This window comes from Armigeres subalbatus, chromosome 2, assembly GCF_024139115.2.
Source record: "Armigeres subalbatus isolate Guangzhou_Male chromosome 2, GZ_Asu_2, whole genome shotgun sequence".
In the NCBI taxonomy this organism is placed as follows: Eukaryota; Metazoa; Arthropoda; class Insecta; order Diptera; family Culicidae; genus Armigeres; species Armigeres subalbatus.
The window spans coordinates 238,042,914-238,187,092 of NC_085140.1; the positions used below are offsets into that span (position 1 = coordinate 238,042,914).

At 39.3% G+C, this 144,179-nt stretch overlaps 1 protein-coding gene across 3 annotated transcripts; it reads left to right on the plus strand.

Moving 5' to 3' along the window:
* The first annotated feature begins 887 nt into the window (after window positions 1-887).
* On the plus strand, window positions 888-107,810 carry LOC134211973 (uncharacterized). Of its 3 annotated transcripts, XM_062689404.1 has the most exons (7): window positions 888-1,478; window positions 1,580-1,880; window positions 62,523-62,836; window positions 66,298-66,359; window positions 82,338-82,473; window positions 91,521-91,777; window positions 106,883-107,810. In XM_062689404.1, the coding sequence occupies exons 3-7, from the start codon at window positions 62,817-62,819 to the stop codon at window positions 107,563-107,565; spliced, it is 1,158 nt and encodes a 385-aa protein (XP_062545388.1). In that variant the 5' UTR covers window positions 888-1,478; window positions 1,580-1,880; window positions 62,523-62,816; the 3' UTR covers window positions 107,566-107,810. The 3 variants fall into 3 exon arrangements, with proteins under 3 accessions (XP_062545388.1, XP_062545389.1, XP_062545390.1); XM_062689405.1 differs by lacking the exon at window positions 1,580-1,880 and having other exon boundaries at window positions 62,713-62,836; XM_062689406.1 differs by lacking the exon at window positions 1,580-1,880 and having other exon boundaries at window positions 888-1,207; window positions 62,713-62,836.
* Window positions 107,811-144,179: the final 36,369 nt, after the last annotated feature.

Consider the following 144,179-nt stretch of genomic DNA (forward strand, 5'->3'; position numbering starts at 1 on the left):
GTTCCCTTTGTTCTGCTGTCCGAAACATGTTGGGTACCTAACTGTCAAATCGTATGTATTTTTCCTTCATTGACATTAAGATCCCCTATCCTCGCCAGCAAAAGATGTTCCGGACAGCGACGACAGCGACAATCTTTATCTGGTAACTAAAATATCTTTTGTTTAGATCTGTTGAGTGAGTGTCGTGACGGTTGTGACGTTTCTAAAGCGCTTTTCATTTCAGATCTTCTGCTATGTAGAATTGATTGCCCAGCCTTGCCCTCTCAATTGAACTTTGATATCCCCTTTCGTCCACTTCGGTAAACACCTTTCATTTTCTTGAAAGGTGCTCGTACAAATTATGCGCGAAATCAATCGCTGATCCATCACATTTGATTTTCATCTTTCCCGGGGTGTTCTTCGGAAATGGTTTACTACACTCCTCTCAGCTTCCAATTGTATCACACATAAAATAGGCCATTAGGATATCTACTATAGTATTAAGTTATTTAAGGCAAACAGTGTATCATTTGGAATTATTGTATTTCTGTTCTATTGATATAAAAAGATCAGGAGGTTTTGCGCGCCCCTTTGAGAAAGATTCCATGGTTCTACTCAAATGGGCTTTTCCCTGCTCCGAAATAAAGAAATAAAAAAGCAACATAAACAAATGTACAAATTGTTCCATTTTTATTTTTTTTTTGTTTGTGTTGTCAAATTGACGGCTGGGACCAATGTAGTTCCATTTTTATGTAAATTCATCACTCCTTTTGTACAACCGAACTGCGGAAACATATTCGCCAACGAATCGATGGTAACTCTAACTAAGGGGAATGAGCAGCAAATTACGAGCACGGCCGTGTTGTTTGTACACAATCGTCCCGCTCGCTCAGTTCAGTACTTCAGTATCGTGACTGCGTTGATCGAGTTCGCAACAGAGTCTCACTAACGTCGTCGTTATCGGTGATCGCGGATTTCCTCTCGCTCTCCTAGTTGTACGACCGGCGTGGTTTAATTTATGGTGTGCGGATCATTTACCTTTGTAATCGGATGGCATTTAAACGATGTGTCTGAGTTGTGCGTAGACAGAAATCGTGGGTTTTCAAGAACTGCGTTAAGAAGCAGTAGATCAAAAAGAAGGTCATCCATCACCGTCGACGGTGCATCATCCGGATTTCCTCTCGCGAGTCGCGATCGCGTGGTTCGCAAATAACCCAACCTACAGCAGGTATCTGTCGGGCGGTCGTCCCGCGGCGGTGGTTGTTGTTATTCTTTTTTTTTGGGTATCTCTTGGATCGTTTGGCTTGGGCTCGCGTGACCGGTTTCGATGATAACACAACAAGCGCGTGGTGGATGTGTATGTGAGACGAAGTACCCAAAAATCGCTTCGACCAAGATTGACGGCACTTATTTAGACTAGACACATGTTACTTAGGTGCTGGTTTGGGTGTATCTCGTGGAATAAAATCGACGTCGAGTGCAGCAGTGGTGAACAACGAGTAAGCCAAATAATATTCATCAATATGCGATAGCGTCGTGTGTGAAGAGCTTCGCAATTTTGATATCACTCACTGCCAACCGAGGAGATAACCTTTTGTAGTCGCAGTCTATAGTGGATCTTTGCCGTAGAGGTGTTCATATCTGGGGTGCATGGTGGTGCTGACTTGCAACGATTCTAGAGAAGTGCATCAATGCAACGATAAAAGTGATTCGAGGGAGGTGAATTTTAAGTAGATCACAGCGCGACTTGATGGGCCGTAGTGTGCTGGGCATTATGTGCTGCCTCGGATAGTGAATACGAGAAATTCGTCACTCGAGTGCGATTGTTCCCTACAATAGAGCTTCGGTGTAAATCGAGCCCTGGTGTGGTCGTTCGTTAGCGCGGGGATTTTGTTTATATCGTAAGTATTGCGCTTTGTTCTGACATTGTGTGGATGGCGGAATGGGTATCGAGAAGTGATGGGAGTGTGCGTTTTATTTGAGCGATGTGTGACCACATGACCTGAAGATATAAAAAAGATTAGTACTCTCAAATTCTATGCTTTACCTTGGGTAATTGTTTTGATGATGTATTAAAAGGTGATGGATTGAAATGTTTTTGTTTTTAAGAAAGCTGATAAATAATTTATTTATTTATTTATTTCATTCTTTTTTAGAAAACTAATGTTGATTGCCAAGTTTCTATTTTTGATTATAATAATACATAACTGAAACGCAATCGTTTAGCATACAAACTCATACTGGCTCTTTATATTTTTGCTTACAACGAATGGAAAGTTTTTTTTTCCTAAAATTTGAAATAATATTCATTAGATTCATAGTTTGACTCATAGTTTTAGCGAGATGTCTCGTGGAAACATCGCTGTAGCTGTAGAGCGTTCAGTTCTTACGGATGGATTTGCTTTTTTGAGTTGATATCGATAACACAAATAATCATGCGGTCGGTAGATTTTAAATTATTCGGTATCGCGGTATTTTGCTTTCCTTGTGAAATATAATCCGATTGCTATCTTAATCCCATTTTTGCATTTCCTGTACAAAGTGTACATAAATCCTACAGCATCAGTTTAAACATGAACATTTGATAAAATGTCTGGGAAATTATGGTGTTACATACTGAATGGTCTAGCTGCTCGTGATCACATTTTTGTACCACTTGCATTTTTGTTGAAGAAGCCTGTGCATCATTCAATGAATTTAATTTATTATAATCATTGGCGTAAGTAATGAAAAATTCTAGGGAGCGACAAGCTTTCAAACGGTGATCTGACCACAACAAACTAAACTTACTTTCATGTTAGAATAAATTCTAGAATGATTTTACTAGTCGGTATGTTTCATTTTAGTTAACAAATTTAGCAACTTATTAACATCTCGGGTACTTATTCAAAAGGACGTATGTGATTTTGTAAACAAATATTCAGACGTCGATTTGTCCGATCTGATTGCCCTCCCACGCAAACCATCACCATAGACAGATAGGGGAAGGCTTCGGCTACCTGTTAGTGGTGTTGGTTTGCGTGGGAGTGCCATCAGATCGTACAAATCGACGTTTGAATCTTTGTTTACAAAATCACATACGTCCTTTTGAATAAGTACCCGAGACATATAGGAAAAGTTGACCACATGTTACCGAATTAACTGTCTTAGATAATCCTTGCACAAGTTGTCACCTAACTTCGATATTACAAGCCTACTGAGACCTTTTCACTAGTTCCCGAGCAGGAGCGACTACCTCAATACCATACTCTGTTATGAATTAGCCTTGCATGACAGGTAAAATACCAAAAAAATACCATAATTTAATATGCAGAATACTTTAAGCATAACATACTTAGGTATTTCAATACCAAACGAATAATAATTTGTGATGCGTTTGGTTTTGTAATAACAGACTATGTTATGCCTAAAATATTGTGCATATTAATTTTTTGTATTATTTTTTGGTATTTTACCTCTTATGCAAGGTTGGTTCATAACAGAGTATGGTATTAATGACAGAATGAGGTATTATTGAGGCGATTTCTCTTGCTCGGGTTATATTGCTGCAGCGACAATATGAGCTAACAAAAGCAAAATAAATCTGTGGAGTTTTTGAAACCCTTCCGAAAGAATTCCAAGTTCTGTCTTATTTAACTTTTAGTTACCTCTCCTTGAAATCTGAGAGTTTTACCGACTTTTTCTCCTAGCTCGGAAAGCTTAGCTTGATTATTGAAAATTCAAAAATCTCGGGAAATTGTAGCAAAATCCCTAGAACACCTCACAGTCGGGAGTCGCTGGTTGGGATTTCAATACTTCAGTTGGGTCACTTTTTAATTGGGCCTCCGCTGATTGGGCCATGACTAAACTAAAAAGCAATCATATATCATAAACCAATAGAAATGTAGAAATCGGAATTTGACGTCACTGGATATCAAATCCGGATTTTTTTAGAAATATTAAACATCCTATGCCATTTAAAAAATTGTCCAAAATTTCATGTTTACTCGATATCAAGACGATACTATTAATTCAGTATTTTACTTATTTTTTTTTCGATGAAAACCGTAGACATATAACAATTGCTCTAAGAGCAAAAACTTGATCGAATAGATTCAACTTGCGGTAGTGTTTCGAAGGGAGAGATCATATAGATAATTCATTCTCTTCATTTTTCCCCATATATAACAAGTGGGTTAAATATATGCAATACTTATGCAAAGTAGCAAATTTTATAAAGGGGCTGTTTAGATCCTATTTGGCGCTAAATCCAATGCATATAATACAAAACTTAAAAAAATGAAAGTCATTCTGAAGAACTAATTTGTTCTCTAGATAAATTGTGTACGTAACTTTTGTTCCTTTATTTATTTGATAGGTACTCTGTGTTACTTAACCGCTGTGCCGAGATCCACACAGAATCAATTTTTAGATTTTCCATTACTCATTTATTGTTGTCGTTGGCAGTGACGTTGGAGGAATGCCACCGAGAAGAACAAGTTGTCAGTCGTCATCAGGCAGCCGAGACGGTGAGGCGCGTATCCCAAAACGCCACTGTTTGGGCTGCGGATCCGGCGACTGACGAGGGTTTGGTGGAGGGGCTGGGAATCGAACCCATGACCATCCGCTTGAAAGGCAAACGTGTAACCAAATACGCTACGGGACCCCCCTACGTAACAAATTGTATCAGCATTTTTTTCAATTTTTGGTTAGACATACTTTGCCAGGTCAGCTAGTTTATTTTATAAATCTTCAGTGAAAATAAAACACAAAATAATGACTTTCTATGATAAAATGAAATAAAAGTCAGATTATATAACAATTTCTTTTATTTCTTTGTTGGGGCTTCGTCGCCACGAGGGGCAGTGTTTGCCTCTGGTGCGATGTTCTGCCGGATAACAGTCCAGCCCTTGCTTGGATTTGAAGAGAAAGTAAAATCAAAATTGATTGCCGATATTCCGGGTATTAAGCCACTCGGAGTGGAAATTAATTACTATCTGAAACTTGATTTGTGCAATTGCACAACTTGTGAAAGATTTAGTTCGAAAAATGTATTGGAGGGGAACCCACTTGCTTCGGTGGGGTTTGATCCCACGCAACCAGTACGCTAGGCAGGTGCTTTTCCTACTAAGCTACGAAGGACCTCCATCGTCCTCTGCTCGGGTGGCGATCTATTTCCTCGCTTGTGTGGTCGGGATGGGATCTGACGACCAAACTGGTACGATCACACAACGTTACTTCATCTAGCGCAATTGCTGATGAAGATGTGTGTGGATGCCAGACATAACTAAATACTCATCCTACTCGGTTGGCAGTGTACATAGAGATGTCGTAAAATCCCGATTAATCGATTAGTTACTAATCGATTACTCTTGATTCTTGTCGATTATTGAATCGATTAATCATTGTATAGTAATCGAATCAAAATTAATCGATTATCACAACGATGAATCGATTAATCGAAATAATCAATTAATTTTCGACATCCTTATGATGTCGTAAAATTATGATTAATCGATTAGTAACTAATCGATTACTCACGATTCATCTCGATTATTGAATCGATTAATCGTTGGGTAATAATCGATTCAAAATTAATCGATTATCACAACGATGAATCGATTAATCGAAGTAATCGATTAATTTGCGACATCTCTAAGTGTACAAAACAATACGTGTGAAGCAGAGTGTATGTAATTAAGAGTGGCGACACTGTCAGAATTGGAACAGAATTCATCTGTCACTCCCATACAAAATCGTGTTCCAAACGAGTAGGAGACCTGTCAAATGCGGCACATGTCGCCACTCTTAATTACATACACTCTGGTGTGAAGGAGTTCGTTTCAAAAATAGATTGAGAGAATTCGGCTACATATGTGCCTGATCTTGGAAATTTGATCTCATCAGTAGCCTTCTGAGCTGCGGAGGGCGATGGAGTTTCAGACATAACAATTGAAAAAAAAATTGGATAAGAAAATTATTTTGAGCTTTTTAGTGGAATGTCTTCACTTGTCATAAGACGAGTTTATACAATCCCATTGAATTCCACCACTTAATTGTATCTTGACAGATATTTATTTCGACCTCAACAGTAAGGCCGTCTTCAGTGTCTTGTACTTGACTCGACTTGGTCGAGTCGAGTCAAGTACAAGACACTGAAGACGGCCTTACTGTTGAGGTCGAAATACGTATCTGTCAAGATACAATTAAGTGGTGGAATTCAATGGGATTGTATAAACTCGTCTTATGACAAGTGAAAAAAAAAGTTAGGTGGTATGATTTTAATAGCACGTTTGATGATTTAGATTAGAAAATTTTGTTATGAAGACTAGATTCGTTAATTTAACCTTTTCCCGCACACGACTTAAATTTAGTTTTAATTGATGATCATTTAGTCTCAGGAAAGCTCTGGCAACCCTTGAAAAATTAGTCAAACAAGAACTTCATGATAGCAGGGCTGGTAGCGATGAATGCCGCTCATAATAGTGACTTTAGTGACCAGTGAAAAAAAATGGATGTCGACGCCAAGCGATTATAATTTTCGCTTTGAAGAAAATGCCTTGACCCTGGCTTTGCACGGGTGCACTAACATCGAACGAACGAAAGGCAGTGCCAACGACCCGATACTAACGGTATCGGCCACTGAAAGGGCGAGGCCTTGGTCTCAATTGATATCGGATACTGGCAAGCCGAAGTACGGTTTTGGCGACCGATCGGCAGAACGACCAGAACGAAGTACCGAACAAGGCTAAAAGCGATGTGCATCATGAACATCATGCATCATGATCATGAACAACATATTCGATAGTATCGCGGATGAGGCCTCTCGTCTAGCGCACTACAACGAACGACCCTTTCCAAAGCCCCAGCCGCGCTCACAGAAGAGAGGGGTTTTCATACCACGTACGTAAAAATCTGAATTTTGAAAAAAAAAAACATTCTAATGATTAATTATTTTAGAGCGTCTTAGGGGAAATGCTACAAGGTTAAAAGACTATTATTCTTCCATTTACTTCCACTATTCACTTTTTATGTATCAACAACCAGATACGTATTTCGTTTCCTACTTGGAAACTTCTTCAGTGTTTGTTATCGACTATAACAAACACTGAAGAAGTTCAGAAAAATATATTAAGCTCGTTTAGTGGAATGTATTAAACCGTCTAAGACGAATTAAGTACTGTCCATTTAATTCCACCAGTTGGAATGGTGGAATTAAATGGACAGTACTTAATTCGTCTTAGACGGTTTACTGAAGAAGTTTCCAAGTAGGAAACGAAATACGTATCTGGTTGTTGATACATAAAAAGTGAATAGTGGAAGTAAATGGAAGAATAATAGTCTTTTAACCTTAAAAACATTCTACTTCACTGCTACTGAAGCCAACATCAGCGTCAGCCACTCGATGATTTGAGACGCCATCCCAGCGAATATATTTTTGCTGCATCGCCCTCCGCCGAGCACTTGCGCTGCTACCGACGACGAATTTCTACCGTCGTCAAGTGATTATGATTCGCACTTTGAAGAAAATTCGCTTTGGCCTTTTCTTGTGTAAAACGGAGATTCTGAAAAGAATCGATTTTCAACCCACAATGCGCCTTTCTAATAACTCACTCAACCAAAAGTTAGGTCGAATGCTACCATTGAGAATACATTTTCAGTACCGCCACAGATGCCTCGGAACCGCCACCAACGCCATTGCGTCCTGAAAATAACCGATTTTGTTTCACAATGCTCCTTTCTAATCACAACCAAACGAAGGTCCAAACACTGCGCTGAAATTTCTCTTGTTGTTGCTGTTGGTGACGGTCGATCGATGAATAAATCGCTCTCTCCACTGGGACCGCTGCTACCGGCGTCATCATGCGACAGCTGTTGTGCAACCCTCGTGTTCGCTCTCCTTGATGTCTTAATTAAACTGAGGCCTTCGCAGTACATAAAAGTAGTCTCCATTCAGCTCGGTCTAAGGCTGCATGTCGCCATCTACGCAGTCTACGGAGAGTCTGCAAATTGTTTTCCATCTGATCGATCCACCTTGCTCGCTGCGTATATCGCTTTCTTGTTCGCGTTGGATCGTTGCTCAGAACCTTTTTCACCGGGCTAACGATCGCGCGTTCGGCCGAAATATTGTGTTCTGCTTTGCGAGGCCGGTAATATTTTCAGTGTGTGATTTCTCGTGTTTCAGATTCTTCAGTAATCAGAGCGATCGACCGGTCGTCGAAATTAAGTTTTGCTTTGTGCGGAAAGCAAAACGATCGGCCGGTCACCGACATTTTGTTCTGCTTTGTACGAGTGAATAGCAGAACTATCGCGCGATCGGCCGAAATATTGTGTTCTGCATTGCGCGGCCGGTAATAAGAGTAGCCAACGAACAAGTAAGTGCAGTGCATGTTTTAGTCGTCGGGAAAGAAAAAAATATCTATCTTGTGTTCGGTGGCTCAGGCGCCTATCGCGCGCGGTCGAAAAAAGCGCGTTCTTCAATAGTTTGCTGTAGCCATCGAGCAAGTGAGTACAGAGTGTTGCGCTTCCGTGCAGTCGTCCAAAACGTGAATCTCCTCAGTTTTCATATGCCACCGGGCGTACATGTTGTAACTTTTAACTCGAATTAGTGTTATTTCCCATCCCATAGATCGTATTGCGGCGAATGGGCTAATGGCCAGGCTGTCTTCCGTCCCCTAAAACCGTGGCGGGCCTTGTAGCACGCGGTACAATCCTGTGGCTCAGCTGGTAGCTGAGTGGGAGTAGGCTCAGATGCTCCTTCCTGACTTGCGCTAATCTGGCTCTGAACACGCTTTGCGGGAATGCAGGTTGCCTCATTCCAAGTACCTATGGCTGAGGCCAAGAAGGTGCTGGATAAGGTAAAACTGAAGGTGGGCTGGTCGGTGTGCTCGCTGAGCACAAGCCAACCCTAGGGCATATGCGACCTGTGCTGAACGGTACGTTGAGGAGGCGAATGAACCACGAGTTGCAACAGCTGTTGGGAGAACTATCCATCGTTCACACCGCAATTCGTGTTTTTCGTGTCCGATACAAAACACGTTCAATCGCTAGCTCACGCCCTCGAGTGCAATGTTGAACAATACACTAGAAAGTGCATTCCCCTGCTTCAATCCACAAACGAGGTTGACACTTCGTCTGCAATCCGAATACTTGATTTCGAGACATCTAGCGTTGCCCGTATTAGCCTAATCAGTTTTGCTGGAAAACCTTTCTCAGACATTATCTTTCACAGTTCATTTCTTTCCAATGAATCGTACGCTGATTTGAAAATAATGAACACATTACACATATAGAATTAAATAAAACGAGTATAGATTTTCAAGGTTTACGCTAAAACTTAAGCAAAATCCGATAAAATTATTTATGTTTACCGAAATCATTATAACTTTTTATGTCTATCGAATTTTGCCGTCCTAAAAATTACCGGACAGTGAAATCTATTTTAAGTGTGTACAAACTTATCAAAAGTTAGATTTCTCGTATTTTTTATTACGTTGTTTTCACGAAAGTATTCGTTGGTTTCGATTCTTTGCGCACTCATGAGATTGCTTCCAGTTTTATGTCTAGAGCTGTCGTTATAATTGCCAATAATTCCAGCCAGATATTTTGCTGATTAGAGCTAGCAAACTGCATGTCGCAGAATGCATCAACTTTATCAATTTATATGATTGATTCGGCGATTAAAATTCTACCAAGCAGACGACGCGACGGGATCTGTAAATAAAGGAAAGTAAGCGTGACCATAAACCTGCCCGCGAACAGTGCAGTGCAATTCATAGTTCTGTCCATTTATTTATACCTATGCCGATACCTGGCCCTAACTGGCAGCACAAACGATGTGGCCTGGCCAGCCGACCGTTGCGTTCGTTCGTTGATGTGTAATTACCATCCTAGTTCAATATTCACCACGGTAACCAGAGTGCGCTTCGCCGCAAATCCCGTCGCTAATGTCGGTCGCACATGTGTCACCACCAACAAGTAACCAATTCCCAGGATGTAGGGGAGATAGTGTTACATTAGGATACTTTGCCAAATTGTTCTCTAGACCTTAATTGTATCAAGTCGGGGAACTGATCGGTGTTGAACTTATCGACTCCTGTGTCAGAAACTCGTATATGTATTGTCAATCTTGTTACAGGAAAGTCTTCTATGGATTGTTACAAGGAAGGTGAGTCGCAACAGCATCCCGCAACGGCAATATTTCGCTGCTTTAGCAGTGGTTTCGCCCTCGTTATGTATCAGTTGGGTGAATGGAAACCAAGTTGGAAGAACAGTTCTGCAGTCGTCCTCTTTGACTTTGACAAAATTTCGATCAATTAAATGCACCCTTAAATCATGCTCGTTTGAGCTCAAATTTGGCATAGGGACATATTTTGGGTTAAGGAAACGTGTGTTTGTTTCTTTTTGCTGTGAGCAACAAACAAAAGGAATCCCGAAGAATTTGTAACATTGGATCGATCATCGTCGATCGCTCGATCGTCACTAGAGTTTCAGTAGAGAAGTGAATCCAGATTATGTTTTTTACAAACAGAGTATTCTATCCCAAGACAGTCGTGTAGATGTATACTCGATCTCTAGCAGAGGCGCGGCCACGTTCCGAGACGCGGGTAGGACAAAAACAGGATTATCAAATCTACAGGAAACTTTAATGGAATTTCAGCGACTTTCCGGAGATCCTTTCGGATTTCAAGATATTTTTTAGGACATCCTCAGATAAGTTATAAAACGCCCTATGACTATTAGGACAATAAATACATTTCCAGTGTTTATAGAACATTTCTAAAAAGCATGTCTTCAAACATGTTGACGAATTTCCAGAAGTGATTATGGATTTCTGTAAATTTCATAAAATATTGGATGATTTCAAGCAATTATCACTAACTTCTAGGAATTCGAACCTTTAAAAATCTTCAGAAACCTTACTACGATTTACCAGTAAACCCATATTTTTGTGTTCAATATCCTTTGATTTTACATCCAACTTTCTCTTGTACGCAATATTGAATACAAACCCCATAGTAATGACAACCTGTAATTTTTAAAAGTGATGGAAAAATGAGTCGAATTGAACGGAGCCTTTTTGTTACATCATATATGCTGTAACATTTTTATACTGTGTAGTTACTCAACTTTTGACTACCGACTAGTGAGTACCGCTTCTGCCTTATAGACGGCGGTCTGGTATAGACTACATCACTTTTCTAAGTGTATCCTTGATCTACATTTCTGTTCATCTGCCTCACCGAGTTAACGAAATCTCTTTTCCGTGGTATTAGGGGATGCAGAAGTTTTCTCGGTCTCTAGTAGCAACAATAACTACACACTAACATTCCTCTCTTTTTTCCAACTGACTGGAGCCGTAGGTAGTAAATACCAACCTCACACCAGTTCTAACCAGTCACGAAGAAGCAACCATTGACAAAAACAGTCAGTCTTAGCTAAGTTAAGCTAAGCTATATCCTTGTTTAGATATTCAACTTTTGATTAATTCACAGTCAAGCTGCCATCTCTTTTGAAATTTCAGAAATTCTCTGATCCTCCCTGAACTAGCAGAAATAATTACGTACATCCAGAAAAATTTCAATAATTTTATGGAAGAGCAGATACTATTAGAAACTTCAAGACTTCTTGGAAAATCACATTACATCATTGAGTACTTTTTGGGATGAAAAGAATTCATCAAATTCCTGAGAAGCCTTTCGGAATAGATTTCTTTTTTACAATCCCTGGAAACCTCCACGATTGCCAGTTTGACCTCTGAGAAATTAAACCTCTGATTAACTTTGAAACGTTTTAATGATATTTTTATAGATCTTGAAATTGAAATAGTATTGATAGCATTAGATCTTTTAGTTATCCATATGGTATGTTGTTACCATAATCATGGGTAGGACAATGCTTCGACTGTCCTACCCAGGTATTTTCATGCGTAGGACATGTCCTACTTGTCCTACCCACTCCCGGCGCCACTGATCTCTGTTAGTAATGATAGTCAAACTAACAAACCCTCTCTTCATGTGCTACAGTAAGGATGTGGTCGGCGCCAAAAATGGTGGTGAACCAAACTATAGGGCAGCCTTAATAATAATAAGAGATAAAAGCATAGATGCGTAAAGAAATCCTGAAGATTACATGCTGAAAATATTTCCACAAAAGATATTTTAGTTACTAGCTAAAGATTGTCGCTGTTGTCGCTGTCCGGAACATCTTTTGCTGGCGAGGATAGGGGAGCTAAATGTCAAAGAAGGAAAATCCATACGATTTGACAGGTATGTACCACACATGTTTCGGACAGCAGAACAAAGTGAACCGAAGCGACAATCTTTATCTAGTAACTAAAATATCTTTTATTTCCACATTATTCTTTCGTGACGAATTTTCGACATTGCATCATTCTTAGCTATTGCCTCCTAATGCGTAATGTTCATGTATGCATCCCACGAAGAGCGTCAGTACATACGGCGGGCAAATATTTAAAACGATTAGTATTTGCTCGGCACCGCAGAGCCATACTGCAGAAGAGACAATACGTGTGATACATGAATTATTTCGTTTTAATTGAAGCGCACTGACGCTGATCAATCAACCACCCGCGACTTGGTAACCGTTACACCGTTTGCGTTCGAACCCTGTTTGAGTGTTCTGAGTTGACTTTTTTCTAAGGTTTTATTCTAAGCAGCTAGCGCTGGTGTAAAATTTTGTTTATTGGTTATAAGCCCATTTACAATTGTTCAGGAAGTAAAAAAAAATTGGTAACGCATTACACTTTTCAAATATTACGAGAACTGATAATATTTTGTCCAAGATTGTGTGAGGTAACGACGTCAATCAATATTAATCGGTTGTGGTGTTATTGGTCAATCTCTTTGATGACAAAGATATGGTCCTTTTTGCCTTTCTTGTACATCTAAGTTGTACCGAAAGGCTATCATTTCACTCCGAAAACGAAATTTTTATAGAAGCCTCTGAGACCCATAGTATTATATACCAATCGACTTAGCTCGACGAGCTGAGCACATGTCTGTCTGTCCGTGTTTATGTGTGTGCCCAAAAGCTATAAAAACATTAGACAACTTTTCGTATAGTAATCCTTAACCGATTTTCTCGCAACAAGTTTCATTCGACAGGGGACAAACCCAAGTAACATTTAATAGCGCTCTTGAAGTTTTATAGCGCTCTTGAAGACCATGATTTACTCTTCAAGCGTTTTATAAAACCAGCATAAAACTAAAATGTTACTAGGCCTTGTTGATCACTATTGAATTTTATAACGATCGGTCATTGCGATTAAAAGTTATGAAGAAAATGGTACATTGGACCATATAAACCCCATATAAGGTTGGTGTCTTAACTAAATGCGAGAAAGGCACCAAAAACGCTAGGTGGATTAATCTGGGTTTTAATAGTGTAGGAGAGGACTGAACTTTTTCATTGAAAGCTCAATGACTAATTCGGTCATTTCACTCGCGGATGTTTTCAACTTGCCTCTGTTCGTTATTTGTGCGAAATGGTGACGTGTGCAATTTTTTCGATCCCGCGGCTAAATCAGCTGCCAATGCTCGCAGATTTACTTCAGAGTTAACACCTAGGCCATGCGATCGACGCTTAACTTATTGGTGAGTAAAACGCCAGACAAGTCTAGCTCTAAGTAGTTGATCCCTAACATAGATCGATCTAAGCGATGGAATTCAACACGACCAGAGGCAGCAATGCTAATGTGGGGTTTCAAAAATCCATGATGTAACGCAGTGCTTGAATTACTGCAAGTTCGGTCAAGTCACCAAAAGCTGCCAGAAGTGTCTGATGATTCATTTCCCAAAACAAGCGATGTGATTCGGACATAAAGAGCGGTATGAACTTCTTCTTCGACGAGAACTCGTCGTGTTTCGTAGACTTCAATAGCGTTGCTCGCTTCGGTGCCACCTAAAACTTTCCAAAGCTTCTTCATTTACCTTTTTACTTGCATTTCATTTCCCAATCGGGACGAGACGCCGCCTCGCAATCGCAGCTCAGTGTTAATTAAATACTTCCTCAGTTTCTAAGCGTAGGTATGCATCAAAGCTCATGTGTGCTGTCCACTATGTCTATGGAAGTCCAAATACTTTCCAAAGCAAATATTTTTTCTAGACTGAACCTAAATTCGAACCTAACTTCAGTATGTTTTCCTTTGTTGTTGCGCATACCTCTAGTGAATGCAAATGATACAAGACGCAAAAGTTACTGAATCGTTACCAATTCAATCTGCCATATTGACACGCTTAAAACAAGTTCAACTTTGTACCAAAGTCTTTGGTCAAGTTTTTCCACAAATTATAGTCTCCGGTTGTGTTGTGTGGGGCCGATCACGTGTGCTCGCATTAATTATGGTTCGGAGCAATCAGAAAACGATTTGACACTGTGCGCTGCTGCAGCAATAGATCACTGCACTGATCAGCTCAGATGTGGAGGGCCGGCTGTACATAGACCTAACTCCTAATTTAGAGCCTGCAGTTATTGCACACGATATGGCATGATTGGTGACGCAAATCCGAAGCAAATAAGCCTCTAGTTCTCTAGTTTGTTGTGCTTTAATAGAATAGACTAAGTGACTGTTTTGAAGGGAGAATTAAGTGAGGCACATCGCGTCGTTGCGTCAAGTTACAGGAATCACATCACTAATCGCTATTGGCGATATACATAGGCAAGGCCGTGGCTTATCATTCATCGAAAGCATATTAACCGTTCACTATGTGTAGCATTACCTTATTTATTTATACTTGAAAACCAGTTCTGAGCACTTTGAGAATGTGCGAAAAACACGACGACGTTTTCGAGCACACAGTGGTCATCATCTCGGTCATCATCAACAATGCAGCGCTGTTGTTGAAGATATGATAAAAATCGCTGTTTGATTTATGACGTATGTGCCAAACTGCTGCTACAAATAAATCGGAGAATTAGCAAAGCTCGATCTCCAGAATAGGTTGTTAATTCAGACGGAGCGTCGATTTTTCTCCGATGATAATAATAACCATCTGATCAACAAAAAAGTTCTAATTTATCCATATCAAGAAGCACGATACTGAATGCAGAACGTAGGGTGGTTGCATTAGATGCACAAAATAAGTTTCGATTCGATTTGTGCAATATTTATACTCTTTTTTGCTTAATTTTGCTGTACATGAACACTTTCAAATTGCCCTAATTCTATCAAACTGTTTTCTACTAGCGAAAACCACTATCATACTGCCACTCATAGATAACAGAATTTTGCCATAGATTTTTGATAAGTCTACAAGTATCTGATTGATTCGATAAATTAAATAAAAACAACCAAATTTGCAATTTGGACTTTTTGTGGACAAATATTTATGAAGATTTCTGTGCAATAAAATCTCTAAATCTGGTGTGGAAAAATGAAGCGTTCAAATACACGTTATTCATACATTAACCCTCAACCCCTGAACGTACGATTGTAACAATCAATCCCTCAAAACAATCGCAGGCCTGGTAGCGGGTCACTTTTTAGTGACATGGTCACTTTTTTCGGACAAGTCACTAAAAAGTCTCTTTTTTCGACCTAAAGTCACTAAAGTCACTTTTTCTCACAAAAAGTCACTTTTTTCAACTATTTTGAATCTATTGACTAAATTTTTTTTAAATAGAGCTTTATGTATGCGTCGGAAGATGCTTCGTTCATGGCGGGAGTTAAATTACGGATCTTGGAAAAGTGATCGCTCTGAATCTTCGCCAGCCATTCAACTCGCTGCTCATTTCACATGTAGCTTATTGGAGGTGTTTTACGTCACAAATTATAAATTGGTATACAGTCATGCAAGCAGAAGACCTGCCGATTTCGATTTTCCTTAACTCAAACTTTATACAGTAGGGGAAGGTGGGGACTCTTGATTCCCCTGTTTTACCGAGAACTAATTTATTTATCATCAGACTAAGGCCGGAGTGGCCTGTGCTGCACATAAAAGACTTCTCCATTCAGCTCGGTTCATGGCTGCACTTCGCCAACCACGCAGTCTGCGGAGGGTCCGCAAGTCGTCCTCCACCTGATCGATCCACCTTGCCCGCTGTGCACCTCGCCTTCTTGTTCCCGTCGGATCGTCGTCGAGAACCATTTTCACCGGATTACTGTCCGACATTCTGGCTACGTGCCCGGCCCACCGCAGTCTTCCGATTTTCGCGGTGTGAACGATGGATGGTTCTCCCAACAGCTGATGCAACTCGTGGTTCATTCGCCTCCTCCACGTACCGTCCGCCATCTGCACCCCACCATAGATGGTACGCAACACTTTCCTTTCGAAAACTCCCAGTGCGCGTTGGTCCTCCACGAGCATCGTCCAGGTCTCGTGTCCGTAGAGAACTACCGGTCTTATAAGCGTTTTGTAGATAGTCAGTTTGGTACGGCGGCGAACTCTATTCGATCGAGGCGTCTTGCGGAGTCAAAAGTACGTACAATTTCCAGCCACTATGCGTCTCCGAATTTCTCTGCTGGTATCGTTATCGGCGGTCACCAGTGAGCCCAAGTACACGAATTCTTCAACCACCTCGATTTCGTCACCACCGATAGAAACTCGTGGTGGGTGGCTCACATTGACCTCTCTTGAGCCTCTTCCTATCATGTACTTCGTCTTCGACGTGTTGATGACTAGTCCAATCCGTTTAGCTTCGCTTTTCAGTCTGATGTAGGCTTCCTCCATCCTCTCAAAGTTACGTGCCATGATATCAATGTCGTCGGCGAAACCAAATAACTGGACGGACTTCGTGAAAATCGTACCACTCGTGTCAATCCCTGCCCTTCGTATTACTCCCTCCAAAGCGATGTTGAATAGCAGACACGAAAGACCATCACCTTGCCGTAACCCTCTACGGGTTTCGAAGGGACTCGAGAATGCCCCTGAAACTCGAACTACGCACATCACCCGATCCATCGTCGCCTTGATCAACCGTATCAGTTTATCCGGAAAAGAACCGAGAACTAAAGTAGTATTATTATAGCGCATGTTTTTAATAGATCCTCTAGACAAATGATTCTTTTATTGACAACCTTATTTACTCTATTATTAACTGTGTTTTGTTTCTCCTAAAGATGTACTTAGTGGCCACGCAAAATTTGAACAACTTCTCCTAATAATGACCAAATACTATCATTTTTGCACAGCCCAATAAATGATCTTCACTGATAAAAATGCCAACATTCCACCACAATTTCAGGATATTTTGATTTTGAGTTGTTGTCTCAATATGATAAGACTTGATCCCTCATTAGTCATCCATACAAAAAATTGGCGAAAAAATTTTAAAAAATAAAAATTGTTTTCAAACGGCATTTTTTTTTGTAGATTTGAGAGATGTAATGGGGGGTTTCCCCAAAAAACTATTTATGGAGTAGATATCATAGAAAGTAGATCAAGTCTCTCCAATTTTGAAGATTGCATGTGCTGTCGAATAGTAAAAATCGTTCACGAAGCAAATCGGAAAATATGCGTATTTTGGAAGAAAAATATTTAAATATTCAGAGATCATGGTCCTGCATTAAAAGCAGGAGGTCGGGAGTTGAATCCCAGGCCCGTTGTACCTGAATCTTCATAATTTTTCGTGTTCTACCAAAACGATCCGTACTGTTGTTTCTTTCGCATCAAAAATTCCAAAAACTTCCGTGGCACCTATGACAAATCACGCAGATTTTTGCCGAGAAATAATTTTTCGGAAAAGAAAAACAGGTCTATATTATTCGCTCACTTCCAGTGCTTACACACTTAAAATAAATCGCCGAATTCGGTAAAATTTTACCGAAATCTCAACAGCAGAACTGTTCGGTAAATAATTTAACTGATTTTCGGTGATTTTGACAGTTGAGCAATGGAAAAAATACTAAAAGTCTGTAAAATAAATTACCGAACAGTTCTGCTGTTGAGATTTCGGTAAAACTTACCGAATACGGTGAAATGAGTTAAGTGTGTAAGCTTGGTTTACTGCCCGTATTTGCTACTCTATTATGACCAGATCAGCTGTTCTTGCACAGAGACTAGCACGCTTCTTCAATGTGCAAGTACTGGTGATCCCATTTATTGAGGTCACTCTGCCACGTCAGGATGCAAGTCAAAGTAGGGAAGGGGGAAGAAATGATGATGCAATCACTCGTCTACTGCAAGCCGAATATACCTCTGCACTTTCCACGACTTCATGCAGAATTTGTAGGAATTTTTGGGTTAGTTTCGTGGCTGTCTTAATGGTAAACGAGCTCTTAATGTAACAGGATAAGAGAAAGCAACTAATAGAATTTATTATTGGTTGGATGTAGAAAACGAGCTTTTTCGTTCATTTCCAATTCTAGCAGTTACAACTAGAATAGTCAAGTTGAAGATATAGCATTGAAATGGAAGTCCATTTCCAGTTCAAGCGATTACTAGAACATGAGAAATATAGAGAAAGATACAAAAGTAGGAGAATTTAACGGATTGAACCCACGACCTCCTGCATATAAGGCAGAGGACTACCAAGCCCGTGTTTCGCTCACTTCCAGTGGTGTTTGCTTGTTAGACTACTCATAGTTTTGAATAGTCCTGCTTTTGACTGATATTGAGTAAAATTTCCGTGAGATTAAAAGAGAGAGCAATACAAGTTTACTTAGTCACTTAGTATATAAAAGTAAGCGTGTGCGATTTTCGTTTCTTATATGAGTTCGTTCTAAGAAAAAAGAGTGGTGTGTGAAATATGTTTTTCGCCACAAATCACTAAAAAAAGGTTCTCCTTCGACCCGTTTGATTTCGTCTTATCGAACTTGCAACTGAAACTGAAAGTCACTATTTGGTCACTTTTTCTGCAACTGAAAGTCACTATTTGGTCCCTTTTTTCGTCAGCTTTGGTCACTAAAGTCACTATTTTGAGCGGCATCGGTCGCTACCAGCCCTGCAATCGATCAGATCTCTAGTTTCTGTAAATGCGATAATATTCTGGATTTGCCACTTGGTTTCGGAAATATTCCAGGGAAACGGTTCTCAACCTTTCCTAGAGAGGTACCCCTTCGAACTTATTCATTGAGGTACCTCCTATTTTTTTCGCTGTAATTGAAAATAAGCGTTCCGTCATCGGGGGTGACAATTCGTCTGGGGGCTGAGAATGCACAGATAGAAAAATTCACTGAAATTTACACTAAAAATCATGCACATAAATGGAACATCATTATTAGCGTAGTTCCACGCGTGATATAGCCTAAATGTATACAATAATTAACGTGAATCATCAATGTTGCTTGCAAGTTGTACGCAAACTTGTTAGGAAGAGAACCGTTTAATCGTAGAATAGCGTAGATTTCCGCATCACTAGTTTTACGCGCTGGTTACTTTTCACAATTTTTTTCTGTGTGGGTCATCACTCAGTCTGAAGGTCGGATGACAAAATCGTTCAAAAAGGTCTCTTATAATTTAGTTTTCTTGGCTTCAGATACATTTAATCTATTCTACAAGCATTATAAGTAGTTGAAACAGTGACCCATACTCACCCCCATTTGACCCATTGTCACCCCCGACGGCGGTTTTTCATAAGATAGTATATTAAAAACGGACCTAAAAACTAACAGAATATATGGCTCTCTAAAAAAATGTCTGCAATTTTCGTTATTCCGTGAAACTTTCAGATGGAGGCTTCCGAGCCTTTTGAAAGGAGGCTTCCAAGCATCTTGAAAGGAGGCCTCCGAGGATCTTTAGAAAGGCATCTTGAAAAAAAGGCTTCCGAGCCTCTTGAAAGGAGGCTTCCAAGCCTCTTGAAAGGAGACTTCCGAGCCTCTTGAAAGGAGGCTTCCGAGCCTCTTGAAAGGAGGCATCCGAGCCTCTTGAAAGAAGGCTTCCGAGCCTCTTGAAAGGAGGCTTCCGTGCCTCTTGAAAGGAGGCTTTCGAGCCTCTTGAAAAGAGGCTTCTGAGCCTCTTGAAAGAAGGGTTCCGAGCCTCTTGAAAGGAGGCTTCCGCGCCTCTTAAAAGGAGGCTTCCGAGCCTCTTAAAAGGAGGCTTCTTAGCCTCTTGAAAGGAAGCTTCCAAACCTCTTAAAAGGAGGCTTCCGAGCCACTCGAAATGAGGCTTCCTTGCCTCTTGAAATGAGGCTTCCGAGTATCTTAAGCGGAGGCTTCCCAAGCAGCACAACTTGTTTCATTAGTGAACATTTCACTGTGTTGCAACTATTCGGAAAGAAATAATCTTTGCATTTGTGCCATCAAATATAACTCTCTTGCAATCTAAAAAGCGCAAGGGGTGGAGCCTACGAAAACATCCTTCGATTGCAGTAAAATTCCAATAATGTTGCAAGTTACTACAACGGAAAAAAATAAAATTAAAATATAAAACTGGATTCGATTTATGGATCTTGTGATTGATAGTCCTTCAATCTACCACAGCACCATTTAACACTTCGAAGGGACTGCATGTTTACTCACCATAAAAACAATACTATTATGAAGTTTTGTACTCGGGTTTCCTGTTACTTGATTGCACCATCACCGGAATAAATTGTGAGTTGTCAAAACGTTGAACGTTGCCGAATCAAACATGAAGATACACTCAACTTATTTGTAGCTTAACCTTTATGCGGCCGACGGGGTACCCGTGTTCCTTTTTCAAATTCAAGTGGTGATATTTCAATGAATTTTCATAGCTGAAAGCTGAAACTCGGTGACATCTAAGAACTCCATAAAATGTAGCATCTGTGAGAAAATCACGTTGATACAGTGAGGAGGGACGTGGGGAGGGGCATCTAATTTTTTTTACCACGTGGATGGCCGACAGGGTACCCGTGTTCCCATAAATTGATATTTTCATAATTTTAACAATTTTCAACCGATTTAGATAATTTTGACAGTTTTGGAAACAGAAACTCATATACTTTTTGCCCATTGTCAAGGTTTACAGTTCTTGTCCATGGTTATACAAGAAATCTTTGAAGTAAGGCTTAAGAGTCTACACACGTAACCGAAGGACATTACATGCTCATTGCACTTCTTAGAATAGTCGGTGTTCACATAATATATTCTGGGTCTCCAAAAACCCCTGGAGTAAGGCCTAAGTCATCCAAAAAATCCCTGGAATAAGATCTTATGGTCTGCTAACGTAACCAAAGGTCTATCGTGTAAATTCAAAAACGGTACATGCTCTTTATGGTGCATAGCATATGATGCATTCACAGCATATGTTCCGGGTCATACAATCACCTTTTCTTGAAACATGTTTGCTTTCCAAGTAGTTCTTGTTGCTGTCATTGATTCCAGGTAGTCTACGAACTCCATACAGTCAAGGTCTTTGAATCAATCTCCGTAATGGAGGCAGTTATCGAAGAATAAACAAGTTGTGTGACCCCTTCTTGGTATATGTTTGCATTCCAAGAAGTTCTGGTTGTTGTCGTGGGCTCTAGGTAGTCTACGAACTTCATAGATTCAAGGTCGGTGGATCAACCTCCGTAATGGAGGCAGTTATTGAAGAATAAACAAGTTGTGTGACCCCTTCTTGGTATATGTTTGTATTTCATGTAGTTCTTGTTGTTGTCGTGAGTTCCAGGTAGTCTACGAACTCCATACAGTCAAGATCTTCGGATTTATCTCCGTAATGGAGGCAGTTATCGAAGAATAAACAAGTTGCGTGACCCCTTCTTGGTATATGTGTGTATTCCAAGTAGCTCTTGTTGTTGTCGAAAACTCCAGGTAGTCTACGAACTCCATAGAGTCAAGGTATAGGGTTCGACCTTGGTAACGGAGGCAGTTATTGAAGAATAAACAAGTTTTGTGACGCTTTCATGGCATTTGTTTGTATTCTAAGTAGTTCTTGTTGTCATTGGTTAAAGGTAGTCTACGAACTCCATAGAGTCAAGGTCTGTGGATCAATATTCGTAATGGAGGCAGTTATCGAAGAATAAACAAGTTTTGTGACCCCTTCTTGGTATATGTTTGTATTCCAAGTAGTTCTTGCTATCGTGGGCTCCAGGTAGTCAACGAACTTCAAAGATTCAAGGTCTGTGGATCAACCTCCGTAATGGAGGCAGTTATTGAATAATAAACAAGTTGTGTGACCCCTTCTTGGTATATGTTTGTATTCCATGTAGTTCTTGTTGTTGTCGTGAGTTCCAGGTAGTCTACGAACTCCATACAGTCAAGATCTTCGGATCAATCTCCGTAATGGAGGCAGTTATCGAAGAATAAACAAGTAGCGTGACCCTTTCTTGGTATATGTTTGTATTCCAAGTAGTTCTTGTTGTTGTCGTGGACTCCAGGTAGTCTACGAACTCCATAGAGTCAAGGTCGGTGGAAAAACCTCCGTAACGGATGCAGTTACTGAAGAACAACTGGGAGGGACGGAAGGTAGCGGTTTTCCTCCAATACCTTTTCCGAGCTTAATCTATCACATGTTGTGCATATGCATAATCGAGTTTCAGACATAGTAATTAATTTCCACTCCGGGTGGCTCAATATCCGGAACATAGGCAATTAACTTTGAATGTACTGAGCTCGAAAGGCGATCTCTCTTCGCTTATGTGGTCGGGTTGGGATCTGACGATCAACTGGCACAATCTCACACAACCCTACTTCATCGAGCGCCGTTGGTGATGAAGCAAGTGTGTAGGAGCCAAATAATACTAAATACTCATCCTACTTGGTTGGCAACAAAAACATATATGAGAGAGTTAGTTCTGAGAAGCTTAGTAGGGAAAACACCTGTCTAGCGTACTGGTTTCGTGGGATCAAACCCCACCGAAGTTCCGTAGATCAATCTCCGTAATGGAGGCAGTTATCAAAGAATAAACAAGTTTTGTGACCCCATCTTGGTATATGTTTGTATTCCAAGTAGTTCTTGTTGTTGTCTTGAGCTCCAGGTAGTCTATGAAATAGAGTCAAGGTCAATGGATCAACTTCCTTAATGGAGGCAGTTATTTGAATACAAACAAGTTGTGAGACCCCTTCTTGGTATATGTTTGTATTTTGTAGTTATTTTCATTGTCGTGGGCTCCGTGTTGAAGGCAAGGCAAAATACGTGAATGGAATCCGTATTTTTTTGTCGAAGAGACTTACAAACTTATTACCAGGTACTCATAAATGATTCATAATAAGCTACAGGCAGTGAAAGTTATTCCATGAAAATCTTTATTGTTTGCGGCAAATTGGGTCAAAAACGTGATAAAATCGGGTTAGGCAAAATCAGGGGTAGACAAAATCTGGGAGTGACAAAATCGGGTCAACCTCATCTGAGTGAATGTACGCATTCCTAGTACAGTAGCCGTTCGATAACTGCAAAATGTTTACTTTTCAGTTATCGAATGCCGTTCGATGTCATTTTTGTTGATTTGGCTTTGCTGCGTCGCAGCATGCGTGAAATTATAAAAATGACAGTTGTGCGTTGCTTCCGTAGCGAGTGGTGTTACCCCGAAAACGCGAGCACTTTGAAACTTGGATTCCGTAAGGAGTGACCTTGAAGAACCTCTAGATATTCGTGTAAGCCTAGAAGTCTTACTACATAAATTTCTAGGATCCATTAGCATATGCCATGAACGCATTTTATTCGTGGACTCCAAAGGCATGTACCAAATTTAAAACAGGCTGATATATCTCTGGTGTAGATCCTAATGCCTTGCTTCAGGGTTTTCTTGGATGACAATGAATATTTGAAATTGGTGCATTCAATTTTACGTACCATAAAAGGCATGTATAACTACTCAAATAGGCCGAAAGAACTCTGGTTACGCGCAAAGTTCTTGAGGATTGTTCAAGTGTTCTCTTGGATACCCATGAACATATGCAATGAAAGCGGTATATTCTATGTACCACAAAGGGCATATGCAACTTTTGAAACAATCCCAAAGTTATCTGGTTACGTGTGAAGATCATGAGGCCTATTCTAGCATTTTCTTGGGAGACCATAAACATATGCAATGGACGTATTCCATTCTATGTACCACAAAGGGCATGTTCCACTTTTGAAACAAGCCAAAAGATCTCTGAGTACCCATGCAGTACCCATGCAGTACTGAGTACCCATGGTTACGCGTGTAGATCTTAAGGCCTTTTCCAGGGGTTTCTTGGATGACCATGAACATATGCAATAAAGGCGTTCTATTATATGTACCACAAAGGGCATGTACCAGTTTTGAAACAATCTAAAAGATCTCTGGTTACGCGTGTAGACCTGAAGGCCTTTTCCAGGGTTTTCTTGGATGACCATGAACATATGCAATGAAGGCGCCAGAGGACTTATCCGAGAGATTTCTTCGATAGTGCAGAACATATGTTGTGATCACATTTGATTTCAAGATGCGCAAAGAGCATGTACCACTTTTGAGACAAGTCCATAGACCCATGGTTACGAGTGTAGACCTTAAGGCCTTACTCCAGAGATTTCTTGGATGACTCGGAATATATACTGTGAACGTATTCTATGCTAAGTCAACTGTAACTGTCAAAATTATCCAAATCGGTTGAAAATTGTTGAAGTTATGAGAATATCAATTTAAGGGAACACGGGTACCCTGTAGGCCATCCACGTGTGTTTTTTTTGTTGGCCGCATAAGGGTTAATTTAAACAAACAATTTAATTTTGAAAAACGCAAGTTACATGGTAAAAGATATACAACTTAATGATTTTGTTTTGTGTATGCAACATGCAGTGCAGAATTCTTTGGTTGTTTGTTTCCAAATGTGAAACGCGTACTGTATTGCAATGTTAATGTTAATTGATCACAATTCTTATATAAATGCTGTATGAGGCCTTACAATTTTGCAAGCTTTTCTTACAATATTTGTTTGTGAGCTTACATTATTTGTTCATTTCATTTATTTAGTTTACATCTAAACAGATAACACTGAATCAACAATTTAACACCACAATACACGGTTCGAGGCCGCATCTCTCCATCCTCGAATGCGCCCCACGCTCGCCAAGTCGTTTTGCACCTGGTCTGCCCACCTCGATCGCTGCGCTCCACGCCGTCTCGTACCTGCCGGATCAGAAGCGAATGCAGGGTTGCTGTCCGGCATTCTTGCAACATGCCCTGCCCATCGTACCCTTCCGGCTTTAGCTACCTTTTGGATACTGGGCTGGCCGTGGAGCCATCATCGCCTCCAGAGATGGTCCTAACGTTCTAAGCACCCGTATCTCGAATCTTTCGAGTGCTTGCAAGCCCTCTTCGAGCATGGTCCATGTTTCATGTTCATAGAGGACTACCTGTTTTTTTTTTTTTTTTTTTTTTTACAAGGGAGAATGCATTTACACACTAACCCAGTACACGTGCATTGTAGTTGCCAAACTACCACACGGAAGTGTACTGGAGTGTCGGACTCGACCATACCGGTAATACCGACTAAACTCCCTTGGGCTCCACCATCGTTTCCCCCAGGAACTACCTCGCAGTACTACTTCTGGGGGGACGGCAGTACTAAGCGTACTCGCTCATTATCGCTCACACAGGCACTCGTCCCACGCGAGACTGACTTGGGTGCTCGCTCTATCGCACCCTCAAACACACCCTACATACTCTGTTGCACCTCTGTCATGCCGTGCGGGTCTAACTTGTGTGCCCACCCTTCTCATGCCATGTGGGTCTAACTTGTATGCCCACCCAAACCCTTGATTCATGCTCATACGCTCCATGCTTGCACACATTAACGCTCCTATGGGTCTGACTTGTGTGCCCACCCTTCTCATGCCGTGCGGGACTAACTTTTGTGCCCACCCTTCTCATGCCGTGCGGGACTAATTCTATGCCCACCTTTATCGTACCATGTGAGACTGCTCACCTCTTTCATTCAGTTCGCGCTGACACATACTACTCGAGTCATTCGACCTAACACTCCCTCTGGCATCCCTTGTGGGACTCTTCGCTTAGGTTCCCACTTCTGACATACCATGTGAGTCTGACTCACCTCATTCATGCCATATGAGACTAGCTCAACACGACTCAACTCATTCCTTTCGTACCATGTGAGACTGACTTGGATGCTCCCCACTCCTCTGCCACGCCACGGGGTATCAGTAGTCGTAGGAACCAACATTCCTGCGCTACTCCCAGCGCGGCGTGTGCAGTCCATACATACACCTATTCATTCACCCTTCTGCCATGCTTCGAGGTGACGATCTCGGTTGCCACCCGCTGCGCCATTACCTCTGCATGGGCAGACCATTCACACACTTCTTCGCGTTCGGCCCTTTCGCTCTAACTTACCAATCATAAGTTAGTCATGCTTGTCGATTGTTGCTCGGCGCGCCAGATTCTCTGCAAGCTGCAGGCAATCTGAGTGGTTGCAGTCGAGACTGCGTTCCACTTCTCCACCGCTTGACACATCCTTTGGACAAGATTATCCGGAGTTGTGTCCCGGCCGCAAACGTCTAGCATTGCTCTTCTTTCGACGTCGAAACGAGGACATACGAACAGTATGTGCTCTGCAGTTTCGTCAACACCTGGGCAGTCAGGGCAGACGGGGACCTCCGCGTGTCCAAACCTGTGGTGGTACTGTCGGAAACAGCCATGGCCTGACAGGAATTGTGTCAGATGGAAGTGAACCTCCCATGGGGTCTCCCCACCCAGCTTGATATGTTAGGAATCAGCCGGTGGGTCCACCTACCTTTCGAGGAGTTATCCCACTCGCGCTGCCATCTGGCAACCGAAGTCACCCTGGTACGCTCGCGGGCTCCTCTGGTGCCACGTAGGTCAAAACACTCCTCGTCCTCCCGGATGACCAGCCCGACTGGCATCATACTCGCTATCACGCAGGATGCGTCGCGCGATACCGTGCGGTAGGCCGATATCACCCTGAGACACATCAAGCGGTAGGTGCTCTCCAGTTTCTGCAGGTAACTGGTTACCCCCAGAGCTTTTGCCCAGGACGGGCCGCCGTACCTAAGAATAGATGCGGCAACGCCTGCCAGTAGCCTACGTCTACTGGCGCACACCTTGGAGCTGTTGGACATCATCCTCGATAATGCCGCCACAGCAGTCGAAGCCTTCTTGCACGCATATTCGACATGGCTACCGAAGGTAAGCTTGTCGTCTATGATGACCCCAAGAATCTTCAGACTCCGCTGTGCCGACTTACGGTTGCTGACGATAACCACCTCCGTCTTATGTTGAGCGAGCTCAAGGCCTCTCGCACTCATCCAGTCCGCCACAGTGCTGATCGCGTGTTCTGCGGTTATCTCTACTTCGGGGATTTACTCCCCGTAGACCTCTCGGGTTAAATCGTCAGCAAAGCCACCGGTCTTAACACCCGCAGGGACTTTCAGCTTCAGAACCCCGTCATACATCAGGTTCCATAGTACCGGACCCAGGATTGACCCTTGCGGGACTCCTGCGGTAATAGGAACACTTTTCTGACCGGCATCGGTCTCGTATAGCAGCACACGGTTCTGGAAGTAGCATTCCAAGATCCGGTACAGTCCCACCGGCAGGCTAAGCCGGTGTAACGAGAGCGCGATGGCATCCCAGCTTGCGCTGTTGAATGCGTTCTTCACGTCCAGTGTCACCAACGCACAGTATCGAATTCCTCGCCTTTTCCGTTGGATCGCTACCTCTGCAGTCTTGAGGACTGAATTGATAGCGTCCACCGTGGACTTACCCTTCCGAAAACCAAACTGGTTACTCGACAGGCCATCCGTACCCTCTGCATACGGGGTGAGCCTGTTGAGGATGATCCTCTCGAGCAGTTTACCCGTCGTGTCGATCAGGCAAATTGGTCTGTACGCCGATGGGTCACCCGGAGGCTTCCCGGCCTTCGGCAGCAGTACCAACTTCTGCCTTTTCCATCTCTCAGGGAAACAACACTCATCCAGGCATCTCTGCATAGCTAGCCTGAACATGTTCGGGTTCGCTATGATCGCTGCCTTAAGTGCACTGTTTGGAACTCCATCGGGGCCTGGAGCTTTGTTCATCGCAAGGGTGTTAGCCACTGCGAGTAACTCTTCGTTCGTCACCGGAGCCACCATTTCGGCCACACTCCCAGCGCCTTGCAGCGCAGGAGGAGGCCAGGGACTTGTGGCTCGGGACGGGAAGAGTACTTCGATAATCCTCGCCAACCGGTCCGGTGACCGTTCGGGGGGTGAAGAGCCCCTTTGGTCTTGGCCATCACGATCCTATAGGCGTCACCCCACGGATTCGCATTGGCACCCTCGCACAGGTTGTCGAAGCACGCTCTCTTGCTGCTCTTGATGGCCTTGTTAAGGGCCAGTCTCGCAGCTTGAAACACTTCCCGGCGGACCGCTCTTTCCTCCTCGGTGCGGGCTCGTTGCGTCCTACGTCTAGCCTTGAGGCAGGCTGATCGTAGGGCTGCAATTTCGGCACTCCACCAGTATACCGGGCGTCTGCCATTTCTTGGCAGGGCTTTCCTCGGCATAGTAGCGTCGCACGCGCGTGATAGGACAGCTATCAGCGCATCCCCGCTTAGACTGTCGGTGTTGGCCTCCAGTCCCAGGGCCGCGGTGAAAACTTCGCTGTCGAAGTGAGTGGTCTTCCACCCACGGACCTGACAGGGATCACCCGCCCTCGGACGCTGCACACCATAATTGATCTTGAAGCGAATTGCTAGGTGATCACTATGGGTGTAGCCCTCGTCTACCCTCCAGTCTAGGTCCGAGACCAGACTAGAGCTGACAAACGTTACATCTATCCATGACTCGACCCCATTCCTACGGAATGTGCTACTGGCTCCGTCATTGACAAGCACTGCGTCGAGTTTTGCAAGTGCCTCGAGTAACGCTTGTCCCCTCTGATTGGTGCAGCGGCTGCCCCATTCCACTGCCCAAGCATTAAAGTCTCCCGCTATAACGAACGGGCTCCGACCCACTAGGTCGGCCGATAGCCTGTCGATCATCTGGTTGAACTGTTCCATTGGCCACCTTGGTGGGGCGTAGCAGCTACAATAGAACACCCCGTTGATCTTGGCTATCGCGACACCCTCCGCGGAGGAGTGTACAACCTCTTGAACGGGGAACCTTCCCGTTGTGCAAATTGCCGCCGACCTAGACCCGTCCGCCACCCAGTTGCCGTTGCCGGCAGGGACGTTGTACGGGTCGGACAGGAGGGCGACATCGATCCTCGACTCCGAGACCGCCTGCCACAGCAGCTGCTGGGCAGGTGCACAGTGATTCAGATTCAGCTGTGTTACTTGCACGGCTTTTTCCGATTGGCTTCTCCGAAGGGACACGCAGGCCCGCCCATAGCATGGTTCCGGGCCTGCTTCTTACTGGCGCAGATAAGGCACCAAGGTGCCTTGTCGCATTCCTGTGCTTTGTGTCCCTCCTCGCCGCAGCGACGACACATCTTGCTTCGGTCTGGGCCCTTGCAGTCATAAGACTTGTGCCCGGACTCAAGGCACCGGTAGCACCTGTCCACTGAAGGTGGCTGGAGCACGCTTACTGGGCATACTGACCAGCCGATCTTCAGCTTCTTTTCTCGATGACCTTTTGGCGTCAGCCACCGGTAGTCTGAGATAGGCTACCTGCGTACCAAAGAATCCCCCTCTTAGACGTACAGAGGACCGCTCAACCTCTGTGCCGCACTGCTCTTTGACGGCAGAGACGACGTCTTCCTCGGTCGTGACCTCATCCAGCTGCTTACACTGGAGGGTCACTTCCGCACCCAACGACCTAACCTGAGCGCCGTCACCCAAGACCTCCTGGGCAAGCTTTTTGTAAGCCGCCCCGCTGGATTGCGCGCCACGCTTCAGTACCAAGATCATTTCACCGTTCTTGGTACGTCTAACGCTGCGCACGTCCTGGCCCAGGGCCGATAGGCTATCGGCCGCTCGCATCGATTTAAGGACATCGGCGTATTTGTCCTTGTCGGTTTTCACCAACAAGGCCTCGCCTCTGTCTCTCACTTTCTTCATTGGTCGATGGGTGTTCGACTTCCGCCCCCTACTGACCAGTTGCCAAGGATTCGCATCCCCTTCGGCGGGTACCGATGGCTGGCTGGGGCCAGCTTGTGGCTCAGCAACTTGTGCCTGTCTAGTGCCTTTCGCCTTCTTGGGCGTACGCCCTTCAGGCTCCGGTGCACCATCCAGGCGACGCTTCGCCTTAATGGTAGCGCGTTTGGGTCGCTTCTTACTTGGCGTTTTCTTGCCCTCACTGGCCGTAAGGGCGGTCGCCTCTTTCGCCGCAGTAACACCGCTAGGGGAGGAGAGGGCCTTGGTCTGCGTACCTTTGGCTATCCTCTCTGCTTCCGCTACATCGCCTGATGTAAGCGACCTGTTCTTGTCTTGCGACACGAACAGCTCGCCGGAGCACCAACAGGCTCTGCTTGAGCTCCTTGTTGGTGTTCTGCCTGCCGCTTACGAACTCGATGATCTCATCGAGTTGCTCGGCCACCACCCGTATCCCGGGTAGTGGCTCGTCAGGCGTGCAGGCAGGGCTACTCCCCACCACCGCTGGAGACTCTTCGGTGCTGCCAATAGCAGCAGCCGTCACTCCACTTGCCCCCTCTTTAATAGGGGACCTCGCTAGGCCCCTTTTGGCAAAGGGGTCCGTCACCTCCAACTCCAAAGATAGGTTTCGTTCAGTACTCATTTCTTATGGGTCCCCCCTTGCGGCTGCCGCCGAATCCTACTGGAGTAGTCGCCTTTAGTGATCCCATGGTTATCTATGCCTGCCTTGCGGCAAGCAGGGAGGCCATGCAAGGGTTGACACTTGCGTGTTCAGAGCCAGATCAGCGCAAGTCAGGAAAGGGCATCTGAGCCTACTCCCACCCAGTAGGCAAAACTGGATGGCAGGATTGGGCAGCGTGCTACAAGGCCCGCCACGGTTTTATGGGACGGAAGACAGCCTAGCCATTAGCCCACTCGCCGTTTCGAGTCAGTGTCACCTGACCCTACTAAGAGAGTAGAATGTCAGACTGCCAGCCCTCACTTCACAATATAACAATATCCAAATACGAAACCAGTACACGCAACCAGTATGCCATAATCAGGGTCTTACTGATATCAACCCTGATGTGCCAGTGGCACTCTCTGGGCTTGTGCTTTTGAAGCGGCACACAGTCGCTTTGATAGAGTCTGCTTACGGGCACTTGTGGTTTTTTGGGAGGGATTTTAGCAGAGCCCACTGCTAAATCCCACCACGCCCTAGGCAGTTCTCCCTGACTCACAGACAGCTGGGGAGGGGTCGTCAAGCCCTTGGACATGGTCCCTGCTGCCCCCAGGACTACCTGTCTTATAAGCGTTTTGTACATGACACATTTTGTGCGGGTGTGAATCTTTTTGACCACAGTTTCTTCTGGAGCCCGTAGTAGGCCCGACTTTCACATCTAGCTGTGTGATGCGCCTTCGTATTTCTCGACTAACATTATTATCAGCCGTTAGCAAGGATCCAAGGTAGACGAATTCATCAATATCATCTACCTTCTGGATACTGGGTTCGCCGTAAAGCTGGGCGAGCTCGTGGTTCATTCTTCGCCGCCACACACCGTCTTGTTGCACACCGCCAAAGATGGTACTAAGCACCGAGTGCTTGCAAGTCCTCCTCGAGCATTGTCCATGTTTCATGTCCGTAGAGGACTACCGGTCTTATCAGCGTCTTGTACATGACACATTTGGTGCGGTGACGAATCTTTTTTGACCGCAGTTTCTTCTGGAGCCCGTAGTAGGCCCGACTTCCACAGATGATGCGCCTTCGTATTTCACGACTAACATTGTTATCAGCCGTTAGCAAGGATCCAAGGTAGACGAATTCCTCGACCACCTCGAAGGTATCCCCGTCTATCGTAACACTGCTTCCCAGGCGGGCCCTGTCGCGCTCGGTTCCGCCCACAAGCATGTACTTTGTTGACTGGATCTGTTGAAAATCGTACCCCGGCTGTTACACCCAGCTCTCCGCCTCATAACTTCTAGCGCAATGTTGAACAACAGGCACGAAAGTCATAACCTTGTCTTAGTCCCCGGTTCGATTCGAACGAACACAGTTCTTCACACAGTTTTGTACATCATTCACCGTTGCTTTGATCAGTCTGGTAAGCTTCCCAGGGAAGCTGCTCTCCTCTATAATTTTCCATAGCTCTACGCGGTCGATACTGTCGTATGCCGCCTTGAAATCAACGAGCCGTCAACAAAGCCGGCTTGATAACTTCCCACGAACTCATTCACTAATGGTGACAGACGTTGGAAGATGACCTGGGATATCATATTGTAGGCGACATTAAGGATCGTGGTCGCTCGAAATTTGTCACACTCCAGCTTGTCGCCTTTCTTATAGATGGGGCATATGACGTTCCACTCCTCCGGTAGCTGTTCAGTTTCCCAGATTCTGACTATCAGTTTGTGCAGGCAAGTGGCTAGCTTTTCCGGGCCCATCTTGATGAGCGCAGCTCCGATACCATCCTTGCCAGCTGCTTTATTGGTCTTAAGCTGTTTGCCTTTGCCTTTGCGGGATGCGTTAAGCTTCTGATAGAACTTGCGTTTTTCTTGAGAACGGCACAGCTGTTCCATCTCATGCACATGACTTTTTATCTTTATCTTTATTGGGAGTAGGGAAAAGCCCGTTCGAGTAGTGCTCGTATAGGCACTTTCTCGAATGGGCGCAAAACCTTCTCATCTTTTCGTATCAACAGAATTTACATTGACTCCAAATGATACATTATGGTCTTAAATATACAATTATGTATACACTACTTATAACTAACATATGTACAGAAACAATTTCAAGAAAAACACTATACAATAAAACAAACAAAAAACTTGCTAACGTGTAGAGTTGGTAGTGATAAGAAGGGTGAATTTCTTTTTGAGGGTCAATCGTGAAAGGTGAAAATCGAATTCCGATGAACAACAGTTGAACGTCCTACACACACCAGTGAGAGGCTCATTATGTCCGTAATTTGTGCGAGCACCGTGAAGAAAACAGAAAATTGTTTGACCGAAGCTGTCTATAGGGAATATTTAAATTCAGACTAGATAAAAGACCAGGGCAATCAACTTTGGAGTTCAGAAGATCAGAAACATAAAGCGCCTTGGAGACGTCGCGGCGCACTCTTAAAGGTTCTAATTCTATAAGCTTACAAGAAGATTGAAGGGATCGTTCCATGGTAGGTGACGCAGAGCAAAATGTAAGAATTTGCGTTGAATGGTTTCAATACGTTGAATACTGTTGAGATAGTATGGTGCCCAAACAATGCACGAGTATTCTAAAATCGATCTCACTAGTGAACAATACAGGGATTTGAGACATTGAATGTTTTTGAAATTTTTAGCTATGCGGAAGATGAAACCGAGTGTTTTAGAGGCTTTTGAGGTGATGTATCCGATGTGGTCCTTAAAAGTCAGCTTCGAATCTAACAGAACACCTAGATCTTTGATCACTGATTCTCTTTTTAGACTGACAGCGCCAACTTTGTAGTCAAAATCGAGCGAAGAGCGTCGGCGGGAGAATGAAATTATCGAGCATTTACTAGCGTTCAAATCCATGCGGTTAAATCCCAAATCCCATATACCGGACGTTGTTCTCCGCTGCGTCGTTAATGGCTGCTTTGACTGAATTCCAGCAGTCCTCAAAAGGGGCCCCGTCGAGCAACGATTCCGGCGACGATACCTCGAGATGCTGCGCGTATGCAGTGGCGACATCAGGTTGCTTCAGTCGCTTTAGGTCGTATCGCGGCGGTCGTCGGTACCGAACATTGTTGATGACGGATAGTTTTGGGCGCAGTTTAACCATCACCAGATAGTGGTCAGAGTCGATATTTGCGCCACGATATGTCCTGACGTCGATAATGTTGGAGAAGTGCCGTCCATCAATCAGAACGTGGTCGATTTATGATTCTATCTATCACTAAGAAAGCTGTTCCCAGCTCGTGTGTGTTACCACAGATCTGGTAGATGGTATGATTACCTCTAAACGTTCGCACCATTGACCCCTTCCAACAAACCTCCTGCAGCGCTACGATGCCGAATCCACGGTCCTTGAGCACATCGGCGAGTATGCGTGTGCTCCCGATGAAGTTGAGAGATTTGCAGTTCCACGAATCGAGTTTCCAATCGCTAGTCCCTTTTCGTCGCAGTGGTCTTGTTGATTGTTCGTTACGTATATTTTTTAAAGGCTGGCTTGCAGGGCCTGACACCAAACTCCCTAAATTTCCGGAAGACCATTCCTCCTTATTCCCGGTGGACCATAATGTACAGTTTCACTTAGAGTCCCTTGGACGCTGGCACTCGGACGACGATCAGCCGCCCCTAACATGGATAACAGACGCTGTTGTGAGCCAATCCTGACATGAAGAACATACGCTTAGTAAGATTTGCACCTCCGGAGACCATAGTTCCCACCGGGGTTGGTTACCCGATCTTCCCTAAGGTTGCTCGTATCCCGGCTAGCACCACGGGGAGGTAGGGATAGGAATTGCTGGGTAAGAGGCTAAGGACCGCGAGATGGGGTCTATTTTATTCCTACAGGTACGCGAAATACCAATGGTACGCTTTATCCAGCATTTGCCGTGCCTTACACATTACATATTTGTATAAGATTTAATAATAATTACGCATATGCCCAGTTATTATACAAATGACGAGCTCGGTGGTCTAGTGGCTATACCGCTTCTGCCTTATAAGCAGGAGGTCGTGGGTTCAATTCCAGGCTCGTCCGTTTCCTACTTTGTATTTCTATCTTAGTTCTTTTTGTGTTTCACGTTCTACCAAAACGAATCCTACTGTTTATAACCTTCCACACAATCCCAAAACCTCACGTGGCACCTATGAGAAGTCGTAGAATTCTCTGCTTCTTTTTTAAGTAGGTGTCCAACTAACCATCCTTCTCTTCCTCAGCATTCGCAAGGACGGGGCCAGGACAGATCTCGACTATTGAAGAGTGCATTGCTTCCATCTAAGAGATAGTGATTAGTTCCATATCAATATATTATGTAACGGATGAAAGTAGTGCTACTCTCATACAATAGTCTTGGCTTGTACCACCTACTACAAATTTGTGCGAATTACTCAAAGCTAATGCTAATGCTAATATGCCCAGTTCTTATACAAGTTTTATAAGAACTGGGCATATTAGAAAATCTAACAGCCGCTAGCTGGGTCTATCAAGTATAAGGAGACTTGCACGCACTGCTCCTATGTCCTACTCTCCGCCAATTACTTACTTTGGTTTCTCGGTCAGGAACGGACATCATGCGGCTGGCATTGTACTTAAAAATCTGATGACTTTCTTTACCGAACGACTGATGTTCCAGGTTCTAATGTTCCAGCATATTCAATTGTTGCTAGAAGCCGGATGTTGCTGTCGGATACCCGTTCGAATAGAGATCGGCACAAGGAAGCAAGAGCAGCCAAAAAACGAACCCACTGCAGGAAGAAATAGGAGTATGAAGAACAAGTGATTAGTGGGGCACAGGAAAGAATGGTGCAGAATGATATGCGCCAACTCCCGCCATGTGCAAGGACCACGAACAAATAAACAAATAAAACCAAAGTGTCTGCCAGGTGGAAGCAACACTTCGAGACTTTGTTGAATAGTGGAAGTGACGGTGCATCGGTGAACAGAATAAATATTAGCGACGATGAACAAGCCGTGGAGTCGCATACACTAGATGAGGTTAGAAAAGCTATTAAAGAGTTGAAAAACGATAAGCCTGTGGGGAAGGATCAGCTCCCGGCTGAACTTCTCAAACATGACAGTGAGCAACTTTATGAAGTTCTGCACCATATTATGTCGAAAATATGGGAAGACGAAGAATTGTATTCCGGCTGGTTTGTCCTCTTTTTAAGAATGAGCAGATACTTGAAGAGGCCTTCGTCGGCGAATACCAGGCAGGTTTTCGCGAGTGCCGATCAACGACGGATCAAATGTTTATCCCGAGACAAATCCTTGATAAATTCCGGGAGTACAACTTGCAGACACATCATCTGTTTATTGATTTCAAGGCGGCGTACGATTCATTGAAACGCAATTAATTATGACAAATCATAAACATGGTTTTCCGGCGAAACTGATTCGGCTAATTCGTGTAACGTTGGACAGTTCGAAATATCGAAAGCATTTGTTACCTTGTATGGATTGAAGCAGGATTATGCTCTCTCGAATCTACCGTTCAATAGAGTGCTCGAGCGATTAAAAAAGCTGGTGTACAAAGAAGCGGTACCATTATCACAAGATCGCATATGCTCCTGGGCTTTGCTGACGATATTGATATTGTCGGGATTGATAGCCGTGCCGTGAAAGAGGTTTTGTACCTTTTAAGGAGGAGACAGCGAGGATTAGACTCACGATCAATAACAGCAAAACGAAGTACATGGTCGCTTGCAATTAACGTGGGTTTATTAGCGATGGTGGTAGTGAAATGGTGCTGGATGGTGAAAAAATTGAAGTAGTAGAAGAATTTGTGTATCTTGGAACATTAGTGACATGCGATAATGATGTTACCCTCAAGGTGAAAAGGCGTATTGCAGCTGCAAATAGGGCGTATTACGGACTTCGTAACCAGCTTAAGTTCTGTAGTCTGCAAACGAAGACAAAATTCGCGCTGTAGACTACTCCGATTCTTCTGGTGGCGTTATACGCCCATGGAACATGGACGTTGAAGGAGGCTGATCGGAGAACTTTCAGATTGTTTGAGCGTAAGGTGCTGCGGACAATTCTCGGCGGTAAACAGGAGTACGGTATATGGCGGCGTCGCATGAATCACGAGTTGCCCCAGGTGTATAAAGGGCTGGATATTGTTAAGCTAATACAACACGACAGACTACGGTGGGCTGAATACGTTGTTCGAATGCCGGAAGAACGTCAAGCGAAGATAATATTTAGTAGATAACCCGGAAGAGGCCGTAGGGCAACTGGAAGCAATTGGCCCAAGATCGAGTCCAGTGGAGAAGGATACTCCATTCGGCGTAGGTTCATCGAAGAGCTGTAGCCCACCAAGTATCAAGTAAGTAGCATACTCAATACATGAGTATCTACAATGAGTCGCTTGTCTTCGAATACGTTTCTTCAGTACTTTCCAGGCGCGGACGTAGCTGTTGGCTTGCATGGTGGAGTCGTTGATTCTGATGGCGTTGGTATCGATGGAACTCTTCATCACATTCAGAAATATGGTCTTAAAAAGTGGCCAGTTCTCTGCTTTCCCATCGAATGGGAATTTCGATGGATTGAGTTAGCGTTCCAACTAACAGGCAAGCGTTATTGTGCTAAACTTTCGAATATGACAAAAGCTCCATCTTGCTCAGCTAGCTTCTTGACGGGCTTTGGCGTGACAATTTGCCAGCGGATGTCACCGTACTCCGGATGCTAGTGGATTTGCGAATTACGTTGGTGCAGCTTTTTAATTGCACCAAACTCAGCTTTCCTGCTGCAGCTCCTGATGCTGTTGAAGGTTGAATTTTCATTTCGGCCGATAATAATTCGAACATGAACTTGTCCACACTGAATAGGGAATCTAGGCGAACGTATTAGCCTCCGGTAAATGTTTCGCTCGTGAGCTAAAACGAAGGTGCTCATAACCTTAATAAGTATTTTTGGGATATTCCAAACCTGATGTCCAATTATCAATTAATACATTTTCCAAAAATAATCATCAGAGTTTACTCCGCACCCCCAGTTTCGGTTGTGTTTACTCTCTGTAGTGCATACGAAATTCGGACGAAAGCATTAAAATCTCACCTGCATATTTAACAATGGTGCATTAACATATTCATACCCCCGCTGCACTTGATGGTAGTTGTTATTGCGACTCCGAGAGCCCGGCTCGCAAGTTATGTTTGTTTGATCATTTTGCGGCGGTGGCCCTGGAAGTTCGGTCGCACACTCGTTTATGGATAGTGTACACAAACATACTCATTTGGATACCAACCAACCGCCCCATCCGTGGTTAGGCCTCCGCTACCGGCAAACATCACCACGCGAAAGTAGTCCACCGATGTGTGTGCCCGGACGGAACGGTTCGCAATCAGGGCCTGTTGTAGAGGTTATGGCAGGTACATCGGATCCAGACCGGCCTGCATCGGCCCATGAACCGAAAGTAATGTGCCATGCATAAATTGAGCGATAAATAAACAAAATCAGTGCAGATACAGAACTTTGTTGAACTGCTTCGACGATGGGGGCTGCAGAAGTGTTACCGAGGTGTTATTGTAATGGTCATTTAATTATGGGCAACGACGCGTTGAAATTTCCCGAGCATATGCATTTGATTTAGCTCTAATAAAGAACCCGCATGAATGCCGGAACACGGTCAAACTGAAATAATACATCAGAAATTGTTATTCAACGATTTTCAATGCATGAATTAATTAATCATAGAAGTTTCAAATCAAACACACGTTTTTTTTTATAAATTGATGTTTTTATGTGAATTGGTCGGTATTGCGAAAGAAAGTGTAAAGAACCGGTCAAAAAAGCCATGATTCTCATACAGTCTATATATTTGTTTCGTGGAAGGCACAGATATTGTCAACAGAATAGTTGAAACCTGAAACATTTGGTTATTAGGACGTTACTTCACGCTGTTCAGGAATTATACTGGCTCATAAATTCATAAAAGTCCTATGTTTGCTTGATTTCCTATATACATGGGACTGTTATGAAATCATGGGCAGTATATAGGAATAATAAAATCAAATATCATATCAAGATAGCGGTAGCGTGGCTTTAACTTGGATTGAGATAAGCTTCCAGTCTGGGTTTCAAATAGGTAAGCCTTGCTGACCACCACAGTGGTAACAAAAAGATTGAAAAGCTATCTTTCTTAAGTGTTTTTTATACCGCTATTCAGATTAATCAATTTTTGCTTTACAGTACATGTTGAGGCAAAACTTGAATACAATCACACAGTAGTGTGGTGGATTTCTGATATTACTAGCGCAAAGTCTGAGAAGCACCATTATCACTAAATGGATTAATCTGGTTTTCTTTTCACAGAATGATCTGATAAATGGAAACAAACGATTATTGATTCGAGATTTATTTGCAAAAATAGAAATTCAAATTTATCCCCTATCCTTTGGCACGTATTCGTGTGCATTTCTTCAGGCAGCATCATCGTCACCATTGCCATCGTCTAGCAATAAAATTTCCAACCCGGTTGTGGAAGGCCCAACAATACTCTCAGCAAGCGACCCTGGGCCCGGATTGTTTATGCCAGTGGGTGGCTGCTTTGCATAAAACTATTTTTCCAATTTATTGAAAATTTCATGCGAAAATGTGGATTCATTGGCACACACACACACCGACGTGCTCCGGCTTTGCCTTGGCTTCCGGGGAAGCACACATCATCCATAATGTCTCTCTCTTTGTTGCATATCGGAACGAACCAGTCTTTGATGTTGATTTTGCTACGCTACCAAAATATGCATCCGAGTTGGTCGACGAGACGACGCGTTTATCTCGGTTATGTGTGGGGCTTTAGCGTGAACGTGCAAAATAAGCATAATCAAAAATTTAGACAAAACAAATGTCGAGCCAGACTGTATTGAAGATGGCCGAGATTTGTGTTGAGCCGGGTCAGTTGATACAACGAGAATAGTTTGACTTAATTTTAAGTGTGGCATTCGTGTCTGCGCCACTAGGGTTGCTTTGATTAAATTGAAATACGATTGGTTCTAGACCAACATTTGAAAAAAGACGTAACAATCAAAAATTATTTTTTACAGTTCTTTCCCAGGTAACCAGTGAGCAATATATAAAGCATTTAGGTGGCATTATATGCGACTTTACTGCAAAACATTAAATGCCAATAAGCCCTATAGTCGCCTTTAATGCTATTTTTATGCAGGTTTTGGCCCAATATATGGCTGCTTAAATGCTCAATCCTACTTTATCGATAAAGTAGAAATTTTGCTGAGCAGCATTTATTCAGCATCCGAAATGCTGAATAAATGCTTAATTTTAAAAACAAGAAAAAAGGTTTTTTTATTGGCTTTTTTTCTAATTGTTTTTTTTACATAGTTTTTTTTTCATATTATATCGTTGTTGTATTTTCATATTTGAAATGGAATATAATTTTTTACTTTCTTCAAGCGGGATTCGAATTCGCGCTCTTGCCACCCGACGCTGTTGTTGTTATCGGCCTTGCCCACTGGGCCATAAGAGAGAGATGGTACCGCCATCGGGGGTGACAATGGGTCTTGGGGGTGAGAATGGGTCATCGCTCTCAGCGGGAGTCTAGTGGTCGGATAGCAAAATCCAAAAAAAATCTTTTAAATTTTAGTATTCATGGCGTCAGATACATTCAATCTATTCTACCAACATTTTGAGTAATTGAAGCAGTGACCCATTCTCACCCCCATTTGACCCATTGTCACCCCCGACCACGGTAGTGGGAATAATTTTGCCCAACATAAACACTACGCCCCTTAAGCATCATTGACTTAATCTAACTCATCTCAGAATGCAACCGTCACAAACGTCATAGCCAGTTACAATGGAACAGCTACAGTAGTGCTGCTTTGATGCATTCATCGAAAATAGTGCAATGGAATAATTAAATGTAGCTAAACTATGTAATTAGTGATAAGGTTAGGTTAACGACATGGAAATGGAAAAAAAAACATTCTGCACGTACCGATTTCTATTCTCAAATGTAGGTTCATTGGACAAATAGTCCCCGCTATATGGTTCCATATTGGAAAACGTTTGACGTATGAACACTACAGATCTTAAAGTGGCACTAATGTAGCTGTTCCATTGCACTTAACGAAAAACAACATTGTGCAGTGCATTCAAAATGCTATTATAAGACTATGCATCTCATGACTGCTTTGAAAATGCTTATTTAGAACAGCCAGGTTTTCGAAATGCTTATTTAGCATATGCAATGCCAGTATAATGCTACTGTAGTGCTTACTTTAATGCTTAGTGGTTACCTGGGTTGTCTATGTATATAGCTATGTTTGTACAAGGAACCGGAAAGAATAAGTTTAAATTGTCACGCCCTTTTCGAATGTTGACAGCCAAAAAAAATCTTTCCGGTTCTTCGTCTATAGTCATAGCTATTATATATTGTCGGCGTAGCACCAACTTAAAATTCGGAAGTCTGGACTTCCAAACCGAACTTTCTTCCGAAGTTTTATCTGTCAAACTAATTGATGCGTTCTTTAGCGCATCTTTAGATGAATCCAGCGCACTACTTCCGAAGTTGGGTAAGTTGCCTGTATCTGGAGAAAAATCCAACTTCGGTATAGGAAGCGTACTAACTTTGTTTCGGATAGACACTTTTTTAGGAACTTTTTTTTTAAAAAAGACGTAACTATATTTGACCTTGAAATTGGAAACGACTTATACTCTCGCTATTCAGCATATTCCGTTCATCTGACGTTGCTACCAGATAGATCGCAATCTATTGTTTCTGTTAGGTACATTAGTTGACCAAAATTGTTTGAATTAAGAGCACAATCGCCATTCCAAAAATCGATAGCCGAATAAATTTGTTCCTAGCATTTTAGATCATTCTAGTTCTAGATCGCGAATTGCTGTTTGGGATTTCCATCGATTGTTTTTTGTTCTTGGTTTTTGTTGTTTTTACTTGCCGAAAAAGAATCAATGAAAATCCCAAACAGCAATTCGTGATCTAGAACTAGAATGATCTAAAATGCTAGGAACAAATTTATTCGGCAATCGATTTTTGGAATGGCGATTGTGCTCTTAATTCAAACAATTTTGGTCAACTAATGCACTTAACAGAAACAATAGATTGCGATCTAGGCCTCTAGATCTAGAGTAGGCCTCAGCAATTCGAGCATTGAAGATTTTTTTAATCAAAAAAGTTTATTATTTACGTTTCCAATGAAGTTACTTATAAGAGGCCTTTTCGTTTTTCTCTTCAAAATCTACTCAGCTCAATCACCATTGTTTCCGGAGACGAGCCAGCCTAGGGCTGAAAGGTAGCAAGCGTATTCTCTGCGGTCAGTTTTGTTTCACACATGGTGTGTGCAACTAGTGTAAAGTGACCAGACCAGTCCCGCATTTTCACTATTTGTCCCACGCTGAAAAGTGTCCCGCATTTCACTCATTTTAAGAAAATGTCCCGCGAAAAACAGAAAAAATAAAATAATAGCGGTCATTCGGCAAAACATTCCTTAAAAACTTATTAAATTTGAACCATTTATTATATCGATTAATGGCATGCGTTTTGTAAGCCTACATTTTGGATTAGAAGCAGGAACGTTGAAATTAAAAGACCTGAGCCAAGCTTAAGAGTATAACGATAACTAATTTTGTTGTTGTTAAATCACCTAATTATGATAACCCAGGTTGATATCCTTTTGGTCGTTTTAACGATTAAAAGATCAAAATCTTTGGAAGAAAAATCTTACTGTGACTATTCCTGCTGTCGACGAAAGCAAATTTAAAACTTATTTTGATGTTTGTTTTCATTAATAAAATAAGTAAACAGTTTGATATTATATCATTCAATTTATAAATCTACAGCAAAATAAAATCAAAAGATGTGACCAATCACGGAAATTAGAATTTGAAAACAAATCATGATTTCAATTTGATGTGAATAACAACATAAGTTTTCAATTTGCTCTATTTATGATATCAGACTTTGCTCGGAGATACGCCTGTGTCTCACAAGTTTATCCTAGTTAATTCCTTAGCGTTGCGAGGAACGAGAGAAAATGTTTAATTGAATTTGGATACCCACTAAAAGATTTTTCTCAAGTTGAATAAAAGGTTTGAACCTATGGAAATATGCTTTATATGCTCGTTACTTGTTACGTTGAATTGCTTGATACCAAAAAGTTGAAAATCGTGTTTAACCCGAATAGACTCTTCAAAATTCTAAACCAATTTTTTCTATCACAGAATCAACGATAGTTTTTTTGACGTCTGTCCACTTACGATTGCGAAAATCGGGCACCGTCACGAAAATATGAGAGCCTTTTCTCGATGGATTTTCAATTTTTTTGGACCATTCGATCAACGATGAGTCAACGCTTCTTTGTATTTATTTGTAAATACTAATTTTTAACTATTTGTTATCGATAATTGATATAAAGTTTAGAAATAGGTAAACCAACCAATAACGTACATGCACCACTAACACAGACATCAAAAATCAATCACTTGCGGGTTTAGATCGAATACTCAGTTTGAACAAGGTTTCACGCAGAGCAGACGCATCAAAGCGATCGCAGCGGACACAGCGCTGGTAACATTTTCAACAAAAATCCTTCGCATTGTTGGTGGTGCTCGGTGTGTTGCTGCAGATCTTTTAACCTCAACGAACCAGCATTTTATATGAAGAAAGGGTTGACTACGAAAGTAGCACTGTTGCGATCCCGTGCCCCCAGTGGCGATGCTTTAATTACAACACATTTATTATATTACATATATTACAAATTGTGGTGTAAGTTAGTTGTTAGAAAGAAAATTGGTTCTTCTCAGGACAAGCATTTTCTGAACAGAAAGGTTTAATTGCTAAAATAGACTGTTTCGGTGGCATCGGGTTTGGCGTGGAAGCTTGGTTTCTGTTAGTGATTCCATCCATTCAAATTTACGGGCTTAATTTATTGAATACAAGTAAGCTGCTCTGCTACTCTAGGAATGTCAATTTGAGAACGGTTTTTTTACGAACAGATCGTAAGTTTCGAGTGGAAGATGGATTTTCAGCTATAACACAGATAACAGACATGGAGGCTCGAACAAAATTTCTTGCAAAACATGTGTAAAGAAACACACCGAACCTCAACGCCATCGACGTCGACATTGCAACTCACAATCGCATTTTGACAACACGATATGGTATGCTCTTGCACGCATAACGACAGTAGCGCACAGTGGCATTTTTTATGACGCTAGCGCTGATTATGCACAGGATAACGGCGACATTCCAAAGTTATTTCAAAATGAACAGTAATAAGTTATCACAACATGGCGAGTGTAGCTTCAACGTCTGTTCTCTGTGGTTATAATTCGTTGGAAAATGACGACAAAGAGGTATTTTTCCCATTGGTAATAATTATTTTGAATCTCTTGTGTTAGATTATGGCGTGATTAGCGTGAAAAATGCTTTGCCTTTCTTGTATATTTGTTTTTTTGGATTTTTGGTGAAATTGCTTGTGAAAAAAGTTCAAAACAAAATTTTGTTCACTTATAATGCGTTTTCCATCTTACGTATTACAATTTGTTTTACGCAAAACCTAATGTTTTAAAATATTTTGTTTATTTTTGTTGCATTTTCTCCCGTTTGCAAGGCAGTGGCAAATAACATTCTCCGAACAATCCGTTGCACTGGTTGAGAAGCCCTTAAAACGTGCGTTTTTTAGTTTTCGACCTGAAAACTACATTTTAGAGTCATGATGTCTTCAGAAGAGTTGAAGGATATTTCTTGGGCTTTCTTTTGATAAGAAAATATCAATGATCTATCCACCTTGAAGGGCGGTATTAAATAAAAAATTTACGTAGATGTACAAAAGCAGTGGTTGTTCTCTGCAATGTTACAAAGAATGTGAATTGGAACATCTTTTCTGAAGACACAATATTGGACAAACGGTTTTGTAAGGAATTAGAGCACGTTATGTATTAATGACCCCCAAAAATCATATTTTGAGCATAACTTTTTTGGAAATGATTTTAGCACTATGGTTTATTCTAGAAAGTTGTGCATAATGACAAAAAACATGTTTGTCTAGAAGACTACTTTGATCTATCTTGAAACCTGTCAAAGTTATTAAGGAAATTTTAGAAAAAATAGTCAATTTTCACATCAACACACCATGAAAAGCGGCAAGATGCGGCAAGCCAAACAGCCACCATCTGAAAGATTCGCTTTAAAGCTACCGAATGCACAATGTTTTGTTTTGTTCCGTCGTGTTCCACTATTGTTTTGAATCAACTTAAAATAGTCCTTAATGTACGTTTTTCAGTACAACTGTTACGTAAACAATTAAAAAGTGGTTAACATGATTAGTTATTTATTGCATGGTTACAATCTCGACAAATGACATCCATTCGTCTTAAATGTGACTGTTTCGTCTTGATGGAGATTGTTACTATGCAATAAATAACCAATCATGTTAGCCACTTTTTAATTGTTGAGTCAAATTTCTGTTGTTATTCTTCACAACAATACGCATTGTAGGTAAGCAACATCTCATAACCAAATTCAGATTCTTGCGAGAAAATTTTCAGATTCTTTGCGAGAAAAAAAGAGTTTATACTGAGATTTTAGGAAGAGTGAAATATCAATGTTAATAGAGAGACACAAACTATGATGACAAATACCATTCATTTCGTATAGCTACGTAGTCCTACGTCACTTTTGCGTACAACCCGATTGGGCTGCACCTTTGAGTTTTTAAACAACTTTTGAAACCCAATACATATTATTGTTAATATCCGAGCCATAAAATAATGAAAACAAGATTTTATATCTGATATTCAAAATAAAAATGGCTCCAATATTTAATTGGATGGAACAATAACGGCTTTGTTCATTGAAAGCTTTCAAACTGCATTCGCTCCGGAACTGGATTCTGATGTTCTTTCAACCATTTATTGTGTTCTTTTATCGTTAGTATTTCAGTAAAACTGACTTGAACTTGAAGTAGCTCAGGTATTCTTGTCTCAAGCTTATTATTAATAATATAAATTGAATAATACAAAAAATATAATAAATCATCTGTCAGCTTGCGAGGAAATATAAAAATAACTAAATCGCATCATATGAGAAAAGAAACTAGAAATAGCTCAACGTAGTTGATTTTTGTTAAAAAAAATCTGGGGTAAGTTAGAGGAGTTTTAAGTACACGTAAAATAATTTGATGTTATATATTATTAAGATTTCTAATACTTTTTTGCCAAAGCAGGCGCTTAATGATAGGGGAACAGACGGCTTTGGCAGGTTTTGTTGTATTATTGGCAGGGGTTTTTATCGACCGAATTTTATGAAATTTGGCCACAATATTCTTTGATATGCAAAGAATGTTTGGGCCAAATTTGAGCATAATCAGTCATAAAAAAAACTCCTGCCAATAATAGAACCAAACCTGCCAAAGCCGTCATTACCCCTATGTATAAGAAAAAACTTTTACATCGCATCAGTCACATACATTCCGAAACTTATACTTTTCATTAACTTATGAATGTTATTAGCTTTTCAATATGGGATCATACATTAGGTGGCGTAATGAAGAGTATAAGTATTTTCGAATGGTTTTTTGCCATAACATATAAGGTTATTTTTTACGTGTAGATTTGAGCCGTGTGCCCACTTGCATGATACGAAAAATATGATCCAATTGATAGTTATAAAAGTTAATCACACCACAGTTTTGCCTTAAGCACGTTTCTGAATATAAACAAAGATTTAAATGTTTTGTCCCGCGCTGGCACGAAATATGTCTGATCATTTTAAACTAGTGATATTATCATATGCGCTTTGTCTCGCGGTCATTAACATTAGCTGTATTCGGTAATAGTTTTTGTTTTGCCATTAGATGAAAGATTCCATAATAAAAATGTGTCTTGGGCGGAAATCTCGATTTTTCTGAAGCAGCTAGATACGGATGTCCTATTAATGGAGTCGGTTTGTAGAACGGCGATGGATCAATCGTTTTTCTTGAAGTTTTCAACTACGGAAGCACATGGTCCGGAGACGAGCCAGCCTAGGGCTGAAAGTCTCCTTAATAAAGACAAAAAAAAAAACTACGGAAGGTTTTCGCGAGGGCCGATCAACGACTAATCAAATGTTTATCCTGAGACAAATCCTTAATAAATTCCGGGAGTACAACTTGCAGACACATCATCTGTTTATTGATTTCAAGGCGGCGTACGATTTAGAGAAACGGAATGAATTATGGCAAATTATGCTTAAACATGGTTTTCCGGCGAAACTGATAAGGCTGATTCGTATAACGTTGGACGGATCGAAATCAAGTGTAAGGGTTCGGAGAAAATATCGACGTCATTTGTTACCTTAGATGGAATAAAGCAGGGTGATGCACTCTCAAATCTACTGTTCAATATAGCGCTCGAGGGAGTGATTAAGAGAGCTGTTGTGCAAAGAAGCGGTACCATTATCACAAGATCGCATATGCTCCTGGGATTTGCGGACAATATCGATATTATCGGGGTTTGATCGCCGTGCCGTGGAAGAGGCTTTTGTGCCTTTTAAGAGGGAGACAGCGAGGATTGGACTTATGATCAATACCAGCAAAACGAAGTACATGGTCGCTAGCAATTAACATGGGTTCATTAGTGGTGGTGGTAGCGAAATGCAAACGAAGACGAAATTCGTGCTGTATACTACTCTGATTCTTCCGGTGGCTTTATACGGCCATGAAGCATGGACGTTAAAGGAGGCTGATCGGAGAGCTTTCGGAGAGTTTGAGCGTAGGGTGCTGCGGACAATACTCGGCGGTAAACAGGAGAACGGTATCTGGCGGCGTCGCATGAATCACGAGTTGTACCAGGTGTATAAAGGGCTGGATATTGTTAAGCTTATACAACACGGCAGACTACGGTGGGCTGGACACGTTATTCGTATGCCGGAAGAACGTCATGCGTATATTCAGTAGATAACCCGGAAGAGGCCGCAGGCTTCGTGGAAGGCCGCGTACACGATGGCCTTTTGCAGTTGAAGAGGACCTGAGGGCGCTCAATGTTCAGCGTGACTGGAAGCGGCGAAGAATTCGGCGTAAGTTCATCGATGAGCTGTAGCCCATCAAAAAACAAAAACAAAATCGATAAAATAGAGCGTTTATCAATAAAAATAAATGGTGAGAAGTTATTAAAATATATTCATGAATTCACTTACGAACAGTCCAATGTAGAGCAAGGTAACGCATTAGTTAATTTATTTTCGTCCGACCGCACAAAATAGAACTAACATCCGGATCCGCGTCCGATGTGTAAGACGTTCAATTGCGAACTAATTTATTTATTTTCTTTTCCGACCGCTCAAAACAGAACTAAATACCCGTATCCGCGTCCGATATGAAACACACTAGCTATTACTTTTTTTTTATAAATATGTAGTATGTAAATGAAATCACGAATATCGATTAACCAAGTGTTGCCTTATTCTATAATCGAGTAGCAGCAGTGTATTTAGATTCAAAATAAACTAATTACGAACCACACATTTAAAATTTGGTGCAATATCGTGACGACGCTAATTGGCTTGCTAAATTAAATAGAAAAATTCCATTTTCCAACATTGTTGTAAAATTAGTATTTTGCGCATACAGGCAGAATAACATTCAATCGAATTAACTCCTTCATAAAGTTGAAGTTACGATTGTAATAATAGTTAACTTTTATTTCACAGTACATAATGTTCGCACAGAAAATGAGTGATTCGATCCATACATGCATCTATTGTCGCAAGGTGCACTACTGGGATCATCCAAGCACGAAATGAGAATGGATGCCAATAAATTTTTATTTGACTGTGAATTTCATTACAAAACCAACAAAAATGTTTGATTGCTGCGAGCATGCATATGGGGATCGTTTTTCAATTCCTGAATTGGATTCCTGTTAAACAGAAAAAAATGCGAACAAATTGGCTGATTCACGGTTTTCATTCATCCTTCACCGACCGCGTGATTTGCGAAACGCACCGAACCATCGAAAGTGGACCTTTTTTAATGACACATTATTATTTAATCAGCGTTTATATTTATGACCGTTTTTTTCTCGCTTTTCGCGAGAACGTGCGCATTTTTTGTTCGACTTCCGCTGACTGGATGCTGGAGGGCGTCCCACCGTGAGCGATTACGCGCCGCCGGGATTGTTGCTTTATTTTTAATCAATCGATGGTGTTCGTGACTTTCAGTGGCAACAAACGACCTAGGAATAAAAATGTACAATATAGGTAACAACTCACCTCAGGTGGCATCTGGGCTTTCTTATACATTTCGTCAAAGTACCATTATTGTTTTAGCCCTTCTCGGTCACTGAGTGTACTGAAAGCAAATACCGAAAGGCTATATATTCGTTCCAAACTTTCCATAGACGACCCATGTTGTTACATATCTACTGACTCAGTTCGACGAAATGAGGTGATGTCTGTGTGTATGTATGTGTGTATATATGCATGTATAGCATCAAGTACTTGATCACTTCATAAAAAATGTACTCAACAGTGCCAGATGGGATGCCATTTCCAGCTCACTTCACACTCGTAGCGTTACCTGTTCATCATTTTGAACAGCCTCTAGTAGAATCTACTGTTATCTATGGAGGAAACTCGCAAAGTCTCACAGGTATCAATACTTAGTTCTTCATTATGTACTATTAGTATATGTTAGGAACTTGAGTACGGCAATTGTCATTATACTTTTCTTATCTCCGAAAATTATTGCACAGATATGTTGATAAATACGAACTGTAATATGATCCTCGAATCCCCGGAAGCGTGGCTGTTTTGAAAACTCTTCAACGCATAAATAACAATTAACGCTGTGCATGCACCATCGGATCACAATGAAGGGTTGGTGCAAGTCCTATGCAATGGTTGAATGATAATTGAGATGAACGATGCTCGTCCGACCGGCGGGGTGGTGACATGCGTATGCCTGTCTGGGAGTGCAACACCAGAAAGGTTCGATTTCCGGTTGAGCTGGTCTGGAAAGAGAAAAACGCAGGGAAAAAACTGCAACCCGGGAACCATATTGAGGGACGGCAAATTGTTCAAATTATAATCGGATGCGACATATCATTTAATGGACATATTTGTAAATGCAGTAATGTTGTGTAATTCACCGCAAAGGAGCCGTTCAAACTCGGACTCGGATTATATGCGGAATAGGATTATCTGTGATGGTTTTTGATCATCATGATGTGAATCAAGAATGAGAATGATAATGAATTGGACGCGACCGAAAAACTGTGGCTGAAGTATGTGACGTAGGAGTGATAGTTTTTCATGTTTATAAAAAAAGAACTGGATTTATTTCTACACCGAGCTAGCGTATGCAAGATTTTACTGTTTTTACTTTGCTGTGTAGGAAATTTGCAAATTTATTTTGCTCTTTTCGAGTACTAAGGAAAATGTTCAATGTTTTAAATTAGGAAACGACTATAAAAGGTTACCAAAAATGGCATTAATACGAAAATTAGTACTTAACTTCATAATTTTCAAATAACTTTTTAAACATGCTTTCGGATTTTTTCCTATTAACCGGAAGCAAAGAAGTCCGTACTCTCTCGATGATTATTCGTTGCGTAAGTTTTTTTTAAGGCTGGCCTGCAGAGCCTGACACCAAACCTAAACATCAAATGATCAGCCACCCCTAACATGGAGAACTAATAAATGGTCGCAGTGATTAAAATACCCAACAAGGTTTTCGAGACTATGACGAACAGACGAAAATACCTGCCGTGTCCCTACGTAAAATTAAAAATTAGAAATTAAAAATTAAAAATTCTATCTATCTTCTTCTTCTATATATATAAAAACCAATCTATGTATGTATTTTCGCTAACTACTTCTTAACCACTTGGCCGATTTTAACCAAATTTGGTACACACATTCTCTATCCCCAGGAGAAGTTGGGATGGGATGGTCATTTGGAAAAGGAGGAGGGTGGTGGGAGGGTTTTTGTTTAGAAAACTAGCAACATTCCCAGGACCGATTTCAACAAAATTTTGTACACATATTCACTGTGAGGAGACGATCATATAGGTGGGTAATTTGGTAAAGATTGGTAAAGATTTGGTAAAGAGGAGGGGTCTGGAGGGAGGGGTATTGTTTAGAATACGGGTAATTCAGAGTAAATCATGAACCCCTGGACCGATGTGAACCAAATTTGGTACACACATTCTCTATCCTAAGGAAAAGATAACAAAGGGGGTGGGATGGTCATTGGGAAAAAGAGGAGGGTATAGGAGAAGGCGTTGTCTTTGAAACAATTACGTGTAATTCCCAACCTCCAGGACCGATTTCAACCAAATTTTGAACACATATTCACTATGAGGAGCCGATCATATGGGAGGGTAACTTGGGAATGGGGGGAGGGATCTGAAGGGAGAGGTATTGTTCAGAAAACGGGCAATTCAGTGTAACTTCTGAACCCCTGTACCGATTTCAACCAAATTTGGTACACAAATTCTCTATCCTAAGGAGAAGATAACAAAGGGGGTGTAATGGTCACTGGTAGAAGAAGGAGGGTAGGGGGAAGGGTTTTTTTTATAAAAAGAGCAATTCAGTGTAACTCCCAACCCCCTATGGCCCGATTTCAATCAAATTTAGAACACCCATTCTTTTTCTTAAAAAGACGAACATAGGGATTAGGGATGATATTTAGAAAACGGGAAGGTTGTGGAGGGACTGGCATTGTTCAGCTCTCAATCACATCAGTGTAACTTCTGATCTCCCCTTAACCGATTTCAGACAAATTTGGAACACACATTCTTCATATAGGGGAGACGACGATAGTGGATTAAGTATGGAAAAGAAGAGGGTGTGGGTGAGAGGTATTGTTTAGTTATCAATCAACTCAACTATTCGTCGAAATCAAATCAATTAAAAATTAAAAATTAAAAATTAGAAATTAAAAATAAAAATCTAAAAATCTAAAAATCTAAAAATCTAAAAATCTAAAAATCTAAAAATCTAAAAATCTAAAAATCTAAAAATCAAAAAATTTAAAAATCTAAAAATCTAAAAATCTAAAAATCTAAAAATCTAAAAATCTAAAAATCTAAAAATCTAAAAATCTAAAAATCTAAAAATCTAAAAATCTATCTAAAAATCTAATTTATCTAATTTAAAAATCTAAAAATCTAAAAATCTAAAAATCTAAAAATCAAAAAAACTAAAAAGTCCAAATATCTAAAAATTCTAAAATCTGAAAATCTAAAATCTAAAAATCTAAAAATTTTAAAATCTAAAAATCTTAAAATCTAAAAATCAAAAAAATCAAAAAAATCAAAAAAATCAAAAAATCAAAAAACCTTAAAAACAAAAAATCTAAAAATCTAAAAATCTAAAAATCTAAAAATCTAAAAATCTGAAAATCTAAAAATCTAAAAAACTAAAAATCTTAAAATCTAAAAATCTAAAATTCTAAAAATCTAAAAATCTAAAAATTTTAAAAATCTAAAAATCTAAAAATCTAAAAATCTAAAAAATTTCAAAAAAAATTAAAAATTAAAATTAAAAATTTAAAAATTCAAAAATCTAAAAATCTTAATATCTAAAAATCTAAAAATCTAAAAATCTAAAAATCTAAAAATCTAAAAATCTAAAAATCTAAAAATCTAAAAATCTAAAATCTAAAAATCTAAAATTCAAAAAATCTAAAATCTAAAAATCTAAAAAATTCAAAAAATTTAAAAATCCAAAAATTAAAAAATTCTAAAAATTTAAAATTTCAAAAATATGAAAATCTAAAAATCTGAAAATCTAAAATTCAAAATTCAAAAATCTAAAATCTGAAAATTCAAAATTCCAAAAATCAAAAATTCAAAAATCTAAAAATCTAAAAATCTAAAATCTAAAAATCTAAAAATTTAAAAATCTAAAACTCTAAAAATCTAAAAATCTAAAATCTAAAAATCTAAAAATCTAAAAATCTAAAAATCTAAAAATCTAAAAATCTAAAAATTTAAAAATCTAAAAATCTAAAATCTAAAAATTCTAAAAATCTAAAAATTCAAAATCTAAAAATCTAAAAAATTCAAAAATCTAAAAATCTAAAATTCTCTAAATCTAAGAATTCAAAAATTTAAAATCTAAAAATCTAAAATTCTAAAAATCTAAAAAGATCTAAAAATCAAAAATCTAAAATCTAAAAATCTAAAAATCTAAAAATCTAAAAATCTAAAAAGTCTAAAATCTAAAAAGTCTAAAATCTAAAAATCTAAAAATCTAAAATCTAAAAATCTAAAATCTAAAAATCTGAAAATCTAAAAATCTAAAAATTCAAAAATCTAAAAATCCTAAAATCTGAAAATCTGAAATCTAAAAATGTAGAAATCTGAAAATCTAAAAATCAAAAATCTAAAAATCTAAAATCTAAAAATCTAAAAATTCAAAAATCTAAAAATCTAAAAATCTAAAAAATCTAAAAATCTAAACATTTAAAAATCTAATGAAAATCTAAAAATCTAAAATTCAAAAATCTAAAAAATCTAAAAATCTAAAAAATCTAAAAAATCTAAAATTCAAAAATCTAAAAATCTAAAAATCTAAAATTCAAAAAATCTAAAAATCTAAAATTCAAAATCTAAAAATCTAAAATCTAAAAAACAAAAAATCTAAAAATCTGAAAATAAAAAATAAAAAATCTAAAAATCTGAAAATCTAGAAATCAAAAAATTCAAAAATCTAAAAATTTAAAAAATCTAAAAATCTATAAATCCAAAAATCTAAAAATCTAAAAATCAAAAATTCAAAATCTAAAAATCTAAAAATCTAAAAATTCAAAATTCAAAAATTTAAAAATTTAAAATTCAAGAATCTATAAATCTAAAAATCCTAAAATCTTAATATTCAAAAATCTAAAAATCTTAAAATCTATAGATCTAAAAATCAAAGAATCTAAAAAAAATAAAAATTTAAAAATCTAAAAATCTAAAAATCTAAAAATCTAAAAATCTAAAAATCTAAAAATCTAAAAAATCTAAAAATCTAAAATTCTAAAATCTAAAAATCTAAAAATCTAAAAATCTAAAAATCTTAGAATCTAAAAATCTAAAAATCTAAAAGTTTTAAGATCTTAAAATCTTAAAATTTCAAAATCTTAAAATCTTAAAATTTTAAAATCTTAAAATCTAAAAATCTTAAAATCTTAAAATCTTAAAATCTTAAAATCTTAAAATCTTAAAATCTTAAAATCTTAAAATCTTAAAATCTTAAAATCTTAAAATCTTAAAATCTTAAAATCTTAAAATCTTAAAATCTTAAAATCTTAAAATCTTAAAATCTTAAAATCTTAAAATCTTAAAATCTTAAAATCTTAAAATCTTAAAATCTTAAAATCTTAAAATCTTAAAATCTTAAAATCTTAAAATCTTAAAATTCAAAATCTTAAAATCTTAAAATCTTAAAATTAAAATCTTAAAATCTTAAAATCTTAAAATCTTAAAATCTTAAAATCTTAAAATCTTAAAATCTTAAAATCTTAAAATCTTAAAATCTTAAAATCTTAAAATCTTAAAAATCTTAAAATCTTAAAATCTTAAAATCTTAAAATCTTAAAATCTTAAAATCTTAAAATCTTAAAATCTTAAAAATCTTAAAATCTTAAAATCTTAAAAATCTTAAAATCTTAAAATCTTAAAATCTTAAAATCTTAAAATCTTAAAATCTTAAAATCTTAAAATCTTAAAATCTTAAAATCTTAAAATCTTAAAATCTTAAAATCTTAAAATCTTAAAATCTTAAAATCTTAAAATCTTAAAATCTTAAAATCTTAAAATCTTAAAATCTTAAAATCTTAAAATCTTAAAATCTTAAAAATCTTAAAATCTTAAAATCTTAAAATCTTAAAATCTTAAAATCTTAAAATCTTAAAATCTTAAATTCAAAATCTTAAAATCTTAAAATCTTAAAATCTTAAAATCTTAAAATTAAAATCTTAAAATCTTAAAATCTTAAAATCTTAAAATCTTAAAATTCAAAATCTTAAAAATTAAAAATTAAAATCTTAAAATCTTAAAATTCAAAATTAAAATCTTAAAATCTTAAAATCTTAAAATCTTAAAATCTTAAAATCTTTAAAATCTTAAAATCTTAAAATCTTAAAATCTTAAAATCTTAAAATCTTTAAAATCTTAAAATCTTAAAATCTTAAAATCTTAAAATCTTAAAATCTTAAAATCTTAAAATCTTAAAATCTTAAAATCTTAAAATCTTAAAATCTTAAAATCTTAAAATCTTAAAATCTTAAAATCTTAAAAATCTTAAAATCTTAAAATCTTAAAATCTTAAAAATCTTAAAATCTTAAAATCTTAAAATCTTAAAATCTTAAAATCTTAAAATCTTAAAATCTTAAAATCTTAAAATTCAAAATCTTAAAATCTTAAAATCTTAAAATCTTAAAATCTTAAAATCTTAAAATCTTAAAATCTTAAAATCTTAAAATCTTAAAATCTTAAAATCTTAAAATCTTAAAATCTTAAAAATCTTAAAATCTTAAAATCTTAAAATCTTAAAATCTTAAAATCTTAAAATCTTAAAATCTTAAAATCTTAAAATCTTAAAATCTTAAAATCTTAAAATCTTAAAATCTTAAAATCTTAAAATCTTAAAATCTTAAAATCTTAAAATCTTAAAATCTTAAAATCTTAAAATCTTAAAATCTTAAAATCTTAAAATCCAAAATCTTAAAATCTTAAAATCTTAAAATCTTAAAATCTTAAAATCTTAAAATCTTAAAATCTTAAAATCTTAAAATCTTAAAATCTTAAAATCTTAAAATCTTAAAATCTTAAAATCTTAAAATCTTAAAATCTTAAAATCTTAAAATCTTAAAATCTTAAAATCTTAAAATCTTAAAAACTTAAAATCTTAAAATCTTAAAGTCTTAAAATCTTAAAATCCTAAAATCCTAAAATCTTAAAATCTTAAAATCTTAAAATCTTAAAATCTAAAAAAATCTTAAAATCTAAAATCCTAAAATCTTAAAATTCAAAAATCTTAAAATCTTAAAATCTTAAAATCTTAAAATCTTAAAATCTTAAAATCTTAAAATCTTAAAATCTTAAAATCTTAAAATCTTAAAATCTTAAAATCTTAAAATCTTAAAATTCAAAAATCTTAAAATCTTAAAATTCAAAATTCAAAATCTTAAAAATCTAAAAATCTAAAAATCTAAAAATTTCAAAATTTAAAAATTCAAAAATCTTAAAATCTTAAAATCTTAAAATCTTAAAATCTTAAAATCTTAAAATCTTAAAATCTTAAAATCTTAAAATCTTAAAATCTTAAAATCTTAAAATCTTAAAATCTTAAAATCTTAAAATCTTAAAATCTTAAAATCTTAAAATCTTAAAATCTTAAAATCTTAAAATCTTAAAATCTTAAAATCTTAAAATCTTAAAATCTTAAAATCTTAAAATCTTAAAATCTTAAAATCTTAAAATCTTAAAATTCCAAAATTCTAAAATCTTAAAATCTTAAAATCTTAAAATCTTAAAATCTTAAAATCTTAAAATCTTAAAATCTTAAAATCTTAAAATCTTAAAATCTTAAAATCTTAAAATCTTAAAATCTTAAAATCTTAAAATCTTAAAATCTTAAAATCTTAAAATCTTAAAATCTTAAAATCTTAAAATCTTAAAATCTTAAAATCTTAAAATCTTAAAATCTTAAAATCTTAAAATCTAAAATCTTAAAATCTTAAAATCTTAAAATCTTAAAATCTTAAAATCTTAAAATCTTAAAATCTTAAAATCTTAAAATCTCAAAATCTTAAAATCTTAAAATCTTAAAATCTTAAAATCTTAAAATCTTAAAATCTTAAAATCTTAAAATCTTAAAATCTTAAAATCTTAAAATCTTAAAATCTTAAAATCTTAAAATCTTAAAATCTTAAAATCTTAAAATCTTAAAATCTTAAAATCTTAAAATCTTAAAATCTTAAAATCTTAAAATCTTAAAATCTTAAAATCTTAAAATCTTAAAATCTTAAAATCTTAAAATCTTAAAATCTTAAAATCTTAAAATCTTAAAATCTTAAAATCTTAAAATCTTAAAATCTTAAAATCTTAAAATCTTAAAATCTTAAAATCTTAAAATCTTAAAATCTTAAAATCTTAAAATCTTAAAATCTTAAAATCTTAAAATCTTAAAATCTTAAAATCTTAAAATCTTAAAATCTTAAAATCTTAAAATCTTAAAATCTTAAAATCTTAAAATCTTAAAATCTTAAAATCTTAAAATCTTAAAATCTTAAAATCTTAAAATCCTAAAATCATAAAAACCAAGAACTTAAGAAAACAAAAACGTAAAATTCTATAATTTAAGGGCTTTTCCATCCTTCCACATGGATAGTTTATTATGGGGAGGGGGTACGTCAAATAAACATGGTTCACACATTCAATGAAAAATTGGTAAAGCTTCTGATTGTGTAAATGAATAAAATTTGTATCTTGTTATTTAATTTTTTGCAAGGTACAAAATATTTAGTTCTACATCCACTTACAACGCTTTATTTCAAGGTCAAAATGCATATTACGCAACTTTTTATTCAATATAAAATGAAAGTAGTAACACATGCAAGCAACGACAGCGATGTGTGTATAGTATGTGTATATTTTTTTATATAATATGCAGCCTCTGTGTATGCCAAGACTTTATACAGAACTGTAAGAATTGTTTTTTTGTGAGTTCAGTGCGTGTTGGCTCTTGTTTCGGACGGCCCACAGAAGAGTAACTAGAACAAATTCGTGGACAAAACCCAAAAAAAAATGTTCAACATTTTTACATTCTTATATTTTTTTAAGATACTTAAAAACATTCTGCATACTATGGCTATTTCTGAAATGACCCAAAATTTTGTAAAACAAATATAATTAGGGCTCAAAAATGAGGTATTGGATTGGATTTTATCTACTTTATTTGTGGAGTATTTGGGAAATCTGATTTTTACACAACATAAATGTTATCAACCAGCTATTATTAGTACACAATGAGTAGATTATAGTTGTATGTCTCCATTTTGTTCATGTTTATGATCAAATTATAAATTTTATGTTTCAGGTGATGACCACTTGAAAATCACAATTTTTTCTATTTTTTATGTTTTTCTTTAGAGGAAAAGGTAATCTATACGGCAAGATCCGGCAAAGATAAATCACTTGGGTGTAACTTCAAGATATGGACTAAGCATTCCACGTGAAAACTCGTCCGCAAACGTCCGCAAATTAGATTCTGAGCTATTTGAATAAAATGCGATTTTTCATCATTTTAAAACAAAATTTTAACATTTGTTCATAAATTACCACATATAACGAATCCAGGAAAAAAATGTAAAAAGCATGCTATTTCGCATGCATTTTGTCAAGACACAAATAGAATAATGGGTCTCCCATGAGTTGCGTTGATATCTTTTTGCGAACCTTATATTGAAATCGCTTATCAAAAATTCTGCATTGTAGAGAAATCTGTTATTACCTAGATTTAGGATGAACCCGTTTGCATTAGAGTGATCATAATTTATGAACGGTGCCTTATTATGATACTTTCGTCATGGCTAGCTATGATATCTTGTTCGCTTCGATTCGGATATGGTAATCGTTGTTGTTTCAAGTCAAGGTATATAGAATACAGATGATTTATATTTCTAACTACAGGCTTCACCTTTTCAGACCCTAATTTTTAAGGTTAAGATTTAAGTTAAAGAGAAAAGAGTGTTCAAACATAAAACAGTGTTTACTTTTGTGCATGCGAATTTATACAACCATTTTTCTTTTGGGATCTTGGGCATGGGTTAAAATAAATTAGATGTTTTTTTCCTATGTAAATGTTAGAAAATCCATTTAAAAATAAAGCTTCAACTACGGGTTTTTTGCTATTTTATGGATTATAGCCATTTTAGAATCGTTTGCGTAGCGAAAGCAAGAGATTTTACATAAATCGCGAGGTTTTATTTGAAAACATATGTGTTTTGACATTTTTATCTGGTTTTAGTTAGTCTGGTTCTGTTAGGTGGATAGATTTATCCAAAAAATCGCATTTTCCTGCATAATTGGCAATTATTACTTCGTCCTAGAAATATCATGCCCAAATAACCGCAAAAAATAGTTTTGGCCAAGAATTGGCTTATTTACTCCTATGTGCGGCGGGACGATCGCGCGATTTGCCGAAATTTTGTGTTTTGCATTGCGCGGCCGGTAGTAAAGTTAATTAGTTCAGTGCGTGTTGGCTCTTGTTTCGGACGGCCGTACGATCGCGCGATTTGCCGAAATTTTGTGTTTTGCATTGCGCGGCCGGTAGTAAAGTTAATTAGTTCAGTGCGTGTTGGCTCTTGTTTCGGACGGCCGAACGATCGCGCGATTTGCCGAAATTTTGTGTTTTGCATTGCGCGGCCGGTAGTAAAGTTAATTAGTTCAGTGCGTGTTGGCTCTTGTTTCGGACGGCCGAACGATCGCGCGATTTGCCGAAATTTTGTGTTTTGCATTGCGCGGCCGGTAGTAAAGTTAATTAGTTCAGTGCGTGTTGGCTCTTGTTTCGGACGGCCGTACGATCGCGCGATTTGCCGAAATTTTGTGTTTTGCATTGCGCGGCCGGTAGTAAAGTTAATTAGTTCAGTGCGTGTTGGCTCTTGTTTCGGACGGCCGTACGATCGCGCGATTTGCCGAAATTTTGTGTTTTGCATTGCGTGGCCGGTAGTAAAGTTAATTAGTTCAGTGCGTGTTGGCTCTTGTTTCGGACGGCCGAACGATCGCGCGATTTGCCGAAATTTTGTGTTTTGCATTGCGCGGCCGGTAGTAAAGTTAATTAGTTCAGTGCGTGTTGGCTCTTGTTTCGAGTCAGCGGATCGACCGGTCGTCAAAGTTTAGTTTTGCTTTGTGCGGAAGGCAAAACGATCGGCCGGTCGCCGTAATTTTGCTCTGATTTGCGCGGGTGAGTAAATGAATCAGAAAGTAAAAGTTTGTTTCTTGTCCGGTCGTGTTTCTCCAGTCAGCGGATCGACCGGTCGTCAAAGTTTAGTTTGGCTTTGTGCGGGTGAGTAAATAAATCAGAAAGTGAAAAGTTGTTTCTTATCCGGTCGTGTTTCTTCAGTAAGCGGATCGGCCGGTCGTCGAAGTTTAGTTTTGCTTTGTGCGGAAGGCAAAACGATCGGCCGGTCGTCGTAATTTTGTTCTGGTTTGCGCGGGTGAGTGAATAAATCAGAAAGTGAAAGTTTCAGACAACGAGAGTGTTATTTCCCATCCCATAGATCGCATCACTTACCGAAGTGAATCCAGATAAATTATCCTTTGTAACTAAAACGATATCCTATGCCAAGACAATCGTGGAGATGCAGAGGTGTTCTCGGTCTCTAGTAGCAACGAGAGTCGGATTAACAATCCTCCCCTTCCTATATGACCGTAAGGACGTGGCCGGCGCCGTTATTGACTTTAGATATTTGAGCTCCCGAAACGTGTACATTGAGAATGGGTAGCTAGTCCCAAGCCCCATTTATTGTGTTCTCTGTACAATTTCGCAAGTTCTAGTCAATCACGGAGTAGCAACTACGAATTGTGCGGTCATAATGCTCATGCTCATGCTCAACTGTAAGAATTGTTTTTTTGTGTGAAGGTAAGCAACATTAATTTTTATTTTAAAACCTTGATTTGTTCAAAATTGAATAGAATCCGCTCTGGACATAGAGAATTGAATTTATTCTCGTTTTCAGTTACCTACTACAAGTTAGCAATGTACTTATGAGTCACAAATGACATCTCGATCGTGAAGGTTGCTGCTGGAAAAGTGAGTTTTTTTTTCGAAGGTGATGTACATAATATAACAGTGCACGTGCTCGATAATGAAAAATATAAAAATATGCAATATAAAATATGCAAGAATATCCCGAGTACGAAATGAAAATCCTTAAATGCATTTGAGTATAAGACATATACAATTACGAGCTACGGACAACAGGGTCACTTGATGTAATTTATAATTTTCCGGGCTTGGAGTCTCTCCCATCATGTCTATATTTTTGGGTAAGAAAAACTTGTAAAAGAGACCTGACAGACAATGAAAAGAACGAGCAAATGAAAATTTATTATTTGCCTGGAATTCCACAATTCCGTCATCGGAGTGCAAGTCATTTGACTTTGAAGCTAAATGAAATCCGTTCTCACTCGTTGCTAACAATAACAAATGAACATCATAAGCAGTTTTCTAAACGACCGCCTTTACAGCATTGATCGTGTTATGTTCGTTTTTCCCCGCTTGGAGCTACGCGGTGACTTTACCTAGGGGTATGATACAAAACGCATAAACCAGGCGATATTTTCATTTTGATCAATTTACTAAATTAATTTTGGACCACATTTTTTATAAATTTTCAGATCAATGTTAGGAAAAACTTGAATCTATAAAGCTTTTGCATGATTCGGACCTAGTGTCAAACTGTCGACAAAATAAATATGTAATCAAAAATGATTCGACTTGTTCTTGTGCATTATCAAAAATCAGTGTTTTCTTTTGTGATATCCAGTTCTTGATTTGCTAGTTATGAAATTATTTAAAGTAACCAAAGCTGGTGTCCCAAAACGGTGTGAGGTCTTCAGTTTATTCTAATCAACGAGACTAAGACGGTCATATTGGTGCTTATTGTTCAACATTGCACCAGAAGTAGCGAGACAAGCTAATGCCGTTGCGGAGGACCACCATAGCGTTGATTCAAGATCAGTTATACATTGTTTGTCACCTCTTATCCATAGAAAGCGATGTAAAGCTTTCCTCAGATCTTCCAGTAAAGGATATGTTTTGACAGGGACTGATATAATTTTTGCAAACAAACACTCGACCACCGACTTGAACACTTCCAGTTCCACATTATTTTTGTTAACAAGCTGACTTTTGCAATAAGCAGCGACAATATGGAAAAGTACATTAAATACAATTTTTGCTTTAAATTGATTTATTTCCGATAGGGTGATCTATGCGCTTCTCGATCCACCACCCCCTTAATGATTTATTTTCCAATCAAGTGATCGCACTGTTTGTGCTGCTGCGTATTGCATCAATGGGCGGTTCGCTCAGCCACATGCTATGCTGCTTTGCCCTGTTTATAGGCGTGCTACGCTGCTGTTGCTATTTATTACAACCCTTTCGTTGCGTCAAGATCAAGTTCAAATGGGCTGTGAATTTTCTCTACACGTATGTAACCCCCCTTGGCACTGCCTGGCAGGAAGGGGTATGACGAGGAGCAGATAGCCAAGAGTGCGTGCTCAGCGTCGCTGGTCATTTCGTTTGGCGAACCGCTGCTGAGTCGCTATTTTAGTGTTTCGCTCCTGCCACCGACCCGACCGACCGACCGGCTGTTTGATCGCATCGTGAAGTTTTCTCACGTTTAAGCAGCAACGGAACAGTCGGAAGTGAATTGATTGTATCGCTTCCCAGAGAGTTGGAATGCATGTATTGGTATAATTATTGCTGCGAGAATTTATGCTGTTCTTTGTTGAATGACCCGATGATGGATGTGCCGATTATGGGGAGCGCAGAGGGGGTCTGACATTCAATATGGGTGTCAGGTATCAGTTTATTGGAAGAATGTGGATATGAACGTGTTATCTTATCTCGGTCGAAATGCTAAGAATAGGTGCGTAGTCAGTAGCACGTTGAAGCCTTTCTCTTTCCTACAATAGGTTTTTGTTTAACAACACAATTGTCTGAGTGAATCACGATTGTCTCACAAGGCGAGTTGCCAAGTGTTGCTTGAAGTTCGAAGTAAGATGCGCGATTGTCCACTTCTATTTTTACTTACTGACTACAACCCTGACTGCCTGTTCTGTTATCGTTCAACTCGTTCCGAATAGACGTCACACGACGCAATTGGTAGTCACGGACAGTGCACCCGCAGTTAGATCACCAATTGTAAACATTTTCTTTTATTCATTCTCACAGAGCGTCACCGAGGGCCTGTCTGTGATTGATTCTAACGATAGTGTGCTGAATTCGGTTCAAAGAGGTGGAAAATTTGTTTCTAACAATAGTTTTTTTTTCTCTTTTATTGCAGGATGCCTTTCGATAATCAACCGGAATCAATAAACGCTGCAATTCGACGATGAGAGTTATTGGTCTTAAGAAAAAAAGAAGAAAATAATCCGGTTATAGAACAGACAATCTATAATGTGACCTGATTTCATTCAGAGTCCTTGACTTATGGTGTTTACAAATTGTGCTTAAGTTTGATCTTCCTGTGATAGGTTTTACGTATGTTTAGAAAGTTTTAATATATAGTACTCAGAATATTATTTTTATCAAGAATTTACCTCGACGTTTTAGTAGAAAATACGTTCATTCGCGTATAATGTGCCGTTGTTGTCAAAGGTAAGTAACTATTGATATAAAAGTATTCATTATAGTGTCAAATGGTTTTGACAAATCCAACCCGAAAACACCTTAGACCGGATCATGAATCGAGCTCGCCATCTACGGATTGGCAAACCTACGCCTTTGATCGCAAGGTTACTCTTGGGCGTCCTAGGCTATCCGAACTATACTTGAGTTAAGGACTTGAGATCTATAGTAACAAAAGATATTTTTTCGTTACTCAATGTTTCGTTATGTGTTCGACCATATGCAATACGTATCTTGGAAGCTTATAAGACATCGTAAGATAAATTTAGGATATTCTAGGTCATCCAAACTATACTAACTTCTATCGTAACACTGCTTCCCAGGCGGGCCCTGTCGCGCTCGTTTCCGCACACCAGTCCAACTATGGTTGCTTCTCGTTTCAGGCGGGTGTACAGTTCTGCCACCGACAATATACATGTCATCCGCGAAACAAATAAATTGACTGGATCTGTTGAAAATCGTACCCCGGCTGTTACACCCGGCTCCCCGCAGGACACCTTCTAGCGCAATGTTGAGCAACATGCACGAAAGTCCATCACCTTGTCTTAGTCCCCGGCGCGATTAGAACGAACTGGAGTGTTCGCCCGAAATCTTCACACAGTTTTGCACACCATCCACCGTTGCTTTGATCAGTCTGGTAATCTTCCCAGGGCAGCTGTTCACGTCCATAAAGAGCATTGGAAGTCTCGTCCATTTGAAGAGCATATTACCTTGTTTTCATTGTACATCGTGCTTAAACACTTCCACAAGACCAGCGGTTCTTAACCTTTTTCTCGTGAGGCACACCTTCAGACTTTTTCATTGCGTAAGGTACCCCCAAAGCTTTTTACTCTAGGAATTTAAGCAATTCTATGTTCAGAGATATGCAAAAGTGGATGTTTTGAGCCAATCAATTAATGAAATTGTTAAAATATGAGTCATGAATTATTGTTGTAGATTTAGAGGTATTTCGAATGTATTGAACTAGATCTTTTCAAAAGTTTGTCGTATGAACAATTTGTTTTGCTTTCACAAGTAGATGCAGTATAGTTTATGCATTGTATTGTGTCCATTTGTATTTTACTTTTACTTTAGTGGCAATGCTTTTTCATACGGATCCTTTCACCGATTTTTTTTTATAAATTTTGAGTAAAAAAGAGTGTTTCCCAACTTTTAAGTTAACATTTTCTTATTGAAAATGAGTAGAAATCCTACGAGAAAAAATATAGGGCAATTCTAAAAAAAAATGTGAATAAATAACTCTCTTAACTATTCATATGGCTTTTATACTTCTGAGCTGGGTTTGCAGAAATCGCTCTTATTAAATAACGAACGACGATTCTTCCTTCCGGAGGCATTCCCTGAGGAACTTCCGGAGGAACTCGCGGAGGAACTTCCGGAGGAATTCCTGGGGGAACTTCCGGAGGAATTCCCGGAGGAACTTCCGGAGGAATTCCCGGAGGAACTTCCGGAGGAATTCCCGGAGGAACTTCCGGAGCGATTCCCGGAGGAACTTCCGGAGCTATTCCCGGAGGAACTTCCGGAGCGATTCCCGGAGGAACTTCCGGAGGAATTCCCGGAGGAACTTCCGGAGGAATTTGGAGGAACTTCCGGAGGAATTCGGAGGAACTTCGGAGGAATTCCCGGGGGAACTTCCGGAGAAATTGCCGGGGGAACTTCCGGAGGAATTCGGAGGAACTTCCGGAGGAATTCCCGGGGGAACTTCCGGAGGAATTCCCGGAGGAACTTCCGGAGGAATTCGGAGGAACTTCCGGAGGAATTCGGAGGAACTTCCGGAGGAATTCCCGGAGGAACTTCCGGAGGAACTTCCGGAGGAATTCGGAGGAACTTCGGAGGAATTCCCGGAGGAACTTCCGGAGGAATTCGGAGGAACTTCGGAGGAATTCGGAGGAACTTCCGGAGGAATGGAGGAACTTCCGGAGGAATTCCCGGAGGAACTTCCGGAGGAATTCGGAGGAACTTCCGGAGGAATTCGGAGGAACTTCCGGAGGAATTGGAGGAACTTCCGGAGGAATTCAGGAGGAACTTCGGAGGAATTCCCGAGGAACTTCCGGAGGAATTCGGAGGAACTTCCGGAGGAATTCGGAGGAACTTCCGGAGGAATTCCGGAGGAACTTCGGAGGAATTCCCGGAGGAACTTCCGGAGGATTTCGGAGGAACTTCCGGAGGAACTTCTGGAGGAATTCCGGAGGAACTTCCGGAGGAATTCCTGGAGGAACTTCGGAGGAACTTCCGGGGAATTCCCGGAGGAACTTCCGGAGGAATTTGGAGGAACTTCCGGAGGAATTCGGAGGAACTTCCGGAGGAATTCCTGGAGGAACTTCGGAGGAATTCGGAGGAACTTCCGGAGGAATTCGGAGGAACTTCCGGAGGAATTCCTGGAGGAAGTTTTGGAGGAATTTCTGGAAGAACTTTGAGAGGAATTTTAGGAGGAACTTCTGGAGGAATTCCCGGAGGAACTTCCGGAGGAATTCGGAGGAACTTCCGGAGGAACTTCCGGGAATTCGGAGGAATTCCCGGAGGAACTTCCGGAGGAATTCCCGGAGGAACTTCCGGAGGAATTCCCGGAGGAACTTCCGGAGGAATTCCCGGAGGAACTTCCGGAGGAATTCCCGGAGCAACTTCCGGAGCGATTCCCGGAGGAACTTCCGGAGCGATTCCCGGAGGAACTTCCGGAGCTATTCCCGGAGGAACTTCCAGAGCGATTCCCGGAGGAACTTCCGGAGGAATTCCCGGAGGAACTTCCGGAGGAATTCCTGGAGGAATTCCCGAAGGAATTCCCGGAAGAATTCTCCGAGGGATTCCCGGAGGAATTCTCCGAGGGATTCCCGGAGGAACTTCCGGAGGAAGTTCAGGAGGCATTCCCGGAGGAACTTCCGGAGGAATTCCCGGAGGAACTTCCGGAGGAATTCCCGGAGGAATTCCTGAAGGAACTTCCGGGAGAATTCCCGAAGGAACTTTCGGAGGAAAGAAAGGAAAGGAACTAAAATTGCAAAAACAGCCCTTGCTTTCTTGATTCGTGCGCCTGTGCGAATCTTGGTACCGCCGTCTGGCGCCATTTGGCTACCAAGATATTGGAAGCTTTCAACATTCTCCACTGGTCGGCTACTGTGAAACTGGAAGGGGCCACCGTGTTTACATCCAACGATTTGGTTTTGTTGACTTCGATAACTAAGCCTCCCGAAGAGGAGCGCTCGGCTAGGTCGTTGAGCTTACTCTGCATATCAGAGCACAGTTGAGCGTCGTCGTTTGTCATTTTCCAGTCCTTTTATTTATTGTTGTTCTATTTAAAAATATTTCCTTCTTACTCTCCGAATTACAATACCTATCTGAAGAAACTTATTTTGATATTCTAATGCGATCACTTGTCTTGTCCATCCTTTTATCGTGATACTTGATTAATTCAAACAATATTGTCATTTTTATTTCAGCTGTTGGGAGGATTTTTACTGGAACTGCATTGAAGAACGCTTCTGTTATGACGAAACTATAGGTAAGTCGTTAGAAGTATAAAAACGTATAGTAGCTCACTCACAAGGGGTAAAACGTGGATTGAAGTTTCAAATTGCTGGTGAATATTACTTTGGAATGTCCACAAATTACGCACGCTTGAAAGGGGTGGGGGGTTTTCGTAAGGTTCATACGAAATTTTCAGATGCTATAGAAGAAGTGTGCCTTAGGCTTAGAGGGTAGAGTGTTAAAAATGACAAATCTTAGCACGACGTAATTAGCATGTCATTAGTGACAGCAATTTTCCTTGTTTTGTCATTCTTTTGTCAAACGTATGTAAAGCTTAGTCTTAGACTAATTAATATTTACTTAGTTGATTACTTCGTGACTGTTTAGAATCAGCGAGACTGTATAATCAGTCGATTGAAACTTGAGCATTCGCTTCAGTAACTCCACTTACAGTAACACGCATGGACAATAGGGTGGCTCAAAAAACACTTTTTCAAATTTTTTGATGGGCCGCCGTCTTATTCGGTTCTATTTGATGCCCTGATGCTCAAGACAAAATTTCAGCCAAATCGGTCAACGTTTGAGCGATGCTGAACTCGTTTTAAGTTTATATGGAAAAATGTATGCAGAAACTTCCAAAAACAGTGATTTGCAGTAGGACGGCACTATTTACGATCAAGAACCATGAAACTCATCCAGTTCTTGTAGAATTAAATACAGAATGTTATGCTGAAAACCGCGAGAAGATTAGAGTTTATTAGGCAAAGATATTAGCATTTTACTGGAGTGTTGTAGGGGTGAATTTATTTCTTTTCAAAGGTAAAAGAAACGAAATTTGCTCAAACCCCACTTCAGAGAAATACTAATAACTTAGCCGGGCAAACTCTAATCTTCTCGCGGTTTTCTGCATAACATTCTGTATTAAATTCTTCAAGATCTGAATGAGTATCATAGTTCTTCATCGTAAGTTGTGCCGTCCAACTACAATTCACTGTTTTTGGATGTTTCTGCATACATTTTTGCATATAAACTTCCAATGAGTTTAGCACCGCCCAAACGTTGACCGATTTGGCTGAAATTTTGTACTGAGCATCAAGGCATCAAATAGAACCGAATAAGAGGGCGGCCCATCTAAAAAATTGAAAAAAGTTTTTCCCATACTAATTTGAGCCACCCTATTGGACAATCTAACTTCATTCATGAGTTCATTTTAACGTTCAGTACCTAACTCTGAGCTTAGATTCTGTTTTACGATTCACAATATTCGCTTTTGCTTATTATTGATATGGAAAATAACGTGGTTCAAAGTAAAACATTCAAACATCATTCATATCTGAAAAAAAATGGTTATGCGTTGCTGAAAAATGCATGGAGGCAAAACGCCTCCGCTATTATCTTCTCAGCACCTCACTGAACGTGGAGGCGCGCGGTACATCGTAGGTAAGGGTGGCAAGAGCAAATTCAATTTTTCATTCGTTCTTGTCAAATATTTTGACTCTGTTGGCATAAATTTTCTAAATTTTAGGCTTAGAGTTGTTAAGTTATACCAACCATGACAAGTATGATGGAATGAAATAACTTTAATCCTAGGTTTTCGTATGTCCGAAATTCACCCTGTTCAGATTAAATTCAGAATAAATTCTGGATTTCCCAACGGTATCATGAGATTTTTGAGCACAGTCTTATGATTAAAATAGAAATCATTGAATTCTGAGAGAATATGTTGATTTAGCAGTGAAGTTAAAGATTTCGAATAAAATCTTAAAATCTTTAAGAAACTCCTGTCACTCCAAAGAACTTAAGGGACCCCAGGTTTGATTTGAAAGAAACCTCATAAATTCACGTATCACCCCAATGACGTATTTTTTTTATTGAAGCATTTTTTAAATGTTCCTGTGAGTTACTTAAGCCAATAAAACAATCTCGTTCATCGGCTGTATTGCCATCGTGCCGTGCTTGACTACCTGCTGGAACATATATCAGCACTCCCCAAAAATCAAATAGGAAGCATACTTTATATTCATACTGGTAACGTTGACCCCGTGCTCTTATTTTACCGACTCGAAATATGCTTGCCCAATCGGAGGCTGGGTAGCAGTTGGCTTGATTGAATTTGCTTTGTTATTCAATTATTGATTCAAGAATGCCGATCATGAATCCGTCGGGAAATCGATATCGCTGTACATTCATACTTTAGTGCACTTTCTGATGATAAGCTATCCGAACGGTGAACTGTTGAAGGTGATGTTTTGAATAATTTCATTCTTTTTGTACCGATTGAATAGTGAAAACATTTGCATAATTTAGAATGAATCGTGCCATGTTCACCGAAGCGCAAAATGCCCGAACCAATATTTACCACATTAGCCATCGAACAACACAACGCAAAGGTCCATATGGCTGTGGTTTTGTTTTGACGGCTGGTGCTTCATAACCCGACCGATTGGTTTGGGGTCCACGAAAAACTAATTTAGCGAATCAATTAGATTCACGTTAACTGAGGCGCTAACAATAATCATGGATCCAGGATATTTGCAATTGCGTTTCGGCGAATTCATCCGTATCCGATGCAGTGTGATGATAGGTCGAGTTCTGAGGCTTATGTGAGGCTTCGAATGCGCTATTCGAAATGAGGCAGAGGTTTGCGGCAGTTTGTGGAAATTCGAATGCATTGGTTGGGATTCATCTGTAGGTGTCGGTTACGGTGTATGTGAGGCTGCATCAGCATTTCACAGAATGTAGTTTGATATGACTTTGAGTAAAGTTCTACGAATAATTCCTTTTTTGATTGGTGTTATAAATTGGTTTGAATTTCCATATTTGATGAAACTTCCAATTACAGCTAACTTCCACTTTTATTCATAAGCAATCAATGATGTGGTGCACAGAAATGACATGTCCAGTTTTGATGCAGTACGAGGGGGCGATTATTTGGTGTATAATTTAGTGTAGAACATTGGTGTTGGCATCGAGAATTATTATTAGACAATACTGTAACAATCGACAAAAGTAGACATAGGAGAAATGAAACGATAAAGTTTGTGATATGCATGAGTATGGAAATCTAAATGATTTTCCGAAATTTTTAGAACTACCTTTCTGATTTTACCTAATTAGTTTAAGGACAAGCTTCCCGGAATCCAAAACTAAATGCACTTGCGTTTTCAAGGGCACCTCATTCAAAATTGGAGCCACGCACTACTGTAATTTTTAATATTCCAGCTTTGCTGCGTCGTAGCATGCATGGAATAATAAATATGACGATTGTGCGTGGCTTTCGCTTCGAATTGGGTGCTCTTGAAAACGCGAGTGCATTTAGTTTTGGATTCTGGGAGGCTTGTCCTTAAAAGAACTAACAATTTGGAGGTGATTCATAAGCAAAATCGCATTTTTTTTTTAAATATGCGATCATGGGCAGAAGAGTGGATAAATTGAGAGTTGGTTAAAAATAAAACAATTTTCCTGAAAAAATCAAAAGACCTGTTGCAATTTTCATGTGAAAACTTTTCACGTGAAAACAGTAGGCGAGGTGTCGTGACAACTTCTCAAATTTTGTACTCAAACGATAATAAACACAGAATTTTCGTTTAAACATTAATCTCCACTAATATCAGCTAATTGTCAAATGTCCCTTTATATCTTCTATTTGGCGTTATGGTTTCATGGTAGTAAGGAAAAAGAGTTCAAATTTACCGGTAAATGCTTCAAATCAAGATACGATTTTCAAACGATTCTCTAATCGCTGGCGAGTTTTTATCACTTGATAATTTAAAAGTAAGATCGCGGGTGAGTTTTGTCCATCCTCGATTTTTTGAAAATTTGATATTTCTCATCCCTGTAACTTCATACCTTTCAAACGCAACGGCCGTTCGTTATCAAATTCAACTAGAATTTGTCTCGTCTCCATTCAGCACGGTCCATGGCTGTACGTCACCAGCCACGCAGTCTACGTAAATCGTCATCCACCTGAATCCTGATCGATCCACCTTGCTCACTGCGCACTCCGCCTTCTTGTGCCCGTCGGATCGTTTTCGAGAGCCATTTTCACCGACATTCTGGCTACGTACCCGGCTCACCGCACTTTCTTCAGATTTGATCGATGGCTGGTTCTTCCAACAGCTGATGCAACTTGTGATTCATTCGCCTTCTTCTCGTACCGTTTGCCATCTGCACCTCACCATAGATGGTAAGCAGCACTTTCATTTCGAAAACTCCAAGTGCGCGTTGGTCCACCACAAGCATCGTCCAGGTCTCGTGTCCGTAGAGGACTATCGGTCTAATGAACGGATCGTTTTGCGGAGTTCAAAATATGTACGGTTTCCAGTTACGATGCGCCTCCGAATTTCACTGCTGGTTATCGGAGGCCACCAGTGAGACTAAGTACACGAGTTCTTCAACCACATCGATTTCGTCACCACCGTTACGAACTCGTGGTGAGTCTCTCGTGAACCTCTTTCAATCGTATACTTCGTCTTCGACGTGTCGAAGACTAGTCCGAACCGCTTAGCTTCGTACTTCAGTATGACGTAGGCTTCCTCCATCTTCTCAAAGTAACGTGAACATGACCGTACAATTCGTAATTGCTATTCAGTGATTGACTAGAACTTGTACAGAGAACCAAAATGAATGGGACTTGGGGTAAACTACCCATTCTCAATGTACACGTTTCGGAAGCTCAAATAATTTCAGTCAATAACGGCGCCGGCCACGTCTTCTCGTTCATATAGGAAAGGAAGGATTGTTAGTTCAACTCTCGTTGCTATTCTGCATCTCCACGATTGTTTTGGGATAGGTAATTGTGTTAGTTACACAGGATAATTTATCTGGATTCGCTTCGATAATTATGCGATTTATGGCATGGGATATAATTATGCGAATTTAAAATATTCTATTCACTTCCTTTCTATCGAACCGGCGCACAGTGGTGTTTTTTTTTAATTTTACACATATATTGAATTAAAAATTTTAAGTTTGTTGCTTAAAAAATATTTTTTGGTGATTTGCTAAGGTTGATGCTCATGCTGAAAAGCGCCTTCCTAACAAATATGTATGAAAAAAGGAAATTTGACTCAACTTTTTTCGGTAAAGATTCGGAACGATCTGGTATCATGTATTAAAATTTTTTTTTGTCTACTTCCCGGATTTTTGCGTTTTTCGCGAATTTCGCGGATTTACTAGCTTCGTATTTTTACCAGTCGCGAAAATCGCGGTTCCTTTAAATGTTGTCCTGAAAATCGCGGTTTTGGTTATGCTTACACTCTTTTGAAAATTTTCTGGAAACTGTTGGATAAATTAAAAATGTTAATGTTTTTATATGAGTGTATGGGTATGGGATCCAAAAACGTTATTTTCTAATAATATTTTAACTAAATTGTAATTTTGGATTTCCGGGACGCCAATTTGTGTTTAGTAGCTAGTTTTAAGTTTAGCACTAGCAGACCCGACGAACTTCGTTTCGCCTAAAATTGATTAGTTCTCGAGTTATGCAGAAATTTCGGTTTCATTTGTATGGAAGCCCCCCTTTTCAAAGGAGGGGGGTCTCGAACCATCTTAAGAACCTTCCCCGACCCCAAAAACCTCTGCATATAAATTTTTACGCCGATCGGTTCAGTAGTTTCGGAGTCTATAAGGTTCAGACAGACAGAAATTCATTTTTATGTATATAGATTTCCAATATTATTGACAGTGGTTCACATCAATGTTGTTGCGAAAATCGCGGATTATGATTCAATGTTGGGGAACGACACTTAGTCTATTTTGCTTTTCAAGGGTGTTATTGTCCGGATTAAACGTATTGAAATTTGCACCAAGGACCGCCAGAACTGAGCTAATAAGGGAGGATCCATTAATTACGTAACGCAAAACTTGGCCATTTTCAATCCCCCTCCCCCCTATGTCACACTTTTTGTACGAAGCATCTGAAAATTTAGTATGAATCGTCACACTCCAGGCAACCCCCTCCACTCTCTAAGCGTTACGTTATTTATGGATGTTCCCAAGCATGCTGGTCGTCGTACGTAATCTAACTGGTCTTCCGATCTTCAGCTGTATCCAGTTCTGCTCCATAGAGACTCCTACTACTCTAGGCTCCTTATTCCAACCAATTATAGCTTGGATATATTTTTATTCGGTTTAAATCGTTTCTGACATTGCGTGGTCCAAAATTCATCTTTGTTTTCGTGTCTTCGTTTTCTCGTGCCAGAGGCCCAGAGCACATTACAGAAATTAGGACTCCATGGAAAATCACGGTTGGTTGCAAATTCGAGGATCCACTGCTCGTGATAGATGCAATCCCTCCGACTGAGTACTTCACAGGGAGCAGAATCACGCAAATTCTCTGCTCTAATACCAACGGTGCAGTAATAAAAGCTCCTGCAGTCATTTCAGTCCGCCACTGCATCTTCAAGGCGTTGTTGTGTATTTTAGGACCTCTCTGGACAATCACTTCAGAAAAAGAGTCCATAAGAAATCTAATTCTCTGGGTTTCTAAATAGCCAACAGATTTTAAGTTATTACTGTGCAAGATTATCATTACCTAATTTATGATTTATGTGTGATCAAACGCCACCTGAACAACCAACAAGAATCGTCCTCTATTCTAATCACGCTATTGTAGGCATCGAAACACTTCAATTATCTGTGAAATAGCCATCACGAATTTTGGCTGAATTTAAACATTAGTTTTACAGTAGTAGGCTATTTTGCGAGTTCATTCCTGCTTCATTTGTTGGCATCGCATAATCCTACAAACAATCTCAAATGAAATCGGATTATCTGTCAAACAGAGCTTGTTTTCACAAATTACGTCACAATGAATTACAAAATAAACTCGCTTGAAAATCGTGCACATCGCATATACTAACGTGCAACGTTGGATAAGAAGTACACATCGCCTCCACTTATGTACGTAAAAAGCATTTTTGCGACGAATAAGTCATTTATACAACACGGCAGACTACGGTGGGCTGGTCACGTTGTTCTTATGCCGGAAGAACGTCAAGCGAAGATAATATTTAGTAGAGAACTCGGAAAAGGCCGCAGGCTTCGTGGAAGGCCGCATACACGATGCATTTTTGCAGTTGAAGAGGACCTGAGGGTGCTCAATGTTCAGGGCGACTGGAAGCGATTGGCCCAGGATCGAGTCCAGTGGAGAAGGATACTCCATTCGGCGTAGGTTCATCGAAGAGCTGTAGCCCATCATGTATCAAGTAAGTCATGGAGAGCTTCCACTACTGGACTACGTCGGCATGAACGGATCTGAGCAGTCTAAAGAACCAGCAAATAGTCTTTCGGCTCCGAACCGGACACACGCGGCTCTCACACAACTTTGGGGTGAGCCTCTTCCGGACTATTTACGACGTTAGCGAGGTCCACTACACTGTGAAACATTATGTGTGCCGATGCCCCAAATTCCAGGTTCCTAGGGATACCTGCCAGCATCTGGGACGCGCATCACTGCGCTAAATTAGGACCCCTAATCTGTTTACTTAAAGATGGGGCGTATACAGGAACATCTAATCAAAATGGCTTCATGGGCTCGGTATAAAACCGTTGAATCAAGACGCTCGTGTTTTCCTTGAATTTTCCCAAGGTTGTAAGTCACCACCCTCAGGAAACCCGGGAACCTTAACCCGGCTTTTTAGCCCTTTTTTTCTCAATATGTATATATGTATATAATTTATAAATTATTTAATCTTAAAAAAGTTTATCGTTTAAAAGTAACAGTATTAAAATTTTGTACTGGAATGTGTTTCTAAGTGGTAGCGGGCATTATTTTTGCTGGTCGCGGTTTTGTTTTTGCTGTCGCGGATTCCATTTTGTTAGTCGCGGATTTTGCGGATTGGAATGTGCTCAGTTTGTAACTCAGTTTGTTGGTGTGGTGAATTGCGCCTAATTGCGCCAAAGCTGGAAATTGACTTCTTTAATGTTACAATGAGAGCACTGCACTATGGTCCAGGATACAGATTTACGCGGAAAGATGAATTTTACGCCAAAACTATATTTTTAAGAAAAAACTGTTGGATCAGTTCAGTGCGTGATCTCTCTTGTTTCGGACAGCAGAACGATTGCGCGGTCGGACGAATTATTGTGTTCTGCATTGCGCGGCCGGTAATAAAATTTATCAGTTCTGTTCTCCTACTTTGTATCTTCCTCTATATTTCTCATGTTCTAGCAATCGCTAGAACTGGAAATGGACTTTCATAAGGTTTCCATTTTTATTCCTATACCTTCAACTTGAGTATTCTAACAGTAATCTGCTAGAATTGGAAATGAGCTATAGAGCTCGTTTCCTACATCCAATTAGAAATTCCATTAGTTACCTTCTCCTATCTATCACATTATTGGCAGCTCGTTAACCAAGACGGACCTCTGCCCCTCCAACCTAACCCAGAAATTCCAACAAATTCCGCATGAACTCGTGGCAAGTGCAGAGGTATATTCGGCTTGCAGCGGGCGAGCGATTGCATCATCATTTCCTCCCCTTCCCTACATTGACTTGCATTCTGACGTGGCAGGCGCCAGTATGACCTAACAAATGAGATCACCAGTACTTGTACATTGAAGATGTGTGCTAGTCCCAAGCAAACATCTGTTGGTTCCCTGTGCAAGAACAGCTGATCTGGTCATAATGGAGTAGCAACTACGAGCAGTCAATCAAGCTCAAGCTCAAGCTCAAAACTATATTTTTAAGAAAAAACTGTTGTTCTACAAAATTGTTCGAAATAGTAAGGCCATCATTATGGTTTTACCAAAAAATAGGGTGGCCCATAATATAAAAAAAATTAGAAAATATTTTTTTCATTTCTCTGAATATTGACATGTTATGTTCTACAAAGTTGAATAAGCTGTTATTCCAATCAATTTTGCTAAAAAAACTTTTTCTGTAGCTCTTAAGTTGGCTGATTTAGAGCAATTTTACCTAATTGGATTAGGGTGTACCTCACAAAAACAGTATTTTTTATCTCCTTTTTTTGTTTTACATTTCTCGAAAAAGTCGTCTTCAGGTGACTTTTAGAGCTCAAAAAAAATGCAATTTATTTTTCATTTCTCACGAATGTCAGCTTCTGAAGACTTGAGGCTTTTCAAAACGCGTGTTTTGCTATAAGAATATCGTCTGTATCTTCTTCCGTTGTTGAGTTATAATAATTTATTTGAAAAAGCATGATTTTAGTAAAATTGATAAAACTTGAGATAAAAAAATAACATATCCCCAATTTTTTGACATAATGAAGAATATTAATTTCTCTTTCAAATGCCGTGTAAATATATTTTTTTGGTCTGCCCTAACCGGAGATATCAACTTATGAAAAAAATGTAATTTTGACAGAAAAACGATTATAACTTTTGATCGGAAAAAGATATTGAGCATATTTACCCATAAAAAGTTGCATTTTTTTGAGTTCTAAAAGTCACCTGAAGACGACTTTTTCGAGAAATGTAAAACAAAAAAAGTAGATCAAAAATACAGTTTTTTTGAGGTACACCCTAATCCAATTAGGTAAAATTGCTCTAAATCAGCCAACTTAAGAGCTACAGAAAAAGTTTTTTTGGCAAAATTGATTGAAATAAGCTACGCTACAACTTTGTAGAACATATCATGTCAATATTCTGAGAAATAAAAAAAATATTTTCTAATTTTTTTTATATGATGGGCCACCCTATTTTTTGGTAGAACCATAATGATGGCCTCACTATTTCGAACAATTTTGTAGAACAACAGTTTTTTCTAAAAAATATAGTTTTGGCGTAAAATGCATCTTTCCGCGTAAATCTGTATCCTGGACCATAGTGCACTGTTACTGCTTTTGATCCTAAGGTTTAGACTTTCGGAAATACTTAAGTAGCATAGCATATGTTAGATTACAATTCTAACCTCAAAATGAATGACCACCTCAAAAAAAAAATGAACCTAACCTCAAAGTGATCCAAAATTACTCTTTGGTAAAACATTTTGTTTTGTTTTGTCTCAAATATGACCAATAGAGTGGCCCAGCCTTATATGGGGAGAAAAAAAAGTTGGCGAATTCTACGGCCCCCCCCCAGGATTGTGCCTTTGGGTAAGAAAATAAATCTCTGAAAATTTCAGCTCAATCGCTTGTTGCATAAGCTGGCGCAATTGATTTGAAGTTTGTATGGTGGTTTCAGGTAGAGACGCATAGTGGCTAGAAATCGTACGTACTTTGGACTCCGCAAGACGCTCTGATCGAATTGAGTTCGCCGCCGTAACAAACTGACAATCTACAAAACGCTCATTAGACCGGTAGTCCTCTACGGACACGAAACCTGGACGATGCTCGTGGGGGACCAACGCGCACTTGGAGTTTTCGAAAGGAAAGTGCTGCTTACCATCTATGGTGGGGTGCAGATGGCAGAAGGTACGTGGAGGAGGCGAATGAACCACGAGCTGCATGAGCTGCTGGGAGAACCATCCATCGTTCACACCTCGAAAATCGGACGACTTCGGTGGGCCGGGCACGTAGCCAGAATGTCGGACAGTAACCCGGTGAAAATGGTTCTCGACAACGATCCGACGGGCACAAGAAGGCGAGGTGCGCAGCGGGCAAGGTGGATCGATCAGGTGGAAGATGATTTGCGGACCCTCCGTAGACTGCGTGGTTGGCGACGTGTAGCCATGGACCGAGCTGAATGGAGAAGACTCTTATATACCGCACAGGCCACTTCGGCCTTAGTCTAAATAATAAATCTATATACATAAAACCCAGATTAATCCACCTACAGTGAGATCTTGACCCTTCCTTAGTTAAGAGGAATTTTTTTCCAGACTCCAGTATTTAAAACGAGATAAAACTACTCAGCTTCCCACGGCGATTTACCGTAATTGCCTACCCAAAGGCGGATGTCATGGGTTGAGTGACAACTCAACGAATGATAACGTACTGTACTTCATGCTGCCTATCTATAAGGCGCTCGTCGGATTAAATAACTATTGTGACATGGTTAGTAACAATCGTAACGCTGGTTGCATATGTTGTACTCGTAATTTACAGAGACCTCGATATTAATTAATCCAGAACTAACTAAATCATTCATTGATCTGAGCGAAACTCAATAGCGTTCAATAATAACATATATTTCGCCTTATGGATTCCTAATTTGGTAAAACTAAACTTGTTCAATACCTTAAAAATGAGCGAGATTTTTATGGAAGTATATTTCAGAATTTGCACACATACGCACACATACATGCATACAAGTGGTCTATTAGTGTCTCAAAACATGCTCACATTTGCTATCTAGCTTCCACTGAAAAAAAATTTGAAATCCCTTTAAATTTTTACGTTTTGCCTTTCTCGTACAACAAAGTTGTACCAGAAGGCTATAATTTCACTCCAAAAGCCAATTTTTGATAGAAGGCTCGGAGACCCATAGTGTTATATACCAATCGACTCAGCTCGAAAAACTGAGCACATGTCTGACTGTGTGTGTGTGTGTGTGTGTGTGTGTGTGTGTGTGTGTGTAGCCCCGGGAATTTTTTATTCAGAAAAATATATTAAGCTCTTTTAGTGGAATGTATTAAACCGTCTAAGACGAATTAAGTACTGTCCATTTAATTCCACCAGTTAATTTTCGTTATCTTTGCAGATACGTATTTCGACCACAACTGTGGTCGTCTTCAGTGTCTTGTATCGAGTCAAGTACAAGACACTGAAGACGACCACACAGTTGTGGTCGAAATACGTATCTGCAAAGATAACGAAAATTAACTGGTGGAATTAAATGGACAGTACTTAATTCGTCTTAGACGGTTTAATTTTTTATTGTTAAACACGTTTCATATAGAAAGTCTTGACCGATTCGAGTGCAACTAGTTTCATTCGACGGAGAAACTTTCCTAGTTGGACACTATTGTTTTTGTTTGCTAATATCTCATGCGGTTTGAATAATATTTCTATTTTTCTTTTATCAAATACGCTGTGTACATGCACATATTAAATCATTAATCAATTTAGCCGTGACGCAATCCATTACTCTCATAGTTGAGTTATTTTTAAGCAGCGTGATATAATCGCATCAAAGCTATTAACCACCTAAATGTAGGCAATTTACGTTGCATTTACCATACTAATTCGAATTCAACACATTGAATCGAGAAAGGCATAAACACCACTGGGGGATAAATTTGGGTTTTACTTTTCTGAGAAGATTTTTCTGTACATGCTTCTATATGTTCTTCAATTAAAACCATTTGTTTCTTTGAAACAAATAAGAAAAATAGGCATAATTCCATATCATATCATTTGTTGTAATTATATTTTCAATATCAAAGTGAATTTGTTTCAAATACCATACATTTTATTTAATAATTCACGAGATTTCTTGATAGATTAATTCGTAACACACCTGCGTAACGCATACAAAGTGAAATTATAGACACTTCCGAAGGAAGGGTCAAAAATGAATTTCTGTCTGTCTGAACCTTATAGACTCCAAAACTACTGAACCGATCGGCGTGAAAATCTGTATGCAGAAGTTTTTGGAGCTGGGGAAGGTTCTTAGAATGGTTCGAGACCCCTCCCCTCTTTGGAAAAAGGGGCTTCCATACAAATGAAACATAAATTTCTGCTTAACTCGAGATCTAATCAGAGAATAAATCAATTCGAAACGAAGTTCGTCGGGTCTGCTAGTAAATAAATAAATAATAAGTACATTATACACATTTTATCAAAATTAAAAAAAAAAGTTTTTGCTTACAACTTGGCTTATAGCCTGAAATTAGGCAATAAACTGATGATTTGTCTTGATATTTCACCGTTTCCACCTGGGTGCCGACAACCGAAATTAGTCTCCTTTTAGAAAAGTGAAAATTTAATGCGACCGCTACGGTGATATTCAAAATTGAATCACAAAATAGAGTAAATTTGCTTTGTAAATACGTAATGCACTTACCTATGTATAATGTACTTAAATGCAATAAATTTCATTGCTATTATCAAAATAAATCTCGATATTTTCAGCCATAACACTCTCAATTCATATTTTAAATTTTGAATGAGTTTTTGGGTGCTGGCAACCGACCACCTTTTTCAGAATGGCATAAAAACAACCCTTACCAAAATGGTAATAATTTTTTTTCCAATAGATGGAATAAATCAAAACTCTTCACCAGCTATTAGCTTATGCCTAAAGGCTTAAATTGGTATGAAAAGTCGCCTCTCCACATCTCGATATTGAAGGGACCATCGAGATAGGGAGAGATCGAGGAATGGAAGGAAAATTAAAATGGGTACTAGATTCAAAAAACTCATTGGTATGAAAAACGACAACAAAACAAATGTCGTTTCCTGTTGTTGATGCGTTTGTTGTTGTCCAAAGATGGTCTAGTAGCCTAAAAATTTGAACATATCGACATAAGGAGAGTGAATCCAGAACAAAACATGATCAGAACACATCGAGATAAAGAAATATCGAGATACGGAGGTTATCGAGATATAGAATGCCCAAATGTATGTATATTGAAGGGACCGAGGAAACCATCGACATAGGGAGAAATATCGAGATATAGAACATCGAGATGTGGAGAGTCGACTGTATCACCACATTTAGGAAATGTAGGAAAGTTATGAACTATAAACAAAAAGGTTCCTTCAACCGACCACCTTCCCTTACTGTATAGAGGTCTACCGGTCTAATGAGCATTTGAGAGCTAAGTTGGTACCACTATACTGCCGTTATACGCATAACTGTCCCATGTATATAGGAAATCCCAGCAAACATGGGACAAATATGCGTATAACGGCAGTATACTCGATCTAAGTTTAATGTGGAGTCCAAAGTAAGAACGTTGCGTTTTTTGGAATTCTCTGCTGATATCGTTTCCAGCGGTCACCAGTGATCCCAAATACTTGAACTGATCCTCGAACACTTTGAACACAGTCTTCGAAAATGAAATGTAGCGAGCTGCGGAGGAGGCAAATGTATCACCAATTGCATCAGCTGTTGGGAGAAGCACACCGCGAAAATCGGACAACTCCAGTGGGCCAGATATGTAATTGGAGTGTTAGACAATAACTTAGTGAACACAGTTCTTGATAGTTTTTCGATGGGAATAAGAAAGGAAAGTGCACAGCTTGCGTAGTGGAGCAATCAAGTGGTAGAGTATTTGCTGATCCTTTGTAGACTGCGTAGCTGGTGACGTGTAGATATGGACCGTTTGGAATGGAGAAATCTTTTATTTACGGCACAGTCCACTCTGGCCTTATTTTGTAAATTAATGAATGATTGAGCAATCGATAACGTTGGAAAGAATTATCCCTATCAGCGATAATGTTAAATTATAGATGAACAATACTGGCCTGGACAGTTTTCAGGGTAGTAAACGTAGAATAGGTCCTGTTCGCAAAAGAAAGGCTCTCTTTGTTTTCTAGCTTTTTCAATTATTACAAGAATATACTAAACGTTACATTGGATTTTCTTGACTGTTATGTAATAACAATAGGTTTGTTTAGCGTGCTAAAGTGAAGATTTAACAAAAACCCAGATTAATCCACCTAGCGTTGGTGGTGCCTTTCTCGCATTTAGTTAAGACACCAACTTTATATGGGGTTTAAATGGTCCGATGTACCATTTTCTTCATAACTTTTAAACGCAATGACCGATCGTTATAAAATTTAATAGTGATCAACAAGGCTTTGTCCCCTGTCGAATGAAACTTGTTGCGAGAAAATCGGTTAAGGATTACTATACGAAAAGTTGTCTAATGTTTTTTATAGGTTTTGTGCACACACATACACACACACATACACACACACATACACACATACATACACACGGACAGACAGACATGTGCTCAGCTCGTCGAGCTGAGTCGATTGGTATATAATACTAAGGGTCCCAGAGGCTTCTATAAAAAGTTCGTTTGCGGAGTGAAATGATAGCCTTTCGGTACAACTTAGTTGTACGAGAAAGGCAAAAAGGCCAAACAAGCCTATCTATTTGCGGAAGAGATCCTCTCGTTTGCACATATGGCCTATTCTCAAAGCAATCTTACAAAGTCTTTTATGGTCGAAGTTTTTCAGCAATGGCAATTAAGAAAGTTGTTTATTTATTTATCAAATCCTAGGAAAACTCGGTTTCAATCCTAGAATTATATTAACCTAGTTTAAAGCTAGTTTCGCAAATGCTCAAGTAGTCAATGGCGTTGTCTAACTCCACAAACTGTTGAAGATTCTAAAAAAATAGACCACAGTCCCAATGCTTTTCGAACATAAACTGCTTTCATCATACTCTAAGCCTTCGCATTATATTGTGCTAGTGTTCGAATGAAGCTCCAACTGGGCTAGGACTACTGTTCACAATTTCAATCACCCCGTAATTGGACCGATAATTAATTTTGCCTGCCCTCTCCGTGCTCTGCTGTGCATGCCAGGCGGGTCTCCAAAATAGATGTGGCCAAGATGAATACACCACTAGATGTTCCAATCTGCCAAATTCACGATTCAGCCATCTTGGATTTTAGTATGAGAGAGCCAGCCGGTTTGTTTATGTTTTGCACCGAAAATGAATTTTTCACCCCCGCCTTCTTCTCGTCCATAAATTGAGCACATTGAAACACCTAGCTGTGTATTCATCTTGGATGTGGCCGCAAGGCGTGGCTGGGGTTCCGGAGAAACGTCACGTGGAGGAGCGCTTTTTGTTTTGCTACAGCAGAGACATAAACAAACGCAAACGAGCACGCTCGATGTGCTCCGGCCTCGGGTAATTTCAAACGATTTTTGCTTGATCCTGCCTTGACGGCCCCGGCCAGGCTCGTTGGCAACGATACCTACCTTTGGTGTGCATACGAGATGAGGGTTTGATGAATTTCCGTGGTGTGCGGTGATTTGTGTCCAATTATCGTTTGATACGGGGTCGTCATTCGTTGCATTTCGGTTTTTAGTTCCTATGTAGGTATGCTAATTCAGTGAGTGGGCTTGTAGGAGAATATGGCAGCACGTGGCTCCGCTTGTGAATTCAGATGGATAATGGGATTGAATTTTGATTGTACTTGCAGCTAACTATGATCCTGAGGACGATGAGTATGCCACCGAAAAGAAAACCGGCAATGGGTTCTACAACTCGGAGGAATCGGTACAAAACAACAATCCGATTTGCCGACAGCCTTCCAGCATAGGACATCACAGCTTGAGGTGAGTTTATAAAAAAATATCATCCTACTTTAAATCAAATCAGAACATAAAGATGAACCATAGAACCAAACATCTCAGCTTAGCATTATTGATAATGATCAATGTTATCACCGGATGTATCAATACTTAGCGCAAGTTGGATGAATCTTTTTTTCGAACAGATCCTTACGCACATAGAATCGCTAAAAGACTGGGGATTAATAGTCGGTTATTTTCAACTAATCATTCCAAGCTCAAAGTGAAACAATTGACAATTCAAATGCAAAAAAAAAAACTACTGAGCGAAAATCTGTCCAGAATGGGACTGAAGGCTACACATGGCATCGTTAGTGGAATAGGAAATTTTCCAGGATATTCAACTGACTGTTTCTGTTAGTAGTCGAAAAGAAAAGGCTGTTTTGCTGGTAACTGGGAAACGAAAGGATGGCAAGCTAAAGCATTGCACTGTGAGAAAATGTTATGCAAATTGTAACAATCTGTAACAAAGAAACGATTTATTGCCAGGCTAAAGTCAAAGTAGGGTCGAGAGGTTCCTCTGACCCGCATAAACGCTTGATCAACTTGAATTGTTATACGAAAATATGGACCCTGGTAGGGTGGGGCTCCCATACAAATGAAATACAAACTTCTGCAAAACTCGATAACTATATACGGAGGTTTTAAAAGACGAGAAAAGTTTCTACGGTGGTTTGAGTCACCCCTTTTGGAGAATCGATTTATTAACCCTCTTCTAAAAAATAGCTAAATGCAATACAAATCAGACAATCAATCAATTTTAGGCAAGATGAGGTTCGTTGGGTCTGTTTGTTAGTATATCATATGGTCGGGGTTCTGCGAAACCGCACCAAGTTCTTTTTTGACTGACTTGTGATATTTTGTTCGTTATAGGAAAATAAAAATTAATTAATTCATATTAATTCATGTACACATTTGGTATAGGATATCCTTAGCCATGGGATTGTGGGATATCCGATACGATTTAAGATCAATTGGATCTGCTGCACGAAAACTTGAGCGAAAAAATGGGTAATATTTCATTGACGCTTCGCGCGAATTGGCAGAACCATATTTCTCGCTTAACTTTTCAAAAGGACCTAAGTAACTTTTTTTTCATGAATTAATTTGAGTACTGTAATCAAAAGCTTTCATGTTTTTCTGTTGATTGCACTATTCAAAAGTTAAACGAGATTTAAAACGAACGGATTTTTTTCCTGGTTTCTCTCTAGGAAAGGCTTAAGACATTTCTTTGATAGCAGTGAGAAAGAAGTGTTCTATGCACAGCCAGAGCAGACATATAATGGATGGCCATTGCGGGATGTCAAAATCATCATCGGCGACATGAACTTTTGGGTAGGGAGGGAAGAAATGTACGGCCTTCGGACAGGATCGAATGACAACGGCCAACCACGCATACACTTTGCAGTATTCCGTGGAATGATAGTCTGAAGCACTTTCTTCCCCTCCGCGATTATCTACAACGCCACATGAAGATCACACAGCAAATAGTTTTGAAAATTCAATGACGTGTAAAATAGCAGCTGATCCTAACAAACGAATAAACATTCGATATTCAATCAAATTTGATTGAATTTTAAAAGCAAAATATTATTTTTAATTTAAAATAGCAGTCATATTGATCAAGCTTTCCGTTTACTTCCATGCTCCAAATATGTGCATGAAAATACATTTAAAATCACAACATATTTTTATCTGTGCACCTACTCAAGAAACGGAAAACCAAAACGACCACTTTCTAATCTACGGTACTCCTATGTATACACGGAAGAAAAAAAGTACCCAACGTTGAGTTTTTTTAACTTACTTTTAAGTTATTTTTTCTCTTCTCTTTCATCCACTCTTTCTTTTGTTGTTAAAAACAAAAGAGCGAAACAATTCAACGACGCCAGTTCAATACGGGAAGCCAACGTTGGGTTCATTGCCCGAACTCAAAAATGAGTAAATTAAACCTCCAGTTGGGTAAATAAATTTTCCGTTGGGTACTTTTTTAACATGGGAGTAAAGGCAAACTACTTCGACCCCATTTACTCAATTTTGGCTTCCCGTACGGATGTTCAAGGTTGGGTGAATTGAACTCACTTTTGGGTAGTTTATTTCTTCCGTGTTTTAGACTGGCCCAGGAAACAAAAAGTTGTCGAATTCCACGGGGCACCCCCCACGATTGTGTCTTTGGGTGAGAAAATCAATCTCTCAAAATTTCAGCTCAATCGCTTGTTGCTGACGCATTTGATTTGAAGTTTGTATGGGGATTTCAGTCAAAATATATGAGAAAATACACCTCCGTCACTCATTCGATCTGGAAATTGGTTCTGATTGCTCGATTAAGCTCAGAATTGCAAAAACGGCAGTTGGTATGCTAAAGAACAATTTCACAGAACATTGTATGATGATTAAATGATATATATTATTTTTATATTTATATAGTTTTCGGCTGATATGATTCGATCAATAAATCCAAAAGGAGAGATTGATTTTCGCATCCAAAGACACAATCCTGGGAGGGGTGCCCCTTGGAATTCGACGACATTTTTTTCTCCATATACGAAGCTGGGCCAGTCTAATGTATATGTTCATTTTTTTTTTGTATATTCAACATATTTGAAATCACTGATGATCATATAGAACAGCGGTTCTCAACCTGGGATACATGTACCCCTGGGGGTACCTTCGCCGGGCCCAGAGGGTACCTCGGACAAAAATGCGTAATGGCGTATGAATTACAATTTTAATCTTGTAATAATTGTCTTGTAGGCCTATTAAATCCTGCCCTCCACACCAGTACAATGGATGAAGGGCTGTGGGACAGAAGATCAAAAGGAAAAAAACATTATTTAAAAAATCTTCTATGCAATCTACCTGATTAGAACAGAATGTTGAATAAAATGTTAGGAATATGATTTTCAACTAAAATCTAGAGTCTACAAATTCGGTAGCCTCCATTTGAGAGATTTGAAGATGTTATCTCGAGAAGCTCAGTTGCTTCGATGCAAGAGAATTGGAAGCATCCTTCTACGCTTCTCGAAATCCTAGCAGCTCGGAGGACTCCTTTCAAGAGGTTCGGGAGCCTTCTTTTAAGCTTTTTTCTATAATGTTTCCTATTTTCTGCTTTTTAGAAGCCTCGGAAGGATCTTTTCAAGGGGCTCGGAAGGCGTTTTTCAACAGGCTCGAAAGCTTCATTTTAGAAGGCTCAGAAGCCTACTTTCAAGAGGCTTGGAAGCCTCCTTTCTAGAGGCCCAGAAGTCTACTTTTAGGTTTTTTTTTCTTTTTTCTCCTTTTAAAAGCCTCGGAAAACTCTTTTCAAAAGGCTCAGAAGGCTCCTTTCAAGAAGCTCGGAAGCCCTCCCTAAAAGAGGCCCGGAATTCTTCTTTCAAGAGGCTTGGGACCGTACTCTCGAAAGCCTCAGAAGCGTCCTTTCAAGATACTCAGAAGCCTCATTTTAACTAGCTCGAAAGCCCTCTTCCAAAAGCCTAGGAAGGCTTCTTCTAAGAGGCTCGGAAGCCCTTTTTCAAGACGTTCGAAATCCTCCCTTGAAGGGGTTTGGAAGTCTTTTTTTGAGAGGCTCGAAATTTATTTTTTCAAGAGGCTTGGAAGCATACTTTCAAGCAGCTCAGAGGTGTCCTTTCAGGATACTCAGAAACCTCCTTTTAAGTGGTTTGAAAACCACCTTTAAACAGACTCGGAAGCCTTTTTTCAAGAAGCTCGGAAGGTTCTCTCGGAAGAGGCGCGGAATTGTACTTTCAAGAAGCTTTCAAGCTTTCAATCGTCAAAAAAGTACTGTAGGAAGCTCGATGTATGAACTTAATTTGATTTGGGAAGTTTCAAAGAAAATGATAATTTCAGAAAAGTTTACCTACCTGGATACCTGGTTGGCTACAGCGTCGATACACCTATGCCTGGCGTATTGTAGATCACCATAATCGTTGGTCTTGAGCTGTGTTCCTCCAGTTTCCGCGAACGTTCAGGATCCCCATGTTCGATTCCACTGCGTGCAGCAAGCATGTTCGTGGCCTTCCACGAAGTCGCCGGCTCTTATCTGGTTCTCTGTTGAATATTGTTTGCGCTATTCTTTCTTGCGACATTCGCACTTAGTGACCAGCCTACTGAAGTCTGCCGTACGATTATACGATTCATAATATTTTCTTCTTTGTATACTTGATACCGCTTATGATTCATGCGTCTGCGCCACACACCATTTTCTAGTTTGCCTCCGAGTATTGAGCGCAGCACTTTTCGCTCGAAAACCCCGAAAGCTTACCGGTCCGCCTCTTTTAATGTCCATGCTTCATGTCCATAAAGAGTCAATGGTAGAATTAGAGTTTTATATAGAGCAAATTTCGTTTCTATCTGCATGTTGCGGGACCTAAGCTGGTTACGTAATCCGTAAAAGGCCCTATTCGCAGCAGCAATACGTCTTTTCACTTCACGAGAAACGTCATTGTCACATGTCACAAGCGTTCCAAGGTAAACAAATTCTTCAACAACTTCAGACACATCTCCATCAAGCACTACCTTAGCACCAACACCACTAGGTCTTCCTCTATCTCTACCTGCCACCATGTACATACTTTGTCTTGGTAGAGTTAATGGTTAAGCCTATCCTCGCCGTCTCCATCTTCAGTGGGACAAAAGCCTCCACTACTGCTCTGCGATCAATTCCAATGAGGTCTATGTCGTCCGCAAAGCCCAGGAGCATATGTGACCGTGTGATGATAGTGCCGTTCTTCTGCACCCTGCTTCAATCCGTTTATGGTCACACACGAGGTTGACACTTCGTCTGCAATCCGGATACTTTATTTCGAGCCATCCAGCGTTGCACGTATCAGTCTAATCAGTTTCGCCTGAAAACCATGTTCGGACATTATCTGCCACAGCTCATTTCTTTTCACTGAATCGTACGCTGCTTTGAAATCAATGAACAGATTGTGAGTCTGCAAGTTGTACTCCCGGAATTTATCAAGGATCATCCGTAGGCCAAACATTTGATCCGTCGTTGATCGGCTCTCACGAAAACCTGTCTGGTATTCGCCGACGAAGGACTCCTCGTATAGTTCCCGACGGCGGATCTAACCTACTCTGACGAGAAGTTCTTCGAAAGCGGGAGCTCTCCTGAATCCTGCCGTTTTGCCTCACTTTGCGGCTACGCGATCGCCGCAAGCTGACGTCGTTGGTAGCTGGCACTGACTTTCCCATACATAATCGAGATATATTTTCCGCGGCGGAGTACTCATGGTCTGATATCCGCAATGACGGCCTGCTGCGGCTCCGTGTGCCAACTTCGTTGTAGGATGTCGGATATTTTAGACATCACTCTTGCGACCGCTCTCCACTGTTCTGGGTTCTGGTACATTCTTCTGACGATGTTATCGGTGTCCATTCCGCATGCCTCCAACATCGCACTCCTTTCCGTTTCGAACCGGAGACATGTGAACAGGATATGCTCAGCCGTTTCTGTCACGTCTGGGTATTGCGGACAGGCGGGGGAAGCCACATGCCCGAATCTATGCAGGTACCACCTGAAGCATCCGTGGCTTGTTAAGAACTGGGTCAAGCCAACATTTAGCTCTCCATGAGGTCTGCTAATCACCCGCCAACTGTAGCTTCTTACTACCAGACTGATCGAATAGGTTGCAGTCGACCATCGACCTTCTCGATGGACTCTCCGTACACGATCATGGTAACATCATCGGCGAATCCCACTAACTTGAATCCTGGCGGGAGCTTCAACCTCAGCACGCCATCACATGTTCCACAGTAATGGACCCAAAATTGATCCCTGCGATTCTAACGGGGTGGTACCTCGGTTAAAAAAGCCCTATTAATCCAATACGGGCTCTATCCTTCTTTGCCGCAGTCTGGTCCACTCCACCTGTCCATCTCTTACGGCTTACTGTTCCCTCCTCTTGATCTTTTTTGGGACTCAGGACCACTTTCTAAGATCGGTCTTCATCTAGGCGAAGATCAGTCACCTTTCTAAGCGGAGGCACTGATTTTCACTGTTATCTAGAGTCGGCCACCTGCACAACCTTTTCCCGGTGAATTTCGGTTGCACATGGATCCCTACTATACAACCATGAATCGCAAGTCAGTCTCATCTGTACATAGCTGCCAGAAACACATGCTTGCGGACATATGTTGCTTTTAGTAGGGATTAAGCAGAGCCTACTGCCCAATCCCATCACATCCTAGACGGGCCCTATAACTTGCATTTTCCGAGGGGAGGGATCGCCAAGCCCTAGCTTATGATTGAACAAAACTGGTGTAAATTGCGCTACAACCTAAGTGAATGATGTTCCTAGATGTTCCGATTCGCCTATCCTCGTAGTAAACATTTCAGCAGCTTACATATTTTTCTTCTATGGCTCTACATTCCTACTGGAACTTGGCCGGCTTTTCAATTTAGTATTCTATTAGCATTTCCTCAGTTATTAATTGAAAGCTTTTCTATGCTCGCCATTGCATGAGTATGTATCTTGTGTGGCAATACAATGCATACACTATGCCCAGGGAGTCGAGAATGTTTCCAACCCGAAACATCCTAGACCGGACCGAGAATCTAACTCGCCATATCCGGATTGGTAATCCTACGCCTTTACTCGCAAGGCTACTTGAAAACCCAGCAGCTAACAAGCAGCTTACAAATGTAAATCAATAACGGCGCCTGCCAAGTTCCTACAGTTAGTTGGGAAAGGATGGGAATGTTAGTGTGTAGTAATTGTTGCTAAAAGAGACCGAGTAGTAATTGTAGAACCCACGACTTCCTGTTTACAAGGCAGAAGCGGTTGTCTCTGGACTACTGAGCTCGCGCCTTCGATCTGCGTACTAAAACACGAACAAACAACGCGCTCTGGACGCCAACTACAACGAAATGTTTGTTCCACGAGCTGAACAAAATATGTATTTCGATGAACGCGCGATCGTTCTGCGTGCTGAACAAAACCCGATCGGATGCGAAATCGCTTAGAAAATTCAAAGATCCACAATTTTGGATGAAAAACGCCCATGTGAAAAACAATGGATTGACTGAAATATGTGAAATGATTTTATTTTATGATTTTTGATGAAAAACATACCAATAAGAAACGATTAGGACTGTATTTGCATTCGATACAGAGGAATACAATTCTTCAAATAAATTTACAATATTTTACGGGTGATTGGTACGAAACATGTTTGCCTGATATAGTAAAGGCGTTTTGTTTGTCTTCTGTCTCATGATGAACTGACAGAATTTTGTTCCTTTGTAAAACTTTTCTTTGTCTATTGAATACCCCTGGAACATAACAAGAGCCAGAGTAAAATGTTAAGAAAATATGATTAGAACGAAAAAATCACGAAGCTGATTCATCGTGTGTACAATCTATACTCATTTCACAAAGTAACACTCGATACATTCTCATAAATCTCGTTACAAACCAACTTTGTAATTTTGCATAACTTTTTTTCAGTGTGCATAGCTTTACAATTATGCAGTCTGGCAGTTTAAGGAAAATGCATAGAACCGTGCAAAAGTGAGATAACGACGGCGAAGACGCCGCATTTTTCTCGACTTCACACATCGCAACACATAATTTTTATACAAAAATTTTCCACCGAATCAAGGGTGCAAGGTGGCGTTCTTTTCATCTCATTGCCTCGAGCAGTGCATGGTTTCTCAATCCTTTTTTATTTTATTGAATATGAGAAATTGTATTATAAACACTGCTTGTCGATACTAAAGACCGGTAAAATAAGATACAGAAGATAGAATAGTTCTTGATGTTTTATTCTAATCACATCCCGACTAGAAGATCATATCAAAATTATATCACCATATGTTATTATGTTATACTACATTTTTATAACAAAATATGTTAGAAACATGGTGCAGGATGTTGTTAAAATATCTAAATTTCTATCAAAAACTACACTACTGGAAACGAAAAACTATCAAATTTTGTTACAATTTTATCATAAAAATAACATATTTTGTTAGAAATTTATAGCAGGATCAGATACAAAATATATTGTTGTGCAGTTTGAAATTTTTACAGATCGTGATAGGTCTTCAGATTGTGGTCAACAATCAGAATTTTTGTTTTTGTCTGAGCAAGAATATTTTTAGAGAACATAAAACTAACAACATTTTCAAATTATTTCAGCGTTATTGTGATATCTATGGCTGGGAGACTTATAAGTCTATAAGCTATAGCTACATCTATTTTAATTGCCTACTGTTGGGCAATTCGAAGTTAAGCATTTTTTCAATCATATTGTGATAAAATCCTGTTACAACATTTGAAAGGTAATGGCTACTGAGAACAAAATTGTATCAAAATAAGTTATAAATATCACAATATGTTAAAATTGTGTTCAGTTTCTGTTATGCTCTTCTAGTCGGGATATCAATCATGTATATAGGGGCCTTTCACAAAATACGTAACACTGTAGGGAAAGGGAGCGGCCAGCTGGCTGAGCGTTACGATCCATTCAAGAAAAATGAATCTTCCATACAGAAAGTGTTACGAAGGGGAGGGTGGGGGTCCAAAATCTTCAAATTTAGCGTTACGTAATTGCCGAAAGAACACATAAAGGTTCCCCCAAACACACGCGATGCGACAGTCGCGACGCGATTCTATCGCTTGGCGACAGCGTTTCTGTCGTCGGTAATATGGAAGCGTAAATAACACATTGCCTGCAGCGACCCAACGATAGAATCGCAGTGACTAGTTGTCGCCGTCGCGGCGATGAAATCGCTTAGGTCTGGGGGAGCCTTAAATCGTTTTTGAATACATACTTAAAATGAATGGTGATTTTTTGAAAAAATCTCCTGGTCTTATGAATTGTACGACATATAGTTTGCAACTGCTGCACTCATGCACTCAAAATGGAAAGGGGTTTCCCGACTTTCGATTCAGAATATGTTGCGACAGCCCGAAAAAAGTAGCACTCGTTTTGTCTATTTATTTAACTAAATCTCATTATTTCGTGATTCGCTCAGCTGTTGTGAATTAATTTTCTTCCTGCTTCTTTCTGTTTCGGTTTCTCTGCAGCTCGAAAGTCCACGAGGATGATCTCCGCCGGGACATTCAAACCAACGTGCCCATGCTGGCGCCGGAGGTGATGGCCGTGTTTGCCAACTCGCAAATCTTCCAAGAGCATTCCCCCCCGAAGTCCGTCACCAAGAGTCCCGCCTCGGTCAAGTTTGCCATCTCGCCGGATTCGTCGCCGATAGCAGCATCGACGGTGCAGTCGCAGGAGACGGACAAACGAGAGGATGACTCCGACAAACTGCTGAAGCGGCTCGAAGGTAACGATTGTCACTAGCACTTCTACAATTCACAAACTGCAACTCTCGCCACGCGGTGTTTGGAAGCGCACTCTTCTTTTATCACAAGCAACACACACCTCTTCAACAAACAAAAAAAAAGTTGGTTTGCCGATATCAGTATGCATGAGATACACTCGAAATTTGTTTCATCAAAACTCCCTAAAGGACATTCAGAGTTTTTCGCGCATGAATAGGGCCCTCAGGGTTTAGCATCTGAAGAGTTTAGGGACATCACATTGTATAAACTTTACCATTTGTATGTGTTATGCTAAGAACTTTCCTTTTTATCACATTGATAGAGCGTAGGATAGTGAATAGTTTAGGTCAGTAATTGCATGGAATAAAATTATATTTTCAAAGAACAATTGGATGTTTTAACTAACGTTTTACAAATTACACTAACAAGGTGAGTGCATAAGTTATTATTGTTTGTAGCTTATTATCATACATTGTTTTCATTGTGTCACGTTTAACAGCATACCTCTCATATAAACATACATTACATGTAATTTTTATAATATTGTAACTTCATTGAGTGTTGTGAGATTTTATTCACTAATTTTACTGACTGCTATACAAAAAAGAGTGAAACATTCCAAATTACCAATCAATCTCAATCAATTGATTTGCATCGTGTTTGCTGATATCAAATTCAAAACTAGCAGAAAAATCAGTGATGAACATTTGAAGATCAAGAACACATCAAATGTGTAATAGTTTGACTAATGCCTTATGAACTACTAGACAACAATAAATTCATATCGTCAGAGTAAAAAGCCATTATATGAGCTGGAAAATCTATAAATGTCATGTTGAACATGATATTGTATTGTGAAAATTACCAAATTTGTTCAATTTAACCTATTTGAACAATGATGAATTAGTTCTCACGCTATTCATTACCCAATTCAGATCACGACTGGTGTAGATTGGTTTAAAGATATTGGCGTAACTACTAGGGGCTTTTAGCCCCATATACGACCAAACTACCCCCTAGAATTGTTGCTAATTTGCATAAGTATTGCACATATCAAGCTCTCAAACCATATATGGGCGTAACTGCAACTGAATTCTTTTCATCACATTCGAGACCCTACTGCAAGTTGAATCTATTTTATCAAGTTTTTGAAAATCTAGCAATGAATCTCCCAATTTTAGCGTCTATGCTTGTCCATATTTCTAAAATCAGTATGGCAAAAGGCATCTTAGCTTTAATTTTTAAACACCTAAACTGCCGTTCTACGCATAACTGTCCCATGTATATAGGAAATCCCAGCAAACATGGGACAAATATGCGTATGACGGCAGTAAACACCTTAGTCAAAAAAGTATTTGGTAAATGTAGTAACGGACTTCTTCCTGCATAACTGGTATCAAATATTTTTCACGATGAATTTCCTCCTTTTGAGAAAACCAAAACCATACCAATTTCTGGCGGTTAACTCATGCTGGATATTTGCGCGTATACATTAGCGCCTGGGTGCTGGCAGCGGCCGGTGGAAAACCAGCTACTGCTAATATTTAATATTTGTATCTGGCTTAGAAACCTCGCAGTTAATAACTGTGGAAGTGTTTAATGAACACTAAGCTGCGAGGCGGCTCTGTCCCAGTGTGGGGATGTAATGCCAATAAGAAGAAGAAGAAGAAAAAGAAGATCTTGCGATAGGAATGCTATTCACGAAGGGTATTACGCTCTTTTGTTTCTCAGCAACAAACAATATTGCTTATGGAAGTTATAGTAGGAAAAGTTGCCTAACATGTACGGCCTCTTAAACCGCTGAACGTCTATGCTTGTCCATCATTCAGAAAAACCACAGTTTTCCGTTTCCAGCAAGGCGCTTGTGCCGCGATCAACCGCCCAGGAGTTGAAATCACCTGCTAAAACAACTTGGTTTAAAGTGATTATACAACAAAGCCACAAATCGGCCATCTTGGAAAGCAAGTGATTGAGAACCATAGAGCGCTTACGAATGAAATAATAACAGGTCGGATAGCTCACTTATGCTGAACAATCGACATTAATTTAAGCACTGTATAAAAATCGTGATTTAGGCTTTTGGAAATGGAAGTATAGCCCTCTCCATCCCCATCAGTGTTGGTGCTGTGTTTACAAAATTTTCCTTTGTTTGCTGTTTGAACTGTCATATTTTTTTTTTTTTTTTCCTGTTCGGGTGTGCCACTGCGACCAATTATTAGATCTATTGTAGCGTTACCCGTATCCTTAGTGTTTAAGTGCATGTCGAATTACTCCAGTGCTATTAAGAAGCAATGCAGTATCGGTTTCGATACAGTTGTTGTTTTGTTTTCTCACGACCACCATGACAAGGTCCCGCTATTTAGACCCTTCATAGAGAGCAATCCCATTGAAGGCGCGCCCCTTATCAATAGGAAATCAATCCTTTCTTGAGAAAACAGAACAGTAATACTGTTTTTGGCCATGCATACCTCTCATATAAACATACATTACATGTAATTTTTATAATATTGTAACTTCATTGAGTGTTGTGAGATTTTATTCACTAATTTTACTGACTGCTATACAAAAAAGAGTGAAACATTCCAAATTAGCAATTGATCTCTAATTGATGTGCATCGTGTTTGCTGATATCAAATGTCAAAACTAGCAGAAAAATCAGTGATGAACATTTGAAGATCAAGAACACATCAAATGTGTAATAGTTTGACTAATGCCTTATGAACTACTAGACAACAATAAATTCATATCGTCAGAGTAAAAAGCCATTATATTAGCTGGAAAATCTATAAATGTCATGTTGAACATGATATTGTATTGTGAAAATTACCAAATTTGTTCAATTTAACCTATTTGAACAATGATGAATTAGTTCTCACGCTATTCATTACCCAATTCAGATCACGACTGGTGTAGATTGGTTTAAAGAGATCCTTGTCTTGCTTCTAGAATATCACCAGTGAAACTCTTAAAACCCGGGATTTAGCTCTGTCTACAAGACCATTTAAAGTAAGAGAATTTGTTCAGTAATAAGAACTTCCGTGTGTTCCTCTCACTACCATTGTTCACCAGTTCAAGAAGAGTTAGTACGTATTTAAACCCCTAACTCGATTTTTCCAGCAGTCAGTTCAGCCTAGGACCGGGTACCGAACAAAACGAACAAAACGAATCGTTTTGACTAAATTAGACTGAGAAAGCCACACAATAAAACATTGCCTAGAATCATTTTCTTCGGATTATTCCGACATTCTTGCTACATGCAAGGTCCACCGCAGTCGTCCGATTTTCGCGGTGTGAACGATGGATGGTTCTCCCAATAGCGGGCGCAACTCGTGGTGCATTCGCCTATGCCACGTATCGTCCGATGCTGGGTCATTAGGCCGAAGGCCATTAGGCCGAATGGTCATTAGGCCGAACGGTCATTAGGCCGAATGGCCATTAGGCCGAATGAGTACTGGGGAGTGAGAAGTGACTAGTGCGAAGTGAGGAAGAAGTAGAACGGAAGAGGAAAAAAAAGAAAAAAGAGGGAGATGGAAGAAGGAAGAAGAAAAAAGGAAAAAGGAGGAAGAAGTAAGAAGGAAGAATTAAGAAGTAAGAAGGAAGAAGGAAGAAAGAAGAAGGAAGAAGAAAAGGAAGAAGAAAGAAAGAATAAGGAATAACGAAGAAGAAAGAAGGTTGAAGGAAGAAGGCAGAAGGAAGAAGGAAGAAGGAAGAAGACAGAAGACAGAAGAAAGAAGGAAGACGGGAGAAAGATGGAAGAAATCAGAAGAAGGAAGAAGAAAGAAGGAAGAAGGAAGAAAGAAGAAGGAAGAAATAAGAAGGAAGAAGGGAAAAGGAAAAAGCTAGAAGGAAGAAAGGAAGAAAGAAGCTGGAAGAAGGAAGAAGGAAAAAGGAAGAAGGAAGAAGGAAAAAGGAAGAAAGGAGAAGGAAGAAGGAAGAAGGAAGAAAGAAGAAAGAAGAAAGAAGAAAGAAGAAAGAAGAAAGAAGAAATAAGAAAGAAGAAAGAAGAAAGAAGAAAGAAGAAAGAAGGAAGAAGAAAGAAGAAAGAAGAAAGAAGAAAGAAGAAAGAAGAAAGAAGAAAGAAGAAAGAAGAAAGAAGAAAGAAGAAAGAAGAAAGAAGAAAGAAGAAAGAAGAAAGAAGAAAGAAGAAAGAAGAAAGAAGAAAGAAGAAAGAAGAAAGAAGAAGGAATAAGGGAGAAGGAAGAAAGAAGAAGGAAGAAGGAAGAAGAAAGAAAGGAGAAGAAGAAGAAGAAGGAAGAAGAAAGAAGGAAGAAAAAAGAAGGAAGAAGTAAGAAGTAAAAAGTGAGAAGGAAGAAGGATCAAGGAAGAAATAAGAAGGAAGAAGGAAGAAAGAAAAAGGAAAATGGAAGAAAGAAAAAGGAAAATGGAAGAAAGAAGAAGAAGAAGAAGGAAAAAGGAAGAAGAAAGAAACAAGAAGGAAGAAGGAAGAAGGAAGAAGGAAGAAGGAGGAAGGAAGAAGGAAGAAGGAAGAAGGAAGAAGGAGAAGGAAGAAAGAAGAAGGAAGAAGGAAGAAGGAAGAAGGAAGAAGGAAGAAGGAAGAAGGAAGAAGGAAGAAGGAAGAAGGAAGAAGGAAGAAGGAAGAAGGAAGAAGGAAGAAGGAAGAAGGAAGAAGGAAGAAGGAAGAAGGAAGGAGAAAGAAGGAAGAAGAAAGAAGGAAGAAGGAAAAAAGAAGAAGGAAGAAGGAAGAAGGAAGAAGGAAGAAGGAAGAAGGAAGAAGGAAGAAGGAAGAAGAAAGAAGGAAGAAGAGAGAAGGAAGAAGGAAGAAGAAATAATGAAGAAGGAAGAAGGAAGAAGGAAGAAGGAAGAAGGAAGAAGGAAGAAGGAAGAAGGAAGAAGGAAGAAGGAAGAAGGAAGAAGGAAGAAGGAAGAAGGAAGAAGGAAGAAGGAAGAAGGAAGAAGGAAGAAGGAAGAAGGAAGAAGGAAGAAGGAAGAAGAAAGAAGGAAAAAGGAAGAAGGAAGAAGGAAGAAGGAAGAAGGAAGAAAGAAGAAATAAGAAGGAAGAAGGAAGAAGCAAGAAGGAATAACGAAAAAGAAGAAGGAAGAAGCAAGAAGGAAGAAGGAAGAATGAAGAAAGAAGAAAGAAGGAATAAGGTAGATTTCAAAAAGGGGGAAGAAAGAAGTGGTAAGGTGAAGAAAGAACTTCTCATTTTTTTGCCTCTTTTTGCAAATTCGGCCTAATGGCCATTCGGCCTAATGACCGTTCGGGCTAATGGCCATTCGGCCTAATGACCTTCGGCCAAATGGCCTTCGGCCTAATGGCCTGACACCGTATCGTCCACCTTCTGCACCCCACCATAGATGGTACGCAGCATTTTCGTTTCGAAAACTCCAAGTGCGCGTTGGTGCTCCACGAGATCGTCCAGGTATCGTATCCGTAGAGGACTATTGACCTAATGAGCGTTTTGTTGATAGTCAATTTGGTACGGCGGCGAACTCTACTCGATCGGAGCGTCATGTGGAGTTTAAAGTATGTACGGTTTTCAGCCATGATGCGTCTCCGAATTTCTCTTCTGGTATCGTTTTCGGCAGTCGCCAGTGAGCGCACGACAATGTGAGCCACCCACCGCGAGTTTGCATCGGTGGTGACGAAATTGAGGTGGTAGAAGAATTTGTGTACTTGGGCTCACTGGTGACTGCCGAAAATGATACCAGCAGAGAAATTCGGAGACGCATAGTGGCTGGAAATCTTACGTACTTTGGACTCCGCAAGACGCTCCGATCGAATAGAGTTCGCCGCCGTACCAAACTGACAATCTACAAAACGCTCATTAGACCGGTAGTCCTCTACGGACACGAGACCTGGACGATGCTCGTGGAGGACCAACGCGCACTGGGAGTTTTCGAAAGGAAAGTGCTGCGTACCATCTATGGTGGGGTGCAGATGGTGCACGGTACTTGGATGAGGCTAATGAACTACGAGTTGCATGAGCTGCTGGGAGAATCATACATCGTTCACACCGCGAAAATCGAAAGACTGCGGTGGGCCGGGCACGTAGCCAGAATGTCGGACAGTAATCCGGTGAAAATGGTTCTCGACAACGATCCGACGGGCACAAGAAGGCGAGGTGCGCAGCGGGCAAGGTGGATCGGTCAGGTGGAAGATGACTTGCGGACCCTCCGTAGACCGCGTGGTTGGCGACGTGTAGCCATGGACCGAGCCGAATGGAGAAGACTCTTTCTGATGTTCTGCACAGGCCACTTTGGCCTTAGTCTGAATAAATGAAAAACAAAGATTTGGAGAACTTAGAACGTCGTATTTGGTAATTTCTAAACCATAAACCATGCAGATAATAATCAGGGTCCTGACTGATAAGAATATTGCTATAGATTTTGTACCATGGTTCATCTGCTAAACAAATTGGTCTGAACTCCGGAATGATTTTGTGAACTAAGATCATCGTTTTTGCACATATTTACATCGTAATTCGCATGTCCGCCGATGGCCTATATGAACACCATGGGGTGTTTTTGATTTTGTACTGAACCCAATTGACTTAGTAGACCAACTGATCTGATCTCCAGACTTATTTGAAAAACTAAGAATATCCGATTTGGACATATCCAAAATGTAAATTATGCGCCTGACCTCTAAAAGTCTATGGGGACATCATGGGTTGCTTCTGGTTTTGAACCGAGCCCAGTTTAAAGTAAAGATCTATTGGTTCGAACTCCACAATGATTTCGAGAACTTCGAGCATTTAATTTGGACATAACTTAATCGCAAGTCATGCAAATGACTTCCATGGGCATATGTGGACACCATGGGTTGCTATTTATTTTGTACCGAGCCAGGTTGACTTGATAGATTATCTGGTCTGAACTCCTGGGTTATTTGGAGAACTTGGATTATCTGGCTTAGTCATATCTGGGTGGAAATATGGCTTGCTATTGATTTTGTATCGAGTCCAGTTGCCTCGGTAAACCAATTTGCCTGAACTGCGGAATGACTTGGAGAACTTAGAATATCCGGTTTGGACATATCTAAATCGTAGATCATGCGGCTTCTAAGGGCCTGTATGGACACCATTATCTTTGAATTGAGTCTATTTGACATGGTAGAGCAATTGGTCTGAGCTCCAGGACTAGTAGTCGTATAAGAATGTAAGATTGAAATTATGTAAATACAGTGCGGGACCGAAATCCGTACAGCACCGAAATCCGTCCACCTCATGAGATATCAATAATTTAAAGGGGGATAAAGGTAATTAATGTAGGAATAATTTACCTTCAGATACTTGGCAGTAAGCTTTTAGGGCATGGAAATGGAAAGAAGGCTTTGCACCAAAAGAAACCATGTTTTAATAGCTAATTGAGAATCATTACATAAGGTAAGCGGAATACAAATCGAAGGGGTCGCTTCTCAAGGTGCGTATCGAACTATTTACAGTGGTAGTTTAGTTAATCAGACTGCTTCAATTTAAATATTTAGTTAAAAAAATAGCTGTACAGATTTTGATCCTTTGATTCTACAAACGCAACTCTTAGGCACATGAGCCTGTACGTACTTTCTAACTTCGTTCTGTAGCAGTTAATACGCAGGGCCGTGCCCCAAACTGGGCGTATCTAGATAGTAAATAATGCGCATGACTTCTAAGGGCCTGTATGGACACCATGGGTTACTATTATCTTTGTATCAATCCCATTTGACTTGGTAGACCAATTGGTCTGAACTCCAGAATGATTTGGAGAACTTAGAACATCCGGTTTTTACATGTCTAGATTGTAAATTTTGTGCATGGCCTCTGAGGGCCTATATGGGCACCATGGGTTGCTTTTGGTTTCGTACTAAGTGTAACCTGGTGGACCAAGGCTCTGTAATCCAGAATGGTTTGGAGAATCTCGGACTTACGTAGAAATATTGTTTGCATTCATCTCTGAAATAGTATTGAGTACATTCCTGAGAAAAAAAACGCCAATAAAATCGTTTATGTGCGATATTCGTGTGCAATTTTCGTCCATATAAAAGTGACCAGGGGGGTCCCGTAGCGTAGTTGGCTGCACGTTCGCCTTACCAAAACCCTCGTCAGTCGCCGGATGCGCAGCCTATGCGGTGGCGTATTGGGGTACGCGCCTTACCGACACGGCTGCCTGATGACGACTGACAACTTGTTCTTCTCGGAGGCATTCCTCCAACGTTACCCGGATAAATGACAACCGAACAAAGGCAACGATCATTGGACACACAATATGGACAAAATGGACACAATGTACTCACGATGAGATGGACCAGCAACGACAACAACAATGAATAATGGGAAAATCTAAAAATAGATTCTGTGTGGATTCTGGCTGCAGAATACCACAGTAGATCTCGGCACAGTAGCGGTTAAATAACACAGAGTGCCTACCAAATAAAGAAATGAATAAAAAAAATAAAAGTGACCAACTGACGATTCTTCCTTCGAAGATTACAGGGTGTAGGGGTGGCCGATCAACAATTTGAGGTCAGTTTCGGAAAATTTATGAGCTGACGATTATTTTGGTTTGTGAGTACCTATATGTGAGTTTGGCTGAGAAATGCCTGAGATATTGCTAAGTCAAATCCGGGTCAATATGGTCCGAACACCGTAAATGTGAGTTTTTTTAGAGCCTTTCAGGGACGTCGTATAAAGTAGGTCAACGTTCACGAACATAGTTTTCCACGAAAAAAGAATTTCAAGAAAAACTCAAGAAGTTTCAAACCTTCACATTGTTATGATAAAAAGTTATTACAATTTGAAAGTGCGTTTCGATCATATTGACCCGAAAATGTTAGGACGAGCCTGCGCTAATCTCCTGTCTCGCCGGAGGGCCGTCGGGTCAGTTCTGTTTTGTGTCTCACCCACCTAACACCAGGACTTGGATTTGTGCACTTTGAAGGGTACACGGTCGCTTTGGAGATACCTACTTAACAGATCCCACTGTCAAACCACACCACATTCTAGAGAAGCCCCACAACTCGCACTGGCCGTGTGATCGTGAAGCCCTTCGACATAGACCTTGCTACTCTGTGTGAAATCTTTAAGACATTAAATTCTATGGTATAAACCACTATAAACTTAAAGTGTTTAGATTAATTCTTTTACATTACCAAGTGTTTATTCTTTTATATATACTGGTCTCTAGCAACCTAATAACCAGAGACCAGTGGAGTGAAAAACTGTCGAAATGGCATCGTATGAAATCGTAAAAACCATACTGGCATTAGGTACTTGCACTTTTTGCTTTGCTTCTTATGGATGAAAAAAATTAACAACTCGATTTGGAACCGCTTTTGACTATTTCGGCAAATAAAAATTAACATCCCGCCAAACTTAAAATGACAGTTTAAGCGCTAACCGTGAAATCCTACAGATTTTATCATAGTATAGGTGTCAACATGAAGGCATATTTCGGCACAATTTTATGCTCGCTATATTGATTCTACCGATTTTTAGCTAAAAAGTCACTCTGTCTAGTAAAAAGCGTGACTACTCAAAAATGGGTCAAAAAGATGGGTTGGAAACAAATTATCCAGATTTTTTCAACATTGAATTTTGTTCAATTGTTAGAAATTGTAAGAAAAATACTGTTTCCCAACCGCTTTTCATTCGCCGATCGCAGTAGAAATTGCTCCTTTCAAGTGTTATACTATTATTACCTTTCTTGCGATGCATTCGGGGGAAAAGGATGGATTTTCATCGTAAAGCATCACTTTTCTACCATATTGTCATGTTAGATCCGAAAATGGTGAAGTCCAATTTTCCCATATTTGGGTACAATTGACTCAAATTCATTTAGACGTTTACTCATGTCAACTGTTAACATCCGAAAAAATGAATAAAAATGGCACATCCACTGGGTATCTAATTAAGTAATTCTGGTATCCATTTGGTGTGGTGGAAACTCGGATCGATTTTTACACTTCCCCCTTTATACATTCCTCCCAGTGCCCTTAATCAATTCCATCAGAGCCCACTTTCCCTCGGTGGACAAAACTGGGCGGTAGAATTAGGATGGCGTGGTTAATAAAACTTTACACAAATATTGTAAAATGTTTTTCATTGTTTGAAGTAATGTATGTTATGTTTGAAGTAAATGTCGCGTGAAATGTCTGAATGAACATAAATTCCAGTACTGCAACAATTCACTCGTCCATTTTGTGGGCAAGAGACATCTTCCATCCTGATACAACCTTCTCCATCAACTAGCTCCAAAGCTGTCTATAGAACGCTTCCACTTTCGTTCTCACGAATTTTCAGTAGGTTAATAGGATAACAACAAGTATTCACAGCACAGCTGTGAAAGGCAATCTTTTTTTTTTTTATTTGATTTGCTAATTATCTAATACATGCATTCATCTCTTAGATTAGGTGTTCCGTGTTTTCTTAACACTATCATCCTTATTTGCTATGTTACATTTTTAGTTATTATTAATACATTTCAATTGCCTCTGGCAGTTAGAATATTTCCTCTGGTTGAATTGAACCATGTAGGAAATACAATGTTTTCTACTTAAACTAAACTTAACCTAATTTATACTAAGGGTACAAGGAGCTAATCGTTGCAATAGAAGATTGCAACGATTTTTGTCTAAAATTGGAAATTATTTTGTTGGACATTTGTTGCAATGTCTCAATATTAGAAATTCTATGAAGTTCATTGGTACTATACCACGGAGGCAACTTCAGAATCATTTTCAGAATTTTATTTTGAATCCTCTGAAGTGCCTTCTTTCTGGTATTGCAGCAACTAGTCCATATTGGCACAGCATACAACATGGCAGGTCTAAAATTTGTTTGTAAATCAAAAGTTTGTTCTTAAGACAAAGTTTTGATTTTCTGTTTATAAGTGGATATAGACACTTAATATATTTGTTACATTTGGCTTGAAGGCCTTCAATGTGATTTTTAAAGTTAATTTTGATCTAGCAGAAGTCCTAAATATTTAGCTTCGCTAGACCAATTAATTGGAACCCCATTCATAGTGACAATATGTCTGCTAGAAGGTTTCAAATAAGAAGCTCTCGGCTTATGTGGGAAAATTATAAGCTGAGTTTTGGAAGCATTCGGGGAAATTTTCCATTTTTGCAAGTAAGTGGAGAAAATATCCAAACTTTTTTGCAATCTACTACAAATGACACGAAGGCTACGCCCTTTGGCTGAGAGACCTGTGTCATCTGCGAACAAAGATTTTTGACACCCTGGTGGTAAATCAGGTAAGCCAGAAGTAAAAATGTTATACAAAATGGGCCCCAGTATGCTGCCTTGGGGAACACTAGTTTTACAGGTAATCTATCAGATTTAGAATTCTGATAGTTTACCTGCAGTGAGCGATCTTATAAATAATTTTGGATCAGTTTAATAATGTACAGAGGAAAATTAAAATTCATCAATTTTACAATCAAACCTTCATGCCAAACACTGTCAAATGCTTTCTCTATATCAAGAAGGGCAACTCCAGTCGAATATCCTTCAGATTTGTTGAGCCGAATTAAGTTCGTAACTCTTAATAACTGATGAGTGGTTGAATCCCCATGGCGAAAACCCAATTGCCGATCCGCACAAATAGAATTGTCATTCATATGAACCATCATTCTATTTAAAATAATCTTTTCAAACAGTTTGCTTATTGAAGAAAGCAAACTGATTGGGCGATAACTAGAAGCCTCACCTGGATTTTTGTCCGGCTTCAAAATTGGAACAACTTTGGCGTTTTTCCATTTATCTGGGAAGTATGCCAATTGAAAACATTTGTTTAATAAATTAACCAAAAAGGATAAAGAGCTCTCAGTAAGTTTTTTGATAAGTATGTAGAAAATACCATCATCACCCGGGGCTTTCATATTTTTAAATTTTCTAGTAATAGATTTCACTTCATCCAAATTAGTTCCCAATGAAAGGTCAAAAACATTATCTTGGTTGAGAATGTCTTCGAAGCTTCGTGTAACCTGATCCTCAATTGGACTAGTGAGACCTAGACTAAAATTATGGGCACTCTCGAACTGCTGAGCAAGTTTTTGAGCCTTTTCGCCATTTGTTAATAAAATTTTATTTCCCTCTTTAAGCGCTGGAATTGGCTTTTGAGGTTTTTTAAGAATTTTCGTTAATTTCCAGAAGGGTTTCGAACTGGGATCCAACTTCGAGACATTATTCTCAAAGTTGGTATTTCTCAGAATAGCGAAACGTTTTTTAATTTCATTTTGCAAATCTCGCCAAATAACTTTCAACGCGGGATCGCGAGTTCTTTGGTATTGCCTTCGCCTCACATTTTTAAGACGGATCAGTAGCTGAAGATCGTCGTCAATAATAATGGAGTTGAATTTAATTTCACATTTAGGAATTGCAATGCCTCTGGCTTCGACAATTAAATTTGTCAAAGATACGAGCGCATTGTCAATATCACTTTTGGTATCCAAAGGAATATTAACATCAAAATTCCTATCGATATATGTTTTATATAAATCCCAATCTGCTCTATGATAATTAAAAGTAGAGCTGATTGGATTATAAATGGTTTCTTGTGAGATTTCAAATGTCACAGGAAGGTGATCAGAGTCAAAGTCAGCATGAGTTACCAATTGGCCACACAGCTGACTTGAATCCGTTAAAACTAAATCAATTGTAGAAGGATTTCGACTGGATGAAAAACAAGTAGGGCTATTGGGATATTGAATAGTATAATATCCCGCAGAACAATCTTCAAATAAAATTTTGCCGTTGGAATTGCTTTGAGCATTATTCCATGAACGGTGTTTGGCATTGAAGTCACCAATTACGAAGAATTTTGATTTGTTGCGAGTCAGAATTTGAAGATCAGCTTTCAACAAATTCTTTTGCTGCCCATTGCATTGAAAAGGCAAATAGGCTGCAATGAAAGAAAATTGACCAAAATTTGTTTCAACAGAAACTCCCAAGGTTTCAAAACCTTTGGTTTCAAACGAAGAAAATAATTTATGTTTGATACGTCTATTAATGACGATGGCGACCCCACCACAGGCGCTGTCAAGACGATCATTTCTGTAGATAAAATAATTTGGATCTCTTTTAATGGAGAGTCCTGGTTTTTAATACGTTTCAGTTATAATGGCAATATGCACATTATGAACTGAAAGGAAGTTGAATAATTCATCATCCTTACCCTTTAGAGAGCGGGCATTCCAATTTAGAACTTTCACATAATTATTTAGATCCATTAAAACGGAGTCCGATAACAATTTTTTGTGTGTACTTTATACCAACCTGAACAGCTTCTGGTATGGTATTTGCTTTGAACATTGCATCAATCATGTGATGCAATTGTTCAGTTAGAAAATCAGAATCGGAAGTAGTCATGCTACCTGAATCGGCAACATGACCGTTATTTTGCGTTGGGACATGGGTATAAACCTCATTTTGAGAAGAGAAATTTTGTCTACCAGCAGCGATGTTTGCATACGTAGGTACATTCGATAAATTGGAATTTACTGAAGTGCTTGCTACCCGTTGACGAGCGGCAAAATTTGTTTGTGAATTGTGGTGGGTATGAATTGCTCGACCGATAACTGGTTTCGAAATTTGAGCGTTTGAAAAATTTTTACCCGTCGAATCTGGGATCCGATTGGATTTTCCCGTCATCAATTTTGCACGGGAATTCAAAAGTTTTTTGCGTGAAGGGCATTCCCAGAAATTGGATTTATGATTGCCCCCACAATTTGCGCACTTAAATTTATTGGAATCTTCTCTCACAGGACATGCGTCCTTGGCGTGAGAGGTTCCACCACAAATCATGCATTTAGCATCCATGTGACAATGTTTGGTTCCATGACCCCACTTTTGGCACTTACGGCACTGGGTGGGGTTTTGGAAATTTCCCCCAGGCCTGCGGAAATGTTCTCATGTAACACGGACATGAGACATAATACAGGCCTTTTCCAAACTTTTCATATTATTTAGTTCACTTTTGTTAAAATGAACTAAATAAAATTCTTGAGAAATGCCCTTTTTGGGAAGTACCAGAGTGGGATTTCTTTTTCATCTTAATTACTTGGACTGGTGAAAATCCAAGTAATTGAGAAATTTCAATTTTAATCTCATCCAGTGATTTATCATCACTGGGGAGACCTTTCAAGACGACTTTGAACAATCGCTCAGTTTTGTCGTCGTATGTGAAGAATTTATGGCGCTTCTCAGTTAAATACTGAAGAAGACGTTTGCGATCGTCAAAGGATCCCGGCAAAACGCGGCAGTTACCCTTCCTAGCAATCTGAAATGAAACCTTGATCCCTTGAAGGTTACTCAAAATCTCATTCCGGAAGCCAGTAAACTCGGCAACAGATACCACAATTGGCGGAATCTTTTGCTTTTTCGCATGAATCGAATCACCTGGGCTAGAGGTATATTCGATTTGCTCAATTTCATCATTAATCAAATCGAACTGATTGCTCAGTTCGATTGGAGAAGAATTATTTCCGATATTAGAGTTAGAAGGAATATCTGAATTCTTCAGCTTCCTTCTATTTTTTCCGCGCTTTGGCAGGACGGTCTTGAAACCTTGTTTCTTTGAAGGAAGTGGAGAATTCAGAGACTCCCTCTTCCTCTTGTTTTTATTAATGCTCATGGCTGAGCGTGGAGACGTGACCTTCTAAGAGGTTTTTTCCCAGAACGGTGTCCCTGCAGGATTACCACCGCTTGTCGGAATTTTACTTCCGCAAACGGGTCCAACGTAAAACGAAGGCACGGGTCCTTGCAAAGATCGTAACGGGATCAGTGGGTACAAATAGCGCTAAGAAGCACCGTTGAAATTAAAATAGCTTCGGGTAGTATTAAAAACTTCCTTCCGCAAAGAGAGAAAGAACCGCACAGCACGAAAGCACGATGCGGTCTGACTGTGAAAGGCAATGATAACATTAATAGTTTGCCATAACCATTTATCATAACCTTTTGTGCCGAGAATTGCACAGCTGCAAGTAAAAAAATAATTAATAATAATAGCAATTATCCTATGAGGATACCCGTCGTTTCCTTATCAACACTCCATGTGTTCATTATAAACTATATCTTTGTGTCATATACACTATTCACTTTTGTTGTCATCGTCCATTTTATCCCAAATCTATGCTCCATTGATCTTTCCTACTTGTTTGTTCACAGGGTCTTACACAAACCTAAATGGCAGCAAATTCGGATCCACAGCCATTCCAGCTATAGTGGAGGAAGTCAATGAAGACGAGGTGGTCCTCCGGCCTCCGCGAACCCTGACTGAAGCATCCGCGTCCTTCAGTGGATCGACCAGCTTGATCAACAAAAACTTATCCCACCTGCAAGCAGGCCAGCCCTACTTCTCAACCCGTCCAGCCAGTGAGAATGATATTTTTACCATTTCATCGGCGAGCAACTACAACGCCATCAGCATGACCCCCGAGGTTCCTGCCATTTCCTTCTCCTATCTGCCCAAGAACTATCTGGAAACTCCAACGGTGGAGAAATATCGCGAGTCGGTCAGCTTGTATTCCATCCAAACCGCTGGCATCCTTTCCGCCAAGGAGGATCTTTCGATGCCGCGGTACTACGGAAAATCGGATCTGATCATGAATAGTGCCGGCCAAATCAAGGGCAGCCGGAACCTTTCCGAATCCAGCATGACTGGGTCGAGCACTCCGGTGTCCAGCAATTCGGTCCGACACTTGGAGAAGAGCAAGCGACTTCAGAACATTCGAACCGGTTTGCCCCCATTGAACCTGCAGCTGATCAGAGGAAGCTCGAGCTCCAATTTGAAGGAAAGGGAAAAGGAGGCACGCGAGAAGGAGAAGCAAAGAGCTAAAAGACAGTATTAAATTGTAGATATTAGGGAAAATACTTAAATCGATTTCAGTGCCAGCCGCAGTATACTAATTGATATTTTAAAAGGTGGTGGATATTTTCATACGGTAACTCTAGTTGTAATTTTGATCACTTAAAAAAAAGTTTTATATTCTATGAGAACCTGAGGAAACGTAGTGTGCCAACGCAGATTTTATTGAATAGACATGTTATTGATTATGGCTAATATAAAATAAATCATCCGAAAAATCCTTGACAATATTGTTTCAACTGCTTGTTCACAATCCTTTTAGGCTGCGATTTACGCAACGCTCTAGGAGGTGGGTGGGAGTCCATCTAAACGTTACGATTTTTACAAATTTTCAAGATGCTCAATACAAAATGAACTTTTGTTCGAGTGAACCGTCCCGCTCAAATGTTATAATCCCCTAGGTGAGTGAATTTGATGAACCCCTGCACAGGTCTATTCAATGGCTCCCTCTTATGCTGTCGCACAAGGCATTTTAAATACTTATGACATTTTGGGTACTACCATCAACTGGAATTAGCAAGCCGCGACGCCCTATCGGCCCCTGTCGCTAACTCACTCAGAAGAAGAGTGCTCAGGCAACAACTCACTCACTCATTTGTTCTGAACACCCGCCCTCGGGGTGCATGAGGCCAACGTAAAAATCTCCATCCTGGGTGGCTGCACGCTTAAGCCTTGACCTGGGCCCAGATCAGTTTGCTGTCAACATCCTTTATTTCTATGTTGAGGCTACTTGCTTGCAGATTTCGTCTCCGCTCTTTGCCTCCGTTTGTATCCGCAACTACCACGTATAAGCTGCAATGACTTCCGCATAACTATACGGATACCCACGCGGCTCAACCTCGACATGTTTGTTGCCGATGTTGCCGAGCTTGATGTCCACGGCGTTATAACCCGAGCAGGAGAAAATAACTCAAAAATACCTAATTCTGTTATTGATATTGTACTCAGTTATGAACATGTGGTGTGCATAAGTTGTAAAATACCAAAGCAATAGAATCAAACATTAATATGCAAAATACTTCAGGCATAACATACTCATTTGTTACAATACCATACGCATAAATAATTATTATTTACTTGGTATTAATATACCTAAGTATGTTATGACTAAAGTATTTTGCATGTGATGTTTTGGTATTATTTTTGGTATTTTACCTTTTTAGCAAACCAAGTTCAAATCAACTTCTGCTACCAAGGTCGTCGCTCCTGTTCGGGAGTAACAGAAGTTGGTTTGAATTTGAATTGTTAAAAAGGTAAAATACCAAAAAAAATACCAAAACATCACATGCAAAATTCTTTAGTCATAACATACTTAGGTACTAATATAATAACCAAGTAAATAATAATCATTTATGCGTATGGTATTGTAATAAATGAGTATGTTATGCCTGAAGTATTTTGCATATTAATGTTTGATTCTATTGCTTTGGGACGGGCTTGGTAGTCATATGGATACTGCTTATGCCTCACACGCAGGAGGTCGTGGGTTCAATCCCAGGTCAGTTCCATTCTCCTACTTTGTATCTTTCTCTATATTTATCATGTTCTAGCAATCGCTAGAACTGGAAATGGACTTCCATACCATTTCCATTTCTATTCTATACCTTCAACTTGACTATTCTAGCAGTAGTTGCTAGAATTTGGATATGAACTAAAAAGCTCGTCTCTTACATCCAATTAGAAAATCCATCAGTTGCTTTCTTCTATCTATAACATTGGCAGCTCGTTAACCAAGACGAACCGCTGTCTCTCGAACCTAACCCAAAAATTCCAACAAATTCCGCATGAACTCGTGGCAAGTGCGGAGGGATATTCGGCTTGCAGTGGACGAGTGATTACATCATCATTTCCTCCCCTTTCCCTACATTGACTTGCATTCTGACGTGGCAGACGCCAGTGTGACCTTGTACATTGAAGTAAGTGCTAGTCCCAAGCAAACATCTGTTGGTTCTCGGAGTAGCAACTACGGGCAGTCAATCAAGCTCAAGCTCAAGCTATTAATGTTTGATTCTATTGCTTTGGTCTCTACTGCAACTATCGTTGTTCAACATGCCACCAACACTGCAGCTTCGACATGATCTGTTAAGCTACTGTGCTTATCGCAGTCCAAATGTTTATGTCCCGATAAGTTCTCTCTGATGTTGTCTCGTCTGTCATGGTTTCCATGTCGCTAACAAGCAACATCTTCTTCTTCTTCTTCTTCAATGGCTCTACATTCCAACTGGAACTTGGCCTAGCTTTTCAACTTAGTATTCTATTAGCATTTCCTCAGTTATTAATTGAAAGCTTTTCTATGCCCGCCATTGCATGAGTATGTATCTTGTGTGGCAAGTACAATGGATACACTATGCCCAGGGTGTCGAGAATGTTTCCAACCCGAAAACATCCTAGACCGGACCGAGAATCGCACTCGCCATCTCCGGATTGGCAATCCTACGCCTTTGTTCGCAAGGCTACTGGAGACCCCATTCGCATGTTCCGAAGATTCTATTTCGCCTATGCATTCTGGGTATACTATAGTCAGCAGACTGTGCAAACCCTAACTTTTGCAAAAACTTCTTAAAACAACCATGTTCAGGCACCTTTGTAAGTTGAAGATTAATCTGACCGTGTTTCCTATTGATCCCATCCGGAATCCGTCTATGGGTCCAATGGCCTTTGAACTATGCACGTTGCAATTTGAGTAACAAAGTTAGCCGCTTGACGCGTCGCACTTCTTTCGTATATTTCGAGATGAGCCAGCCTAGGGCTGAAAGTCTCGTAAATAAAGATATAAAAAAGAATTTTTCGTATTATATCCCTGAAACACACAGCACCTTCTTCTAATAGTATGCCAATCGGCATCATTCCTGCAATGACACGCACCGCATTATACGATATGGTGCGGCATGCGCTTGTTACCCTCCGGTGTTGTTTATTCAACTCCTTGACATTCTAATGGCCCTATACAGTGCCTTCGACTATACAAAAACGTCTCATCTGATTAATGGAGACTGAAGAGTAACAACTCCAATCAATCTACGTGTCTGACTTTTGACCACTCACCTGTTGGACATCATTCGCGATGATAAGGATTTTATTGCTGGCGATGTCCTTTCACATGCATAATTGACGTGGCTCGTAGAATTGAGCTTATTGTCCATTATCACGTCCATGCGCTTTAATTACACCACGGACCTCACTGTGCAAGTCCCTACTCTGATCTAAGCTTCTAATAACGACTTCTGTCTTGTGGTATGCCAGCATAAGTTTTCTTGAGTTCAGCCAGTTTTGCATTTCCGGATTAACAAGTATGGGTTTCCTGTCATAAGACGAGTTGAATACTTTCCATTTAATTCCACCACGTTTTGTTATCTTTGCAGATACGTATTTTCACCTCAACTGTGGGGCTGTCGTTAGTGTCTCGTACGAGTAAAGTACTAAACTTGTTTTATATTAGGTGAAGACATTCCACTAAAAGAGCTTAGATAACTTTCTCAAGTATGGTTTGTTTGAGAACAAGGTTTGGGATCCCATCTAGAGTCGGTGCCTGCACAATGAATCGCCTGCTTTGAGCGTGCTTACAGCGGCACACTAAGAGTTACCTTTCTGAAATCAGTATGGCGAAAGGCATCTAAGGCTCGATTTCTCAAAATTAAGCACCTTCATCGAAAAAATATTTGGTACGCCTAGTAGCGGACACCTTCCTACATAACCGGTACCAAATAGTTTTTCATGAAAAGTTCCTAATTTTGAGAAAACCCGCATTACATGTCTTTCACCATACAAATTTCTGGCGGTTAACTCATGCTGGCTATTGGCGCATATACGATAGCGCCTGGATGTGGAAACGGCGGGTAGGAAATCAGCCACTACCAATAATTCATTGCACATATCATCGAAGCAGGTTAGCCTGCTATGCTTGCTTTTATAGTTCAGGTTGTTTCTGGAGTCCTTCAAGATCCTTCACCTTTCCACTCGGCCCTCCTCTGTCCTGGCACGTCGCAGCCTTTTTTAGCATTTAGAAAAAATCTACAAAGGCCCCCTCTATGTTGTATTTTTCTGGACATGGACACACGTCACACACTCATGTTAGAATAGCGATCAATTTGTAACTTAATGGGGGCCTGGCCGTGTTAAGGCTGGTTTAATGTTGGAACACTTCATTCAAGTACCACGTCTACTATAGCGGCGGTGGCAGAGCAGAACGAGGAGTTGGCTTCATGGTGATCGGGAAGAAGATGAAGCGTGTTATCCGGTGGAAGCCGATAAGCGACCGCACTTGCGTGTTGAGAATGAAGGGGAAATTCTTCAACTATAGCCTGATCAGCATCTATGCCCCAACGAACGATAAGCCTGATGACGTGAAGGATGAGTTCTGGAAGTGTTAGGCACTGCAGAGCGACGCCAACGAAATGGTTGGTTTGATGAGGAGTGCCAGCGAGTGACGGACGAGAAAAATGTTGCTGGGAGTCGAATGCTAGTGGTTCGTACCTGTTCCAACAGAGAGCGGTACAGTGTAGCAAGGGCGGAAGAGAAACGAATCTACCGCTGAAAAAAGGCAACACAAAGAGAGTGTTATAGCTGAAGCGCAGTAGAACATGGATAGAAACGATATGCGGAGGTTTTACGCAACTGTCAATGGGGCGCGGCATAAGACTGCGCCAGTGCCTGCCAGCTGCTGGGAAGGATGAGATCCCGGTCGAGCTTCTCAAACACGGAAGTGAGCAGCTGCATCAATCAATCCACCACATTATCCAGAAATTCTGGGAGGATGAAGAACTGCCTGCCGGCTGGTTTGATGGCCTCATATGACCAATCTATAAGAAAGGGGACAGACTAGAGTGTGCCAATTACAGAGGGATCACCCTTCTGAACTCGGCGTACAAAATCGTGTCGCGTATCCTGTTCAGCAGAATGAGTCCGCTTGAGGAGTCCTTCGTCGGCGAATACCAGGAAAGTTTTCTCGAGGGCTGATCAACGACGGATGATCCTTGATGAATTCCGGGAATACAACTTGCAGACTCATCATCTGTTCATTGATTTCAAAGCAGCGTACGATTCAGTGAAAAGAAATGAGCTGTGGCAGATAATGTCCGAACAAGGTTTTCCGGCGAAACTGATTAGACTGATACGTGAAATTCTGGATGGCTCGAAATCAATTATTCAGATTGCAGACGAAGTGCCAACCTCGTTTGTGACCTTAGACGGATTGAAGCAGGGTGATGCACTTTCGAATTTATTGTTCAACATTGCACTCGCAGGCACTATTAGGAGATTTGGCGTGCAGAGGAACGGCACTATCATCACACGGTTGCATATGCTCCTGGCCTTCGCGGACGACATCGGCCTTATTGGGATCGATCGCAGAGCGGTAGTAGAGGCTTAACAAAGTACATGGTAGCAGGTAGAGATAAAGGGAGACCTACCCAGACAACCACACATCGCATAAGAATGCACGATTAAAATCGTTTACCGATCCAAGTTTCATCAGAATCGCATTGTTGTGCAAAGCTCATCAGTTTATTTATAAATTTTCCCGCACAGTAGGCTATTTTACGAGTTTATTCCAGCTTCATTTGTTGACATCGCATATTCCTGCAATCAAACTCACATGAAATCGGATTATCTGTCAAACAGAGTTTGTTATCACAAACTACATCGCAATGCATAACGAACAAACTCGCATAAAAATCGTGCAAATCGCATACACTTCCGTGCAACGTCGGATAAGAAATACACATATATCGCCTCCACTTTTGTACGTAAAAAGTGTTTTCGCGACTGGTAAGCGATGAAATTTGTGCGCATAGGCATCGCATAACAGAAAAACAATTCTATTATGCATGCATTATGGTTGTCTGGGTAGTGTAGTTGGTGCTGAGGTAGTGCTTGATGGGGATGTGTTTGAAGTTGTTGAAGAATTGTTTCACCTTGGAACGCTTGTGGCATGTGACAATGACGTTTCCCGTGAAGTAAAAAGACGCATTGTTGCTGCGAATAGGGCCTTTTACGGATTACGATTCTACCAGTGGCCCTTTAGACCGGAGAGCTTTCAGGGTTTACGAGCGAAAAGTGCTGCGTACAATACTCGGAGGTCCTCCGAAAGATCCGGAGCATACGTAAATGTGGCCAATTTCAAAAATACATCCCATAGCTTCGCGATTTTTCATTAACAATCACACCGGTGCAATGTCTGTGCAATCAAATGTGAAAGTTTTCTGCTACCCGCAAATGCTCCCGAAACGGTCCTCTGAAAGACCCGGAACATCCGTGGAAGTAACCGATTCCAGAAGTAAGCGTAATAGATCATTATCAGCCAGCGACGGCGGCGTGGCGGCGTTCCTCATGGGATTCCTCCGATGCTTCTCCAGAAGCTCATCTAGAAGTTGTTTCAAAACTTGTTTCAGAAGTTCGTCCAGGAGTTCCTCCGGTAATCCCTTCAAAAGTTTATCAAGTAATTCCTCCGTGAATTCCTCCGGAAGTTTCTCCAGAAGTTCATTTAGTTATTCCTCGGGAAGTTCCTAAAGGCATTCCTCCGAGTATTCTTTCGGATGTTGTTCCAGGAACACTACCAAAAGTTCTTCCGGAAGTTTCTCCGGGAATTCCTCCAGAAGTTCTGAAGGAAATTCCTCCAGGAATTCATCCAGTAGTTGAACTTGTGGAATTGGCTATTTTACGGATGCTCCGGATCTTCCGGAGGGCTTTCCGTTGACCGCTCAAATAATAAAATTCCGAAGAAATGGCGTATATAAGATGGGAATCATTAGAGCATATATTTGCAGGCAATTTAATGTTTCATAACACGAAACTCGAAAATTAGGTGCAAAATTGAGAAGCATAAACTGTACCTCTTTAGTACAGGTACCCCGGGGACGAGAGAGGTCAATTTGGATGAATCATCCCAAGCTTACGTTTGGTGCCTAAAGCTCGAAAATTGGTTGAAATTTGAGTTTTTGTGATCGTGATGAAATCTGAAGCTGTTTTCTCAGGTAATCTTAGTTTCCGAATGTTAGGAAAAGTCAGAATTTTTCAGATTTTTATCTCGATGTGTTACAAAGTTACTGCGTTGTTTTGGGTGGGCTTGGGTTAATAATATGCACTAGGAAGGTTAACGCAATGTGCGATGCGGAAAGCAAGGAAGTAACCAATCGGGCCCAGATTCTGCACAGTAGTTTGGTACCCAGAATGGTTTTGAAAAACAATTGATTTGAAAAAAATGGCCACTCTAGTGTGTATGTCTGTGTACACAATGTGAGACACTTTTTGGCACTTATCCGATTTGCTCGCAACAAGTTGAAATCGACGTAAAATGTGGTCTAGTTATTTCCTATTGAAAATTGGCGCCATTGCGTTCCAGAGTTAATGAAAAAAAAACCCTAATCCCCGCTTAAAACAAAAATGTATATATATATATATATATATATATATATATATATATATATATATATATATATATATATATATATATATACAGCGATTCCACGGAAAAAGAATAGAGTTGAAAAAAAAGTTGTCCAATTTTGCACAAAATCGCTTGGTATGTTCTTCATCGAAAATAATTAGACCCTCATGCTTAGTGCTCATAAGGGTTGCAGAGGCACTCATGCCGAATTTGAGTGGTAGCGTAAACCACGACTGAGTAAACTTAACTATTTTGAATTATTCCACAAAAGGGTCATTTTGAGTGAACCGAACTGAAACTAGAATATATTTTTTTAGCGTGTAGATTTGAATTTTCATAAAAAAAATATAAAAATATATAGTCGTTGTGGTCCAACATTTAAAAAATCTTAAAAAACAAATATTTTGACCATTTAAGCAAATTTGAGTACACCAATACACCAAACCAAAAATTAGTAAGAACTAGAAGTAATAAGCTTTCTATCCATAAAAAAATATTGCAAATCGATCCAGTGGTTCAAAAGTTATGATTTTTTAAAAATAAAAAATTTCGAAAAATAGCGATTTTTCGGGTAACCCTATATCGAACATGGTCACCGCAATAAAAAAATAAAAAAATACGGGTCTAATTATTATATATATATATATATTAGACCTCTTCATGTTTTCAAAATGTATCAAAAATTCAACCGGTCAGCCCAGAATCACAATTCTTATGCTAAAATAAGTCTCCTGTCAAATTTTCAGCTAATTCGGATAAAATTTCGAGGTGGCTCAAGTCGATTTAGTGTTTTTGGGCTATTTTCAATATTGGAAAAAATCTAACAAGAGATATAAACGTCGAAAACTATCGCAACAACCTCTAGACGGAAGCTTTTGGTGTGCTCTACAAGTCTTGTGAACATTGCGATTCGTTCCGTTCACGTTTTGTACATGTTAAAGTGATTTTCAAGCTTTTAAGTGCATAAAAATACTGTTTCCCCCAAAAGTCGTTGTTCTACAAAATTCTTAAGTTTATTACAAATGATTGTTAATTTATTATATTATTATTCCTCTTTTTTCCCTGAAAATTTGAATAATATAATTTCCCATGTGCGATTTACCGTTAAATTCTTAAAAATCAGAAGCTGAGCATTTGTCATAAATTTGCACGCTGAGATTTCTTCAAACAAGTTGTTCAACCAAAGAAGCTTCGATTTCACTTGTTACTACGATGCACTCAATGTTAAAAGCATGCAGACATACGATGAAATTAACAAAATTTGGAAGTTGTTTGTTGTAAGCATCAAATATTATATGATTTAATTTATGTTTTGTTCGAACAACTTGCTTGCAGAAATCCTAACGTGTAAAATTATGACAAATGTTCAGCTTTTGATTTTTAAAAATTTAACGGTAAATCGCACATGAGCAATTATATTACTCAAATTTTCAGGGAAAAAAGAGGAATAATAATATAAAAAATAACAATCAACTGTCATAAACTGAAGAATTTTGTAGTACAACGACCTTTGAGGGAAACAGTATTTTTATGCACTTAAAAGCTTAAAAATTACTTTAACATGGACAAATCGTGAACGGAACGAATCGCAATGTTCACAAGACTTGTAAAACACACAAAAAGCTTCCGTATAGATGTTGTTGCGATAGTTTTCGACGTTCATATCTCTTGTAAGATTTTTTCCAAAATTGAATATAGCTCAAAAACACTAAATCGACTTAAGCCACCTCGAAATTTCATCCGAATTAGCTGAAAATTTGACAGGAGACTTATTTTAGCATAAGAATTGTGATTCTGGGCTGACTGTTTGAATTTTTGATACTTTTTGAAAACATGAAGAGGTCTAATATATATATAGGGAAGAGGTTCGGTTTGTGGGCAACCTTTCATAACTTTGGCCCTATTTGATCTTATGATGACATTTGTATACCAATGGAAAGCTAGACTAATAACCTTGCTACTAGTGAAAAAACAGTTAGATTTCATCGGTTTGAAAAAAAAATATTGGCAATTTTGCAAATTTGACATTTTTGGACATTTCAATTTTGTGGTTCGGTTGTGGGCACCCTTGAAAACTAAGCTAAAATTTAAGAAGCATGAAAAGAAACCACCCAGATTTAAAGAAAAGGAATAATTTATTCATTCTAATAGCCAGGAGGCACTATAAAACCAGATCAATCCACCTAGCAGTGATGATGCCTCCATCGGTGCATTAGGGAGGATATGGAAACAAATCACATTTCTTTTTTTTTTTTTTTCCCTGTTGGGTATTTTAATCACTGCGACCATTTGTTAGATCTATTGTGATATATGCCCCATTTCATATAGCTTTGTCAAGTTGACGCATCATTGCTATGTAGAGCAATTGCATCACCTTGACTACCAGCGTCTTCCCAATACGGTATTATGGTTCTGATGAATCGCACTACCAAATTGGGACTTGTTCTCCAAACTTCAGAGGGTTCTATCAGCCCCCTGTTGAAGAACTGTAATCTTTTCTTAAAAATGCCGGACAATGGCGTAACAGATGTTCCGAGTCTTCCACATGTATACCGCAGAAGCGACATACATCATCTTGAAGTTTTCCTAGCAGCTTCAAGTGATAACGGCTCGGGCAATGGCCTGTTATAAGAGCGGTATATGTGTTAAGATCTTTGTTTGAAAGATCTAAGATTTTGCGAGTGATAAATACGTTTGGTGTGATGAAACGTTTAGACTGCCTCGCAATCAAGGTGTTCTTCCAAATATCCTCTATTTTGAATGTTCCCAAGATTTCAGTTCCATTCTAAGAGAACACGCAGATACACCACAAAAGGTTCTGGACCTATGAATTGTCGAGATGAACCAAGTCTTGCCAGCATATCAGCTTGTTCATTGCCTTCAATGCCACAATGACCAGGAACCCAATATAGGTTCACTTTGTTACGACTACCCAAGGTTTGGAGTGACTGAACACATTCCCAAACGAGTTTAGATGTGCATCTTGCTGATTTCAGAGCATTCAATGCTGCTTGACTATCAGACATTATGCAAATATTTGAATGCCTGTAATTTCGACGGATGCATAAATTAGAGCATTCAAGAATAGCCTGAACTTCAGCTTGGAAAACAGATGGCCACTTTCCCATGGGAATCGAAATATTCGTCCCTGGGCCAGTCACGCCTGCTCCAACTTGATTGTTCAGTTTTGAACCATCGGTGTAAAACACAATCGATCCTGAACGAAGATTTGGTCCACCATTTGTCCATGTGCTTCGCTCAAGATTAATTACATCAAAACATCGATAAAAGTTATATCTTCTTCTCATCCAATCATCGTTGTTTGTGATCAGTGAGTTGATACTTATTTTGTTTAGAATACTAAGATGTCCTGTTAGGTCACCTTCGAAGAGGTTTGAATCTCTTTTGATCTTCAAAGCACTCTTTTCTGCTTCTAATTGAATAAATTGATCCAATGGTAGCACGTGGAGCAAAGCGTCTAGTGCTGTGTTCGGCGTGCTTCTTATCGCACCAGTTATTGAAAGAGTAGCTAATCTTTGAAGTTTTCCCAACTTCTTCTGTACCACCCTTTCTTTTGTTTTTGGCCACCATACTAATGCGGCATATGATATTCTGGGTTTCACAATCGCCGTATAAATCCATTGAATCATTTTTGGCTTAAGTCCCCACTTTTTACCGAACGTCGCCTTACTTATCCATAAAGCATTTGTAGCTTTGCTTAATGCTTCTTCAAGATGTAAGTTCCAATTCAGCTTACTGTCAAGTCGAATGCCAAGATGCTTGACTGAGTTTGAAAGTTTCAAATCTGCTCCTTTCAGTTTTAATGTAGGTAAAGAATAATTTCTTCTCCTTGTAAACGCCACTAGTGTGGCCTTTGAAGGGTTTATGTTTAATCCTTCGTTTTCACACCATAATGTGATGAAATTTAGGGCAATTTGCATTCTATTAGAAATAACACAGTCATATTTTCCTCTCACCAATATAACTATATCATCTGCGAAGCCAATTATCTCGAAGCCTCGAGCCTCCAGTTGTTTGAGAAGATCGTCAACGATTAAAGACCACAATAGAGGTGATAGTACGCCTCCTTGAGGGCACCCTACGCCTCACACTAATTGATGAGCTTCCAAGGTTTGCCGATATTTCTCGTTTTGATAACATCTCGCCAATCCAGTCAACAATGCATACATCGAAACCTCGTTTCAACATAGCATTCTTCATTGAACTGTGAGATGTGTTATCGAATGCTCCTTCAATGTCGAGGAACGCTGCAAGTGAAATTTTTTTGCTGCAAAAGATCTTTCCAACTTTGTAACTAACTTGTGAAGCGCTGTTACTGAAGATTTAAACCTCCTGATATGCAAACTGATTTTTGCTCAGAGGAGTATTCGTTAAATAAGATGATTTTATGTGCTCATCTATTAGTTTTTCCATTATTTTTAGTATAATGGACGATAAGCTAATTGGTCTGAAGGATTTTGGGGATGATTTATCCTTCTTATTAGCTTTTGGGATAAATGTGACACGCACTCCCCGCCATGCAGTCGGAATATAGCCTAATATTAAGCTCGATTGGAACATCTTAGTCAGAACGGGTGTTAAGATTGCTTTTCCCTTCTGTAGTAGTACAGGAAAAATTCCATCCCTACCTGGAGATTTGAAGGGTTCAAGTGAATCAATCGCCCATTCAACTTTCTGTTCAGTGAATATTTCATTGGCCAGAATGCCAGCATTGCTCCTGGTGCAATTCATCCCAGTGACTTTATTCGTTTGTTGAATATCTCGCCTGGCTTCATTAACACCAGTTTGCGTAACAGATGCATTCTGGTCCTCATGTGAATTGATGATAGAACACGGGAAGTGTGTTTGCATCATTACTTCTAATGTTTCATAAGTTGTCTTGGTAAAAGACCCGTCATCTTTTTAATAGTCCCAAGACCATTTGTGTGATCTTTAGCAAGGACTTTCTGCAATCTAGCAGCTACTGGAGTACTTTCAATGTTTTCACAAGTGTGCATCCAATTTATCCTTTTAGATCTTCGAATTTCTCTATTGTAAGCAGTTAGGGATTCTTTGTATTGTTCCCACTGTTGTGTACGTTTAGCCCGGTTAAAGAGTTTCCGGGTTTTTTCCGCATCTTTTGTAAATTGGTATTCCACCAAGATACGTCTCTATTTGAAGAACGTTTCTTAGCAGCGCAGCTGACTTGAAAAGCTTTCAGTATCAAGCAAGAAAGTTGCTTAGAACTTTTTTCAAGTCCATGACTAGTATTTAATGAGCTGCTTAAGTTTTCCGCCTCACTGGTCAAGTTTGAGATATAATATTCCCAGTTAGTTTTCCTGGGATCTCTTTTGGTTTCTATGAGTTGATTTCCAGCCTCATATTCAAATAATATGTGCATGTGATCAGATAGAGATATTTCTTCTGATACATGCCAATTTTTGATTTTTTCCGAAAGTGTATGACTACACAAGGTTAAATCAAGAACTTCTTGCCTGATGGCATTTGAAAAAGTGGGTTTGTTCCCCCTGTTACATATATCTACATCATTTTTTGCAATGTAGTCGAACAGGTTTTCACCTCTTTTGTTGATATCCGAACTAGCCCAAATAGTGTGATGAGCGTTTGCGTCACAACCGATAATGAAAGCTTTATTTTTCTTCCTGCAATATGAAATAAAAGCAGCTACTTCTGGTGGAGGCACATCGTCAGCATCTCCCGGAAAGTATGCTGAGGCGACAAATATTTCCGTTTTTCCACGAATTGTCGGTACCTCCATCATAACCGCAACAATATCTCGTTCAATAAACTCTGTAATTGGAAGCACTTTTGTTCTTCCATTCACCAAAATTGCAGCCCTGGGAGGTTGCTGTCCTGTTTTGTAAAATACTTTAGAAGTATTTGTAGGAATTCCCAATATTCTACTATTGTTCGTCCATGGCTCCTGAATTAACGCGATATCCAGTTTGCTCTCAGCAAATCTCTTACAAAGTACAGCTATTGCTCCCTTTGCATGATGTAGATTCACTTGAATGAACTTGATTTTGCTATTTTGCATTTTTTGTTATTTGGATATAAAACTAGCATAATTTGTAGTATGGCCAGAGATATTGGGGTTTTCCCGTAATTGCGTACTCTTCAAAGTCCTGGGATATTTTTGTTCTGATTTACGAATCATTACATCATCACCAGTATCTTTAAATGTTTTGCTTAATCACGGTTAGCCCTATACTCTGGTCTTCCACTATCAATTTTATAGCTGATTCATTCCCAAAAATTTTATTATTATATAACATTGAATACACCACAATATAATAAAATATATAAAAATAAATAAATAAATAAGTATATAAATAAAAATAAATTATATGACAAAACTACAATAAGTAAATAATAAACTATAAAAATAAAACCAAAAAAAAACAGGCTTAAATAAATAAACAAGTGTCAAAGCAAACTAAAGGTAAAGGCAGATGGATGGTAAAATATAATAGTGATGTATTAAAAGTTATATTAATACCGGCATGAAGCTTTTATGACCAGCATCCCCTATTTGAGATTTTTGTATTGCCTTCTGTGCGGTATTGTTATGCCGCCAGCAGCGTTGAGAGATCGTTCGTCTCACTGTCTCGCTGTGTTTCAACACTCGCTCGCTAAGGCAGAACAATAAAACAGTTGTTGCTGTACCTACCGTCATCACTCCATACGTTTGGATGGATAGGTCGATGCAGCAATATTTTTTTTTTTACTTTGAACACTTTGGCTCAATGATGGGTTATGAAAAGCACTTCAGCACTATTCCAATTAATGTCCATAGATGAATAAACTAATTATCCATCACAGACCATAACTTGCATGCAAGATGTTCTTTTTCTTTCTTTTGCACACTATCACTTGTTTCCTCCCTAAAAAGTGCACTTCACTGGGAGTTCTAACTATTATTTCATAATGAAAAGTTGCAGTTTTTCGCCTGCTTGCACGATTTACGCGATTATTAGCACTTGATCCACCGATTTACAAACCACTCTCGAATTTATTCACTCGATTTCGGTAGTAATTTTGGTTGATTTTTATGCCGAACAAATCACGTCACTAATTATCGGCAGTGTTGCCGCTGTGAAATGTTTTAAATAGCACTTTAGGTAAATAGGTTTCAATTTTTCATTGATTTACGTTTTATTGATATACCTCACAGTCAAAAAATCCTGATTAATCACCTTAGCGGTAATAGTACCTTTCTCGTTAATTATAAAAATTAATATTTTGGCCATAAATGTTGATCCGATAGTCCGATCTGACCAATCTTAGCATTCTTACATTTATTTTCAATCTCGTGCAATCGTAGCATTTTAACATTTTTTCGAATTTCCCAGCAAAATGTTGTATCTTTTCGTTTATATAAACACAGCTCTTCTCAAGACGAATCGATTAGTGAGAAAATCTTGCAGATCAGTCCATCCGTTCGTGAGTTATATTGCCTCAAAGGATAGTTTTTTGGCCATAACTTCTGATCCCATAAATTGATCTGGCCAATTTTCAATAGCAACCAATGTGACAAGGATTCCTCGTCGAATGGAACCTGCGAGTAATTCGCACAATGCTAAGTTCCAAAAAGTGAGTCTATAAAGTTTTGTACACATACATACAAACACATACATAAAAATTCGTTTTTGGAGTGATCATATGGCCTTCGAAGAACTTTCTTGTACGAGAAAGGCAAAACATTGTTCTTGCCAAAAGTCCCCCTTGGAAAAAAATCCAAAATCGAAGAAATATAGAAATTGTTGCATTCGATATGAATTGACGGAAATAGTAAAATATATTCCACTAAAGTGCTATTTTGACGTCTCTTATGTGTTTATTCTTTTAATTTTAACAATGCGCGAGTAAGGCACACCAACGGTGGATTAATCAGATTTTTTCTATTCTTTTGACGTTGATCGTTGCGATCGGACGGTTTTGATTATTAGTAAGAAGCGCGACGTGTGCTATACGTTCTGGGGTTTTGACTGATGTGGCTGATGCAGCGTTTATCTTCGACATGGTCGCGTTCTGTTTTTAATTACCTACACTATAGAAATATGATATTCAAGTGAGGTCGAATCTCCTCGCATGTTTGAAAGCGTTTCATCTTTACTTGTTTTGTGCATTTGTACCAGCTTGTTTTGAATGGAAAATTTTGGATGGCAAAGATTGATCCACGTTTCGGTGACATAATTTCCAGAAATGAAAACAGTTCCATTCCAAAAAATCTAATGATTCTTGGTAAAATGTAAGACATTTTCATTTCATATATACCTAAATCTACACACTTAAATCATTTCACAGATTTCGGTAAATTTCGATTATATTCATTGAAATCTCAACCAGCAGGTTTGTTCGGTAATTATTTCACCGATTTTATGTGTTTTTTTTCCTTTGTTCAACTGTAAAAACCGCCAAAAATCCGCAATCCAATATATATTGTGCAATTTGTGAGGTTTGTGTTTTATGCAAATCGTGCTCTGATGAACCCTCTGATGAACTACCATAGTTTAATTGAATGTGTAAATAATAGCAAATCACTTAAAAATTATCAATTTCCACCGGTTCAATTTACACATGGGAAACGGAGGCCGGTTTTTACATTTGAGGTCATCACTAATTGGATGTTTGAAGAGGGTTTAAACATTTTTTTAGTTAAGACAATTATTTTGAGCTTTTTAGTGGAATGTCTTCACTTGTCATGTTTTTACATTTGAGGTCATCACTAATTGGATGTTTGAAGAGGGTTTAAACATTTTTTTAGTTAAGGAAAATATGTTGAGCTTTTTAGTGGAATGTCTTCACTTGTCATAAGACGAGTTTGTACAGTTCCATTTAATTCCACCACTTAATTGTACCTTGACAGATACGTATTTCGACCTCAACATATTTTTAGTTTTTTTTAATAGATTACCGTATAAACATAAATCGTAAACCCCTAAATTACCACCAAATACGGTATATAGGTATTATCGCAGGAATCCTCATCACTAATCAATTGAAAGCTAGTTTGCATCACTATCCATTGGCGGCCGAAGTTGGGTAAATCAACGTCAAGGTTTTGACAACATCCTGAACATCATCGAACTGAATCATATGAGTGCTCAGTTTTCGAGCACCTTTCACCTATCTTTTATCAGTGTTTCCGACTTGGCTATTTCTCATCGTCCTGGATATCACGCGAAAGTCGTCCCCGTTCGTAAGCCTGAAAAAGATCAATCTTTTCCAAAAAGCAATTCTCGCTTAACTTTTCAAAAGGACCTAGATAACATTATTTTCATGAATTAATTTTAATACTACAATCAATAGCTTTCATGTTGTTCTGTTGATTGCGCTATTCAAATTAATTCATGAAAAAATGTTACTTAGGTCCTTTTGAAAAGTTAGGCGAGATTTATCCCATCAATCTTCTCCCACGGCTATATAAAAAGATAGTTTACCGCCTGCTTCTTAAATCTGCTGATCGTCATACGATAGTTTGGTTTCCGATGCGGTCGAGCTATTGTACACCAACTGACCAAAGTTACCAACGTCTACAGATGGAACATCCGCCAGGGCCTTAGTCGATGTCGAGAAGGCATTCTACAATGTTTGGCATGATGCCCCAGTGTTCAAACGCCGCTAGAATTTTTAGTACACTTAAGCACCTTAGTATATGAAAAAGTCATACGAAAATAGAAATGGAATGTAAATAAAACGTTTGTCATTGACACAGGCGCATGAAGGCTTCTACTTTTGAAGTGTTTCACATTTACTCATGAAAAACTAAGACAAACATGATAAAATAATGAATTAAATCAACAACTCCTGACTCGAAATCCGTCCACCGTGGACGGATTTCGAATCAAAGGATCAAAATCCGTACAGCTATTTCTTAACTAAATGTTCAAATTGAAACAGTCTGATTGGCTAAACTACCATTGTAAATAGTTCGATATGCACCTTGAGAAGCGATCCCTTAGATTTGTATTCCGCTTATCTTATGTAATGATTTACAATTAGCAATTAAAACACAATTACTTTTGGTGCAATTATGCTCTACACGAAAACAAAATGGCGGCACAAACTCCGCGTTTGGTGGGTGGAGATTTGTTTTTGATTATTGTTGTCTTAATATTAAAGCCTTCTTTCCAATTCTTTGCCCTAAAAGCTTACTGTCAAGTATCTGAACAGGATAAGATTAATTATTCCTACATTAATTACCTTTAACCATCTTTAATTTATTGAAATCTCATGAGGTGGACGGATTTCGGTGCTGTACGGATTTCGGTCCCGCACGGTACACACGAAATCATCGCAGGCTTTGCCTATCCTTGCCTATCCCCGGTCCAATTTGTTTAACCTGTCCACCTCCGATGAACCTTCTGAAGGTTCGTTACACACTGTCTCTGTACGCAGATGACAACTTCTTCTTCTACAACAGTGATCCCCAGCCTGCTTACTATTAAGGGCAGCATATCAATTTTGAGCTGTTAAAGTGGGCCGCAGAATATTTGCATTATTTGTTTTTTTTTCGTATTGAATTTTAAAGCTTAATACAAAATAGTTTTGAAATCTATTTCATATTTGAACATGTGTTCCCTCCCCCTTCATACGGGAGCTTGGCAGAAGGAAGGTCGTGCGATATGTGCCATCACAAATATTGCCCTCCGCTCGCTTTCAAATCGACTTCTATAAAAACATTCTTCATGCCTGCCGTATCCTAAACGGAACTATCAATTCTATACTTTCGCCTCTAATGCTATCATGAACATGTACGTCCAAGTTTGGAAGATGATATTAGCATTTCCATATCAATGTGTTCATTTCCTATTAAATCCTTGTCAAATAACATACTTGTAAGGGCATTACATTCTTCAGATGTTATTGCCGTAGCTATTTTTTTATTGATATTATTAGATACTTTTGCGATAGCGGACTTGACGGGGAAATAATCTTTACGCGGCAACATTTTTCAGTTTAGTTGGCAGAACATATTCACCGTGATTTTACCAAATGATTATCTGATGACCGATTCTAAAAGTTTGAACTCATATCATCACTTGTTCTTATTTTCTGTCTTTTCAATCTGAGATATTCAAACAGGATTATATCTGCATTGTCCAATGTTTCGGCTCGTCTATTGGATCTTTTCCAAGAGAAAAGCCTATCAGGAAAAAGACTCAATAAATGGGCCGAAACGTCGAACAATGCAGATATAAACCCGTGTGAATATCTCAAACTAAAAAAGATAAGAACAAATGCCCCAGTAGAACTATAACCACTTACCAGCAGTGTTGAATAGAAAATTGAGTAATTCTACATTCTGGACTTTTTTTTTACTAATTTTATTTGCTAATTATCGAATACATGCATTTATCTCTTAGACTAGGTGTTCCGTATTTTCTTAACACTATCATCCTTATTTGCTATGTTACGCTTTTAGTTATTATTAATACATTTCAATTGCCTCTGGCAGATAGGATATTTCCTCTGGTTGAATTAAACCATGTAGGAATTACAATGTTTTCTACTTAAATTAAACTTAACCTAATTTATACTAAGGGTACAAGGAGCTAATCGTTGCAATAGAAGATTGCAACGATTTTTGTCTAAAGTTGGAAATTATTTTGTTGGACATTTGTTGCAATGTCTCAATATTGAAAATTCTATGAAGTTCATTGGTACTTCAGAATCATTTTCAAAATTTTATTTTGAATCCTCTGAAGTGCCTTCTTTCTGGTATTGCAGCAACTAGTCCATATTGGCACAGCATACAACATGGCTGGTCTAAAAATTTGTTTGTAAATCAAAAGTTTGTTTTTAAGACAAAGTTTTGATTTTCTGTTTATAAGTGGATAAAGACACTTAATATATTTGTTACATTTGGCTTGAAGGCCTTCAATGTGATTTTTAAAAGTTAATTTTTGATCTAGCAGAAGTCCTAAATATTTAGCTTCGCTAGACCAATTAATTGGAACCCCATTCATAGTGACAGAAGGTTTCAAATAAGAAGCTCTCGACTTATGTGGGAAAATTATAAGCTGAGTTTTGGAAGCATTCGGGGAAATTTTCCATTTTTGCAAGTAAGTGGAGAAAATATCCAAAGTTTTTTGCAATCTACTACAAATGACACGAAGGCTTCGCCCTCTGGCTGAGAGACCAGTGTCATTTGCAAATAAAGATTTTTGACACCCTGGTGGTAAATCAGGTAAGTCAGAAGTAAAAAAGTTATACAATATGGGCCCCAGTATGCTGCCTTGGGAAACACCAGCTCTTACAGGTAATCTATCAGATTCAGAATTCTGATAGTTTACCTGCAGTGAGCGATCTGATAAATAATTTTGGATCAGTTTAATAATGTATAGAGGAAAATTAAAATCAAACCTTCATGCCAAACACTGTCAAATGCTTTCTCTATATCAAGAAGAGCAACTCCAGTCGAATATCCTTCAGATTTGTTGAGCCGAATTAAGTTCGTAACTCTTAATAACTGATGAGTGGTTGAATGCCCATGGCGAAAACCAAATTGCTCATCAGCAAAAATAGAATTGTCATTAATATGAACCATCATTCTATTTAAAATAATCTTTTCAAACAGTTTGCTTATTGAAGAAAGCAAACTGATTGGGCGATAACTAGAAGCCTCAGCTGGATTTTTGTCCGGCTTCAAAATTGGAACAACTTTGGCGTTTTTCCATTTATCTGGGAAGTATGCCAATTGAAAACTTTTGTTATATAAATTAACCAAAAAAGATAAAGAGCTCTCAGGAAGTTTTATATAAACGTTTTATATAAATTCCAATCAGCTCTATGATAATTAAAAGTAGAGCAGATTGGATTATAAATGGCTTCTTGTGAGATTTTAAACGTCACAGGAAGGTGATCAGAGTCAAAGTCAGCATGAGTTACCAATTGGCCACACACCTGATTTGAATCCGTTAAAACCAAATCAATTGTCGAAGGATTTCGAATGGATGAAAAACAAGTTGGCCCATGGGGATATTGAATAGTATAATATCCCGCTGAACAATCTTCAAATAAAATTTTGCCGTTGGAATTGCTTTGAGCATTATTCCATGAACGGTGTTTGACATTGAAGTCACCAATTACGAAGAATTTTGATTTGTTGCGAGTCAGAATTTGAAGATCATCTTTCAACAAATTCTTTTGCTGCCCATTGCATACATTCTGGACTGTTTACATGTTTCCATCCATCACTTCTAATCGCTGCATGACAAAATCTTGATTTCCTTAAAAACAAATTCATAGATTGAAGTACGTTAACGTGACGTATTTTCTGATGTCAACAATCAAGCAATTTTCAGTTGAACTTTGCCACATCTTAAATTATTTTGGAGAATGAAAGTATTCTTATTAAGGAGAAGTGTATGACAACATATGTTTTACTGATTATAGTTCTACCGAGATATTTGTTCTTTTCTTCTGACTTTTTCAGTCTGAAAATTATTCAAAAGGGGTTGCATTTGAATTTCCCGACGGGCCGACTGAGCAACGGGCTGGAGAACAAGAACATATTTTTTATCTGACGGTCAATATTTAGCTTGTTTTAATCTGTGCCAAAAATACACAACACCATCGAAGTATGTTTATTTAATTATGAAGAAATCATCATGGCTTATTTGGTTCTTAAACATCATTATAATGTAAACCTGACATATGCCCGAGTACATTGAAAAACTGGGCACAATGAAAAGTTTTCCCTGGACGTAATGTTTTTCAATTATGTGGCCCATTGTATATGATGTGGCCCACTGTAATGTATATTCTGAAATCTCACGTGGGCCTCATGCGGCTCGCGGGTTGCACCTAGGGGATTACTTGTCTACAAGGGTAGAGATCTTCTGGCAAAATACTTCCCCAGTTGATTAGTTGAAGATCTGTAGTAATTGTTTTGAATAATTATTTTTTTGTCTTCGTGCGAGGAAAAAGATGATGTTTAGAGATTAAAATAAAAACTCCCCCTAAAAAAATAAATAATTTTAAAAAAAATGAGGAAATTACCAATAAAGAAATCTGGGTATGAGCAATAAATAAATATAAAATTTCCACAAATGTTGCCAAATTTACCCAAACAATTAAGAATTTTCCACAAACCAAAGATAAGTTAGCAAAAAACAACAAAAATTTCAATTATAAAACAAGAATTTTCCATAATGATAGCAAAATGTTCCTCTGAAAAAAAGAAATACAAAATTTCCATAAATTAATCAATATTAGCAATAAACAATTACAAAGTTTTCCACAAAAGAAATAATTTTTATCCACAAAAAATTTAAAACTTCCCACAAAAAATCAATAAAGAGCAATAAAAAATTATGAAATTTTCCATAAATGTTTACTTTGTGGAACATTTTGTAATTGTTCACTGCTAATAGAACGAATAATATTTAATGTACTGACAATGATTTACAAACTTAGTAATAATCTTTTTCCAGGGTATTTGACCAATATAATAATTCGAAGCAGCGGCGTATCTAGAAAATTGGTCTGGGGGGGAGGGGGGTGGTTTCTGAACATTTTTTTATCGTAAAAAAAATTTGTTCTAAAAATTTTGTTTCTGAGGGGGGGGGTTATGTCCAAAACCACCCCCGTGGCTACGCCACTGATTCGAAGACAGAACATACATACACATAGAACCCGAAAAATAGATGATTTACGTGTTGTGCTGTTTACTATGACAATAACGCAGAAATCCATTTATTATAGTGGTATAGGAATATATAATCACCTACTTAGAGCTATCAAAGATGTTAGAACTATCTCCGAATTTAAAAGAAGTTGCTCAATATGGATTACAAATATGCAGTAGTCAAGATAGTCAAGAATATTATTTATGTAGAGATAAGAGTTTTATTATTGTGTTCGGTGGCTAATGCGCATGTATTGCGCTTTGCTCTGGTCGAAACAAGCGCGATCTTTAGTAGCCATCGAGCAAGTAAGTGCAGTGCGTCTTTTATTTATTCGTCGCGAAAATACCGCGCGACTATATTGTGCTTGGCTTTGGTTGATACAAATACGGAGCTCGGGATTGAACGTGATTCCCATGGGATGCGGTCGATAAGTGAGCGTGTTTGAGCATGCTATGTATCGGACGGGAATTCGGGTGTTTTGTTCTATTTTGTTGTAAAGTATATCAACTAGTTTTGGATCAAGCGTGATTCGTACAGACTGCGGTCGAAAAGTGAAGCAACTAGTTCAAAATTTAACGTGTTACATTCTGTGCGATCGGATAGAAAATCGAACGTATAACTTTCGCGGGATCCGAGAATTTAGTTTAGTGCTGATTACGCGATTGATTGTATTTTTCCCTTTATTTATGTGAATCGTATTTCGATTAACAAGCAAAACGGTCGCGCTATCCGATATATTTTTTATTTTTATTTGCATTTCATACAATCCCCTCCCATAGGCATCACTCCCCAAAGTGAATCCAGATAAAATATCCTATACAATTAACACAATACCTTATCCCAAGACAATCATTGAGATGCAGAGGTGTTCTCGGTCTTTAGTGGACGTGGCCGGCGCATTAATTACTTAAAATACGTGAGCTTCTGGAACGTGTACATTGAGAATGGATAGTAAATCCCATGCTTCATTCACATGGTTCTCTGTGCAATTTCACAAGTTCCAGTCAATCACGGAGTAGCAACTGCAATTTGTACGGTCATAATGCTCATGCTCATGCTCATGGAACATTTTCATTTTGATTTCTTTTTGGGAAGATTCTTTTTTTTATAATTGTAATTTTTGCTTTTTTATTTTTGTTCTGTGGAAAATTCCCAATTGCTTATGAAAATTTGGCATTATTTGTTGGAATTTTATATTTATTTATTGCTCATACCCTGATTTCTTTACTGGCAATTTTCTATTTTTTAATGGAAAATTTCTAATCCTTTTCACGGAAATTTTATTTTGCTGTTATTTTTAGGAGAATTGATTTGATCTGATATTTGTCAATTGGCGCTTTGATGTTGCATGAAGAAGAAGAAGCAGAAAGATGATAATCGAAAAAATCTCCATGGGAAAGCATACGAAGAAGTTTTTAAAAATCTTTTCAAAAATTCTAAAAGCAATTTAATTAAAAACGGTAAGCAGTACGGGGCTGGACTTTTCTTATACTGGGTATTAAGTGTAATATCACAAAATAAAATTTCGAATAGAAATATTGTATTTATTATACTGTAGAAGAAAAGTCCAACCCCAAGATTTTTTGAGAAGAGTTTTAAAAACTTCTTCGTATGCTTTCCCATGGAGATTTTTTCGAATATCATCTTTCTGCTTCTTCTTCTTCTTCATGCAACATCAAAGCGCCAATATAGTAATGCTGTCAACTGGCAAGGTTGCACTTTGAGCATCATTCCATTCCAACAGTGTTGTTCGATTTGGTGTGAACAGCGCAATATCAAATCAGAGCTCGCGCATCGCTGGGCGTTTGTCGTTTAGTTTATGGTTAATAAAATTGTTTTCGTATACAAGATGATTTCTTTCGAAAGGGAGTCTGATTTAGAATGCGTAGGGGGACGATAGCATACCGTGGGGCATCGAAATCCGTACACTTAAGCACCTTAGTAAATGAAAAAGTCATTAGAAAATAGGATTCGAATGTGAATAAAACGTTTGTCATCGACACAGGAGCGTGAAGGCGTCTACTTTTGAAGTGCTTCACATTTACTCATTAAAAACTACGAAAAACATGATAAAATATTGAATTAAATCAACTACTCCTGACTCGAAATCCGTCCACCGTGGACGGATTTCGAATCAAAGGATCAAATTCCGTACAGCTATTATTTAACTAGATATTTAAATTGAAACAGTCTGATTGACTAAACTACCACTGCAAATAGTTCGATACGCACCTTGAGAAGCGATCCCTTCGATTTGTATTTCGCTCATCTTATGTAATGATTCGCAATTAGCAATTAAAGCACAGTTACTTTTGGTGCGATTATGTTCTACCTGAAAACAAAATGGCGGCAAAAACTCCGCGTTTGATGGATGGAGATTTGTTTTTGATTTTTGTTGTTTTAATTTCAAACCCTTCTTTCCATTACTATGCCCTAAAAGCTTACTGCCAAGAATCTGAACAGGATTAGATGTATGATTTCTACATTAATTACCTTTAACCCCCTTTAATTTATTGATATCTCATGAGGTGGACGGATTTCGGTGCTGTACGGATTTCGGTCCCGCACGGTAGGTTACACGTGGCTGGACCAATAATCATATTTTTGTATTTCTTGTTATTTGCTCAAGAATAGCTGCAATAGTGATCGTTGGTCTTCTCTGTATGTCTGGTTGGCTTCGCGTATTGGATGACCGCTCAAAATACCACTTTCCATTTTATTCAACCACTTGAATTATTGTTAAAATAGTTACGATTATGAGTATCACTCGAGAGTTAATGCCTTTAATGTCGGCACGGAATCTCAACTAACTGAAATCTATTATCGATAAATTTCTCAACTACAATACATGGTTGATTGGAAAATAATGGTCTAGTACCTCATTGCGTTCCACAGAGGAATAAATGTTATCTTACTTTAGTATAGTAGTTCGTTACTATCGCATTCCAATAGTGCTATTGAAGTATGTGTATAGTTTGTTTTCTGGTTTGTCAGCTGTGTCGTATATAGGCATGCACATACCTAGGATTAGTTGTTATCAATGGATTTGAGCTATTAGAGAGCAGTTGTCTATTCAATGCAATAAAGTTTTATGTTCGCGTAAGTGCATGTGGTCGTTTTGAGGCGATGTTTCAAAAGTGTCCGAAATGATCTTTCCCGAATGAAAGAAATTGTAAATCATTTGTCACTAACAGCAATTATGGTGCTTCAGCATTTCCATAGTGCACCATTTTACGGATCGAAAGTCCTTGGGCTCATACACACCACCAAAAATAAACCCTTCCTCGTGGAAGGCCGCGTACAGGATGACTTTTCACAGTTGAAGAGGACCTGAGGGAGCTCAACGTATCATCTCAATTGTGACTGAATCTGGTCATATATAAGTTGCAGTGATCCATATGGAACATGTGAACATGTGTGTGCTGCTTGGGTCTATTCGGCGTAGGCTCATCCAGGACAAGCTGTAGTCCATCAAGTTTCAAGTAAGTATATTCCTTTGAACCTTTCAAGTCACCGGGAAAAGATGCATTTTTCCTGTACCACTGCAAAAGGGTAAAACAATTTTAACACCTATTCTGACACAGCTCTTCCAGGCAAGTTTTTCGTTAAGCTACGAGTGACATTTATCTCCAAGGCAAATTATGAGGATAAAACTTCACCGAAGTCCTTTAGGCCAATAAGCTTGTAGTCCGTTCTGTTGAAAACAATGGAAAAAGTAATAGATGAACATATCAAGTCATCATACTTAGACCAGATACCTATAAGCAGATACCAGTTTGCTTATCAGGAAGTTAAATCATTATGGACCGCATTACATGCAGTTGTTTCAAAATTGGAAAAATCTTTTGAAGCAAATAAAAATCACTTGATGCTTTCTTAGACATAGAGGAAGCTTTTGACAATACTTCTCATAATTCCATAACAAATGCAATGTCGAATCGTGTCTTCGATAAATGCATTATTGGTTGGATTAAAGAAATGTTAACAAAAAGAGAAATATTGGCCAACCTTGGCAGTTCTTACATCCGTGTGGGAGCAAGGGTGCCCACAAGAAGGGATATTATTACACCCGATTCTTTTTTACACGGGGGATGTGTTCCGTGTAAAAAAAAGTTTTCAGTTCAAAATTTGAAAATCCGTGTAAAAAAAGTTTTATGATTTCTCGACGAATCATGCAAAACGGAGTAACTTTGCAAAAAAATTGTATGGGATTTTTTTGGCACGTTTTACTGTGGTCTTTAATAGTAGATGATCTTCTCAAATATCTGATAGCCCAGGGCTTCGAATTAATTGAATTCACTGACGATATTGTCATAATAGTAAGAGGCAAATACAATGATATAATCGCCAATAGAATGCAAACTGCTTGAGATTAAATCTTCACTTGGTGCGATAGAGAAGGATTATGTGTAAATCCTTCTAAAACCACTATTTTGCCTTTTACACGTAGGGTAAATTCTCGCTGAACAACATGATATTGAAAGGTATTCGTTTGGAACTTTCAAATACAGTCAAACACCTTGGCGTCGTTCTTGATGACAAACTTAATTGGAACAAGAATTTAGAACTAATAGCGTGTTCTAAATTCTTGTTCCAATTAAGTTTGTCATTATACGACAATTACCCTATTTTTTTCCAAGTTCGTTTATTTGGTAGGCTCAGGCGTGTATAACACTTTACGGAGCCATATTTCTTTGTGATATATACAATCAATGTCATTTTTTTTAGTTAGTAAGAGAGGGATAGGAGCCAGCGTACTCGTGGTTACTCGAGGTTAGTTTACAATATTAAAGGATGGACGAGGCTTAGGATTCGGAATCAAGGAATTTCGGCTGCTCATCCGGGCATTTGGCGTAAGGGACGATGTGGCGTGTCGTCGTGCTCGAGGATTGGTTCTACTGGGAGCGTCTTCCGGATGGCCTGAGTAACGGAGATCTACGGAACATAGAGACAGAGACAGTACAAAAAAAAAAACTTTGACAGAAGAAAAAAAAATTAGATTTTGATGTCAGAATCACAAATGAAACTATAAATGGCCTGCATATAGACCGCATCACGATCCCCCAAAACACCTCGAATTTCCCTGAAGGGTTGTTTACCTCGGGCCACTAGGGTATCCAATAGTCGCTCTCTGGAGGCGTCATTTTCCGAGCAGAACCAAACTACGTGATCGATGTCATCATAACCGGCTCCGCACCTACATAAGTTGCTATCGACAAGGTTTATTCTGTACAGATGTGCGTTTAGTGAATAGTGATTGGACATAAGTCTCGACATCACGCGAATGAAGCCTCGACTTAAGTCCTCACCTCTGAACCACGCTCGCCCAGAAACTTTTGGAACTATGGAAAATAGCCACCGTCCGAGTTCATTGTGTGTCCAATTCCTTTGCCAACTTTGAAGAGTACTCTGACGGACTAATGGGAAAAACTCGTTGCTCGAGAATTGTCTATCATAAACCTCACCTTCCTGTGCGCCCACCTTTGCCAGCGAGTCTGCCTTCTCATTGCCGTAGATTGAGCAGTGAGATGGGACCCAAACAAAGGTAATCTTGAATGATCTTTCGACCAAAACACGCATCTGCTCTCTTATGTTTGTAAGAAAGTAAGATGCGTGCTTAACAGGTTTCATCGACCGGAGTGCCTCGATAGAACTAAGACTATCCGAGAAGATGAAATAATGGTCTACGGGCTGATTGGAAATTATCCCCAAAGCGAAGTTAATTGCTGCCAGCTCAGCAACATAAACCGAACACGGTTCCTGAAGTTTTGGAAGGTGGTTGAAGTTACATTGAAAACACCGAAGCCAGTGGATCCGTTGATGCGAGAACCATCAGTGAAATACCTGTTGTTGCAATTGACATGTTCATATTTTTCAGAAAAAAGGTGAGGGAATAAATATTTGTCGAAGATGATCTGGTATTCCTTGCATAGCATGTTTCATGGACAGATTGTATACAATTGAGGAACTGTCGTTGGTGTACTGAACTCGAGGGGGATTATAACACGGAAGACAAAGATCTGATGATATGTAGTTTAGATAAACTGTCAGGAATCTTGAACGACAAGTTAGTTCAAGCATATTTTCGAAGTTATCTAGAAGAAGTGTGATACTTGTTCCACATTTGATGAGTATTCTAAGTGACTCCAGCAAGCACCTCCAGGCTCATAGTATGCGTTGAATGCATGCAGCCAAGGGCAATACGCAAATAACGATACTGAATTCGTTCCAGCTGCTGAAAGGAAGCAGAAGGAGCCATACTCTAAAAAAGAGAGAATAGTCGCTCTATATAGTTTGATGAGGTCTTCTGGGTGAGCACCCACCATGTTCCGGAGATAGAACGTAGAAAATTGATCCTTTTCCGGCATTTTTGTATCAAATACTCAATGTGGAGTTTCCAGGTACATTTGGAATCAAACACGACCCCAAGGTATTTAGAAGATAAAGATTGGTTGATGTCATCATTCAACAGCTTGAGTTTCAGTTGAGCAGGATACCGCTTCTTAGTAAACACAACCAACTGAGTTTTTGCGGTGAAAACTTGATCCCTAAATGTCTGGCCCAAACAGTCAGATTATCCAGGGTACTTTGCAATGGTCCTTGCAAGACAGCTGCACATGGACCTCTTAGAGAGACCACGGCATCATCTGCAAGTTGTCTGAGCGTGCATTGTCCTTCCAAACAATTGTCAATATCTTTGACATAGAAATTATAAAGCAGGGACTTAAACATGAACCTTGGGGAAGGCCCATGTAACTAGCTCTGGAAGTTGTCAGAGTGCCGAGTGTGAAGTTCATTTGTTTTTCTGACAACAAATTGTACAAGAAATTATTCAAAATAATGGGTAATCCATTACTGTGCAGATTGTCTGACAGTACTTCTATGGAAACTGAATCAAAAGCGCCCTTAATGTCCAAGAATACTGAAGCCAATTGCTCCTTGTGCGCAAAGGCCAGTTGTATATCTGAAGAAAGCAACGCTAGACAATCGTTTGTTCCTTTCGAATTTCTATCACCAAACTGAGTATTTGAGAGTAATGCCTTTGCTTCGACTCAATGGTCGACTCTTGAAAGGATCATTTTCTCCAATAATTTTCTCATGCATGATAGCATGGCAATCGGTCGGTATGAATTGTGATTAGACGCTGGTTTCCCAGGCTTTTGAATAGCTATTACTTTGACCTGTCGCCATTCAGGTGGCACAATGTTGTACTCCATGAAACAGTTGTACAGGTCAAGTAAATTTTGCGATATCTCGGAGGTTTTTCAGAAGATTGAATTTGATGTTATCGCTTCCCGGAGCAGAGTTATTCGATGAAAGAAGAGACATAGAAAGTTCCAGCATTGTGAATGGTCCACCCAAAGAACCGGGATCAGTGACTGATTCTCGAAATAGCGGTTCTGCTGGTACGGAATCTGGGCAGACCTTTTTTGCGAAGTTGAATATCCATCGATTGGAGTATTCTTCACTCTCATTGGTGGAAATGCGATTCCGCATGTTGCGAGCCGTTTTCCAAAGTGTTGTCATTGAGGTTTCTCGTGATAGTCCCTCGACAAAACGTCGCCAGTAGCTACGTTTTTTTGCCTTGAGAAGATTTTTGAGTTTTCTTTCGAGCCTCAAATACTCTTCAAAAAGCTCTGACCTTCCGTGTTTACGGAAGGCCTTGAAGGCATCAGATTTCTCAGAATACAACTTAGTACATTCATCATCCCATCCAGGAGTGGCTGGTCTTCTGATGACAGATGTACTTGGAACGCGTCGTTTCTGAGCTTCTAGTGCGCTTTTTTGAATCAACTCAGTAAGGAATCGATATGACGAGCTCGGTGGTCTAGTGGCTACCGCTTCTGCCTTATAAGCAGGAGGTCGTGGGTTCAATTCCAGGCTCGTCCCTTTCCTACTTTGTATTTCTATCTTAGTTCTTTCTGTGTTTCACGTTCTACCAGAACAATTCCTACTGTTAAACCTTCAACACTAACAATCCAAAAACCTCCCGTGGCACCTATGAGAGATCGTAGAGTTCTCTGCATCTTTCTTAAGTAGGTGTCCAACTAACCATCCTTTCCCTTCCTCAGCATTCGCAAGGACGTGGCCAGGACAGATCTCGACTATTGGAGAGTGCATTGCTTCCATCTAAGAGATAGCGATTAGTCCCAAATCAATATCTGTGGTACCGGATGAAAGTGTTGCTACTCTCATACAATAGTCTTGGCTTGTACCACCTACGAAATTGTGCGAAATGCTCAATGCTAATGCTAATGCTAATGCTAACTCAGTAAGGAATCGATATTCATCCAAAGGGGGAAGAGTATCAGTTGATTCAATACCAATTTTTACCGCCGATGCAAATTTTTGCCAGTCAATGTTCTTCGTGAGATCGAAAGGAACATTAACTGGCTCAGATTGTTGATAGCCACTCTTAATTGTGGTGACTATCGGCATATGGTCACTACCATGGGGATCTTGAATTACCTTCCACGTGCAATCTAATGATAGTGAATTTGAACATAAAGACAGATCAATACGGCTTTGTTGACCATTTGGTCCTATTCGAGTTACTTCACCAGTGTTCAAAATATTCAAATTGAAATCGTCACACAAATCATAGAAAATAGGCGCTCTATAATCGTCATACGTTTCGCCCCATCCAATACCATGTGCGTTCATATCACCCAATATCAATACTGGAGATGATAGGAGGGAGACTGCGCTCTAAAAATGTCGACGATTAATAGAGGCATTTGGAGGAATGTACACTGAAGCTATGCAAAAGATCTTTATTCTTTACATTTATTTGGCAAGCGACGATCTCTAGGCCATTAACAGTCGGAATGGGAATTCTGTAGAAGGAGTAGCACTTTTGATCCCCAAAATAACGCCACCATAATGATCATCCTGATCTTGGCGAATAATATTAAAATCGTGGAAGTTGATTTCATCTTCAGAAGAAAGCCATGTTTCACAGAGTGCAAATATATCGCAATCGGAATTGCGAATCAAAAACTTGAACACGTCTAATTTATTTTTCAGACTATGACAGTTCCACTGCAGCACAGTGATTGGATCTTGCATGGCCGTATTATCCATCGAAAGATACAATGTCTGCAAGAAGGGGCCATGAAACAGTCAATTGCTTCAGATAACTTTCTACTGTTGGTATAAAGAGGTCAATGAGTGGCCTCAATGAATTCGGAATATTGAACAAATTCAGAAAACGGTCCACGAGGTCCTTAAAGGAGATCAATCCTCGCTTGGACGGAATATTTTTTCTGGAAGTGCGAATTGCATTTTTTCTTTCATTGATTCTCCTAACCGGATGTTTCTTGGAAACATCGGTTTTAGGCAATGGCGGGAATGTCTTGCTGCAACTATTATCCAAAGGAGCAGTGAAGACAGATTGCTTCGGGATTTTAAATAATCCCCCATTACCTTCAGATTTTGGCAAGCTTTTATGGATGACTTTTGTTCTCTTACGGCGCGATCCCGGGGAAGACGGTTGCTTCCTCTTTTCGGGCACGTGTACCTCCGAAGAATCATCCATATCAGCTACGTCGGAGTCCAATTCATCAGTGGCAATAGAATCGTAGTAATCACTTACTCGAACGGCAGCTGAAATAGCAGCCGTGGCGGTGGTTGTGGCGGATGTGTCTTGCGACTTAACCATTTCCGCATACGACTGCTTGGAGCGCTGTACCAACGAGCGCTTCACTTTTGGGTGCGCTTTTGTACACCGGGCATTCTTGCAAACCATGGGGAGGATCCATGCCACAATAAGCGCACTTTGTAGCTTGTTGTTGACAGGACTCCTCCCTATGCTTTTCAAAACATTTGCCACAACGGGGCTTGTTGTCGCAAAACTCGGCAGTGTGCCCCAACTGTTTGCAGTTGGTACAATTGAACACCCTCGGCACAAAAAGACGCACCGGAAATAACATAATCTTAATATCTACATATTTTGGGAGAATCGAACCGGCGAACGTCACCCGAAGCGAGCCTGACTTAGAATACACTTTCTTACCATCTACCATGGCTGCTGAATGCAACTCTTTGCAATCCAGAATATCCACAGTAGATTGCAGGGCGTTCTTAATACGACCTTTTCCTGCAAGTACATCCTTGCAGGTCAGGCTCGCTGCGTTTATCACACCTTCGATTTCGACCTCCCGCGAGGGGACATAAACCAAATATTCAACATTGTAGGCCTTGTCTTTAGCGATTTCGTTTGCATCCTTGTATGTAGGTGCGGTTATGCGTAGTTTGTTCCGATTGACCTGATGGAAATCAGTTTTCGGAAAACGACGCGTCAAATCTCGCCTCATGCCGAGAAAATCTAGGCTTTTCACTTTCTGCCGAAAGTAAACAACCCAAGGCCCAGGAGAAGATGCATGGTAGAATCGTGTGCGACCACCATCTTTGGGAGGCCCACTGCCCTCCGCAGTCTCCGCCTCCATTATCACCTCGCAAGGTGTTGGAAGTATAGTTATTACAAGCTAAGAACTAATAACTATTAACTAATTAGAAAAAAACTAATAAAAAAACTAATTCAAACTATTCTAATCAGACCCACTCTGTGGGAGAACAATACAACAATCTTTGCCACTTATCTGCGGCTGCTGCTGTAGGTAGCAGCAGTAACAATAGCCTGCTTCACTGGCGTCGCTAGAAGCAGCTACGTAGGTAGGATACGCACCACACAATAGCACTCGCACTACCGAACACAATCCGCGATGAGACACAGCACACACGTCTGGCTCGTTCGAACTATCGGCACGGAATGACAATTACCCTATGATATGGATTAGTAAACGAACTTTTGGAAGGCAATGGGGGCCTAACCTGAAAATGATCCATTGGATATAATCAGCGATAGTAAAATCAAGAATTACCTATGGCTCGTTGGTCTGGTGGTCAAAAACGGCGGTGCTCAAAAAATGAGAAAAATGCTCAGATGAGCTCGGAAAACTTCAACGAGCCATCTTAATTACAGGTGCAATGATTAGTACACCATCAAATGCATTGTACCTGTTTGCTCTACACCAAATTGTATAATTTAAAGCTGAAAAGAAAAGAGTGCTTTGAGGATCAGAGTATCCGAAAACCTCTTTGAAGGGGACCTTAAAGCTTATCTTAGTATTTTAAAAGGATCCAGTATAAACTTCCTAGTAATAAACAATGAAGACTGGATGAAAAAAAAATACAATTTCAAACGACTGTTCAACGTAATTGACCTTGCACGCAATACATGGTTGAATGGAGGAGCCTAACCTCGCTCAAGATCAATAACGTTTTATACTGACGGTTTAAAATGGAACAACCAAGTGCTACCAGAAATTAATTGTCCTGGGATAGATATATCCTTTCCCATGGAAAGTTTCCCAACCGTAATTTACGCGGAAGTTCACGCAATTCTAGAATGTTCTGTAATATATTTGCGTAGAAATTACAAACACTCAAAAATATAATGTCCGACAGCCAAGCAGCTTTGAATGCTTTAAAGTGGGCAACATGCACTTCAAAACAAGTGTGGGAATGCATTCAGTCACTCCAAAAATTGTCTTGTCGCAATCAAGTCAACCTATATTGGGTTCCAGAACAATTTAGAATAGATGGTAACGAAAAAGCCTATGACTGACTCGAACCAGTTTACAGGACCAGAACCTTTTTACAGCTTATCAACTTCATCTCTTCGTATGGAGCTGAAGGCATGAGAATCTATGAAAATAGAAACCAATTTTAGGATCGCAGCTAATGCCAGACCTAAAAGGACATCTTAGTATTCTAAACAAAATAAATATCAACTCACTTATCACAAACAATGATAACTGGATGAGGAGAAGATACAATTTTTATCGTTGTTTTGATGTAATTAATTTTGAGCGAAATATATGGGCAAACGATGGACCAAATCTTCGCTCAGGACCAATTGTATTTTACACCGATGGTACAAAGCTGAAAAATCAAGTTGGAGCAGGCGTGACTGGCCCAGGGATAAATATTTCGATTCCCATTGGCAACTGTTTTCCAAGCTGAAGTTCAGGCTATTCTTGAATGCTCTAAATTATGCTTACGCAGAAATTATAGGCATTCAAATATTTGCATAATGTCTGACAGTCAAGCAGCATTGAATGCTTTGAAATCAGTAACATGGAGATCTAAGCTCGTTTGGGAATGTGTTCAGTCACTCCAAACCTTGGGTAGTCGTAACAAAGAGAACCTGTATTGGGTTCCTGGTCATTGTGGCATTGAAGGCAATGAACAAGCTGATACGCTGGCCAGACTTGGTTCATCTCGACAATTCATAGGTCCCGAACCATTTTGTGGTGTATCTGCGTGTTCTCTTCGAATGGAACTCAAATCTTAGGAATATTCTAAAATAGAGGACATCTGGAAAACACGTTGATTGCGAGGCAGTCAAAACGTTTCATCACACCAAACGTATTTATCACTCGCAAAATTTGAGATCTTTCAAAAAAATATCTTAACACATACACAGGTATTATAACTGGCCATTGCCCGAGCCGATATCACTTGAAACTGTTAGGAAAACTTCAAGATGATGTATGTCGTTTTTGCGGCATACATGTAGAAGACTCGGAACATCTGTTATTCCATTGTCCATTGTGATATCGAGAGCGTAAAAAGAGGTGGGTCGGCCACACATTACGAAAAAGCCGAGACAAAATCTGCAAGCAAGCATTGAACTGGAATCCGGCAGGACATCGCAGTAGAGGTAGATCCAGAGGCTCGAGGCGACGTAGCCTCAACAAAGAAATAAAGGAAGTCGACAGGAATCTTCAGATATGGTCCCAGATCAAGGCTAAAGCGAACAGCCGCTCAGGATGGAGGTCTTTTACGTTGGCCCTACACGCAAAAAAAAAAGCGTTCATGAATTCGTGAACTAACGAGTTCACGGTGTATTTTTTCGTGAACAACAGTCACGGATTCGGGAATACAGTCACGTTTTCTGGAACGTTCTGGAAAACGTGACTGGTGTTCCCGAATTCATGAATTAAATCACGGTGTATTTTTGCTGGTTCACGAATTCGGGAACGCATTTTTTTGCGTGTATGTAAGTTAAACAAAAACTGCCTGAAAAACGGTACTGTCCCGTTAAATACGATAAGTATGGTCGGGGTCTCCAATAGCCTTGCGAGCAAAGGCGTAGGATTGCTAATCCGGAGATGGCGAGTTTGATTCTCGGTCCGGTCCGGATGTTTTTCGCTTGGAAACTTTCTCGATACAGTGTATCCACTGTACTTGCCACACAAGATACATACATATTAGGGTGGTTAAAAAAATCGATTTTGCTCCAAAGTGCTTATCTGATTCTTTATCATGTTCTGAGTGTCCTCTGAAAATTTGAGCTCATTTGGATTTAAACTGATTTAGCACAAGCCGTTTCAAGTTTGCATGCAAATTAGTATGGGGAAATTTATTTTTTCATTACACTGTTAATGACGCTTCCTCATTAAGCGCAGGTTAAAAGAAAACCTACATAGCTAAAAGGAATACTCAACAGCTTTCACCCAACGGAAACCGCATGTTAATTAATTGCCCCAATAATTAGTAATCGATTTTAAGACAGGATGCGAATCTTTAGTCATGATCGTTAAACTTCTTTGAGGGCATCACTGAAATGTGCAGTGCAACATAGTAGCCTGAATTTGTGTGTGCTATCTTTCGCGCCACGAGCAGCAATGTTGCCTGTTGAGGAGTTATGCAATTAGCTCCAGAAAACTACGGTATAGATTAAATTCGATTACTAATTATTGGAAAGATTAATTAAGATGCGGTTTTCACTAGGTGAAAGCTTTTGAGTATTCCTTTTAGCTATATAGGTTTTCTTTTAACCTGCGCCTAATGGGGAAGCGTCATTAACAGTACAATGAAAAAATAAATTTCCCCATACTAATTTGCATGCAAACTTGAAACGGATTGTGCTAAATCAGTTTAAATCCAAATGAGCTCAAATTTTCAGAGGACACTCAGAACCTGATAAAGAATCAGATAAGCACTGTGGAGCAAAATCGATTTTTTGAACCACCCTAATACATATACTCATGCAATGGCGGGCATAGACAAGATTTTAATAAATAACTGAAGAAATGCTGATAGAATAATAAGTTGAAAAGCAGACCAAGTTCCAGTTGGAATATAGCGACATTGAAGAAGAAGAAGAAGAAGAAGAAGATCGTTTATCACCCTAGCTCTGTACTGCATTTGGGATGAAAAAAAAATACGTCCTCGTAAAGTTATAAAAAAGGATGAAGCGTAATGTATAAATGCATTTATAGATGAAACAATGGGATAACATACATATAACGAGTTCGCATCAATGAACAATTGTTGCTTAAGCGATATATTCATTTTCAATCAATATTATTTGTAGTTTATTAGTATCACATTTTTCAGGACACGTCTGGCTGAAGGCAACTGAGAGTATCAACATTCCAATGACAAAAGCGGAAAAACACATTCACTAAGTCAAAACTGCTCCGGTGTATGTTTAGTGAAATTGATATCTTTTCTACAGTGTAAGTATTGATTGTAGATATATTA

Bases quoted from the DNA above. Each gene is read 5' to 3' on its own strand.
- LOC134211973 (XM_062689404.1), top strand. From the start codon at position 62,817: ATGTGCCGTTGTTGTCAAAG. The intron at 66,360-82,337 runs GTAAGTCGTTAG...TTGTACTTGCAG, and splicing joins CTGTTATGACGAAACTATAG to CTAACTATGATCCTGAGGAC. The intron at 91,778-106,882 runs GTAACGATTGTC...GTTTGTTCACAG, and splicing joins ACTGCTGAAGCGGCTCGAAG to GGTCTTACACAAACCTAAAT.